The sequence below is a fragment of the Emydura macquarii genome, unplaced genomic scaffold (genome assembly GCF_026122565.2).
Source record: "Emydura macquarii macquarii isolate MOO-44397 ecotype Brisbane River unplaced genomic scaffold, CSIRO-AGI_Emac_v2 contig_3470, whole genome shotgun sequence".
Taxonomy (NCBI): Eukaryota; Metazoa; Chordata; order Testudines; family Chelidae; genus Emydura; species Emydura macquarii.
Genome location: NW_027133607.1, coordinates 2,001,657 through 2,145,835, shown reverse-complemented (window position 1 = coordinate 2,145,835; position 144,179 = coordinate 2,001,657). Strand labels below are relative to the sequence as shown.

Genomic DNA, 144,179 nt, shown 5'->3' with positions numbered 1-144,179 from the left:
AGTGTAAACTCAGGATTCTGTTGATCCAACACTGTATCTTGTGGTACTGTTCCCTTAATAAGAGAAAGCACATCATCCTTAGTAATTTCTTTATTGAATTCTGTGCTAGTGATGGGTAACAGATCCATCAAATTGAGATAGAACACTTCATACAAAATTTCTCTGGGTTGATGGGAGCTTGGGCATAGCAGGTGTGAGTCCCTTTACAGAACTGAATAGCATAGGACTTAACCCTGAAATTAGCAATGGGCATTGTTGCATATGAACAGCAGCTAATAATGTAATTCCATGTTTCGGTCCAAAAATGGAAATTAACAGGAACTGATCCATCAGCATGGTAAAATGTCTACCATACAGATAGGTATGGAACATCCAACTTATGAAGATAATGCTGGGAGCTTCACACTCTATTTGCACATAGTTCTTCTCAGGTATAGTGAGTCTATGTGATGCAAAGGCAATTGGTTTCTCCATGCCATTAGGAAAAACGTGGGAAAGAAATGCATTCATTCCATATGGTGAAGCATCACAAGTAAATCACAATGGTAGTGATGCATCAAAATGCATAAGAATTTTGACTGATGTCAACAGTTTCTTTGCTTCCTTACATGCACAATCACACTCTAGTTCATTTTCCTTTTTTCTTTATTTATAACAGTTCATGTGAAGATGCCAATACTCTCAACAGGTTAGGCAGAAATTTACTGTATTAGTTAATCTGTCCTAAGTGTGAACATAACTGTGACATGTTCTCTGGCAGGACACTTCAGGAACCCCCTTGTCTTTTTATGGTGATTTCCTTAAGTTCTTGACATCAGTTACATGTCCAAGGTATTCAGCTGAAGGTTTTGAATACTCACATTTGTCTTGACATACTCTCAGTCCATACTCTTCCAAATATTGCAACACAGCATCCAAATTTTGAAGATGATCCTCTTGATCCTTTCCTGTAACACATCCTTGGTCACCCAAATAATACTGAACTCCATTCAATCCCTTGAGGATCTCATCGAAGGCTTTCTGAAACAGGACAGGTGCTGAATGTGATACCGAAAAGCAACCTGTTATAAGAAAATAAGCCCTTTTGTATGTTGATTGTGAAGTATTTGCAATATGCCAGATCAATCTCCATTTGTAGGTATGCACTGAGCAAAACCAATTTACAGAAACGCTGTCTATGACTAAGAGTATCAAACAAATCTTCAGTACAGGGTAGTGGATAGTGGTCTGCACATAAAACTGGATTAACTGTCACTTTGAAATCTCCATGAATTTAGACTGAACCATCCTATATGATCACTGATACAATGGGTATTGCTCACTCACAATGGGTATTGTCACTGTGTGAAACTGGCGACAGGAACCAAAGTTCACTAAATGGTCCAAATCAGCTTTCTACTGGAAGCTTCAGCTCATAAGGTGCATCTTTGGGCTTGCAATATTTTGGCTGGCTGTCAGAGGTAACAGTAAGCTCACACAGGGTGCTCATCCATCCAAGTTCTTTTTCAAAAATTTCAGAGTTCAGCACGAGTTCCAGAGGGTTAGCCGTGTTAGTCTGTTTTTAGCAAAACAGCGAGAGTCCTGTGGCACCTTAAAGACTAACAAATTTATTTGGGCATAAGCTTTTGTGGGCAGAAATCCACTTTGTCGGATCAGTATCTAAATTTCAGTATGTCATTAAGATTTTGAGGTGTTGTCATGATCACCATGATCTCAGTACAATTCACCTTGAGATTCTTAAGCTAAGATCTGCCAAACTTTCCTTCAATCACATTCAAGGGTAAAACAACTGATTATCCATCTAGCTGAACTTTCACCTGGAGTATCCTTTTTGGGATCACCTTTTCTCTGGTATAAGTCTTCAAAACCATGGAGGTTTCTTCCAAAGGAGCTTGTGACAATGTCTAGTGATAGATGCAAAAATCAGTGAAATGGCAGCTCCAGTATCAAGCTCCATTCTTGTAGGAATTATTTCAATCAAAGGTGTGACCCAGATGCCATCTTTGACCCCAGCTTCCAATAACATGTGTAATGCTGGATTTTGGTCAGTGTCACTAGAGCTCTTGTATTTTTCCACATTATGAATTCCTACTTTCATCCTTTCTTAGATTCAGTCTTCATATGTGTCATCTTGGATGGATGGTTACTCTGTGTTGCTGGTCATTGAATTGTTCTACAGGTCACAGCGATATGTCCTTCTTTTGCACTTCCTGAAAATAACCTGATGTGCCCAGCAAAGCTTCTCGGCATGTGTAGTTTGTGGCCAGATAGAAACTCCTTACATTCCTGTGGTACTCTGTTTCACTGATCCATGAGATAAACTTCTCAGTTCACACTAAATTCCAGAGAATCCTTCTCTGCATTCTCCAGCGCAATTGCTACTTCAACAGCCTTCTTGAATGTAAGGTCTGATGTAGTCAGTAACTTGGCCCTGGTCTCTGCATAATCCAGACACTAATTGGTCATGCAGGGCATCACTTGTTCAAACTGACAGTGCTCTGACAACTTCCTTAGATCAGCAACAAACTGTTCTACCAACAGTCTGATTCACTGATATCGCTGATGAAACCAATATCATTCTGCTATCATCGATGGGATAGGAGAAAAATGTTCCTGCCATGTTGCAGTATATGTGGCAGTTCTGGGAGCAGTTGGAGACAATAGGTCACGCTGCAGTGCATGTGACTTTGGATCTATCATGTCAGTAAGGTTGAAATTTATCCATCTACAATGGTGCTGCAGGTTACAAATTGCTCAAAACATTCTAGCTACACCACCCTGGATTTGCAGTTGTCATCTAATTCACCAACCCTTGCTCCCCAAATTGCCATTTTCTCTGCTCTCTTGTTGGGCTTCATGCCCTCCTGGCCACCATTTCTGCCAAAAGGAAACTATTTGTTGTTACTGCAGTATCTGCACTCGACCTGCTTCTTCTGGCTGTGTGCCAGCACTGCAGACTGCAGAATTCTTCCTTTGGCTGTACTTGTGCTTCTCTCTGCTGGCCGTAGTCCTTCAATGCAGGCTAAGCTGTTTGCCTGCCTACTTGCATGTGGTCTACCAATACCGCTACCTACTTCCCCCTCACTGCTTTGTTTGCAATAGCTCTGGGCAGCAGTCTATTCCTTTGTCCTGTTTTTTATTGCCAATTCGCCCTCTCTAGCTGTCTGGTTCACGTTGTTCTGGCAGCAAAGAGCAACAGTCTGTCACCTTGTACCTCCAAGTGACATTACCCCCTCTTTTTTATAGTATTATTTGCCTACTTTTTCTTCTTCTTGTTTAGGCAATGGGAGCACTGGACACACATGGGACAGAAATCCTTCATTGCCAAATGTTCAAGATGGACCCAGCAGAGGAGATATAGACACAGAGAAGCTCATTTAAGCACAGCGAGCTGCTGTGGAAACTTTGATTGTTTATACTGCAAAACTGAAATCAACACAAAACTGAGGCTTTTTTACTGGGGAGGGGAAGAGTGCTTAAACATTTAAAGGCTCAGGACATTACAGTGGCCTCGTCTGTGGAACAGTCCACCAGCACAAGTCAGAATGTGTGGTTTTAGAACCTGATTTTAAATCCCAGCTTTTTGCAGAACCCCAGGGGGTCTGTGTAACAGGGGGATACAGATTTAAGCAGCTGAATCTTAGAGTGGCAAAAATAGTCCATTTTGATGAGATGTATGCTTATATTTAAACTTGTATATGAATGTCTATACTACAGTGACTGGCATCCTATAACCCACCGTACTTCATAGGATTGATATGAAACTTTCTTAATTTTTGTGACTCATTTTGAGACCTCAGTTGATAGGCACTATATACTATTGCACAAAGTCCTGGCCTTCATAGCTGAAAAGATTTTTTTTTCAAGCAACAATAAACGAGCTGGTTACCCTAAAGGCACTTGATTACCATGGTGGTATAAATATTGACATAAGTGGATTCAGTAACATTGCCTGAATAATGTATTTGATTTCACAGTATTTTTTCAAACACATTGTTTGACGGTGTCTTTTCTTATCCACTTGACTTATATAGCTAGGTTAAACTGTTCTGTCTTGAATATAATAACCATGGATCATGAAAAAGAAGTTACATTTTCACTAAACCCGGATGGGGGAAAATACTCTACAGAACCATCCAGTGACAGAATGAGGTGTACATTAGAACTGAGCTTCCCTGGTTTCCATGGTAACAATTAAACTTGTTAGGATAACATGAAAATTTTGCCCAAAATTCAAACTGTTTTAGTAGTACATAAATGCTTTTTAGTGAATGTAGCACTGGGTCCAAAGATGGATAGGCCTGACGTTATCTACCCTCAGAACTGATACAACATAGTCAACAGCCATGCAACTTTCCCACAATGTCTTGCAGGAACCACTAGTAGAAGGGAGAGGTAGCTTAGATTCCGTGATGATTCAAATCTTGAGTTCCCAGACATGACAGCCAGCAGGGCTGCCAGTTGTGCCACCAGCTGGTAATGACTTTTAGTGATTCTCAGTGTATGTATTGGCACTCTGGGCCTGCAAAACCGTCACAATAATAATCCCCAAGTGTTCAGAGTTAAAGGTGGATTCTGCGGCTCATCCAAAGTATCAAAACATTTTTGCACAGGAAATCAGACAGCAACCTGTCTATAGACTAACACGGCTACCCCTCTGGAACTTGTAAGAATAGTTTTCCTACGGGACTCTCTCTCTGACCAAAAGCACAGCCTTTGTCTTGTTTCTGCTCTTTGCTAGAACTGGAAGTGAAGAGGCAGCACACACAAAGAAAAACCCATGAAAAAACATTGAAAAATAAAACTGGCCAAATATTTATGTACTTGGAAACTGGTTCTGTGTGGGTTCAGTCTGAGTTTCAGGGCAATGGTTGGTAGGATGATTACTAATCAGAATTATTTATATTACAGTAGCTCCTAGAGGCCCCAACAGACATTGGCGGTCCTATTGTGTCAGGAGCTGTACAAATCCATAGCAGGAGCCAATCCCTTCTTCAAAGATCTCACCATTGAAATAGATAAGACGGACAAAGGACAAGAAAAAGGAAGTATCATCCCCATTTGACACCTCGAGAATGAGACACCAAGAGACTGAATGACTTGCCCAAAATTACAAAGGGAGCATCTGTTAGGGCTCAAATCCCAGTTCAGTGTCTTCACAACAAGCCCATCCTTCTTTTCTGGGTTCCTGGTTTCTCTGAAATGGTTCAGATATGTCTGGAAATAGTCCTTGTGTTGCTAACGATTTTCTCACTGAAGATTGTCAAACGTAAAATAAGCAATGGCATTCAAATGTGCCGCCACCTGAATGTTCCCTTAATGGCTGCAATGTTTTCTTTAGGAATGAAATAGAGAATGGGTCTGTTTTATTTGTTTCTGCTTCTTTTTACAAATGATCATATAGTAAAGGTGAAGGAGACCCTGTTTTCTAACACATCAAAGCATTTGTTTTACTATTTAATTCTTTGGTGCTGTCTCTCTTGAGGCCCCTGCTGCTATTAGCTAATGCAAATTACATCAGGAAATCCAAGGGGCTTAGTAAATTCTGAATATTAATTCAAGATGTTTTTCAAACTGCATAAACAGTATCAGCCCCAAAATCCAAAGCAGATGCAAACAATGTTCAATGAATAGATGTGTTATATTTTTATCTGGATTACATCAATAAAATGCGCTTTTCACCCAACAAGTCACTTTAACTTGTGGTTCTACTTTACCAGCTTGCCATGAATTCAAAGTGGGCAAGAATCATTAAGGAATCTACTCCTGTGCCCAGGGGATCTCCCAAGTCATAATATGGTGTGGGCTCTTCCTTTTGCTCAGTGGCATGCCTTTTCCTGATGCCACGCATGGACACACATTTGAGAGGAAGCTGCTCCTGTTTTTAAAGAAGCAGAGTAGGACTCAGGAACTCTACATTTAATTTCCTGCTTTGCTACAGACTTTTTTCTGTAACCTTGGGCAAATCCCTCAATCCCTCTTTACAGCTGTTCCACACACATAAATATGGAGAGCAATATTTCCTTTTTCTTCTCTAGACAGTAACAGACAGTGCCTGTCCCAAAGAGTTTACAATGTGTATATACAGCATCAAGCACGGTGGCAGCCCAGATCTCATCTTTTGCCTCCAGACACAATGGTAATACAAAGAATGAATAATACTTACAGTGGGAACCATTAGAAAACTTTTACAACTCTGAAATGACTTATCACAGTGTCTCCTATCTTAATGTAATGTGATGTCCTTGGATGGGTCATCAACTATGGAAATTGAACCCTGGATTTCTGGAGCTCAAAGACTAAGCTGGTGTTGCCTGAGCTAAAACACCTAGCTGTGAGGTCACTGCAGACATTTAAGCCACTCTGTCACTAAAAGGGCGTAGAGAGCTATACTGTGGAAGCATGCGTTGTAGTAGGGGATGTTTACACTCAGAGCTCTGCGGGAATCAATATAGACCCCCTCAATCAATCCCAGATGGCCTCTCTGTTTGACACCAGTAATCCACCTCCCTGAAAGAAGTAAGGCTGTGTCAATGGGAGGGCGTCTCCCATCAACGCAGCACCATGAAGACGCCTTGGTACATCAGTGTAAGACCAATGTGATACTTGGAATGTATTTATCAGCCTAGAAAAGACCCATACCACCTTGTGATTCCTCAGGGACACACCTATTGACATCACTAGCAGTTGCCCAATTGCCCTGTATACAGTTATGGATGTTGAAGCCACAGATTGTGCCTTAGAGGGTGAAAAAAGCAGCAGGATGTATTATGACTTTGTATGGTTATGACAGTGGGGAAGGATGTCCTCTTTTTTCCTAGAAGCTATAAGCCTTTGCTTTTGGAGGCTAGATGGCACATGAAGTTTCCATGGGTTACTGGTAGTGAAGGCAGTTTGCTATGGAATTGATCTCTGTATGTCTAAAAATATAGAATCAATCCCAGTATTAGTGGTTATATCTTTTATGAACATGAAATTTGTTTCATGACAGAACAGTATTTTAAAGACAGCAGTTTAATGTTGTTTCTGTCTTGCTGTCAATGGTAACCAGTCAGTCTTTTGTTGTTTGTGGATGCTAAGTAACACATAACATTGCCACCCAGGAATTTAAACTAATCAGCACTCTTGGTTCTCTATTTTACAACTGGCCATAAATAATGTATTTATGGACTATGTGAATAGAAATGTGTCTCTCATTTCTCCTGTTCTGAGAAATAATGAAAGGCAAAAAACAGTGTTCAAACAGTAATCAATTAGTTATGTGATGCAGCTAAAAAAAAAGGGGGGGGCAAATGCCATTCTGAGATGTATTAACAAATGGAATGTCCTATGTGATTACTCTGCTTTATTCAGCACTGCTGAGGCCACCTCTGGAGTATTGTGTCCAGTTTCGGCCACCACACTTTATGAAAGGTGGACAAACTGGAGGGAGTCCAGAGGAGAGCAACAAAAATAAGAGGTTTACAAAACATGACCTGTGAGGTTGAAAGAATTGGGCATGTTTAATCTACAGAAGTGAAGAATGAGAGGAGATCCGATAGCAATCTCCAATTATGTAAAAGGTTGCTATAAAGAGGACAGTGATCAATTGTTCTCCATGTGCACCAAGGGTAGCACATGAAATAATGAGATCAGTTTGCAATATTAGTGAAAAACTTCAAAACAATAAGGATAGTTAAGTTTATCTAGGTAAGTTGTCCTTATCACTGGAGGTTTTTAAGAACAGGTTAGACAAACACTAGGGTCCTTCCTCTGCCTGGTGTGCTGGACTAGATAACCTTGTGAAGTCCCTTCCAGCCCGACATTTCTATGATTCTTAAAATTAAAAAAAGTGGAGTGTCAGAGCAAAAAATTAGTGGAGAAAAAGGTGGTCTTGTGGTTGAGGCTCTGGACTGGTTCATAGATGTGACATACCTTAACTAAATAGCAGGTCCACATTTTTTTCATTTAAACGTAATTTAAACGTAATAATAATTAAACATAAAAAAAAGGATTCTTGTGAAATGAAATCTTTTGTGGAAATTTTATTGTAAATTCATTGTTTTTCAGCAAACTGTTTTCAAAAATTAAAACATTTTACCAAAATTTGAAATATTTTAACCAGAAATCATTTTTGAATATCAAAAAATATTACAGGAAATCAAAGTATTTTTTAAACAAAAAAAAAAACTTTTCAAAAACTGATTTTTAAATTTATTTTCAGTTTTGGGGGGTGGGGTGGGTGGGAAGGAATGAAAAGAAAAGATAAATTTTCCATGAAGAATTTTTTAAAATTATACCAGTTCTATAAGGTCCAGTGGTTAGGGCACTGGCTGAGGTCATGGGAGACCCAGATTCAATTCCCTGTTCCACTATGGACTTCCTGGGTTATGTAAGGCAAGTCATTAGCCTCTCTGTGCCTGAGTTCCCCATCTGGAAAATAGGTATCATAAAGCTTCCCTATCTCTCAGGGGTGTTGTGAAGATAAATACCTGAAAAATTGTGTAGCACTTTGAGCTCTATTGACTAAAACTGCTACATAAAAAATGGGCATTATTGTTGTTAATAAGAGTATTATTAACACAACTGAGAGTTGGTAAATAGATATTAGATATCAGAACTGAGACACGGAGATTAAAAAAACCTCACAAGGTCACCCAGTGAGTCACTAGCTGAGCTGACAGTAGAATGGAAGAGTTCTTGACTTCAAGTCCTGTGCTCTAAACTCTTGACCTCAATCTTTTCTTATAGGCCAGCAATGTTGAACTAAAACCATGAGCCATGATTTTTGAACTTAGGTGCCTAACTTCAGGAATCTACATTGATAGTCTCCTAAATAAACTTGGCCTGATTTTTCAGAGGCACCCACTGCGACAGAGACCTATTGGTAAAGGGTCCCCCCTTCTTTGCAAACAGCTCTCACCTCAGATCTGACAAACTCATTACACCAAACACACGTCTGGCAGGATACTTATCCATAAAGAATAATATGTAAAGTACCTACAGAAAGCTCATAACTTGTTAAGATTCATAATCGTGAGATGTATGTATGGGTAATATTTAAAGAATAATGTATTAATATTGAAATTATGATTAATGGACTTAGAGTAAAAAGTAAAGACTAGTCATCAGGATGTCCCAGTAACGGCCCAGGTGGGCAAAGGGGAGTTGTCACCCCACTCTGTCTGGCTGGTGATGCCATGCAAGGCTCAATTGTTTACCTGTGCGCAATACTGAGACTTTGAATGGAAAACCATCGAAGGCAACAACGAACAATCAAAATCACTTAACTATATAAAAAGAAACTATACAAGACAGGGATTCACCCTATCTATGAATAGAAACAAAAGACATTTTTCAACGTCATAGAGTGAGGGGAAGGACACTCTTGCGCTCACTCACTGAGGAAACCACTTGAAGAGCAGGGGGGAATTCATGAACACTTGGATTTGAAACCAGCCAGTTCTGGGAAAGTCTGAACTTTGTTAGGGGGTTGGGGGGATCTATTTTATTATATAGGAAAGGTAACTATTAAGTGTAGGCCCAGGTTCGTGTTTTATATTTTGTTCTGTGTTGTAACCAATTGTTTCCATCACTTTCTTTTGTTTCTCATTAAGTAATTATCCTTTCTTATATAAACCTACTTTTGTTTTATTGTGAGTGCTCACAAGTGCTGTGTGGTTTACAGGAGCGGGAGTTTAAGGTGAAACTGGTATACGGGGATACACTGCTTCTTTGGTTGGAGAGGATCTGGAAATTCTGTATGTAGCCAGTGTCAGGGCCCGGAAAGATTCTAAGGGACTCGGGGGTTGGTATGCCCCTATTGCTAACCTGCAAGGCAAATTCAGGGCTGGTACTGTCCAGAGGAGAGAACCGGAGTGGTACTATTCATGGAATTTAATAATGAGTTTGCACAATTGTGTCAGACTCTTGCACTAACTAATGTAATACATAATGAAGTGTATCCAGTATCTGTGCTTTAGGAATAGTCTAAAGAAAACTGCTCATTGAGATTTTCTGACTTCCCAATTTTTGCTTGTTTGGAATGTTTTTGAAGATTAAACAAAAGGAATCACTTCTTGTTTTTTTCCCCCATCACTGCAGCTTGAAACATGGCATTTGTGACATCAGGCATCTTTTGTTATTACAAACACGGAAAATAAGATGAGGCTCTCTTTCCCGGCGTAAAGTAAAACATTCTCATTTTAGCCGCCAGGACGACTGTTTGGCATTTTATGCAAACCATACCTAGGGGTCAGGGGTAATAAAATATTCTGTTACCTTTAATGGATTCAAGGGATTATTTTCCATGTGCTGGAATGCTATGTCTGAAAGGCAAGTGAATTTTGAGTGGTTGGCTGGCCCTTCCAAAATGTTCACGGATGAGAACATTTTCCTTTCTGATGATTTTCCACTGTACCATTTTGCTAAGAAGAGATGATGATAGGATAGTTGATACTTAGAATATTGATTCACTGTAGAAATTCCTGCAATCCTTGCAGAGTTTAATGCAAACTGGCTTCAGATGCTGCACATGACTACATTTCTAATAAAATCAATTTTAAATATTTTCCCTCAGCAAGTTTTAATTAGGGAGCAGTGAATTTCTTGGGGTTCGAGGAAGAGAAAACCTCTCAGATTAGGTTCCTAGAGCTAAAGCACCACAAAACTGGGTCACAAGTGCAGGCTATGAGCGGTGCTCTATTTTACCTTGAAAGGATGTTTGGGATGGGGATATGGCAAATGATTTTGTGCTATCTGTGGATTCATTGACTGAATGTCACACACACACACACACACACAATCATGGACTGACTACTGCTGCTGGAGGGAAAGATCTATCTATCTGCTTATATGGCTCCCATATCCAGACACCTCTTAATGGTTAATGGAATTTATCTTCCCAATACGCCTTTGAGTTAGGGAAATTCTGTCCTTGTTTTGCAGAGGGGAAGCTGAGGCAGAGGTAGACTAAACTACTTGTTTAGGAAGCCTGTGGCTGAGCTGTAAACTGAACTTAGTTCTTAATTAGAGCTTGTTAGGAAAATTTAATTTCCCTCGTGCGAAAAAAAAAAATGGATTTGTTTTCACGGAAGGAAAAATTCCATTTTGGGAGAACAGACACTGAATTTTTTGGCTTTGTCCCAGGGCCATCTAACTCCCCGGGTAAATGACTCCTTGGGGGACTAGGAAGCTCTGGAGGCAGCTGCCCAAGAGGGCTGGGAAGCCCAAGTTGGCAAGAAACCCTTGTCAAGTTTTAACAAAACCAACTAGTTCCTACGGAATGTTTTTGTTCAGTCAGAAATCTTTTGATTGGCAATAGTTCTAATCCAGTGCCCTGTCCACTAGACAATCTTTCCTAGCTTGTGCTCTCATATGACTACACCCGTTAACTTGGCCTGTGAGCAAGGGGCAGACCTAATATTTGTTCCATTTTTCAATATACCTTTTTTCTCTCACCCTCTCTACTCCTTTTTCATTTCAAGTCTCTCTAGATTTTCATTCTGCTCCATTTTTAACCTTTTTTCTTGTATTCTCCCCCCCGCCATTTCTTTCTGCTCCTCTTCTTCTAAGTAGAAGGCAAACCAAATAAGACCTGATCTCAGATAAGACTTTCCAACTTACGATGCTTGATGGAGGGGGTTCAAAATGACCCCAAATGGGTTTTCCTACCTCTGGCTTTAGGATGTCCCTGAGATATTGCTTTGGAACAGAATGACACATTAATAAATAGCCAGAGATAGGGCTTTGGAGGACTTCCCACACACCAACTAGATTAACTCAGAGATGATGTGTGAAAATTGACTTGTACCTTCATAGTGTGTGTAAAGTTTAGTGGCCACATCAGAAGAATATATATCAATTGTAAGGGAGACTTTACATTCGTTTTTTCTTGTTTAGCTGTGCATCTGTAATCTAAAACAAAAGTTACTCACAGTGAAACTCCATTGCTGTACTTTGTTTATAGGAAACAATGTTTAGTTGTCTGTTGGTTTCACTTTTATTGACATTCCCCTCTTTTTGAAGCTCTACACAGACATTCAGACTGGTCTGTAACCTTTCTGAGAGTCAAGATTCTTGGGTTCTCTCCCCATGTCTAACAATGAATCATTTTAGGGAAGTCACCTAACTTACCTGTGCTTCAGTCTTTACCTACCTAAGGCCTTTCCATAAAAAAGGCAACATAATATGCACATATTTATTATTGTATTTCTGCTATAATTATCTGGGGTCTATAGTAATTTATGCATTGTCTTTCTAAAATAATCTTAATATGAATTAATTAATAGGCAGCAGGTTTAAAATAAACAAAAGGAAATATTTCTTCACACAATGTACAGTCAACATGTGGAACTCCTTGCTAGAGGATATTGTGAAGGCCAAGATTATAACAGGGTTCAAAAAAGAACTAAATACATTGATAGAGGATAGGTCCATCGATGGCTATTAGCCAGGTGGGCAGCAATTGCTGTTTGCCAGAACCTGCGAATGGGTGACAGGATGGATCATTTGATGATTACCTGTTCTGTTAATTCCCTCTGAAACACCTGGCATTGGCCACTGTCAGAAGAAAGGATTCTGGACCATTGGTCTGACCTACTATGGCTGTTCTTTTGTTCTTCTGTTCTGTTCTTAATCTTATTTTTTCTATAATGCAGTGTGTCTCATGCATCAAAACTGCATCTGTGATCTATACCAGTGGATCATGTCCAGTGCTAATGTTAAGTACTCCCAGCATGTACAGTAATTAACATCCATCCATGTGTGGTGAACAGGGAGACTGATGGTAAAGGTCTTAAACTCAAGTGCACAGGTATTTGGTGTAACTGCTACGAGGACTAAGCTACTAATGGAATTTCTCAATGTTATTGTGCATGAATGTAGTTACATAAAACCCTGTTGGTCATTATAAAATTAGTTGGAAGAGGAACAGAAGAAGCTACATAAGTCTTAATGTTTCTTCACTGGAGGGACTGGATATTACAGGAGAAAATTTATAAGGACAGCAGGTGAAAATATCCATATTACAGAGCCTACACAGTAAAGAAAAACCCGTGGTTGGCCTGTGCCAGCTGATTCGTGCTTGTGGGGTTTGGGCTGCAGGGCTGTTTCTTTGTTGTGTACAAATACCATAACAGTCCAAGCTTCCCATTTGGCCTCCCACCCTGCAGGGTGCTAGGGACTGGGCTCCAACCCAAGCCTGGAGGTCTACACAGCAATGAAACAGCCCCACAGCCCAAGGCCGGCGAGCCCAAGTCGGCTGGGACAGACCAGCCACGGGTGTCTAGTTGCTGTGTAGACATACCCTTACTGACCAAACTGTACCTGTCCAGTGGATAGAGAACTTGAACATCTAGGGTTGCTAGTTCCTTATCTGTCACAAATACTTTAAAAATATATATTAAAAGGAGAACAAGCCACTCTTCATTTTGGCCCATGGTATTAAAACTCTTGGATGAAGACACATTAATCAGATTCTTTATGCTCTGCACTGATGTGAATTTGTTTAGCATTTGCTAAACACTGGTTCAGTAATTCCTAAAGTGCTTGGATCTGACAATGTAAGATGATTGACAGACATTGAAGTGCTCTGTACCTTCCCTTATTGGGGTGGGAGGGAGGGAATGCATTTCTGATGAGAACTGGAAATTAACTAGAAAAAAAATCACAGAGCTACCACTTGATTACCATTGGCTCAAGCAATATTTCTTTTCATAACGTCTGTTTAATCATGTGCTGAGCCTGGAAGACCTATCCTATTAAATAAAAGTGGTATGAGACAGTATGAAAAGTCCATCTCTCCAGCATGAAAATTCAGCTCTGCTCAGAGCTCTGCTGGTGTCTAAGTGAATTTGCACTGACGACGCCAATGGCTTGTCAGATCAGAATTGGTCTTTCATCCCTGTCCCTGTCTTTCTTATCATATCATCTATTTTTCAGGAATTGTAAATGATTATTTCACTTCTGCAGCTGGCACTAAGGCTATTTTTTGCAGGGGAAGAACTTAAAAAAACCCCCACCCCAGATGCATTGTTTTGAGGGCCCAGGTAACACATCATATAACAAACCCAGCTCATTATTATGCATTATCTACTGCTGTTTGCTGCAATGCAATATTTACACGTTGGCATTAAGGCAGGAGACAGTCCTCGTTATGCAGCACAACCACTTCTGATAAATCGACACAATGGTTTTTCAGAAACATGAAGAATTGAAAATGGTTCATCTGGGGATTGAAAGCACTATGAATTCTTTATATCTAACAGTTGGCCTGCACTGACCCAAAGGATATTAGATTTCTTAGGAGCAAACATGCTATGCTGAAATGTACTTAAAAAGCTCTATCTCAGCGGACTGCAGTGGCTGGCCCCCCCATCATCACTGGCCTTTGCCAAACAGAGCTCCATCTCCCTCTGTGCAACCCTTGCTCTCTTGCCGTATGCCTCCTGCTGGTTGCCTTGCCTCTTTCATGCTGGCATTATGTAGACCACATGCAGGGGTTGGGAGGGGTAAGTGAGGGCAATCGTGGACGCTGGAGGAGGTTGCGCCCAAGCCCTGGATTTTATATCCCTGTCGCTAGGATTGTTTTTGCAGTTGGCAGGCCAGAGTGACCTTTGGCTGCCTCTTCTCGTTTCGGTTGGCTCCTTCCTCGTGAGTCCCCGTCAAACCTGCTTCTATTGCAGCCGTACAAAGGGATGCGCAGAGGCTGCTGTGTCGGCCTGCAAAGCAGCTGGCTCTGACCTGACATTAAGAAAAAGAACGTGATACTGAAGAGCTGCCCAGTGGTCCAGCACTCAGCACATCATGCTGCTCTGTCAGCGTTGCAGCTTTGCCCAGGCACTGACCTGTCGGTGCCGGCATGGTCGATCAGCGTTTAACCAAGGTAGAGTAAATCAGACTCCTTTAAATGAGTGCTGCCTCGGAGGCAAAATGTTTGCAAGACTTGTAAGGACCCTATATATAGAGAGAGCAAGAGAGAGAATTTACCTTGTAGGCAGTACAATGCATATGATGATAACGAGAATGCCTGACACTTCTGTAGCATTTCGAAGGCTCCCAAAGCACTTTGCCCATAGGAATTAGTTAAGCCTCACAACACCTTTTTGCATTCGTTAGGTAGCAACGTTACCCCTATTTTGTTTTCTGTTGGGGAATCAGGCCCAGTGGTCCATTGGCTTACCCAAGCTGCTTCTTGAAGCCCTCCAGACTCCCAGTCCTGTGATCTAGCCATTAGATTATGCTCCTTTCCATTCAACTGTGTCTTCCCCCCTTCTCTCTGCCGAGTCCCCAGAGTGAAGCATTGTCTTTCTATCCCTCCTATCCCCAGAGAGCGCCTCCATTTCCTGCGTCTTAAAAAAGCCCCATCGACTGAATAAGCATCCTTGCAGAGGAAAGCTGGGTGGGGTTTTTCCCCCCAGAGTCCATCCAAGCTGCTTCTGACACTGACTAGTGGTGGCTTCTAGAGAACTGTTCCATGCTAGGCATGGTCTCTGGCCAGCACTCTCGCCCTGTCACTGGGACCTAAACTCAGATTCCTTGGGTGACAGCATAATGCAGGGTGCTGCCGTTGCTGGTGTAGAGCCGCCCCTTCTTTTAAAGATAATTAGAAGGATGTGGGGGTTGGTTGAGAGAAGGGAATAGAATTCAAGAGGATGAAAGGCTGTCAGGTAATTGAGACAATCTTTAATTGAACTATGCTTTCACTGACTGCTACACACAAAGAGCTTCACTGCTCCGTTGCTGTGGAAACCTTAACTTTGAGTTTCCTGAAAACCGGAGACTTCAGTGTTTCATTATTGCAGAAAGATTTCTCATAGGTAGCCAGCACAACTGTGGAGTCTGAAGATTTAGGGCCAGTTTGTCCCCTCTGATTTTAGCCACCAGGGCAATTCAAGGAAAGAAATAGCCACTCAAGTGGCCAGAAATTAATCAGAGAGAGTTTAAGTGGCATCCTTCCCCAGCCTACGAAAGCTCCTTCATCTGGATACTGCACGGATGGGACTCTGTAGCCTTTGAAGACCAAAGAGGAAGCAGAGCCAGGTGAGCGTTGCTGTACATGGCATTCTGGAAGGTCTGATGTCCTTGCAAGTGCTCCCAACAAATGCTGGATTTCCCTATGGATCTCAGGACATCTACAGGGTCAGAGGGGCATTGTGGATGGTCAAACCCTACCCATTGGAGTGAATTATGATGATTAGGATTATTGTTTGGCATTCCTGCGGACTATCATAATACAGTCAGGGATAGGGCCTCTGATTACAAATGATGAAGTAGAAACTCCATAGCATCAAGGCAATTGTGCTTTCCTCTTCCCTTTGGCCCTCCAGTGACTTTGAACAGTGGAAAGTAAGGGATGGCCTGTAGTACATTAGAGGAAGTGCATTTTGAAAGAGGAGGTGATCTGCCTTGACTTTGCCCTCTCCTATACAATACCACCATACACATATAACCTCCATCATAATTACAACCTTTATTTTTCCCCCAACTCTTCTGCCTACTCTCTTATCGTCTCTCAACCACAGCTGTTATTTATATTTAACTCTGTTAAATATTTTGGATTAAAGATGCTATATACAAATTAATGGACTTGGGCAGGGCAGAATTTGATCCATGACTCACTGTTCTGGATTCCACCACTGTGCCATCTAGCCTGATGTCCAGGCAGTGGTTTGTACCTCGTGTTTCAGGGGAAGAGGAGAATAACCCATAGAACATTTAGCCATTTGTGTAATGCTGAGCGTGGGAGCTATGAGTAATTTCCTGACCCCCTGGGCAATTAGTTTATGCCCTGAAGTAGGATGTTTGATTACCCTTCTTATAAACTTAGCCTGCAGTGCTAATGACTGTAAAATTATCCAATCTCTTATTAGATCCAGTCACAGAATTTGTCTCAATGATTTCCAGTAGCCGTGAATTATCCTGTTGACCGTTTGTTGCACAAACTCTTTATTCCAAATACACCATCCTTTGATTTCCTGGGTCCATCCTTCCAGCAGGGTTATAAAAGGGACAGATCATTTTTCACAATACCCTTCCTTATTTGAACTCAATCAAGTCCCCCTCAATTTTGTTCCAAGCTAAATATCATTCTTTTAAAAAATATCATGTAAATCTTGTGGACTAATAATACAATACCTGATTTTAAGAGCTGGTTACGAAATGACTTTCCTGTCCCAGTAAAAACTGACAGACTTCAAAAAATTTTCCTGTCCCAAATCAGAATGAAAATCCAATCTGAAAAAATTTCACAAACTGACAATCCAAAACTAAAACCAAAGCAAACCAAACCAAAAAATGGTTCATATCAATCAAAGTGTATCACTTGAATAGATTCAAAATATTTTGCCTTGATTTTGACCATTTAAAAATGTTTGTACTATAATTAGCTTAAATTTCTAAACAAAAAATTCACTGAACTGGAAAACTGGAATTTTTCATTTGGAAAATGTCAAAATGATCATTTCAATCATTTAAAAAAAATTCAAATTTTTTTTCTAAATGAAAAATTTGTCATAACAGACCCTCTCTCTCAAACAGTTTCGGTTTCAACAAATTGGCATTTTCTGCTGTAAAATGCTTACCAAAAAATTCCTAACCAATTCTACTGATCTTGTCTCTCATAAAAATTGTACCTCAAAATGCTCAACATAGTTAAGTAATACAATGGCAGAGTTAAATATATAAAACCTATGTGCAAGCAAAATAAGAGGGCAGAAAAAATATAGTCTAACCTGAGAGTTGAACTAAGATGGGGAGTTTCTGAGGTGGACGTTTTCAGGATGGCTGCTTGTCTGGTCTACAAAAGGATGAAGGAATAAGGACTATCAGTGCAGAGAGAACAGTGCAGAAACAGCCTTGGTCCTTGCATTCCTCACATGGTTTGGTTAAGGCTTTAGATTTCCCGGTGGGTCTCCTCTGGCACCTGCCAGCAGAGCTGGGCTATTCTGAGGGGACAAGAATAAGCACATAGGGCGAGGGCTGTTCCTTACTCATTTTCTGTCAATATTCCTCCTAGAGCTGCTATGCCTCTGGGAGCACCCATCATTGCATGTCTCCATTATTACCCTGTGAGAGAGTGCTGAGAACAGCAGCTGAACGAGCACTCTGGTCACTGTAAGTCCAACTAGTTTCCCTGGAGAAGGGCCAGACTGAGAGAAACTGGGACTAATGATTAGATCAGCCTGACCTGGGGAGAGCCAAAGAGGTAGTGAAAAGGGATGATGCTGGTACGTCACTGCGGATAGAGATGCTGCACGGGAATGCAAAGAGGAGGTGATTGAGATAACCCAATAAACTACCCATTGGTGTTTACAAACCAGAGGGATTAGAGCTGTTTACAGGAAGACAGGAGCAGAGAGCGCTGCCCTGTCACACCCCCAAATGCTCGTAGTGGCTTCACTGGAAGTGGCAATCTTGCCTTAAGCCTCTTAGGCCCTGTCTACACTTACCTGTGAGATTCGGCGGCAGTCGACGGGAGTTATGCAAAGTATGCAAAAAACTTGCGTTAACTCCCGTCGACTGCTGAGGTTCTCTTCTGCGCTCCGTCTGCACTGCGCTGCGCTACTTGTGTAGCTAGTCTTAGTATGTCAATTTCTGGATCGACTGAGTGGGTCTGCACTGACCGCTCAGCTGATCCAGAGAAATCGATCTGACAATGGCGAATTTGCCACCGTCAGTGTAGCCGTAGCCTTAGTTCCCTTGTACTTTTGAGGCTGCTCGTTGTAATCTTCCTATAGGTTTTACTACAGAAAACAAAGCTACATAAAAAATGGCTGGGGATACTCGTTCCTTGGCAGGGTGGACCAGGGGTTAGGGCATGAGTTAGAAGACTTGCGTTCGAGTCCTTGCTCTGTCATAGACTTCCTCTATGGTCTTGGACAAGTCACTTATTCTCTCTGGTTCTCAGTTCCCTATCTGTACAAAGAGGGTTAATAGCACTTCCCTACCTCACAGGGGTGTTGTGGGGATCAATACATTAAATACTGTCAGGGACTCAGCTACTACAGTGGAGGTTACCTAAGACAGATAGATAAAAGGAACAAATCCATACAATTTTGAAGGGTCATGATGATCCAAAAGGGATGAAATGTTCGGCATAGCAGCCCCTGTAATGTCTACTGAGTACTTGGACATAGGTTAGTCAAAAAGAAGGCCCAGCGCTTTGATTAACCAAAACTCAGATCACTCTGAGTCTTCTGAAAGCACTGGGTGTTCTTGGAGGCTGAAGACATGTAGTAGCATAGTTATTCCCATGTTAACGTTACACCAGCCCACTGGCACAGTCACTCGCATGTTGTTAACATGGTACCAATAGTGCCAACCCAGGCATTCAAAAACCATGTGCCAGGCTCCAAAACATCATGAGATTTTTATATTAATATTAATACATGTGGGATGTTTTATGCTGGCCTCCAGGTTGCGCTTAAATCACATTTTCAACCTTTTTGCTGCAATCACTAGGGTTAGAAACTCGCTTTAAAAAAAAGCTGAGATTCTCACATAGGCACTTGACACTGGGAGCTGGGGCTTTAAGAAGAACACTAAATATTGTCAGACTTGCAATAAAAATCACACTGTGGTACCTTTTACAACACAGTGTTCTATTAATTAAGCGAGATAGTCAGTAATTTACAACAAAAGGCTCCTGATTCCTGACTAGGGCCCTTAGATGTACTCAAAAGAAAGAATTACAATACATGTACAATTTTACACTACTTAAATGTATTTTTAGGGTAACCTCTGACATTTCTCATATTATATTATTAAAATATTTCCTTGGGGGGGGAGGGTTGTCTTGACGCCATGCAAAGCACGTTATTATTTTGTAAAAAAATACACGCATTTATGCGTTCTTCCTTTCATTACATAGTTAGACTTCATGCAGTTGAATGGTATTTTATCTGGGAATTAAATTATTTCTGGAAAATCTAAAGGAATCTGGAACTTCCTTAAGTTGCTTGGTGTTTCTTGTTTGCATGTTTCAGAATTTTGACAGTCTCCCTAGTGACGGTTGCTAAGCTAGTCTGCAACATGCTGGTGGGCAATCCCTACAATGCTGCAAGTGCTATGGCATTTTGTGTAGAGAAGCATCTAAAAGAACCATCAGATGGTTCTTTTGGATGGGCCTTGGGTTGTAATTTTCCAGCTATTGTGTCAAATTTCTCATTGGTGTGCAAAGGGGGTGAGGAATGTGCGGGAGGGGAATTGGGGAGCAAAAGGCACTTGGCAGGCAAAATTAGAACTGGCCGAGCAAACTTTGTATGTGGCTTCCCTGTCTATTGTTCCTGATACAGACACAGAATGACTCATTTAGACCATTGATTCACCAGGTCTAACTTCCTGCTTCTGGAAGTGGCCAATAAGGATTGCACAAGGGAAAGGTGAGACTCCCACTTATTGCCCTAGGCAATTGTGCCGTGCTGTCAGTGATTTGAGTGACTGATGGGGAAGGGGAGGGAAGTATCTTCCTGACTCCTTGCAAGCATATGCTTGTGGCCTGAAGCATGTGATCACAATAGCTATATTTAACTTGTAATAAACACACATAACCCTTCTGCCAGGCAGAGACGGCAGCAGCAAAGGAGGGGTTCTATATCTAGGGGTTCCTGTCAATGATACAACACCAAACCGGTAACCTGGAAAATCACACACTATCTCCTGGGCGCCCCCAAAAGGCAATACTTCCCCTCTCGCAGCAGAGTCTGAGTGTAAAAAGTAAACCTTTTAATAAAAGGAAGGAAGTAACACAGCACTGGTTTGGGAAAACAGTGCAAACAGAATTCACGAACACAGTGAGCTGAACCCATCCCACCCCCGAGTAAGTGGGGCTTGTCCTTCGGCTCTCCCTTCTTGCTTTTCCCTGCCCTACTGACTTTCATAGTTGCACTGTCCACCTCTCGGTTGTGGGGCCCCGCCAGTCCTCTCTGCTGGCTCTCGCCACTGGCCAGGTGCAGGCTTGACTGGTCCCCTCTGCTTCACCTGCTGCCTGCAGATATCCGACACTGCAGGATCCCTCCACCCGCAGACCCCCTCTGCTGCTGGCGCCTGCTGCAGGCTCCGACCGCTGCTGGCTCCCACCATTTCCAGGCCTTACCGTATCTCCTCTGCTGGCTCCCGCCACCTCTGGCCCTCACCGACTCCCGCTGCTGGCTTCCATCAGTCTCTCGAGGTTTCCCACTTCCTTTAGTGATTTCAGCTCTTAGTGAGTTTCAGCTGTCAGCTTTCATTCATGGGCAAACCTTCTACTGAGACAGGAACAACGTCCCTGCTTTTGTTAACAAAACAAAAGACTTCAAAAGGAATAATTAATTTGACCTTTTAATAGTGGGAGGAAATCGTCAATCCATATTGAGGAGAGCCCTTTGTCAGGGCTAATGCAGTCTCAGTGACCCCACTTCTCCCAACTTGATTTTACAGTCTCTGGCATCCAAACGCCTCCTTTGCTGAGTTCTGTTCAGATGAGAGTGAATCTTTCATCAAAACAGACTAAGCAGAATTCTGCTGCCATTTGTTTGTACAATAGGGAGACAACATTTCATTACCCCTGCAGTTAACACTCCAGTGATTTGTAACCCAATGCCAGCCAAAACCGACCATTTCCCATCATGCTGCTCAGCACCTAGATGGGCTTACACAGATACAGAGCCCATACAAATAAAGTGCCCCCCCCCCCCCTTTCAGCTGACGGAGCAAAGGGAGGGCCACTCAGACCTTGCTTACACACATATGAGAGGGATATTTATTCTCTCTTCATACAGTTGAATTTTACATGTATGTGCAGGAGGGAAGTTACATTCCTATGGTTTTCTTCTTTTAGACTAAGGTGACCGTGTGTGCCCCCCAAAAGTTCTTATTTTCATGGTGTCTCTGTTGATTTTATGGAAAAAAAAAGTTTCAACCTGGGTTTTGTGAATTCCTGCAGATTGTCCTCCTGGAGGAGTGGTGAGCAGGTGAAAATGGCAGCAGGCTTGCTGAGTGGCTGTCCACCATCTCCCACCAGGCCTGCCACAGGTTACCTTCATTATCAATAAAAGATACCTACATACTCAGATCCATGGGGTAGAATGGACAGGTGTGGAGTAGTTTGGCAGAGAAGGAGGAGAGGAAGAAGTGAGCACCCTACTCCACTATCTCCCTTCAGATGGTAAAACCCTCCAGTCCCATCTTCCTTGATCTCCAACAATACCATTCCCTATAGGCCAGTCCCTGCAACTGGTACTTGATGATTCTCATTTAGCATCCTTCCCCTATATTGTGTATTTGTATTCCCCTATTTTGTGTATCATATTAATATAACAGAGTTACATCAAGACTATGACTGGAACTGGGGCCCCATTGAGCCAAGTACTGTACACATAAATAGTAAGGGACAGTCTCTGCCCCAAAGAGCTTACAATCAAAATAGCCAAAGCAGACAAAAGATGGAAGGGGAAAAGAAGTTGAAATGGGTGGCACATTCCTTAACCAGATATAATTTGCACTATTTGTTCAATTCTAGTTTTCACCCAGGGAAAGAAGACGGGAAACTTGCTTTATTTTCCTCTTAAACATAGAAAATAAAAAGTAGACCACGCCCCACTCTCACCCGCTATGACAGAACCAACTTTTTCTTGTACATGGTCTATCCATATGTCTGGAGGCGGGTGAAAAAACTCATTTAAAGTTTCACTTTTCAAACTGTTTATAAAAATGTTAATTGCTATAGTCCACCTGTTATAAGAACCAGGCTGTTGGTAGTCAGTTCCCTTCCGTGAGTGTCCCTGTTTGATGTTTTAGACTCACCCCTTGATATCTCACACTGATCTGACAGAAGAATACTGTAGTTAGTTGGACTCAGGAGACCAGTTTTAAATTTCCTCCTCAGTACAGACTTCCTTTACCCCAGGTAAAATTTTCAACTGCACCTAAGTGACTTAGGATCCTAATAGTGGGATTTTCAAAAGTGCTTAAGCAATTTATGCACATAACTCCCATTGAAATACATGAGACTTAGGCACCTAACCAACTTAGATGCTTTTGAAAATCCTGCTATAAATCTCACTTTCCAAAGTGACTTGGGAATTTAGGAGCCTATGTGTCATAGACTTGAAATAGCACTTAGGCTGTAAATGCCTAAAGCCCTTTTGAAAATCAGACGTAGGTTCCTAAATCAGTTAGGCATTGCAAGTCTGAGTAGCCTAAACACCTTTAAAAATCTGGGCCTTAGACACTTAGTAACCTAAGTCTCATGTCTATTAAACGTCAGCTCCTAAGCAGTTTAGGTGCCTAAATACAATTGACTTTCAGTGGTATTTAAGCTTCTGAGTGTCTAAGTCAGGAGTGTCAAACATCCGGCCCGTGGGCCAGATACGGCCCAGCAATTTTTTTGTTCCGGCAGATGCTGCAAGATCTCGCAGCATCGCGCGCTGCCGCTGGAGAGTACGACGCCACAAGATGTCGCGCGCTGCCGCCAGAGAGTACAACGCCACAAGATCTCACAATGCCGCACACTGCCACGAGATCTGTGTACTCCGGCGGCAGCACATGGAGCGTTGTGTGCACGAGACACAGTGCTCCAAAAGTGCCTAGCATTTTGATTGATGGCATGTATGGCCCACTTGAAGCACATTTCATTCAAATCTGGCCCACCATAGCAAATGAGTTTGACACCCCTGGTCTAAGTCAATTTTGAAAATAGGATTCAGCCTCCTAAATCAAGTAGGGATTTTTGAAAATTTTACCCTTTTTGTGTCTGTGCCTCAGTCCCGCATCTGTAAAATGGAGATAACAACACTTCCAGAGCTCACAGAGGTATTGTAAAAATAAATACAGATTCTGAGGAGCTCAGATGCTACAGTGGTGGAGGTAATATAAGTGCCTACTTTAGAGATATCAGCAGAAAACATGAGTATAACACTAGGCTTTATAATACTAGGTTCTTTCTTTGATGGATAATTAATAACCACTATCAACAGTGATTCTCCTTTTTCCCCTAAAGGCGCAAATGCCACCTCTTTCAAAACAGAGTCTAAGGTTTACTTTCTTAGTACAGATTAACAATCTTAAAACATTCCAGGGTGATATTTTCTCCTGTACAGAGATGCTTTTTTTCTTCTTCTAGGGTTAAAGAGAAAGATAATGCTGTGTGATTTAGGGTTTCTATAATTAAAGGATTAAAAGCAAACTTTTGTCATTATGAATGAACATAGGAGTGGTTATATCGGATCAATTCAGTAGAGTGTCTAGTCCAGTATCTGGTCCCTGACAGAAAGAGATGCTAAAGGGGAAGGTGCAAGAAATACCATCGTGGCCAATTATGTAATAACCTATCCATGAGAGAGCTTCTTTCTGACCCAATCAGTCAGTGGTTGACTTATATCCTGAAGCATCTTATTTTTTTTAAATGAAAGAGAGGATTTTTATTCTATCTAGTGTAATTATTCTCAATTTCTGAGATTATTTCATATGTGTAACCTGAAAAGAGTAGAGGTAAATATCAGTTGCTATAGTTTTCCATCATGCTGTTAACACCGTGGAAGGTTGTACTCTACGCTTAAAGAACAGCCTGGGTGAAATCAAAGAGGACCGTGCCCCACCTTTAGGGCTGGGCTATATAAAAAAGAAAAGGAAGCTGAGTAGAGAAGAGAGATTCAGAAGCTATGTTGGTGGCTGGGTGCATCAAAATATTGCCCCTGAAAAAATTTTGATTTTCTGACTGTAAATTTAGTTGCACTGAGATAAGGGGCTTATGGATTTCAAGCTGCTCCTTCTGCAGCCTGATACACAAGAGAAAGGGAGAAATCCTGCTGGCCTCCTATAACAATAAAAGAACTAGGAAACTTGCTTGCTGGTGTTGCATTGGATGCCTTTTTTAAAAGGATTTTCTTTATTAGTTTGATTTTGGCCTTCCTGTTCTTGGATCCTGCATGCCCTATTCCTAAATGTTCATACCTAGATTTGATTTTTTTTTTAAATCCTACATCTATTTTTATTTGTTTTGCTGGAAATTTGTTGTTGTTTTTTTTTTTTAATTTATTCAAATTTTACATGTTTTTGTTTTTCAGTGGAAAACAAAACCAATTAAGGAAACAATCAAACTTTTCTGACTTTTGATAGAAGTTGAAAAGCAAAAACGTTTACTGAAAATCACTTTTTATTTAGAAAGAAGGTTTTGGTGAAAAATGTTCAACCAGCTCTGCTCAGACCTTTGGAAAACATTTAACTTCAGATCTGAATTTTTGCCATGGTTTACCGTTGCTCAAAGGTGAATTTTTGTGGGAAAACTTGAGCAAAATGTCTTTCAGACATTTTGATGGGAAGGGGATTAACTTTGCAATCATTTTAAAATGGGAAAATAGGTTTTTAAGAATTTTCAGGGATGGAAGGATAGGCTTCAGGGGATAATTCAATAATGGATTGTTATTTTGGAGGTTACTTGACACCCCAAACTCCTAAGACATCAGTAGTGTGCTTGGTGTATTGTGTATTGAGGCTGATCTACACTAAGAAATTAGATCAACCCAGTTATGTCACTCAAGGGTGTGAAAAATCCACTCCCCTGCATGATGTAGTTAAGATGTCTAAATCCTCATGGAGATAGCACTAGGTTGATAGAAGAATTCTTCGTTGACCAATGACTGTCCTTCAGGGACGTGGACTATCTACACTGATGGGAGAACCCCTCCTGTTGGCATAGGTAGTGTTTGTAGAGAAGTGCTACAGCGGCACAGCATCTGTAGCATTTCAAGTGTAGATAAGCCCTTGGAGGCAAGCACGATAGGTGCTTCGACAGCCGGGCCTTGTAGACGCTAGCCCTGGTGTGTCCCAATAACCACTCAGACACATGGGGAAGGGAAAGACTTTTTACTAGGGCTGACAGGAATGTAGGATGGATCCCTTTATACATACACTTGTTGTGGAACCAACAAGTAAGTGTATATATAAAGATGAATCCCTTTATATAGACACTTGTGTGCATGTGAGTACAGAGCAATAATTAATGATTTTTTTTTAAAAGGCAAGAAAATATCACAAATGTGATTCAGTGAATCTTAGAGGAAACAATGGCTTGCAAGAAACATGATGCTCTTATTGATTTCATCTGATCCATAAAGGAAAAACAAATGGTGACCTTTCCTTCATTTAGCAGCTGGCAATTTTTTGTTGTATACTCAAAGGCTCCGACTTAAAGATACGGTCACACATTAATATCAGTTATGGTTACCTCTTTAGAGCTCTGAAGAGTTCATTTAATTAATGGAAACAAGATCTGAAGACCCCACTTTTATTTGGAAAGTGGTTGATACTTTCAGCATTGTCCTTGGTGCACGACTGAAAGCAAATGATGAACAAACGACTTCAGGCTTGGCTGTTTTTTAAATGGTATCATTAAAAGATGCGGGGATTAAAACTTCCAAGGGTCGCTCCAGCACCAAGCCATTGGGTCTCCTCCCCCTGCCCATAGAGAACAGCACTGGCAGAGGACCTCAGGCTACCACTGCTGCTAACAGGTTTCTCCACACGTTGCCCTGAGGGGAGGGGGTGCTGAGGACTCAGAGCTGGATCTCGGGGCTCTGTGGGAGGAAGAGGGAGGTTGTGGTGGTCTGGGGAACAGCGTTGACACAGCTTGGTGTCTTTCACTGTGCAGGCCCTACCCAGGAACCTGAACTCTGCGGCTGTCTCCTAGTAATGCTAGAGGCAGCATGGGGTGAGTAGGGTGACCAGATAGCAAGTGTGAAAAATCAGGACAGGGGTTGGGGGGATAATAGGCGCCTATATAAGACAAAGCCCCAAATACTGGGACTGTCCCTATAGATCGGGACATATGGTCACCCTAGGGGTGGGGCTAGCTTGGCTCACTCCCAGGCATCTGGCTGGAGCGAAGGGCCCAGCCTGGCCACTGGGGGGCACCAGTGTAGAGTGGGGGGCAAAGGGTCTGTTTAGTTGTAGCCGTCGGTTTATGTGGCGTTCTAACTCAGATGGGTGGGATGTTTGATTTGGCCACAGGTGCAAGCCCATTAACCATCTCAAGAGAGGCCCTCTTCAGTGAGGAAACCTGAGGCAATGGCTGTGACCAAACAGTAAGGAGTTAAGCAAAGTCCCTCAAACTAGTGTAATGATGAAGCCTCTTCCTGCCCCATCATAAGAGTCTTCCGTTCCAGCACAGTCTGCTCTGGAAATGAATGATTGAAGCTGGTAAAGGTGCATGTTTGAAGGCAGAGTCTCTTTCCCAAATTAGCTAGCCCCTCACCATTACCATAAGCCCAGATGAATGAACATATTTTTCTAAACATTCATTCAACCAAATTTTAGAAAAAGGGGCCTTCAGGCCAATTCCTGCGAAGTGCTAAATGGTTGTGTGGTTAAGACACTGGACGGCAGTTCAGGCGATCTGAGCTCTGATTCTGAGCTAGACTTCCTCTGTGAGCTTTTTCTGTAGAATGGAGAGAATATGTCTTGATTCTGCCCTAGCGTTCCTGTGTGACCTCTCTGTACTTCAGTAGAAGGGAGATAATACTTTCTTTCCCCCATACTTTGTCTATCTTCTTGTTTGTACAGCCCCTAGCACTAGGGGGCCTTGATCTTGGTTGGCGGTCTCTAGGCACTATTGTGAGACACATAATTTATGGTGATGAATGATAAGCCACCAGGAGTGGCTTAAATATGAGCACCCTCCCCACCCCATCCTTAATCTCATTAAATGCAAAGCACTAGAAATTTCCTCAGGCAATACAGTAGAACCTCAAAGATACAAACACCAGAGTTACGGACTGACTGGTCAACTGAACACCACGTGAAACCAGAAGTGAGCAATCAGGCAGCACGGGGGGTGGGGGAGGCAGGGGAGAAAGCAAATACTGTACTGTGCCTGTATTGCATCTTAGAGGTAGGCACACCTGGGCTTCCTGTCCCCACCCCCACTTGCCATGTGAGGGGCAGCCCTTACAGGTCGGAGGTGAAGATGCTGAGGTTCTCAGGCACTGCTCTGAGCCCTTACTGCCAGCCCAAGGCAGCCCGTGCAGGCAGAGCAGAAGCAGCTGTGGTTGCTGTTTCAGCCCCCCTCCCAACCCGCCGAGAGGGGGACACTGTTTTCCCCACTCCTCCCTCCCCCGCCAGGAGGGGGACAAGCCTGCAAGCTCATTCCCAGTCTGGGAAAGAAGCTGCCGCAGCCTAAGCTGCTGATGCTGCAAGGAAGCTGCCCTCTCTAGAAGGGGATGGCAGCGGCTGCTGTTGCAGACAGAGCCTGGCCTGGAGTGTGAGGAACCAAAGTCTGAACTTCCCACAGCACTCTGGAGAAGTTTTAAAGGGCCACAGCTTGCACAGTCCCTGTACTGATGTGGCCCATGCTTTACTCACAGCTGTGCTCCTGAGTCCTGCCTCTTGGAGTGCGACGGGCAGGGGAGAGAGGGGCGCTGGCCACTCCCTGCCAGGTGCTGCTTCTGGAACGCAGCAGGCAGGTGCTTAGCGCAGGGTGAGCCCTGGGGAGAGGTGGCCAAGGGCTGGGGCTTTTAGCACCCAGGGTGCAGGGCAGGCCTCCCACCCCAGCAAAGCCCAAAAGCAAGAACCAGGAATAGGGCAGGGAGCTGCTTGCGAACCAGGCAGTGCTGCCAGGCACCACCTTTGCAGAGATCTCTCCCAGCCTCAGCTGGAAAACACGGACTGCAGGGTATAAAAGAGTAAAGGGATAGTATAGTGCTAAGAAATAAATGGAAAGTTTAAAATAAAAGATTTGACAAGACAAGGAAACTGTTTCTGTGCTTCTTTCGTTTACATTAAGATGGTTAAAAGCAGCGTTTTTCTTCTGCATAGTAAAGGTTCAAAGCTGTATTGAGTCAATGTTCAGTTTTAAACTTTTGAAAAAGAACCATAACGTTTTGTTCAGAGTTACAAACATTTCAGAGCTAAGAACAACCTCCATTCCCGAGGAGTTCGCATCTTTGAGATTTTACTGTACTACCATATGGGATATTAAAACAAAGGGGAGGAAGCTTTAGGGACATTTGACCAGTACCTCCCCTCGCTGTTTTAATACATATAGTAAGCCTGATTTTCAAGGAATAAAATGCATGAAAGTCAATCTGGAAAACTAAATAAATCCTACGTAACAGATTATCTGCAATTCAGTTCAGAATAGCTATTCCCAGCATTGCTTTAATATTCACAGCTAGCATGTGCAAATATGACTCCACTTACATAATATCTCCATGTGCTTAAGTCTTAACTGTATGGCATTAGTCTGTGGGCGATGCAACTAGTCTGTGGGGGAGCAACTATTTATGTTAAATACAGAATTTTAAATTTAAAGACTAATACCTAATAGACTTTTAACCAAAATACTCCCAAAGACACACTCGTCACCTCAGCTATTAGCAACTGAAGTTTCAAATGCGTTTTGCTTTATCAAAGGCAAACTTTTGTAATTCTCAGGTTACAAGGGAGATGCAGTGTTTTATGCAGCAGGGAATTAAAACTAAATGGGGACCCAATCCGCTCAAACCAAAGAACGTGTCAAATCCATATCTTTATGACAATCCTGGCTCCCTGACCTGACTGCCTTTCATTCCTCATGACAGAACCTAGCATTCTCTGCTGGGGTCCCCGTCCCCCTTCCTTGCATGGAACCAAACATTGGCCCTGACTCTGCAACACTTATTTATATGATTAAATTAATGTTCATGAGTTGTCCTGTTAAATTTGTGTGTTTACAGTATCAGAACCATAGTGGGCATATAGACATTCTCCCATCCCCGAGCAAAGCTCCGTGCATCTTGCTTTAATCCACCCATGATTGACTATATCTAGTATTTGAATTACAGTGGCGCCTATGGGCCTCAGCTGAAATCAATACCCCTGTAGTAAAGTGGTCATAGTTCTGTGATGCAGTTAACCAAAGCACCAAGTTCCCAGATTGCAATCCTGTGCGTAGACTTGTTTTTGTTGTACTGAGCGGTCCCTTTACAATCCGCTGTGCTAGCGGGATACAAATATAGAGTGATAGGCAGGCCTTGCCTCCAAAAGCTGACAATCTAAACATTCAAGGCAAACAAAGGGTGGCAGGTGAAACATAGGCACAGAGAGGTGAAGATCACACACAAGACCAATGATACAGCTAAGACCAGAATCCAGATCTCAACTCCCCTTCTCATGCCCTATTCACTAAACTGTTTTGCCTCCTGGGTTATGTTCATTTTCATCATACAAAACCAAATTCTCCCCTGGTTTATATACTGTTTAACTGAGCAGAGCAGAATGTGTCCCTAGGTGGTGAAAACAAGCACATTCAATATTGCACCTCCCTGTGGAATGATGAGAGTTTGTCTCCACTGGAGAAACATAAAATCAAAATTGCTAATAGTTGAAGTGACTGGGGATTGTTGTTCAAAAATATTTTGACAGAAGAGGCTATTAGAAATATGCTGAAAATACCTCTTAAATATTAAGAACATTCTGTGTTTATTTTGAACATATCTTCCTCTCACAGAACTAATATAGTAATAGAAAGAGAGGTTTACATTTAACAGAGTACAGGAATGAAAAACCCTACATGGCTGAATTTGGGTCAAAACTTTTGAAATTTTTTTCACTATTAACACTGCATTCTATAGTTTAACACTGAATCCTAGGTCAGCCCTTAACCACAAGGCCATTCTAAGTACTTCAGAGAAAATAACTTCAGTCAATGATTTCAAAAGTGGTTAGTGATTTTGGGTGTCTCTATTTTTGGATGCTCAACTGGAAACACCTTAAATAGGGCCAGGATTATAAAAGGTACTAAGCATCCATCTTCTGAAAACTAGGCCGATGTAGGGTGCCTTCAACCAAGAGAGGCAGGATAGTTTAGTTGCTAAGGTATTAGCCTAGGTCATGGGAGATTCTGGTTCAAGTCCCTCCCTGCCTATGGACTTCCCGTATGACAGAGAGCAAGATGTGCACTTAACCCCTGTATTTCAGATCCCCAGTTGTAAAATGGAGATGATAGCATATCCTACCTCCCAGAGCTATTGTGAAGATAAATACATTAAAAGATGGTGAGGTGCTCAGATGCTATGGTAACAGGGGCTGTATAAATAGCACCCAATATCAGTAGCTGCTTTTGAAAATCTTAGCCCCTGAATTCATTTTTAAGAATTAGTATTTGATGGGAGGTGGAGGGTGTTGTTTTAGAACTCTCCCTTTCTATTAGCAATTTTAAGCAAACATGCAAATTCCATCTAAGGTGCTGACATTTCATTTGACCTTCCATTTTCTATGGACATTGACTAATCCAAAAATCTGAACTGTATCTAGCTGCATTTTGATTAAAATTATTTGTATTCCTGCTAGGACTGTATTATTACCAGCTGAGCCAGCTGTGTGTGACTTGAGCAGATCATCAATAAAGTTGCTTTGAAATAAAGTCCTCCTCATGTGGCAGGCTTCATTTCCACACTTATTCTCCCTCCTCAAATGCTAATAAAGGCCTGATCTTGACAGAGACTGTAGTGGGTCTATAAACCCCATTCAGGACTTAGACAGGAGGGAGGGAAGCTTTTCCTACTGGCAAACAAAGGGATCTGCCACGCCCACATGCAGCTGCAAGAGCTGCCAATCCTGGAGGCAGACATCCACAGCTGCACCTTGTGAAGGAGGCAAAACCCAGTATAAACAAAGAGGCTCCACAAAGGAGAAGAAGGAGGCAGAGAAACTTAAGACTGTAGAGCAGTGACAGCCCTGTGTTAGGCAGCCTCCCTGAAACTTTTGACAAGGCAGCATTGCTCTAACAACCCCAGTAAGGACAACAACAACCCCAGGTGCTGCCCCTGATCAGGGGGTACAGATTGGAACACCTGGGGGAGGCCCAGCAAGAAGCCCCACACAGATGCCATGGGGAACCTCTGACAGATACAGAGCGCCCACTGACTTTAGAGTCGCAGGAACTCAGTACCTTTTAGGATCAAGACCAAAGCGGGAGGATCCCTTTTAGACTCATGATGTACTATTTCTTTTGTTCTAATATAGTCATCCCCCTTGCAAGAAGAGTTTGTATCTTCACATTAACCATGCTCGTAACCTGTCACAGAAGCATGCAGAGTTTACAGGCCTCTGGACACAAAGTTGTCTTTTACTCCTAAACTTCAATTGCAAAGGTAATTGGCTGCTATATATCTGTCTGATGCTTTTTTGGCACTTCCTTCCAGTTTCTCTCAATATGTTTTAGCGTTGGAGCCAATAGCCTAGTCACCATTCATAGGTTATACTTGGCAGGCTTAGGACACAGATGCTGGGCTGTATACTAGAAGGGCTGTGAGAGAATATGTGACAAGCTCGTTGGCTGATTGGCTCAGTCTTTGGATCTTGAGGCAGCTGTGAAATTGCCTTTACATTTGCTCAGGGTTAAACTGCTGAAGTGCTAACTTGATTTTTCTAGATGTCCGGTTTCCTTTGGCTATGCTTATCTAGAAGGAAATATGCACTATATGCATGGACATGTAGTAGCTAATGTTATGTTCATGGCATATAAATAGATAAGAACACAAAGTACTCTTTTTGGAAGGTTGCTGTGTAACAACATTTTACTTCTTCAAATCCAAAACCTTAACACACAAGAACCAAAAACAAAGAAAAGAGCAACTCACCCCCTTGTGCTCTAAACTGGTTCTTTGCAGACTGACTGCTGAAAGACTCAGGTTCCCTATAGAACCCTCTAGCCTGAATGCAGGACCAGGAAACCCCATAGAATTTAAAGTTATAGCCTCCATAGTTTTCAGTACACCACAGCTAACATTCCCTTCCCCGAGAGCTTACAGTCTAAGAAACCAACAAGTAGGCTGAGGTGGAAAGTGGGGGTAACAAAAGTGATAAGATCATCACAATTCTCAGCCAGTCAGGAGCAGTAATCACAACTTGCTGCCTGTCTGTGTAGAGAGTGTGAAGTAGCCCTGATACTCAGAAGAAAAAACAGTCCCAGTCTCTGGGATATCTTCCCCATGATTTCCATAGAGAACTACCCTCCATAAGATCTGTGCTGCTCGATGGTCCCAGGCTACAGCTGTCAGTTATGGGAACAGACAATCTGACCGCACAGTGCAGGTGCCCCTTTAAGTATGACCGTAGGCTTGGGGCATGTACAAGACACAGAATCTCTGCTTCATCTTGACAGAGGGACAACATAAAGCACAGTGGGAGATCCAGAAGGAGGTTCTCTCTGATTGGGTTGTTGTTTATTATAAAGGGAGTGGAGCATTTTTGCTGATGTGGACTTTGAGAGGAAAAGCTAGACTTTTAAGAAAAGTATCTCAAAGCCTAACAAATAAGAATTAATCAAGCCCTATGAAACCCCCAGGAGGTAGGCCAGTGCCACCATCTCATTGTGCAGGTCAGAAAACTGAGGCACAGAGAGATGAAATGACCCACCCAGTATTACACAAGAAATCCGTGGCATAACTCGACCAGAACGCAGGCCTCCTGACTCACGGTTCCGTATCAAAAAGCATAAGCCTGTTCGGCCTTCCTTTAATGGCAGTCTTGCTACTTTGAGTTCTGCCTAATAAGCCTCTATCCTAATAAGCCTCCTAGGGAAACTTGTCTTGTCTTAAGAAATGGCAAATTGAAGATCCATTTTTTAAAAATGCTTTCAGGGACTTGAATCTGCAAGATTTTCCAGAGACCACATTCTAAAAATAACTGATTGTTTGCTGTTCGCTCTGCTGCTGGCAGATCTTGTTGGTGTTTCTAACTCATCTGTGTGGAGAAATCATGGCTTGATTTTACAGAGATGCTAAGCAATTGCAGTTTCCATTGAAGTAAATGGGAATTATGGGTGCTCGGCACTTCTGAATATTAAACTTGTTACCTTGAACTCTATATGAAACTTTTTTTTTTTTAGGTGAGTGCAAGTTGGGTTCACTTTTCTTTTATTTCACATGCTTCTTTGCTTCTTGGTTTCAGCTGGAATCAGAAGATATGTCAAAATATGAAACGCTGTTTCTTGTGGTATTTCTGGAGAACCTAGATGAAGGAATGGAGTTCCAGGATTCTTACAAGAAAGCTTGTTCTCAGGAGACTTCCAGTCTGATAATGTAAGTTCTATATGTTTGATTCCTGTGTGGTTAAAGTGAGCAGCCAAACTTCTGAATGCTTAATGAAATTGGGAGCAAAACAGAAGTTCATTTATCATGAATATGCATACAGAGAAGGCAAATATTTTTTGTGCAATAATTAATGTCCATGTTTTCTGGTTTAATGACCTGCAAATTCTTCTTCAGCGTGTTCAGAACTGAATAAAGATTTGCAATAAAGAGCAGCTCCCAAAGTCTAGATTAAACTAGAACTGTACAGCATGCAAGATCAGAAACTCTTTAATGGAATGGGGTGAATACTAAAAATAAAATTGGTAAAGATTGGTTTGAACAATGATTTTTGGCTCACAAGAATGTTAGTAGAAAGGAAAAAAGGGTTGTAAATATTAATCCAAATATGTACTTAGATAACTATTTGGAACAAAAGTGTGTGTGTGGCCATCTTGAAGGATCTGTTTGGGATTGGAAGGAGAAACAATATTGTCTGACTTAAGCAACCCTTCTTGTAGTAAGATTTCTGAACAGCAATCACTTGAGATGGCAAATATGTCATGACCAATCCATAGGTATATTATATATTTATATTAACCATATTTCAAATAATCTAAGTAATAAAAAATGCACAAAGCCAGATTGTGTCACCCTTACTCAGGTTGAATAATATCTGACAATAGCAGCAATGCTACTGCCATCCATGGGACCTTCATGAAGTAAGACATTACCCAGCATGAGTAAAGATAGCACAATATGCCTCTTTAGCAGTGGGTGATCAGGAAACTAACCACTGGAACAACTTTCTTAGTTATGGGCTTGATGCAGAAATTATTGGGTCTGGTATTTGTTATGTTAATATGTATTATATATCATGGGAAAGAAAGATTTCGTAATCCAAATGTTTTTTGCACTAAAGCTGTTTATTGGGTTGTGACAGGCCATTCAGGTTTAAAAGTAGGTTCTGAGCCCCAAAAAGTCCAGAACTAAAGGGCAGATAATCGTAATGGTTCCTTGTAGCTTTAAAATCTATGAATCTATAATGATCAAAGTGTGTTTGCAGATGATGCTCAAAAAGAAAACAGATTTGATTAACAGAATAAATTGTTAGCGACAAAGAGTTTGCTTGGCTCTTACATTTTAAGGTATATTGTATATATATACCAGCATACAGTTTGTGCAAGAGATATAGAATTCTTAAGTACATGTCTAATTTAAGTGAATTCAGCTGTTTGATCCAAAAAATAAACTATCTAACAATAGGAAAAACTGCAATCTGTTGAGACATATTTGAGTTATTTTGCAGTAATTGGTTTGGCAGCAGGTTCAGTCACAGATTTCTGTTTCACAGATTGTCCCCAAATGAATAAAAGGTTTGCTTTGAAATGTAATTAATATTGTGTTCAGCTGCAAGACTTTCTCAGGTTGTCAAAGGAATTTGGAGGAGGTAGTTACAAAAATGAACAGAATGAAACAGCTATGCTGATATAAGCTGAAGGACAGCACACACAAACCTCAAACTACACTGGAATGAAATAAATACTGACAGTTTTTCAGGTGTTGACCATCAAAATCAGCCATTAACAAATTTGTTGCACAGGATATAGAGCACTTTTATTGGGTGGTAAGGTAATCTATGGTCATTTGTCTGATATGCATTGAGAAGGAAGAGGAGACTAGAACTAGCTAGACGCTCGAAAGGCAAAAGCTAAAGAGCTATGAAGATCTGATAGTCATGTAGAATCCTTTCCATCGTTAAATGTATTAAACGAAATACGTTTGGTTCAATGGGGATGTCTGGTAAGTGTCTGATTGGGTCTATCCTAAAAATACAATGCAAAATGGAAAACAGGTGTGTGTGTTTGTGTGTGCTCACAGTCAAAGGTTTGACTAGATTAGCTCAAACTCTCAGCCTTTATTTTGACAACCATTGGTTTCAATCTCTTTCCATGTACTAAATTCAGGGCAAGATTCTTATTGTGCTCAAGCAAGGGAATAAAATTCCCTATTTCTCCTATTCAGTGTATTCAGACCTTGGGTCTGGGTGTGTAAGACCCTGCTTACTCCTTCCCTGGAGCAGATGTATTGAAAGGGGCGGGGAATGGCCTACTCCCAATTCACTGACCAGAGCAGCAGAGTTAGTGCAGGGAAGAGGGTGGCATTATTTTACCTTTGGTACAGATCAGCAGAAAATGATTCTCCAACTCCCTGAGAGCCTGGAGGAAGTAGGGAAGGAATTGTGCCTTGGGCAGAGTTGGGATGGTCCAGTGGTTGGTGTGCTGGCTTGGGAAATGGGTTCCCTGCTTTTCCACCGACTTCCAGAGGGACCATGAGCAAGTCTCTTAGGGCCAGATCTTTAATGGTACCTATAGATGCAGAGAGCCACCTAGTGTTATTTTCAAAAGCACCTAGCACCAAACTCCCATTGATATCAATAGGAGTTACACAACTTTCCTGCTCAGGAGTTTGTGAATCCCACTAGGTGCCTATTTGCAACGTTAGGTGCCTAAATACCTTTGAAAATCTGGCCCTTCATTTTTTGATACCTCAGTTCCCATCTGTAAATAGGGGATAATACTTTCCTATCTCACAAGGGTGCTGTGAGGAAAGTTTGTGAGGTGCTCAGATACCACTGTAATGGGGCCCATATAAATACCATAGATAGAATGTCTTCTGGGGCTATTCATGGGGTGTTGCTGCTAGCACACCATCCCTTGTTGAGGACTGTGTCTAATATCATGGTGTGCTCATATTTTTATTAGTGATCAAAATAATTGATCGCAGTAGTTGATGATGGAGGAATGATTTAAGGATCAAGAACGCCATATGCAGATTCCTTACTAGCCCATTCTAGCAAGTTTGACTCAACTTCTTATCCTACTGAGCTACTGCAGATAAATTGAATTCCATGAAGTGAGGAAGGGGGTTGTGCATACACAATTTTTCATTTGAAACCTTGAAACCAAAGTCCCATCTGCTCTGCATGGACTGGAGCTGAATGAATAAAGCAAACAAGTATGTAGAGAGAGAAACATCTAGTCGTTTTGACCCTTTGATTCACTTGTTCCAACGTTCACATGTGCTCAACTTTATTCACAAGAATGATTGTGGAAACCATTAGTGTTACAAATACTAGTACAAATAAATATATGAGAGTCTACACATCCTAGGTCCTACAACAACTATTTCAAAATACTCCCCCCCACCCTCCCAATATCCATAGATCATTTGCGGATAAGAAAGGAGGCTCCTTCCATTTATAAAGCTCAGGTCATCCAAATGGGATTTTATTTTATAAATATATTTAACACTATAATGGTGTGCTTTAAAGTTCAACAGAAGCTTGATGTTGTCAGAGGCGACGTGTATTAGCATAGTAATTGGCAGTGAATTTCAAATCTCAGACTTTTTTCTGTTCAAATAATTATCCGTAAATTAGTTCCTTATGTGATTTAACTGTGAGATTTTTGGGGTGTATGTGACTCGTGTGGTAAGAATTAATAAGAACTTGGTACTTGGGCAGCTTGATGTATGAAATGAAGCTGTTTGAGAAGGATACTGTGAGCCTGGAGAGAAGGGGGCAGGGATTGAAGTTGTGGCTTACTGTATATCCTAAATCTGGCTGGAAGATGGGCTTTGAACAAGCTGTTATTTTCCACATGGGAGTAGCACTGCTAGAGTAAAATGCCAGATTTCATCCATCATAATGTCATGGCTCATATTAAAATGTCTTGAGGGACCTGAAGGAGGGATGGGCAAAAAACATCAAATCAATTTTCAGGCAATTGCTACGGTTTTCAAAACCTAAGCTCTATGTGATGGCATTATGGTTGCACAAAGGGAGGTTATAAATAAGGTCCATATATCAAGGGAGGAAATAATTTAGAAAAAGGCAGTTGATTTGACTTTTGCATGAGGCTGAACATATGGTGAGGTACAACCGGGTTATCGTTCTATACATTCTTTACAGAGACAAGCACCAAATCTACACTTCAGAGAAATTAGCTCATCGGAGGAGTTCTAAAACTGACAGCTCTGGAGCAGCGTACCCCTTGTTTATCAAGAAAGAAATGTTAGAGGGTTATTTTACATTTGTTTAAATTAGCATTTAATTATGAGAAATCCAAGTCACACATCATTATAGGACTACTCCTGCAAACATGAGCATTAACCTTTATATGGAGGTGGAATGTTTTACGAGATGCTTTTGAATACAAGGAATAGGAAATTAGCCCCATGATAGAGCCCTCTAATAAGAGCAGGTAGACTTTTAAAGTTTAATATTCTAAATATTACAGCAAGCATAAATAGATTTATCGTCATTTTTTTTCAAGACAATAAGCTTTACTCTCGCACTACAGCACTCATGGGAAAAAGTTTATAGATATCAGCAAGCAGCTAGTTGGCCGAGAGGCAAAGAGAGCCACATGGGCAGACCCTTTTGCAAGATATGGAAAAACCAAGGAATAGAGGAACGTCTGGCTACAGCAGCCATTTGGGGATCTTCTAGTAGGGTCTGGGCAGGTGTGAATGTCTGCCTACAGGGATCTCTTTGTCTGATCACAACCTCAGTTCATTCTTTATCTGGAGAATGAGGTGTTCATGGAGAGGTGAATTATACTATGACCATGGTGTCTCCACTTAGCATAATTAAAACTGCCAACCTTGACACCTTGTTTGTTTGTTTCATTCTCCCCTTCATGTCTCTGAGCCTTTCCTGCTTAGACTTCCAGGGCTGTGGGAGTGTAACCACCAGTCTTGGTATAACAACCCACTACCATCCCTCATTTGAGCTCCTATTAAAAGCAGCTTTGAGATATAATTTAGAACAGATTTCTTCCAGGTAGCCAACAAGGAGTGAGTTAATTTATAGAAATGAGTAAAATGAAAAAGATACAATGAATGGGGTCAGCAAGCTGCGCACACACCGGAACAGAATAATCATGTGACTTTGCCGTGAGTTCTATTCTCCCGCTCCTCATACAACTTCATTGAATGCTGGTAAGAGATTAAAACTTGTCCAATTGGCCACATGGTGCTATAGAACCTGAATTGTGGGTTGGCTTCTAAGTATCATACTGGTGCTCAAGATGTTTAAATCAAGATTAAATTCCCTTTACTTATTGTGCGCTCCCCAAACAGGAGGAGAAAGGAGCCAGAACAACAATAAACAGCCAAGGTGAGTGTGGTAATATCCTTTCTTGGACCAACTTCTGTTGGTGCAACAGACAAGCTTTCAAGCTACAAATAGCTCTTCTTCAGGTCTGGCAAAGGTAACATGTAACAGGATTGTCAGCACTAACAACTAGACTATGCCAAGACTTTACTTGCTAACTAACTCCCTCCCTCCTCATTACCTAATATGGACAATTTCCAGTTACCTTGATAGCGTAATCTACTGCAGCTGGAACTCTCTCAGTTCCCATTTGTTAATGGCTCTCAGGAAAAAGTACCTGCCTCCCAGGGATATGTCTTTGGGTCCAAAGCAGTTCAATGAACCCTCAGGGAAAAGGGGAGAGAAGCAACTGAGCTCAATCTTGACAGTTTCCCAAGGTTATTGACTGTTTTGTCATAAATTATCATCTCCATTGAGCTAGCCTGGATGTAAAAGAAAGTTTCTCTCCAGCTTGCAGAGAGTTTTAATCTCCAACCAGTGGGGCTCCAGAGGATTGTTACTCAACAGTGGTTTGATATCTTGTATAACATGAACAGTTGTACTCAGTCCCAGTGTACAAGTGTCTGTGTAACATTCCTACCCAATTTTCCCAATATAGATCATAATTCACACCAGTTGTCATACTGGGCGGCATTCTCAGCTGTGGACAAGCGTTGAATGTGCATGGAGAGTGAACTCTGTTATAACCACTACAGGTGGGCCAGGCCTGCATCTCTGATGCAATGGATTTGCTTCCTTTGGTTTTATTTTATTTTGCTAACAGGTTGGACTTGTGAAATAGCTTATTCTTTTTTTTTTAGCACTGACGCTTTTTGATCCTATTCATAAAAGATTCCAGGAGTAGGAATTTGTTCTTTTCAGCATGGTCCCTTGGGCACAATAGAGGACAATGTCCTCCCTGATGTTATTGTGCATGCTGTAACCAGTAATTGCTACATTATAATTAAGAATTCAATCATGTAGCAGATACAATTCCATTTGGATGAATGAGCTTTTGAAGTAGAGATTTGATTTTAAGAAAGAAACGTTTCTGGATTTGGACAAGGTCCTCTGGAGCTTTGGTTGAGAGATGAGAGTGCATGCAAAGTACCTGTGTCTGACAACTGAGTCTATTTGTTTTGGAAGTAATGGTGTAAAGGACTTATTTTGTTATGACAGAAGACACTGGTTGTGTTATTGTCTTTTTATAGTAAACTTGGCCTCCCTTGAGTACTCCACTGCATGGTGTATCGAGGATGTATCTCGGTACTGCAGTGTATATCTTTAACAGCAGTGGTAACAATGAGCGGGCAGCTTGCAGGCTAGGGCATTTCGCAGCAAAGTCTGGGAGCAGAGTTGGTGAATTGTGGCAAAAAATAAAGCAAAGGAGGGTGAATTGTGCCTTGCTGCCTCAGGGAGCAGCCTGTTTTCTCTTGCATGTTACTGTTTTGAATTCTCAAAAAAGTAGGGTTACGTTGCAACGTTTCAGCAAGTGTATTTGGGTTTTTTTAAATCTATATCTCTGTTTGTACGCCATGAACCTAACACATTGGCTGACGGTATTTGCCCATTTGCTCCCAAAAAGGAGAAGCCCAAATAACTGAACATACGCAATTTGTGACGAGAAAGTGCAGGCTTCATAATTGGAGCAGGTTCCCTCACCACCATGAGTGTTGCAAAGGAGAGGTCAAATCTGGGTGGACTTCTCAGGACCTGCATGGTCACTCATCTGTCACTTTTTTCTTTCTGACAGTCCCTCTGGAATTAGTAAGCAAATTGCGATCGCCGTAACTCAGAAATGAAACAGGTAAAAGGGAATTCTCTTTTAATGGCACAAAGGATGGTCTGTTTGTTTTCCACTGGAGGCAGCCCTCCTCTGAAGGGCAACTGTGGGCAAGTCACTTCAGTTATCTCAGTGCCTCAGTTTCCTGCTTCTATACAATAGGATGATTATGCTTACCCACCCTGGTAAGCTGTTTGGAGATATCTATAGATGAAAAGCACTCTGCAGGCCAGATCCTCAACCGAGGACCCAGTCATATAAGCTCTAAGTCTTGCTTAGGGCACTTTTACACTACTGCTTAAGTAGATCTATCTTATGTTGCTCAGGGGTGTGAAAAAAAAACCTCCCCAGAAGCGTTGCAAGTTACAGTGACCTAAGTGCTGTCCACACCAGTGCTATGTCGGGAGGAGATGCTCTCCCGCCAACGTAGCTTCCACCTCTCGCGAAAATGGCGTAATTTTGCCAACGGGAGAGCTCTCTTCCATCAGCATAGAGCGTCTTCACCAGATGTGCTACAGCAGCACAGCTGTACCAATGCAGCCACACTGAAGTAGCGCTTCTAGTGTAGACCTGCCCTTACTTTACACTGGCAGAGTAACTCACCCATCTCTATAGCAGGTTAAGTAGAACTTGGTTTCCAGTCAAACCTACTAAAGTGACAGTTCAATTTTGTGAATTGGATTCTACTATCCAAAAGCAAAGCAGCGTGTGTCCCGTTGTAAGAATCTGGCCCAGTTTTCACACAGTCAGCTGTGGCGATGTGCTTATCCTTTGCTGAGGCCTTGATCAAGCACATAGACCCAAGAACAGTCCCATTAACTAGTACGTCCCTCTTCAACTATCAGTACTCACATGCTTAGATTTCAGCATGCACTTAAGTGATTTGCTGGATTCAAGCTTTAAAGTGTTCAGTTGTCCTTCTCATTTGTAAGGCTCAATCTGGAAATGTACTTGATATTTTTCCAAAGGCAAGAAATAATTTCTCACCTTGTTAAGTGCCACTTGGCTGCAGATATTGTAAAAATTGTTACATCTTGTAAAAGTGCCAATTAGAGACAATAATTACTTGACTGGCCTTCTTTACCATTAAAATGCCTAGAACTTTGTCCCTGGCAGCTAGAGATTTTATTTCTATGCTTGTCTAATGTAGGAAGTGCAGTGTTTTATGGATGCACATTTAATAATCAAATAAGGCAGAATAGCGCTATCTTTTAAAACATTTTAAGATACCAGAATACCTGATCTATGTTTTTTTTCTCTTGATTTTAGGAACACATTCCAGTAGTTCAAATGATCATTCTTTTGCATCAGTTACATTGATGATAAAATCTACATTACACTTAAAATAAATTATGTGGAACCGACTTCCGATACTATCCTGTGAAATCAAACTGGGGTTTGCCACCTCAAGCTATATTTAAAAATAAAATTAAACTTGTGTTTTACTAATGAAAAATGTAACTTAGCTGAAGTGTCTGCAATTAAATGGAGTTCAAATCTGAGTGATAGTTTTGTAAAAAAAAATCTGAATATATATATATATATATATATATCAAATACATTTTTTAAATTGTTTTTAAAAAATGCAAAACTAGAAAATGTTCAACAGGCATTTTGACAGTATTCCTGAATTTCAGCTGAGCCCACAAGAGTCTTAAATATCAGAAAGTATTTTTGTGTGAGAATGCTTTTATGTGCTTTTAATAATTCTCTTGTGTAAAATGAAAGTTCTACTTTAACTGCACATTAGGTACTTTTACTGAAAAATGCTTCCAGTCTTATTTTGAAGACAAATTCTACATTTTTATTACTTAACTGGAACAGAATATTTTAGAGGGTTTTTTTTTTTTTCATCACTTCTGACTAAAAAAGTGTATGCATAGGTGGGTGTTGATTAATGGTGCTAAAAACACTTTGTGTAGGATCTTATGCTAATTACCCTTTATACCCTAACCCGTGTCATTTTTAACAATCCAAATTAGCATTTTCTCTTAGGACTAAGGAATGTGAGAATTGTGAAGCTGGTTCAGTAAGCTGAGTTAACAGTGAGAAAATTGAGATGTTCTGTCTTTTCATATTAACATCTGCTGCTTGTATAAAATGTGATATATTCTAAATGATGAAGATATTAGCCTCCTCCTCCCTCCGCCCAGGAAAAAAAAGTGTAATTTGTGACAATTGTTATCACTAGTCCCAGGTAATCATGTCTGGAATAATGGATTTTTGACATGCAAGTCTTGAAAATTGGTTGCATTATTGTTGATGCAAGCAGTTCAGTTTCTTTGTTATTACTGCAGTAGAATAATGGAACAAAATCTTAAAGGCACTGGGTGATAGGGAAAGCATTGCTCATATAAAATCCTGATTACAAATGGTTCAATTGGTTTATTTTATATTCTAACAGGAACATAATACTTTCTGGGTTTGTTAAAATAAAAGCCCAGATTTCTAAAGAGAAGGGGAACTTTTATTATTGTTTTCACTCCTAAAATACTGTGCAGTTTACACGGATTTTGATTTTTAGACTTGTAGTTGATAAATATCAGTAATCAATGGCAGTATGAGAAATCTCTGTTTGAAAATGTAATGATCTCTCTCAAATATGAGACCTGCCCATAGTGGCTCATTATTATAATAATAAATAGTGCCTAAAATATTTCTGCACTCCTAGGGTGACCTCTATGTAAGAAGCAGAATCTTCCTGTCTTCAGCGGAGCCAGAAGTCAAATAACAACATTCTGCAGGCTGTGTTTGTTGTTCCTGAAAGCACAATGTACAAAAGAGGCAGTCAAGGCTTAAACTTTTTAGGTTGTTCCCAGAATTCAGGCACTTCCATCACAAAAACACAGAACAAAACAAAACTGGAAAAGCATTCTGGGTATTTGGATGCAAATGAGAGATGCTTACACCATGCCAGGTTTCTGGTACCATGTTGATTTAGCCTTAATGGGGCCAAACATGTCCATGATTGGCTGAAAAATATGCTCCAGTTTAAAGCACTGTGAGTTCTGGCTATGCAGAATGTGGGAATACTAGAAAGATGCCAGAATCCAGAGCAGTCTTCCAGCTCACAGCTATTTTATAATGATGCCACTGTCTCAGCTCTGGGAACAAACGGAAAGGTTGCAGGGAGCTGCTTTCTTTTCTTCCACTGTTTGGCAAGCAGGAATAGAGAAAGGGCTTTCCCCTTCTTACCTTCCCTCCCTCTTCTGTGCAAACTAGTGAGAAATACAGAAATAATGAGTTTGGCCCATGGTCATCACTTCATTAAAATAAAAAAATCTTCCTGCCAGTCCAAATGTGATCTTTAAAACCTCTTTACTTGTCAGGAAAAAAATATCTTTTGTCCTATTTTTAACCAGAAAAAATTTAAATCACCATCTTTTTAATTTTTTTTCACCCCAGAAAAATTCCTACTTAGAGACACTGTACTGTCCTTCAAAATCACTTCCCAGGAATCCCATTAATAATGAGATTCCAGATGTAAAAGGGGCTTTTATGATTAAATAGCTTACAAATAAATAAGTAAAATGGTGTGGTTACCTTAATTATGCTAGTCAAGGCCATGCTTCTTTACAGTGATCCCTAGCACATAGCAAAGAACTGAATAATGCAACTGGAAAGTTTAACTGAGAGTGTATTGGTGAATTGTGTAAGGATAATGATAAAATGTTATATAGTACAAAACTTCTTGTCCTCCCCAGTTGCTGCTTTGGGCCTGCTTTGAAAATCAGTGCAATTTAAAAGTACACCTAAAATTAGGCACATGCTTAAGTGTCTTGCTAAGTCAGGCCTCTGAAAGTTCATAACCATCCCTTGTAAGGTATAGAATGAACTTTGCTTAGCTTCTAACGGGATTGGGCTCTTTAGTTAACTACAGTAGTAACTGTAACAAAGAGGATTTGAAACAGGGTGGTCTACCCCTCTTTAGAGCCTGGGGCCAGCCCACCCTGTTCGATTATCAGACATAACTGGAAACCAGTCGGGGGGTTCCTATAAAAGGCTGAGAGGTCTCACCTGAAGAGAAGCATTGCAGGAAGCAAGTGAGTTCCCATGGAGGGCCGTGGAGTTGTGGGGGATTGGAAGAGATGCGAGGGGAATGAACTCTGGGTCCCTGCAGCCTGTTTTGGTTAGCTTATCACAGGATTGGGGTCTTTAGTCAACTACAGTAGTAACTGTAACACAAGAGGTTTTGTAATAGGGTGGTTACACATTTTTTAATAGGGACAATAGTCCTTAATGGGCTGAGAAGACAGGCCAGCAGGCCTATGTGTACCCATATTTCTGTCAATGGCAAACTTGTGTTTGAATGCTGAGTCCTTTTGGAAAACCTGATTTTTATTAAACACATTTGATTTATGTTCTACAGTCTTGTGGGCAGGAAAAAAAGGCAAATTAGCTTAGTAATAGATTAACTTTCTACCAGCATCTGTTAGCAGTCTAGCTGTGCTGTTATAAATAACATATCCCTACGTATCACAGTGAAATTTTGGGTTACTTACAGTGAGCTCTGTAAAAGACTCCAGGTCTCATTCTGCAGGGAGGTTCTTCCACTGAAGTTACACAAGGTAGACACATCTCAGATGTACCCACAAAACTTGTACTTTGCTACTCCCAAAATGGCACATGCCACTGAGTTAGACTACTACAGGAAGGATGCACAGGAGGTGGGCTGAATCAACAAAATAATCCAAACTTTAGAAAATATACAAATATTCCTCTCCGATAAAGCAAACAAACCACATCTATATGTCTGAAGCTGACCCTTTGATCTACGCTCTGAGGTGGTGATTATTGTTTTTATTGAATGAATTACAGTAGCACTTTGGAAGCCCCAACTGTCTCTCGTCAGTGTGTGGGGACAGAAGAGGCCAGAAGTGGAGAGAGTGAGGAGACAATGGTACTCCAGCTCTGATCCAGCAAAGCACTTCAACAAATGTGCATGGCTAGTGCCTCTGAAGTCAGTGTGATGAATCATGTGCTTCAGGGCTTTTTTGGATTGGTGCCAGGGAGGCCAGGATTTTGAAGTATCAAGTCCAGAAGAACCATCTTGTCTACATTCATACCCCGTCATGCTATAGTAATTGAGAATGGTTGGGAAGTGCTTTCTCTCAGTCTCTTGAGTTGAGCCTCCTTGAAACTTGTTCTGATTTCTCTTAAACTAGTGTGACACCAGTGTAATTCCACTGACTATGTTGACATTACTCCTGATTTATTGTAATGTAAAGTTGAGGAAAATCAAGCCCAGGGTTTTGCTCCTGGCCTGTATGACTTTAGAGACATTAATTTGTGAAAAGACTGAAGACTGATCATTTAGCTTTAGAGTCAGTATTAACTGTTCAATTAAATTATCAGAACAATTTTTTTTACTACTGTTGTTTTCATAAACAGTAAAAGTGTGAGTGGCATGGGAGAGCAGAGATTCACACAGTGGCATTTGAAAACATTTCATTCTCTTCATTCTCAGGCCTGGTTTTCCCATGGACCAAGTTTCACCTCAGTGGCTGCAGTCTCCTTTTCTCTGACCTCCCTACATTCCGACTGTTCCCAGACCTCTTCAGTCTGTTCATAGCAAACCTGCTGATATCTTTCTCTTCTCCTATTGTTGGGTCACAGCATCTCATGCCTCAAATCCCTTTGCTGGCTTTTCCTTTCTTCTCGCATGGAGTTCATGGTCCCGGTCTTCCTCGTCAAGGAACTGATCCAAAGCCCATTAAAGTTTTGATAGGTGACAAGGGAATGACTGCTCTCAACTATCCAAGAATTGGGGACAAACTATATTTTTATTACCCTGACTTTCCCTCTTTCCCCCAAAAAAACATTTACTTGTCTCCTTCACCTGTTACGTTGTTACTTTTATTTTTACATTGTAAGTAGAACTGGTCAGGAATTCTCAATTTTTTTTTCCATTGGAAAATACTGATTTGTTGAAACCAAACCTTTTCAAAGGAGTGTATCAATTTTGAAGAAACTTTCATCAGGAAACCTTCTCAGGTCCAGTATGGAACTGAATTTCTGGTGGGGTGAGGGAGGACTAGCTATGTAGAATGGCCAATAGCTTTGTGGTGTGGCCCTTATTTTGGCTGTGGGAGATCTAGGTTCGAGACTGTGATCTGTCTCGTTCCCTTAACCACCATGCTATTGGTCATTCTAGTGTGGTCTAGTTGTTCCATTTTATACAAATATTCACTGAGCAGAGAGAAAAAGAAAGACTGACTTTATAGACTGATGGTTAGGGATGTAGGAAACCCTTGTTCAAGTCCCTGTTCTGCCTTATTGAAAGCAGAGACTTGAACCTGGGTCCTAACCACTGCACTGTTGGCCACGTAGCTGTCTCTTCACTCTCATTTTTGTGAAAATTTCAGAAGTGCTAGATTTTTTTTTGTCCCAGTGTGAAATGGGAAAAAATTTAAATCTCTAAAATGTTGCAGGACAGGAAAACCATTTCCCACTCTAATTGTCAGCTCTTTGGGACAGTGACATTCACTTGCTATATATTTGTACAGCACCTAGCACACTGGAGCCTCAACCTGATTGGCCTCTAGAACCATGTTATAAATGTTCAGTAACAACAGTAATAGAAAGGTTTTCATTGATTTCAATAGGCTTAGGATCAGATCTCAAATCTACCCAATTCCACGCCTTTTGTTTCTTTCTCCCTTTCCTCTCTCCCCTTCCCCTACTTTTGTCGTTGTGTTTTTTTCAGGTTGCTCTTAGAAACAACCTCCCAGGTGCCAGCCACCCTCCCAGTCTTTCATCTGTCTCCTGTGAACCAGCTTCTTACCTGCACTGATCTCTGTCTCTACCTTCTTACACCTGAACTGTTGCATTCAACATCTATACGTAGCCATTGGGAGAGCTGGTGAGACAGCGTTGGCTCAGTGCCAGTGATTGGTAGACATCCTGCCAGCTCTGCATCTCATTTACATCAAATAGAAACAACATCATTTGCCAGCCTTCTCTATGCTTAGTCAAAATCAACAGCTAATGCCAAAAACCAGGCAAGACTGAAACAAAGAGGGTGGGGAGGGGGATCACTTCAAAGAATGTTTCCTCTATAACATTCCTCAGGATCCAGAGGATCTGTGCTTGGATCATTACATCAGCACATAGGCTTGGAGTCCTTTAGGTCTCCTCGGTGCTAATGGATGCCCAGTTGCCCCAAAAAACTTATTTGCACTCGTGGCTGGCCAGTGGACAGTGACTATCCTATCAGTCTCAGATCTGGCCACAGGGATTATTATCACTACTCATTATACCTAAAAATGAAGCCAGGTGCTCTGGAAGAAACTTCCAACTGGGGCAAATCACAGCAGCCCACCTGCTTAGCAACACAATTTGTTATGAGCTCTTTGCCCTGGAGTTCCTCTTTCTGTACCACTTCAGCACTGAGTAGAGCCTAGTTCAAGATCTCTATCCTGGTATTCAACACTCACCTTGGCATTGGCCCTAGCTTCCTGAGAGATGGTCTCTCCCTCCATGATTCTGCCCATGATCCCAGTACTTGATGCTGACAGCTACATTTCAGCAGAACAATAGAAGTGACAAGTAAAGATTTGGTAGTGGAAGAAGAAGTCGGTGGTAACCTGGGCAGCAGTGACCATGAGACAGTAGAGTTCAGGATCCTGACAAAAGGAAGAATGGAGAACAGTAGGATATGGACCCTGGACTTCAGAAAAACAGACTTTGACTCCCTCAGGGAGCTGATGGGCAAGATCCCCTGGAGGGCTAATATGAGAGGGAAAGAGTCCAGGAGAGCTGGGTGTCTTTTAAAGAAACCTTATTGAGGGTGAATCCTGATGTGCAGGAAGAATAGCAAATATGGCAGGCAACAAGCTTGACTTAACAAAGAAGTCTTCAGTGAGTATAAAAACAAAAAGGAAGCTTACAAGAAGTGGAAGTTTGGTCAGATGACCAGGAAGGAGTATAAAAATACTGCTCGAGCAGGTTGGAGTGAAATCAGGAAGGCCAAAGCACAATGGGAGGGTAACAAGAAGGGTTTCTACAGGTATGATAGCATCAAGAAGAAGGTCAGAAAAAGTGTGGTCCCCTTACAGAATGGGGGAGGCAACCTACTGACAGATGATGTGGAAAAAGCTGAAGGACTCAATGCATTTTTGCCTCTGTCTTCACAGACAATATCAGCTCCCAGATTACTGCAATGGGCTGCACGGTATGTGGAGGAGGTGAGCAGCCCTCAGTGCTGAAAGAACAGGTTCAGAACTATTTAGAAAGGCTGGACATGCACAAATCCATGGAGCCAGATACAGTGCATCCGAGAGTGATGATGAAGTTGACTGATTTGATTGCAGAGCCATTGGCCATTATCTTTGAAAACTGGTGGCAATTGGGGTTGGTCCCAGATGATTATATAGTGCCCATCTTCAAAAAAGAGAAGAAGGAAGATCCGGGGAACTACAGACCAGTCAGCCTCACTTCAGTCCCTGGAAAAATCCTGGAGCAAGTCCTCAGGAATCCATTTTGAGACACGTAAAAGAGAGGAAGTTGATCAGGAACAGTCAGCATGGATTCACCAAGGGCAAATCATGCCTGACCAACCTGATTGCCTTCTATGATGAGATGACTGGCTCTGTGGATGTGGGGAAAGCGGTGGACATGATATATCTTGACTTTAGCAAAACTTTTTATATGGTCTCCCACAGTATTCTTGCCAGCAAGTTAAAGAAGTATGGGTTGGATGAATGGCCTATAAGGTGGATAGAAAGCTGACTAGATCACTGTGTTCAATGAGTAGTGATCAATGGCTCAATGTCTAGTTGACAGCCGATAACAAGCGGAGTGCCCGGTGGTCGGTCCTGGGGCCAGTTTTGTTCAACGTCTTCATTAATGATCTGGAGGATGGAGTGGATTGCACCCTCAGCAAGTTTGCAGATGACACTAAACTGGGGAGAGTGGTAGATACGTTGGAAGGTAGGGATAGGATACTGAAAGACCTAGACAAATTGGAGGGTTGGGCCAAAAGAAATCTGATGAGGTTCAGCAAGGCCAAGTGCAGAGTCCTGCACTTAGGACAGAAGAATCCCAGGCACTGCTACAGACTGGGGACCAACTGGCTAGGCAGCAGTTCTGCAGAAAATGATCTCGGGATTACAGTGGACAAGAAGCTGGATATGAGTCAACAGTGTGCCCTTATTGCCAAAGCAGACTAATGGCATATTGGGCTGTACTAGTAGGAGCATTGCCAGCAGATTGAAGGAAGTGATTATTCCCCTCTTTTCAGCACTGGTGAGTCCACATTTGGAGTATTGTGTCCAGTTTTGGGCCCCCCACTACAAGAAGGATCTGAACAAATTGGAGAGAGTCCAGAGGATGGCAACAAAAATGATTAGGGTGCTGGAGCACATGACTTATGAGGAGAGGCTGAGGGAACTAATATTGTTTAGTCCGCAGAAGAGAAGAATAGGGGGGGGATTTGATAGCCGTCTTTAACTACCTGAAAGGGGGGAGGATGGAGCTAGGCTGCTATCAGTGGTAGTAGATGACAGAACAAGGAGCAACGGTCTCAAGTTGCAGTGGGGGAGGTCTAGGTTGGATATTAGGAAAAACTTTTTTACTAGGAGGGTGATGAAGCATTGGAAAGGATTACCTAGGCAAGTGGTGGAATCTCCATTCTTACAGGTTTTTAAGATGTGGCTTGACAAAGCCCTGGGATGATTTAGTTGGACTGGATGACCTCCTGAGGTCCCTTCCAACTCTAACCTTCTATGGTTCTGTGAAGTGGTGCAAAAAAATGAACTTTTACAGGAGGTGGACCTAAACTGTAGCTCTTCCTTCTGTAAGAGAGAAGAATCACCCTGGCCCTCACCATGTGCAGAACTAACTGCAAAACCCATTTCTTTGACCTGGCTTTCGTCCACCATCGCTTTACGTCCATTGTAGTTTATGATGCTCTGTGTGGCTAAAGGGATCTGTTCATGTGGGGCCAGTTGTAGGATTCAGGCCTTACTGTAAGCATGATGGAACGGGGACTGTGTGCAGTGTCACGAAAAGGAACATGGTCTAGTAGTGAACTAGGAGTCGGATTGTACCCAGTTTTCCCACCAACCTTCTGTAGGACCTGGACAAGCCACTTCATCTCTCTGTTTTCTCCTTACCCTGATGCACAAGCCCTTTGTCAATACCAATTGTAAACATTTTGGGACAAGGATTGGCTTTTACCATGTGACTGCACAATACCTTGTTTAGGGCCTCTAGGTGCTAGTGCAGCGCAAATAATAATGGTGCCTTTCTAGTCTGTGCTGCAGGGCATCTAGCAAGCTGTTGAGCACTGAAAAAGAATGCTTAAATACAGTGGGAAGTATCAATATTTATATTAAAGACAAGACTGCAAATGCATCCTGGAAAAGAACTCTGTATAGGAAAAAAATACATAATAAAGGAGGAATTTCACATGGCGTCTGTTTTGTTTAGACCATGAGCTACTTGATCAAATAACAGACACTGAAACACAGCTTGTTAAAAGCTTCAAAATGCTGAAGAAATCTTCCTCCCTCCACCCCTGGAGCCAACAAGAAGTCATTCTTTAGCACTTGCTACCAGTGTGTGAAACGTTGGTTAAATATAAGATTTTCTTTTTTCTCAAGCTGCTTTGACGACACACATTGTCTTCAAACATTCTTCGGTTTGTATAGCGTCCTTGCATTTTTCTGAAAAATCTGTAGTTACTCAGAATAGAAACTCACAATGCTTCTGTAGCCAGTGTAGTGTGCTGAAAATGTTGCACAGAATATTGGTGTGCATTTGAGAAAATGATAGAAGTTAAGGTTGTAATACTGAGGGGGGAAAACATACAATTGTGCAATTCTACTGATTCAGAAATGCTCTCGTGGGTCTGCAGGTTAAGCTTGGTGATGGGAAATGAATGTGTTTACATATCTTACCCTCTTTGAAGCCAAATGCTTACCACTGCTTTTAGCACTTCATTGTGAAGCGAGAGCAGGGCTTATGTGGTCACTGAAAGCAAGAAAGCATATCAGTGCTTTTTGTAGCATAATATCCCTGAGTTTCCAGGATAGTGCTGCAGCAGGAAAATAGCACATCAAATAAACAGCTTTTGTGAGAAAGCTGAAGCGTGGAACATGGAGACAAAGGGAATGATCCTGCAAATGCTTATGCACTTAACTAGCCTCAGTGCTTTCACAGGGTTACTAAAGGTTCAGATCCCGCAAAGCCCGTAAGGATGTTCTTAACTTTAAGCGTGCGAGTAGTCCCACTGATGTCAGTGAGACTACTTAGATGTTTAAAATTACACACGTGTTGGTATCCTGCTGGATTGGGGCCTGCTTACGGAATTGGGTACCTAAGGAGAGGGAAACAAGCAAACAAATGTAGGCTCTTGAAGGGAGACATAACCTTGAATAATTGGGCTTAGCCCAGGTGAAGTTACACTGCAGCAAGAGCTTTGTGTTGTGTTGTGTTGTAGTTGTGTTGTAATTTCAAATCAGACTTATGTTGTACCACTGCGGTTGTTTGCCAGTGCAGCACGCCTACACGAGAGGTTTGAACCAGTGTCACTAACACTAATGCAAAAACCACCTGGAGTATAGACAAGGCCTGAGTAGCACCTTATTCCATGTGCAGCCTCATTGACGTCAACGTTAACATGAATAAGAGCATTAGAACTGTCTGTGAATTAATTTGCTCGGGCCATGCTGTGCCCTGTCTTGTGTTCACTTTCTGCTAACCTTTCAGCTGGGGAGGTTTAGTGGCAGAAATGTCTGTGCAAAGCCACTTCCAAAGCTACGTCTGTGTTGTTCACACTCCCCAAGCTGGAAAGGTCTAAGCATAGGGGGCTGGTGAAAATATTCCATGTGGGGGCTGAGGAGAGCCCATTTTCTGGGTGTTCTGCTGTGTCTGTGTGTTGTGTATGTGTATGTGTTGCTGTCACTATCCCGGCCCGGTGTGCAGGGGAAATTATGTAGTGGGGAGTGGTGGCTGGTAAATAAGCCCACCTTGCACTTGAGATGCATCCTGGCCTGGGCCCTTTGATGCTGAGCAGCTCCTGTGGACCATCACCTGCACCGGGAGGAAGGCTCCGCTCTCTGTGAGGCTGGCTGTCTATCGGGATTGGGGGGAGCAACCAGGTTCCCAGCTCTGTGGGGGAAAGGCTGTCTAGGTGTGTGGGGTGGGCAGGTCTCCACCTCCATTAGCATGCAGGAGGAGCCAGCTCTCCAGTGTGTGTAGGGGGGTGATCACGGTTGGTGTCCCTATCCCAGCCCTTTGTGGGATGGGGAGCTGTAGAATGAGCCCGCCCTGCATTCGCCCATCATCAGCTCACCCAGCTCCCCGCTCCAGCCCATTGACTCTTGCTAATCGCAGATTCAGAGGAGCCTGCCATAGGGTCATGTGCCATATTTTTTATTGCAGAAGGAGGAGAATGCTTCTAGGGGAGTGGCTGTTCTAGATTTGATTTGACAAATATAGAGGAACTGATTGAGAATTTGAAAGCGGAAGGCAGCTTGGGTGACAGTGATCATGAAATGGTGGAGTTTATGATTCTAAAGAATGGTAGGAGGGAAACCAGCATAATAAAGATAATGGATTTCAAGAAGGCAGACTTTAGCAAATTCAGGGAGTTGGTAGGTAAGATCCCATGGGAAGCAAGTCTAAGGGAAAAAACAGTTCAAGAGAGTTGGCAGTTTTTCAGAGACATTATTGAGGGCACAAGAGCAAATTATCCTACTGCGTAGGAAAGATAGGAAGGATGGCAAGAGACCACTCTGGCTTAATCAGGAGATCTTCAGTGATCTGAAACTCAAAAAACAGTCCCACAAAAAGTGGAAACAAGGTCAAATTACAAAGGATGGATATAAACAAATAACACAAGTATGTAGGGACAAAATTAGAAAGGCCAAGGCACAAAACACATTTAAACTAGCTAGAGACATAAAGGGTAACAAGAGAACATTCTACAAATACATAGCAAGCAAGAGAAAACCAAGGATAGGCCCATTATTCAACGAGAGGGGAAAAATAATAACAAAAAATGTGGAAATGGCAGAAGTGCTAAATAACTTTTTTTTTCCAGTTTCCCTGAAAAGTTTAGTAGCGATTGGACGTCTAACATAGTGAATGCCAGTGAAAATGAGGTAGAATCAGAGGCTAAAATAGAGAAAGAACAAGTTAAAAATTACTTAGGCAAGTTAGATGTCTTCAAGTCACCAGGGCCTGATGAAATGCATCTTAGAATACACAAGGAACTAACTGAGGAGATATCTGAGCCATTAGCGATTATCTTCAAAAAATTGTGGAAAACAGAAAAGATTCCAGAGGACTGAAAAATGGCAAATATAGTGCCAATCTATAAAAAGGGGGATAAATATAACCTGGGGAATTACAGACCAACTTAACTTCAGTTCCTGGAAAGATAATGGAGCAAATAATATAAGCAATCAATTTGCATTCACTTAGAAGATAATAAGATGACAAGTAACAGTTAGCATGGATTTGTCAAGAACAAATCATGTAAAACCAACCTGATAGCTGCCTTTGACAGGGTAACAAGCCTTGTAGATGAGGGGAAGAGGTAGAAGTAGTATATCTTGACTTTAGTAAGGCTTTTGATACTGTTTCACATGACCGCATAAACAAACTAAGGAAATACAACCTACGTGGAGCTTCTATAAAGTGGATAAATAACTGGTTCAAAAAGAGTTGTTATCAGTGTTCACAATCAAGCTGGAAGGGCATATTGAGTGGGGTCCCCGAGGGATCAGTTCTGGGTCTGGTTGTTTTCAATATCTTTATCAATGATGTAGATAATGGCATAGAGAGAACACATAAAGTTTGCAGACGATACCAAGATGGGAGAGGTTGCAAGTGCTTTAAAATAGGATTAAAATTCAAAATATCTGGAAAAATTAGAGAAATGGTCTGATGTAAACAGGTTTAAATTCAGTAAGGGTAGATGCAAAGTACTCCACTTAGGAAGAAACAATCAGCTGAATGCATACAAAACGGGAAATGACTGACTAGGAAGGAGTACTACGGAAAGGGATCTGGGGGCCATAGTAGATCACAACTAAATCTGAGTCAAAAGTGTAACACTATTTGCAAAGGAAAAAAAGCAAACATCATTCTGGGATGTTTCTGGGATGATTCTATGAGCAGGAGTGTTGTAAGCAAGATACGAGAAGTAATTCTTCCGCTCTACTCTGTGCTGATTAGGCCTCAGCTGGAGTATTGTGTCCAGTTCTGAGCGCCACATTTCAGGAAACATGTGGACAAATAGGGAACACTTCAGAGTAGAGCAACAAAAATGATTAAAGAAAACTTCCTAGAAAATATGACCTATGAGGGAAGACTGAAATGATTGGGTTTGTTTTGTCTGAAGAAAAAAAGACTGAGGGGGGCCATGATAACAGCTTTCAAGTACATAAAAGGATGTTACAAGAAGGAGGGAGAAAATTGTTTTCCTTAACCTCTAAGGATAGGACAAGAAGCAATAGGTTTAAATTGCAGCAAGGGTGGTTTAGGTTGGACATTAGGAAATATTTCCTAACTGTCAGGGTAGTTAAGCACTAGAATAAATTGCCGAGGTAGGTTGTGGAATCTGCATGATTGGAGATTTTTAAGAGCAGGTTAGATAAACATCTGTCAGGGATGGTCTAAATAATATGTGGTCCTGCAGTAAGTGACTTCTTGAGGTTCCTTCCAGTCCTACAATTCTATGTTACGAGTACATCTGTGCATGATGCCCTACCCTGGCACTACCAGATGTGCTCAGCTGTTCTGTGTATGTGGGCAGCCAAATAGATAGATTTGTCGGGGAGAGGGAATCTGAGTCCCTTCTCACCTTAGCCACCTGCTGCCTACGTGCATATGCATAACTGACTGTGCTGGAAATGCCTGTGAAGTCATCCAGTTAGGGAAATGAATACCATGTGGTTTGTCTGACCCATCACAACTAAGCAACAAAGCTCCTGTTTTGAGTATCAACTGTTGAATTTTCTTAGCAAACTGTTTGTCATCAGTTCAAAGACAGAAACAATTTTTATTAATGGAGTAATTTCAAGGAAATTGCCGTCTACTCAATGCTGTTCTGCAGTCTAGAGGACAAAAAGACTGTTAGTCAGATAAACTACTAATTGCAAATGATTTGCTCAGCTGCACTTGGGATATATACAGAAGTGCTGGCCAGCTGGAGAAGAAACTCGGCAGTAGGGAAATATCGATAGGCTAGAAAAAAATACTGGGCCAAAGTCAACCTAGGTGTAACCAGGTATAACTCCCATTGATTCTGTAGACATTTGTCTCTGACAAGAAGCGCCACTTTGGAGAAAATATGGTGGGGAGAAAATGAAACATTTCTTTGGCAGGATTTTTAAAGAAGATATTTGGTATTTGAAAGTGATAAGGTTTTGAGGACTAGAGGTAGTCATGCCTGTAGACAGACGAGTTGGCAGAGTGCCGGTGAGGCAAACAAACGTGGATGGTAAGTGCAATTTATCACTTACGCAGTGGTGATGTCCAGGTGACATGTATAGTGTTTTTAATATCTATCTATGATATCTGTAGACATTTATGTATCTATTTAGATTTTTGCACCATGCACTCGCCAGGTGCTGGAATGTCAGTTGGAAAATTAGCAGTGAAGAGGAAAAGGAAATATTTCCTTTACTATGCCAATTTATTTAAATTCACAATAGCCCTGTAATGTACATATGCATTTATTTCTATTTCACAGACAAGGAAACTGAGGCATGGGTCACACAGAAAGTCTGTTCAGAATTTGGCAGAGAGCTGTATCTTATCCACAAAACCATCCTTTCACCATGGCCCCTCTTCTTGTTCACATTCTGCTATAGTCATAGATGTATAAAATACTAGCGAGGTCCAGATCTATGCAGTTTTCAAGGTTTTGGCTATTACATCTGCCCTCATATACGCTAAGAGTGTTCTATCAACCAATCTTCTGATAAAGATAGGGGTGTGGTTTCATCCTCTACATCTTGATGGTGGCTTTTCCACTTTTAAGACTGCTTACTGTACAATAATGCCTTAAAGATTGCAGTGGCCTCTTTTATTTCATCCTCTCCGGCTGGTCCAACTTTCTGTGTGGGTCAGGTAAAATGAGATCTATTGGGAGAACTCCACAGGTTATCAACAGAATGCAGACCAGTGCACACTGGGTACTACCTGAGGAATGTAATTGATCTGCACCAGGCACTGTGGTGGCAAGTAAAGTAGAGCTCTCTCTAAACCCTCTCTTGGTGAAAAGGGCTGCCCCTGAGTTTCATTTGCATAGGCTACCTACCTACAGTTCCACTAATGACACATGGGAGGTCACCATAACTATACCTGAACTTAAATTTTGGCAGGTAATGGACTCCCACAGAAGGTCAGGAGGGGGAAAGAAGCTTTCCCTTTTAGGAAAGGGGTTGTTTTCTTAGGCTTCTGCCTAAGGGTTTTAAGTACTTCTGGCTTTTTTTCTATAAGGATTTCATAGGGAGAAACTAGTGAACTTAGTAAGGCTGTGCTCTGCTCTGCTTCTTAATACAGATGAATCAATAGCTGGGTTATGTGGTGGACCAGGCAATAGGATAGGACCAGGCAAGCAGCTCCCTTGGGACTGCAGACAGACCAGCAAAAAGACATCTGGACTATTGCTATTTGCGGATCCAAATTGTGGGTGGCACTTGGAGGGTGGGTGAGGTTGGATAGCCAAGGGCCTGTCACTTGGGGGACATTCTTTCTGGGGGGAAGGAAGGGAGTTAGAGTGACTACAGCCAAAGTTAGTGGAATAGTAGAAGGGTGTGTGATATTTTACTCATTATTTGCACGTATATTCTGTTGCTGTGTTTTCCCATGTGTATGTTTGTGCTCCCTTCCCCTAATAATGATTCCTTTGTTTGTACAGCCTTGGCGTGATTATGAGTGGGGAAATTCTGCCTTTTACGGGCAGCCAGGGAGGATGCATTTTTAGTTTTCCCAGGTTTCTGGGTGTGGGCACAAAACAATTAATTATTTGTTAAGAGGACTCTAGATATATTGAACCCATCCCTTTTTGCTGCCTTTAACCACTTGGCAGAAGGCTTACATTGCAAATGTGTAAAACAGAGTTGGGTTTCAGGATTCTCAGTGCATTAGCTGTATCTGAACAATTTCATTGACCATGTATAGTGTTTGTAGTACAATTATATCGTGCTATCAGTAGGTACAATATATTGCTTGTCTTCACTAGGATTCCTGCACCTGGGTCTACCACTGATTCTCCATAGTATCTTGGGCAGCCATCAAAACCCTCCATGGGTTTGATCCTTTGCACTGGCTGAGCTACGCTCAGTGCAGGACTGGGGTTGGCGGTAAAGATAGCTTTACAGCATCTGCGATGGGGTCTGCTGGAAGACCTGATGTCCTACTGCACCTTGCCCCAGGAAGGAGCAGCAAAGCAGCCTAGAATGGCTGCTTCCGTGCAGCCAATCAGAGCCCAGAAGGCTCAGAGAAAAGGATCTGTAGAGGTTCACCAGGTCACTTCCTGGCTGGAGCCAGAGGGGCAAGGTTAAAGGAGCTGGATGAGCTGCATTTGCTAAACCTCGGAGCGTGAGGACCTGAGAGCTTTAGCTCAATGGATGGAGATAAAAAAGATGAGATGGGATGAGGCCCAGGGAATGTAGCAGCACCCAATTCAAGGAAGCAGTGCATGGCTACTGTTTGTAGGGTCCCTGGGTTGGAATCCAGAGCAGTGGGCCGGTCTGGATCTCCCCACTGGGTCTTAGTCCCACAAAGTAGGCTAAGCTCTGAGAAGGGGACAAGATTCCTTCAGAAACCTGAGTAAAGGGTGGGATTTAGAGAGCCCAGAGATGGGGCTGAAGATCCTGGTGAGGGGCCAACAGTTTGTTGAATTCTTTGCTTCCCTGGAAGGGATTAATTCATTTTGACTGACTTGGCTGGAGGGCTGAGCCATTGAAGGCCTGCCTAGCGAGGATGGCAACCTATGGGGGCTGCCAGGAGCAGGAAAAGTCCTGCAGTGCCAGACACAGCTGCAGGAGGCGCTCAGAAGGTGTGTCCCCTGTCACACCACACCGACCCTGGGAGGGGCACACTCCCTCCTGCAGTACTTTGGGAGCGTGCACAGTGGAGCGCCCTCCAAAATAGTTCTGTGCGTGCACGTCCAGCCAACTCTGCTGTGTGGAGAACGGTGAGGGGGAGGCAGAGAAATGGGGGCATTAACAGGGACTGTGAAGGGACCAACAGGACTGCAGTTGTGTGTGGCCCCTCCTCAAGGGACAGACAGAAAGGGGGAAGTTATTTGCACCCAACGCATTCATGCAAAGGAAGGAGGGCACAACTTGGCAGGCAAGACTTACAGATTCAATGAAACATTTTAGTGGCCTCTTCTGAAAAACAGCATGCCTAGCTTTAAATGCCAGTCCTCCATAACAGCATGCATAGCTTTAAATGTCAATCCTGCATGACACATCTGCAGACCCCCTCTCAGTGCTTCTTGCTACCGCCAGCAGAAAGCAATGTGATATATCCTCAGTACTGTGATCTTAGCCTCTCACAAACAGCAGATCACATCTCACAAACAGCAGATCATGTCTGAACGTGTGAGCTTTTTGAAAGGACAGTTATTACTAATTATCGGTGGGTCTCGGCATACATCACATTTTGCAAATGCAGTTTGCTTTGTATAACTCAGAGTGATCTCTGCAAAACATCAGGACACAGAAGTGCTAAGAAAATGCACAAAATCTATTGGCTTTCCTGAGTAGCAGCTGGCTGAACTGGCAGACAGATTGGAGGTTTCTCTTTGGAAGTGGACAGGTCTTTGAAGTCAGTGAAATAACCTTCCTAGTCTAGATTCAATTCCTAGTCAATCCCCGGTCAGATTAGCTGTAAAACTGCTAGTGTTTTACTGGTGATGAGCTAATGCAATTAGATGCCTGAAGCTTGTCATCTCCTTGTTAACTGACTTCTGTGTGTGCTGGTAGCCCCCTCTTATTTGAAGAAGACTGTAATTCAAATGACATCTGAGAGTTATTTATAGGAAACTAGCTTCTAAGCTGTAGCCTATATAAAATCAGCCACTGTTTTAGTTTGAGTGTTCAGATGTAGTCCTCAGCACAGAAATCCTGAAGGATTCTTACGTTTTTGAAAGGAAAGGTCAGGGCTGACCTCTGCAGTTTGATTTGCCATTTTGTTCAGATGTGCTCATGAGTCTGGATAATTCTCTGCACTTTTCCATGCGAAAGGCTCGGTCCTGGTGGTGCTGGACATAAATTGAGATGTTCAAAACCTCCAGGAGTCATTCAGCACCTTGGCAGGATTGCACTATAATGCAGTGTATAATGTGCAGGCGGATTGAGGGAGTATTCCTTGGAGCGCACACGCGTGCAGACAAAGGGCGTGACACCTTCTATAAGGAAAAGCATCCATGTGTGGGAAAGTAATTCTAGGAGGAAGCGCAGGAGTATGTCTGCACAGTCTGCGTCTGATGGTACGTCTACATGGCAATTGAAGTTGTGGTTGTGAGTTGTGTAGGCATATCCATGCTAGGATTAATCTTCTAGCATGGTTACAAAAAGCAATGAAGGTTCATTGGCTTCATCATGGGCTGTACAAGCCTGCCTGGAACCGTGGCTATGTATTCACATTGCTGGGTTATTGGTGCTGCATCTTCATTGCTATTTTTAGCCAAGGATATGCCTACCCAAACTGCAATCACATCTCAGATTACAGTGTAGACATACCCTGAGGAAACATTAGGTAAAAGGAACACCGATTGTAGGAAGGGAACAATCCCGTATGCGCTACCACCAATTAACAGACGTGGTTCCTTTGCTTACAGAGTTCATGCCTCAGCATCATTGCACTGGGGATCAAGCCTGCTTTTTCTAGCCTGTGAAATACAGGGCCCTAAAACCAAGCCTTGCTTGTCTTACTCAATATAAGGAATCTAGATTTAAACCTACCATACTGGCTCAGACCAGTGGACCATTTAGTCTAGAAAGTCTCCTGTTGACTTCAGTGCTTGTTGGATGGAGCCCTATGAAAGGATACTGTAAAATTCATTTCATCTAGTAAAACTTGAAACCAGATTTCTTTTCTCCCCCCCAAACAGAAAAGAATTAGTCTGTTAACTACAGATTAAATATTCAATGCAAGTGTAATTGGCCATGAACAGGTTTAAATGGAGTGTAGAAGTAAAAGTTAAAATAGTGCCGGTGCCTCTTCTTCATTTTTAAAAATTTTTTTAAATATTATTTAAAGATAAGTGCAATTTACTTCAAAGCAGAAAATGAAGTAATTATATTCAGATCCACATATAGTAAAGTGATATATAGAAAAGAAGATTATGGTAATTACTAATCACCAAAAAGTATGTTGAAAGAAGAGTTATGGCTCTGTCTTAAACTGCGAAGAGGCAGGAAGTTCAAAATTAATAATAATTTCGTTTTTAGCATTTAGTTTAGTACCATTTAACTACTCGTCTAATAGCATTTTACAAACTAATGAATCAATGTGTGTTTCTACTTGAAGAGTGATTCTGTAACAATTAGCTCTGAGCAGCAAACGGTTTCCCATTCTGCGAGAACTTTCGAGATTTCAAAAAAGTTCCCTTCCAGAACCGGGACAAAAAGTCCAAATCATGAAAATGAACCAAAAATCCAAAAACGTTTTCAGATTGGGTCAATCGAAATCTTTGGACAATTTTTTTAATGTTTTGCTTTCATTTTTGATTCTACATTACTTTACAATGAATTAAATCTTAAATTAAGCCTTTTCATATTGAATATATCCAAAGAGGACATTTTGACAATTTGGAAACACTTTTCATTTTTTTTCAATGGGAAACTTGTCAAAAACCTACCCTTTCCAGCTGACAGGTTCAGTTTGGATGAATCAACATTTTCTGGTGAAAACACATGTAGATGAAAAATTCCCAGTCAGTTCCAGAACCAATGGTAGGCTGGGCTCCATTTTATTGCTACTCAACAATTATCAGATTAAATTTGCTTGTGTTATGAGTATAAAGATGCCAGACCTACAAACTAATTCATGAACTGAAAGTCAAGTTGCATTCTTTCATTATTATTATTTGTTTATTATGATAGTGCACAAGGACAAACCAAGAATAGGTGCCCAATTGTGCTAAGCACTAGAGAAACATATATTCTCTGTCCTGAAAAGTTTACCATTTAAGTAAACAAGAGAGTCACAGGATGAGGAAAGGGACATAACAGAAGCATTGTGAACAATGTGACAGGAGCAAACATCACATTAGGTCCACATTTTATTTTATTTGTGGGAGGGCTTAGTTAGGAGGCGAATCAGCTAACTGGAAAGAAATATGAAAGCAGAGATGTCATTAAAGGCAAGAATTGTGAGGGGGATCAGATAAGACAGGCAGATGTAGAATGAAGCCGAGGTGAAGAGACTGTGAGGAAGGAGGAGGGAGATGGTTGGAACAAACAGCCAGTCAGTACAGTCTAAGGAAAGTCCTGCCAACACTGTAGAAAGTTCTGTATGTCAGAAGGTTCCTACTTTGGCTTTTTCTGCACCTACTCCTACCGGCTGGCATCTCTGGCTCTCTACAGTTTTTCCCTAAGGCCAATGAAAGGTTTTGCAACTGGATCTTAATTAAGCTTGCTGTTGATGATGCCCATGCCAGACTAGATCCAGATCACTTTCCCACAGCCGTGTTGGTTCTTCAGTGACATCAGGAGCAAGTAGCAGTAAAAGAAATTATTTGGGTCTCTATCTTGCAGAGTTCTGAGGGCCGTATGGATACTGAGCATTTCCACTTTTTTATTAAAGACATACACAAGAGTCAGTAAAGTAAGCTGAGGGGGCTTGGAATATACTTAGCCAATCTCTTGGTGACTTTCAGTTTTATCAAAAAATTTGGAATATTTGGTATCTTTCTTGAAGCCTCAGCTCCTGGAGTCATGGTAAACTCTCAGAATAAACTTTCTGGGTTTTTTAAAGTAAGTTGCTGGGCAGAGAATAGCTTGAAAAGATGCTCAAAATGCAAATAAAGGAATCCCAAAGTTCTATCATTTTCTAAATCTTGTTAATTTTTTTTAAGCCTATCTGTTTCTGAAGGTTGAACTCATGATTCTTGAATGATCACATCCAGCAGTGCTGGATTTTTCAGTAAGAAGGTGCCATTTTTCATAGCTGCTTTTCTTGAAAATAACTTTTTTTTAAATCCTCACAAAATCCCAGTCAATCTGTAGCTAACACCATTTTACAGAAAATTGAGACCAAAAGAGGTCAAGTAACATGGGGTTTGGAGATAGCACCCTGGTTCTCTTCTGCCCGTCCACCCGCCACCCAAAAAAAACAAAACACCAGTGGAGTAGGCCAGCACATTAGAAGGAGCCAGTACAGGCTACACACCTTCTCTCAACAGTGGTGAGCTCATCATGGGTGTAGTTGCACATGAAACTATCCCCTCTCCCCAAATACTGGGCTGCGCCAGACAATGGCAAAATTTAACCCTGTCCACATTTAATGCCTTCTTAAAGACCCACTTCAGTGAATTGCTGTTCCCGTCCCCCTAAACTTTGTCTGGCCTGAGTTTGTGGTCACTGATTTAAGAAAAATGACCCCAAATGAATTTAAACTCCTTTAGCCCTTTCACACAATAGAGCTGTTGGTCTAATAAGCTTTGTCAGTATGTGCAGCAGCTTTCAAAACGTTTTCTTGTAGCCCCTTGCCTGAGGCATGGCTCAAGCCTTCTTACTGAGGATTGCTACTTGGAGTGGCTTCTCCCGCTCCTCATGAGTCCTCCATTCCTTTTTGTGATGCCTGGTTCCTCCGCCCAAGATGACTGCTCATTTGTGCCTGAAACACAAGAGATGTTGTCCTCTGGGCAAATTAATAACGCTATCACTGCAGGCAAGTACATCAACACAAACCCCTGCAAAGAAATGACACACCCACAATAACAATATAACAAAGAGGGATTTTACTGGGAGCAAGAACATAGGATCTGTGGAAGGAAAGACTTAGGGTCAGCTGAGAAGCACTAACCTATCAACAAATTTTCCACCTCCTAATACTTGCAACTCTTCCCAATCTCCAGCTGTCTTCCTGGTATCTTCCTACACAGATGATACACTGAGGATGAGTGCAGAGAGGAGTGATACAGCCCTGTGAACACTAGCCAGATTAATCAATAACAACAACAACAAGTCTCCTGACAGTGTCCCCACCCCTGGGTGGGGCAGGGTCCTCTCTTGGGTCTGGAGTCCTGTGTAGGTCCCAGCTCTCAATAGCCAGCACCAGGCTGGATCTCTGCCACACTGGATGCTGGTCTCTGCAGGGCTGCCTGATCCCTGTACAGCGGTTCAGATTCCCTTTGTAGGGAAGGGGGGTTAATCAGAGACTCGCTGAGGCTGTTCTGCTTCTCTCTCATCTTTTTGAAAGCTCATAACGGAAACTTAAACTAGTATTTATCTCGGAGTCAGACAGTCTCCTCCCACTGGGGGGGCTGAGCAGCTCTGTTTCATCATTTTCCCAGTAAACTGCTCGTCCATATCACACCATGCAGAAGCCACCCTTTTGCCCTCAACAGGAGTTTCTAATACGTTCTGTCCCCACTCCCGGCTGCAAGCGTGCTGGGGAATGTTGTCAGTGGGCTCTGGTCCCTATTATTGTTGTAGTCCATAGGGTAGGACCTCTAGAAACTCAGCCTGGCACTCCAGGAGCTGACAAACTCCAAATGGGTTACCTCAGTATCCCCAATCGGCTGTACCAGCTCCTTAGATGGAACCACTACAGCCTGCTGTGTATCTCCACAGTCAGATGCTCTGTGAGCAGTTTAGTGTTCTATCTAACCATAATGGCTCTTTCATAGTCACTTTGGTCCATTGAATAAAACAATCGTTCAGGCTGTGTAGCGTGACAGCAACGGGCCATAATAGCTCCTTTTAAAACCATGTTTATCTATCTTCTCAACTAAACTGCTGATCATGTATCCTAACCCCTCACACCAACAATCTCCACACGTTAAAGGGCTGAATTAAGGCATCATAAGATCTGGGCAAGGTACTGATTTACCAACAGTTATTTCCTATATCTTTGCAGCTCACCCTTCCAGCACTATCTGCTGATTTTTCTACTCGAATGAGAAGTTTCTGTGCAGGAGTCAGGATCCTGGGGGAAGGCAGGCAGGACTAGTGGCAGGAGCTTGGGATCCAGGAACTAAAGCCAGGGGTCAGAGACAGTATCAGGATCAAGAATCAAGCTAAGCATCAAGTGAGTCAGGAGTTAAGCTACGGATCAGAGCCAGACCAAGGAATCAAACTGAGGTTCAGTAGCAGGTATCAGGGTTGGTGTTGGGTTTCCAGGGGTTAGAAGCCACGTCAGAGCTGAGATCAGCACCAGAAGTTCAGAAACAGAGAAGCAGGGCGGTAATGGCAGGCAGCTAGCTAGGAATCCTCATTATTGTCTCAACACTTCCTGGGATGCCCAGTGGGTTTATATAGGATCAAGGAGCCAATCAGGGAACTGCCCAGTCAGATCACTCAAGATGGAACTTCCACAGACTGTGTCCCCTAGGGAGCAGACAGCCTACGATAACTCTGGGTGGCAGGATTGACCTTAGATTGTTAGTAGCCCTGCAGGACTGGATTCAAGTCTCCCTCCCCTCCTTACAGAAGCAGACAAAGGAAAAAGCAGCATTTAAAACCAAAGTGGCAATATTGACTGACAAGCTGAAGCAACCTAGGGGAAGTCACTGTTGAAACTGTAAAATTATACAATAAAGAGCGTCCCAATTTGGGCCTCATTATTATTATTATAATGTATTACTTCATAAAACTACAGGAGTAATTTATTCATTGCCCTTTTCTGCTATCTTTAATTAGGTATTTTCAGCTAGTCCCTTCTTCAGCATCAAAGCTGTTATGAAGCAGGGGCAAGATGGACTTTTCCCTCTTGATCTGTATCAGATGAGAGTGGCAGGAGGCTGAAAACGTTTCCTCTACCACTGTACCGTCCCTCCCCCCATACATAGTGAGTCAGTAAGGTAACACTCAAGTTAAACCAAACTAAAACAACTCTGGGTTTTACTATATGTAAAAACATAATAATAATAACATGGTACAACAGGCATTTATATGACCCTCAGCACTATTATAGCTAAGTGCCTCGCAAACATTAATGATTTTTTTCTTACAATACCCCTGTGAAGGAAGGAAGGAAGTATACAGGGTAGGAGCACAGGAGAGGGCATACAGGAGCATGGCTCCCCCCCCACAAAATCTCTGTGTGTCCCTGCAGCCCGGGCATGGAGGAAGCAGCAGGGCAGCAGGCTGAGTTCCTCCTCCCTCCACCCCTACAACTGCAGCCTGCTGCTGGAGTCCCATGTTGCCTGTGCCTCCACCCCCTGACTCACCTCAGTGGGCGGTCTGCAAAGCAGGAAGCAGCATTGGGACTTCAACAACAGGGAAAGAGAAGCAGCGGGAGGAGGAGGAGGAGCTCAGCCGGCAGCCAGCCACCCTGCTGCTTCCTCCCTCCCTGGGATGCAGGGACACGGAGAGTGCCACTGCCAGCAGGAGCCGCTGCCTCCTTGATGCTGGGCACTCACTCTTACAGGCATGGGCAGATCCATGACCTGGACTTATCTCTAAGCGGGGTGAGTTCACAATTGTTAAGGTACAAACACAACATAACCCCAGCTACTCTTCATTTTATGACTCACCTGCTTCAGATATTGTTGATAGGTAAGGCTGTGATTAAGGTGACTCCTGGGTAGCAGGGGGTTAGGATTGTGGGCCATTGGCTTGCTGCAGAAGTTTACATTCAGCATTCTTTTAGCTTCAGAATTGCTGAGATGGAAAGCTGATGCCATCGTTTTTGATGGGTTGGGTTTGAGCCACCAGTACTGAATAATGTTATCCGTCCTCTTCAGATCAGTGTAAATGGTGTCTTCTGCTTCTTTGAATGTTGCGGACTGTGTCATGTCGTCAGCATAAATACACTTGCGGCATGTCGTTTCGGGCACGTCATTTATATATAAGTTTTAAAAGGGATGGGGCTAGTCCTGACCATTGCGGGAGGCCATTGTTGAAACTCCACATTTTTGCTAACCTGACTTCCAAGATGGATATAGTCCTGGTCTACACCTACCTGGCGATTCAGCGGCAGTTGACGGGAGTTGTGCAAGCTACGCAGAGTAGCTTGCGTAACTCCCATTGACTGCTGTGCTTCCCTTCTGCACGGCATCTTCACTGCACTGCACCGACGGGAACTGTTCCCATTGATGCAGCGCTACGCCACTTGAGGGGGTGGTTTACCAGTGTCAACTTCTGGATCGACTGAGTGGGTCTTCACTGACCACTCAATCGATCCAGATAGGTCAATCTGATGGCGCCGACTTTGCTGCTGTCAGTGTAGACATACTCATAGAATGTGCTGTCTGAAAACACTGACCTAACGAGTCAAAATGTCTGATCTCATTAAAGCAGGCCTTGTTCCAGATGGTGACATAGAGCCTGGTGCCAGACTTGTGCTGATGACAAGCTGATAAAAGCTATGGCTGTTTTAAGCTTCTGCTGGAAGCCAGCCTCAATATGTGTAGGCAGTTGGTCACAGCAGCTTCTCCCTGCCCTGAAACCTGCCTGTTCCCAGGGGGATTGCGGTCAGGCCATCACTTAGTGTTCTTTGAAAATCCCACCCTTTCGCATAAACCTCTGCATCAGAATCATCTTATTAATTTATTTTGAGGTGATATACTGTATAATAAGATCTCTACATCACCCTATATTAAGTGTTTTATTGTTGCAATAAACAAAAAACTTAACCTGCTTATCTATAAAAGCCCAAATAATCTAGGCTTGATTCTTCACGTCTCAGTAGAGTCAAACCAGCGTGAAACTGGTGTGAGATGAGAATCTGAAACTTCTGTATCTACTACTGCATTCCACCTTTCTATTGGGCTATTCCCACACTCTTCACTACCACATAAAAACTCTAGGCCATGCTGTCCCCTGCCGTGGTTATTTCTATGTAGAATATTGGAAATTCAGCATATGCATGCCACTGGCCTGATCCTCCATTGATTTTCACTTTGGGCAGATGTTTACGCTTGTGCAATCTGGATGCAAAATGCTGCTGAATCAGAAGGGAAGCATTTTACACCCACGCTGTGGAGACTATGGAAACAGAGAAGCAGGCCCAAAGAACTTCCGTGCCATTCTTCTGTTGGGAATGAGCAGTAGAATTGGGCCTTAAAGCCCATGGGTCCTTGAAGGCCAGGTCCATCTGCATGCAGGCTCTATGCCTCTGAGCTGCCTCATGTGTTTTCCAGTTACCATAGCATAATAGGTCTATCTGTCTAAATACTAATATGGTGCCCATTTATCCTAGTGCATGCGCACCTTACAAAAATGAATGAATTTAACCTTACAACACACCTTAAAATAGGAAAGTATTATTCCCATTTTACAGATGGGGTAGCTGAGGCACACAGAGATTGAGGCAGAGATTTCTAAACCGGGCTAATGGAGATAGGCACTTATATCCTATAGAAACTCAGCTAGAGTTAGGCACCTAACTCCTTTGGGACTTTTGAAAGTCCCAGATTTAGCAATATGCCCAAGGTCACACAGACAGAGCCAGGAATTAACTCAGATATCCTGAGTCCCCATCCACAGCTTTATCCATAAAAACATGTTGTTCCCTAGAATCCATACTCCCAAGGGAGGGATCTATACTGAGGTGGTAACCGTGCAAGTTATTACTGATGCAATAACTTGCTCTAGACTATCCTGCAAAACATAAGGGGTGACCAAGCAAGTGAGAGTGGCTGCCCCTCAAGCCTCACCCTCTCAAAGAAGATTCCTGCAGAGGACATACAAGACAGGCTTTGTTGGGGCAAAGGAACGACAGAGCCATAACATCAACATGCCCCTATACTCTTCTCTTCACCGCTTCCCATTTGCTAGTGCTGCATTCCCCGCTATACTAGCAGAGAGGAGCATTTGTGCCTATATACATCAGAGATGCTTTTAGCTCCTGTTGAGCTGTTAATCATGCTACTTTCCAAAATATTCAGCTGATTCTCTTCCAGTTCATTTCCCAAAACTGCCTTCACATAACACCTGAGTAATAAAAATTGGCAGAAATGACTAGATGGAATTTCATCCTTTTGCATTATCATTGAAGAAGACATTACTATTCCCTTATCAAAAATATCCATCAATCTAATTACACCTCTTTTCCTCCCAAAGCTCTAAAATAGGTTACCTTAGCATGCTCGGTGATCTAGAGTTATTATTTAATGACCATAAGGGAGATACATTTTGATTCATTTTCTTACATGTTAAAAATTTATGACAAACATAAAAATTTGTTATAGTGATTGGATCATTCAAGATGGCTTTAATTTCATTTAAATTATACATAGATAAAACATTATGTACATTTTAAGGAGCAATGCTATCCTAAGCCACTTAGAGAGACCGTGTGGTCTAGTGAATAGGAACTAGGATTTAGGAGAAGAGTGAGCTGAAAAAAAAAATCAAATTCTGCAATTTGTTAACTAAAACAAGTGACATCTTTTTCACAAAACAACGAGGAAAAATCATCCCATTTGTTGACTAGCTATCAAGAAATACTTACCCCTTCTCTAACTGGATTCTATCCTGGCTCTGCCACTGCCATGCTCTGTGATCTTGGTCAAGGCACTTCATCTTTCTGTGCCTCTGTTTCCCCACCCATGTTTTGTCTGTCTTGTCTGTTTAGATTGTAAGCTCTTCACAGGAGGACCTGCTTCTTGCTATGCATTTGTGGAATGCCTAGCCCAATAGGGACCAGCCTAGGTTCAAGCCTCTAGGCTCTACAAATTAATACAAATTAATAGCACCCAGTATGTATATCAAGTTCCCTATACTGAATGAACACACACACACACACACACACACACACAAATTGAAATTGGGCCAGACACTCCACTAGTGTAAACCTGCATAGCTCCAATGATATCAATGGAGCTCCGCCACTATACACAGCTGAGGATTTTGTCAGAGAAGTATATCTGTAATATCTTAAAGCTGGAGTTGCAATACCCTTTATATCTAAAGGGAGTATTAACAAATTCAAAGTAAATCTAGATGGTTTATTTTTTCATTAAAAATGACATGAAAAACCTATCCATCACTGTGAGACTTGCTCTAGGATAATAAGAGGCAGAGACTGAATAATGTATAAAAACGTAGTGAGTATATTTATGTTTATACTAACGTTTTCCTATAAATGGGTGTGTGGTAGATTTGCTTACCTTTCTGTATTCCATCTGAACAGCTCAGAGATATGTAACATTGTTGCTAATGCCTGTTTATTTGCTAGAGAGCTGTGGTGTACTTGTATGCGTACTGAGTTCACTGTAAAGAGAGGGCTGACATCAATCTGAAAGTGGTTTATTCCTTTTCTTTTCAAATTCATTGGGGATTTCTTTTCTTTTTTTTCTTTCTTTTTTTTTTTTTTTTTTTTTTTTAAGTACCAGCTGCTAATGGACATTTAATAGAGTGAAAATTAGCCCTTTAAGGATTCTGGGCCAGATCCTCAGCTGGTTTCAATTGATGTAGCTCTGTTTGCAGCTGAGGTTCTGGCCCAATACATTTGGGTGTTAGTAAAGAACTGGATATAAAGCTCCATGAAAGCTTATATTCCATATTAGTCATCTCCAATTTGAATTAATTTTCAAAAGTAACAGCCTACAAATACTTAAAGTGTATGAACCTTAAAGTGGGGAGAAGTTTTTTAGTGCTTTGTGAAGGGGCTGGACTGGGAGTAATGGGATTGTATTTAAAAGGGAAAATTTAAACTGAATATCCTGTCTATTAGACTGTGGAATAGTTTCCTAATAAAGTGGATGTGTGGGTGAATCCCTGGCATTTGAGGCTGGACAAAATACCCACTGTAGGGGACAGTTCTGCACTGCCAGGAAGATTGGCTAGTGACTGACTGGAGTAGTGCTTTTCCATCACTATATTCTAGGATTATGTGAGACTCTCTCCTTATTTTAAATCATATGACTGCAAATTTATTTCAAATTTCTAAAGAAAAGAATAACCTATACAATGTGTCCTGAAAATCTCTCTGTCTTCTGTGAGAGACAAGTGAAGTAAGATCTGGATGATCTATGATGTATGTGGTAGAAGTAAATTATCACAGCTTAAGTTTTCTGCCAACTTTCTTATTTTCAGAGTGAAAAAAGCATAGCCTATCATTTGACCCACTCTGCTGCTAGATAATGTTTTGCAGATGAAGGAAATCTTTCTGTGGGGATTATACTCAAAATAAGGTTTTGGATTTTTTGTTCTTGATGTTGCTATCATTATATCATGAGCTTTCTTAGGGAATGCTGTATCTTTGCTAGATGTTTTACTGAAGATAGATGTGAAGGATACCTGCGTGTGACTTATGAGAGACTTTCTAAGCATATTATGGCTGATATTTATTTTGAGGAGGGAGGATTTTTGTTTTGTTTTTATGCTGGAGCATTAATTACCTGAAATAACCTGACAACAATGAACTTGCATAACTTACTATACAAAAAGATTGAGACGGTACTTAGTTTTTCTCATGCAATATAGATGACACAAATACATTTTTAATTGCAATATTAATTATGGTAACACAAATATGACTCAGTTGTTGCTGTTCTGAAGAGACACTAATGATATGGTCTCTTCACTGTAATGGTTGTTGACTATTTGAGCTTGTAATGATTCTCCTCTCACTTACACCTGTTTAAATTGGAAGTGACTCCAGCTGAGTCAGCTGAGCTACCCTATAAATGAGGTAAGAATCAGGTCTTTTGTGTTTACTTTGTCTGTGGAGTCTTTGGGGTAACTGCTAAGTAAATTTTACTTAACTACTCTGTAGCTTCCATACTATATTGCCTGGCACTTAGATTCCAGAGCACTTTTAATTTTCAAGATACAGTATTAATATTCTAGATATCCAGATATTCCCCAGCACTGTAGTACTGCAGCATCTCTATCATATCTGACCCATAAATGTATTCATTTTCTATTAGCTCCTGTGATGCAGTTAGCATTATTATTCTAATTTCACAGAGGAAGAAACTGAAGTACTGAGAAGTTATATGAGTTGCCTAAAGTCACCGCACAAGTCAGTAGCATGAACTCCTGAGTTGTAAATCTGCCTCTATATCCCAATCTATACTAAACCATGTAGAGTGGTGGGGGGGAAGGGGGAGGAGGAGCATGATTCACAAATCAAAACCTATGGAGTGAAGCTTCACACTGTTTTGTGCAACTCATACATACAATTGTAACAATAAATCCCAGCTCTTTGTATCAATAGATCCTAAAGTTTTTTAAAGAAGTCAGCATCATTAGCCACAAAATACAGAAGGAGAAATTGAGGCACAAAGTGGTAAAGAGTTGTCCATAATTACCCAGCAGGCCAGTGGCAAAGGTGGGAAGCCTGGTTTCCTATGTTCCAGCCTTAATCCATGGGCTACCCTGCATTCCATCTAGATGTATGCACTTGTATCACCATATAAAGTACTATGTAAAAGCAGAAGGAAAACCGATGTATAATCCTGTCCACAAACACAATTAGAATTCAGGAATTTTTTAAAATTGTAATTTCTTCCCTCAAAACCATTTTTTTAATCAGTTCTACTTATTTAAGTGATTGGTGCCTAGGAAAGAGAGAGATTTAATCAAAACTGTTTCTTTTCTCTTTAATGTATATGGGAGAGATGTATAATGTGCTGCCATGGGGGAAAAAAAGGTGATCCAACTATAAGGAGGTTCAGATCCTCTCTCTTTCTCTCATTATATTATATGAGAGAGAGAGAGAAGATTGTATATAATCTCTCTCTATTTGTGTAAGAGAGAAGGGATCTGAACAACCTTATATATATAGATACACATGCACATGTGCGTGTGTGTATATTTATTATATATAGGGGTGTGTATGTATATAAAATGTGTGTGCATGTATATATATATACACAGACAGAGAGAGTACATATATCAATATGTAAGAGAGAAAGAGAAAGATGCAGATCATGCAGATCCTTTTAACTTCACGGAGCTTTCTATTGGAAGTGCCCAGAAGGTATCATTATATAAAAATATATACAAAATAAAATACATTAAAATAATGTTAGGGTTGTAAAGTCAAGTACTCAAAAGCTAGGAAATGTCGGAATCAGTTGCACAACTTTAATTTGCCCTGCTTGTGCGTGTGCATTATGATTGGAGCTCGGTGAAAATTTTCAGCCAAATACTTTTTTGCCCAGGGATGCAGATTAGGGCTGATTAAAACATTTGTGAATTGTTGTACATTTTGGCCAATTGTTTCATTCAAAATGGAAAGAGAATTCTTTTTTAAACATCAAAACTATTTTTTAGCTGAATTCAAAAGGCAGCTAGGTGCTATCTGGATAACCATGACAGTGGTGCTGGTGGTCCCCTTGATTGCAACAGTAAAAGGGTAAGGGCATCCAACTGGAGACAGAGAGAGAAATCCACTTAAACCTATGACTCCTGTATCCTTGTTGAGTACCCTAACCATCAATTTGTAGAGTGTCCTGGATTAGACACTGTTAATCTCTCCTGTTGAAGCTGTTCCATTTTGCATAAATAATTAGTTTTTGGTGCAGGGACTGGAACCCAGTTATCCCCACACTCAGGTGAGCGTGCTAAATGAGTGTGCTGACCTCCACCACCACCATCTCCTCATGGGCTTTTGTGAATCTAGCCTTCATTTCTTCTGCTTTTGTTAAAATGCTCAAAATGAAACATTTCATTTCAGCACGAACTAAATGTGTTGTTTGCCCAGAAACTAAATTTTTCTGACTTCTTGGATTTTTTGAAAATTAAAAAAAAAAAAATCACTTAAAGTTCAGTCCAAACCATTTTTCCCCCCAGAACTGCTGGCAAACTGAAAAATCAGTTATTTGTTCAGTTCTAATTGTGATAGTCTTTTATTACAGGTCACATACTTTTTTTTCACAGGACCCCAGCTTTGTTCAGGATGGGCTGTGATCAATTAATGAGCAGTTATTCAATATTTTATCCTTATCATTCAATATGTGGCCTCATGATTAATTTATTGCACCCTATTCAAACCCTGCTCCGAATACAGATCTCTTAATTTTCTCCTGGGCATTTTTGTTTTGCTCATCACGGTAGCATCTGAGCGCTTCACCCCTGTTAAATGAAAGGATTGTATTATTTCCATTTTACAGATGGGAAACAGAGGCACAAAGATTAAATTCAAGCGTATACTGCTGATGGTTGCCCAATCTGAGATGCCCATGACCTGATTTTTCAAAGATAATTTTTATTTTCATTTTATAAACTTTTATCTGTTCAGAGCACACTTCTCACTGATTTCAGCTGTAGCTGTACCAGTTCTGCAAATCAGAACCCTCGCTGTTTCAAGTTAGGCATCCAGAAAATGAGGAAGGCGGTTTGTGGCCACCTGTGAAAAGTTGGGTTTAAATGACTTGCCTAGCATCACACGGGAGATCTAGGGCAGAGACAGGGAAAGAATGCAGTTCTCCAGCATGGAATTCAACTGCCTGAACAAGGAGACCCTCCTCTGTCTTCCAGTAATCTCCTCCATCATTTGCTACACACCTTCCAACTTCTGCAACAAACGTGGCAGGGGTCCTATAGACAACAGCCTCATTAACTCCATCCCCACATTCATCCCCAGAACACCATCCATTTTTGGATTTTTACTGTTGAGGAATTAAAATGGAAAATGTAGACTCTACCACGCAAGGCGTGTTCATGAGTTCTCCATCACATTCATACGTTGGTGCTTTGCAATTCTTCACCACTTGATGCCCCTTGTCAAAACATTATGGGGATGTACAGCAGCAGCATGTCATTATGTAACATTTTTACACATCATATTTTTAGAGTCAAACACATTTTATTCTTGGTCTAGAACTCTGCTAATTAGATGCCGTTGACAGTTTGACTACAGACTTGGAATCTGAATCCTGTCATGTTGTTTATGGTTGGCATTTATAGCTGGCTATGCCAGGGAAGCATGATTTAACCATTCTGCTCAGGCTTTCCAGGCAAGACAAAAGTAGAAATGTCCACCCCTTGTTCGTCATTCCCAGCCGGTTAGTAAATGGCTGCATGGTGCTTTGAACATGTGTTGAAATGCTCATTCTTATTCAGGGGGTGAAAAGCCTAGAAAACACTGGGATGGCCACACTCGTGGGACATGTGCATGCTGCACACTGCTGGGTGCGGTGTGTAGGGTACTTGTAACTACACATAGCAGTGAAAAGCAGGCTGCATCCATGCTGTGCTACACACATCAGCGAAAGGCTTTGGCAGGAGGAAAGGCTACAACGGTGGGGAGCTGCCGGAGCCTTTCCCTGAAATGGGCAAAGACTCTGGCAGTGGGGAAGCAGTGAGACACTACACCGCTAAAACTAAGCAATATAGATGAGGGAGGCACTGCTTGGGGTGTGTAGGGAACATGCCCTAAGGATTCAGGTATGTCTGTACTCTATTTGCCTAAGCAATACCTCACCCGCTACACAACTATTTATACCCCATGCTGGGGTTGGGGCATGCAGTGTATGTACTCTATACACTGCCATAAGGAGGGTGCAGTGTAGACATAGTTCTAGATTCATAGATTATAAACCAGAAGGGACCCCCGTGGTCATGTAGTCTGACCTCTTGCATAACACACGCACTGGGACTTCCCTGCATTAATTCCTGTTTCTAAGACACACAGACTTTTTCTTCACTTGCACTCCTCAGTCACTTGGGCTTCTTTGCAAATCCTACCTCTAGGCTTGTGTCAGAGCACTTTGGAACAGACATGACTTTTGGTGCATGTAGAATTGCAGACTTGCTCTGTATCCCTGCCCCATTTCTTCAGCTGAGGACCATCAAGGGAAATTTCTGTTTCTTCCTTTGGAATCTGCCTGAATAAAAATGAAGTAAGGAGCACCTTTGGCCCAGTGTTATTAATGCACATGTTTCTAAAACAACAAATAATAAGCCATGACTCTTTGTCTCAGTCAGTGGGTACTTAGTGCTTATGTGGGTGCTAAAATATGTATTTATATGCTTAATTTTATTCACCTGTTTTGGAAACCTTAATCTTGATCACCAGATTTTAAGAGATGTGTGAAGAAAAATCATGAAAACCTTCAGACAATTGCCGAGGAAACTGCCATTCATTTAGCTGCATTATCTTTGCTCTTTGGAAACAAAACTCACATTACCACAGGCACAGCAAAGCAAGGTCTGTTTCAATTGTGAAGTTGTCCCTATAGAACTCATACGTAGCAGTTGTAAATAATGCAGCACAAGATAATGACAGTGACACATTAGAACTTCTTTTGAATGCATGCTCTCTTGTACGCATGATGAAGAATTCAATGGACAGTGATATGAAGGGGCAAAAAAGATTTGTTTGTATTCAGATTACATAATCCACTCTTTTTTTGTTGTCAGTCTTTTAGGCATTTTGTCCCAAGATGTTCCACTTCTCATAAAATTCATTCAGCCTTATCCAGAGTTCAGAAGCCCAAGGCTTTGTTACAATTGTTATAAATAACTTAAATGTAAGGGGGGAAAAAGAGAGAGTTCATCCAGGAAAACACTGTCTCAGTCATAAATAAATAGCTCGTTTGTTGCTAGCAAGGGGAAGAATAGCTTAACTTCCACTTCAGTTGTAGCCTCAACATTTTTGGTTGTAAGAGGTCTTTTTCCAACAACTTTGGGATATTTCATTGATTTACAGTTTTGGCCAAGATTTTCAAAAGCGACTAGGGATTTGGGATGCAGTCATAGTCACTGCAAAAATCTTGGCCTCTTCTTGGGAAGGTGAAGGAGCAGCACAGGGGGAGAAGCAGCACTATCCCATGGGAATAATTTAGAGTGAGGAGATAAACTGGAGCCAAAGAAAATTTACAGTGACTATCTGGAAAAGCTTCCTAACAGTGAACTAAATAATGTTTTAGGGCCTGGTCTGTATACAGATTTCGTACCAATATAACTATTTCAGTAATAAATCACACCCCCGCCAACCTGAAATAGAGATACCAGAACGAGCCCTAGTGTGGATGCAGTTATAAGCAATTTTATATCACTATATTGACATAGCTTATTTCCCTTCCCATACAGGAATGAGCCATATTGGTGTAAACATTTTTATATTTGTATAACTGCATCCACACTACTGGCAGGGCAGGATTAATGCATGGGCATGTGTCTAGAGCCCACATTTGTGTTTGTGTTGGGAGCAGAGGGTTAAATCATTCGCCAGTATGTTTCTCCTCTGCCTCTGCTTCTTCCTCATCCTGCTGAGAGGGCACAGATTCCCTGCAGCAGGATTGCAATTCTAATTTCAGACCAGTATGGAGGGGAGGGCTTGGAGAGTGAGCTGCCCTGCACTTGTCCTCAGCAGCATTTCCTGTCCCATGGGACCGGGCCCAGCTTCCCCCTGCTGGTGTTGAGACCTAGTGCATGGGGTCACAGTTGACCTGGCTTCCTCCCCCACCCAGTCCCCTGGAGGAGCAGCTGGGCCAAACCTGAGTGAATGGTGCTGTGACCTGCTGCATGAGGTTGCAGTGCCACTCAGGTTTGGCTCAGCTACCCCACTGTCATGAAGGAGGCAAATGATGGAAGGGCAGCTGTGCTGAGTGGTGCACGCCAGGTCTCAATGCCCATAGCATAGAGTTAAGTCCAGCCCCACCAGACAGGAATGGCTTCTGTGGAATGAGTGCAGAGTGGGCTTACTCTCCTACTCCCTGTCCTGGGACTCCCCTCTGCACTGGGAGAGAGAAATGAGGGGTTAATCCAGCCCTCACTACAGGTATTGTACCGCTTAACTATAGCAGTATAAATAAAGTGGTACAACCTGTGTGTGTTGACAGGGCCTTAGACGTTAGCCCTGGCACAAAACTAGCATAACTCCATTGAAGTAGTTCAGATTTTGACTTTTTTTGAAAAACGGGAACAAAAATGCCTCACATTCCTCCAAAATTTTTCCACAAGCTCTACCTTTTATTTTCAGTGGACTCCCTGAAGTTTTACAAGTAAGCTAGAGGAGAATGTGGTTCATATAGCGCCTTGCAATCTGAACTGATTTGAACTCCAAGCAAACAAGGTTTGTTCTTGAATTTGACCTGGATCTTGGTTTATTTCTATCTCTAGTATTATCTACTTTAAATTTAAATGTCTCCAAACCTCTAAAATAAACAACATTTTTGCTTGGTTTTATTTATGTATTTTTTCCATGATTATGCCAGTAAGAGTACATTACCAGTGTCCTTAGCACACAGAGTTTCTCAACAGCAGAGGAAAACCTCTTGAAGTTTCTGAAGTATATGCTGAAATGCACCCTTTGTCTGCTCTTGGATTCCTTTTTCTAGGTGTTGAAACCTTTTATAGTAAATTGCATTTTACATATAATAAACTTCAAAAGAAGGTGTTAATATAATTGAGACATGATAAGTTTGACAGTGTTATGTGTTATGTGAATTCTTCTTTGCAGCTTTCTGAAGTAAAAATTAAGAAAAGGTCTTTCTTCCTCGCAGAAGGCAGCGCATGCCTATACTAATGAAACTACTTTAATATTTTCCTTTACTACCTAAATCCCTCTGCTTCGCTCCCCAATATTCAACATTATTGAAGTAGTTAACAGGCATGTGTTCTGAGTTTTCCCCTCTGATTTCATTTAAAAACTGGGTTTTTGTGACAATGTTGTTGCTTTCTGTGGTGACACTAATATAGATATTAATGTATTTAGTGAGGGGAAAATACCTTGGGGTTGGTACTTGAACTTGATCTAAAACCCACTGTCTTTCAACTGAGTTACCACTGCTCTTATGATACAGAGAGCTTCACTATCATGAGCTACACGTCTATGTTTGCAGAAGAATAAGCCAAAGGTGACAAGGAGGCCCTGGGGACAGCCATGAAAGAGGTTGGCCAAAGACATTATTTTAGTGCTTGTGGAGTTGGTTACGGAGTTCCTAGTTCTCCACAGTTACCAGAGAGGATGAGGATGTGTTGCAGAAGGCAGCTTTATAAAGAGAGAAACTTCCTGGTTAGGGAGTTCTCTAGTTACTGCATTAAGTATGATTCTTTCCGTTTATGATGTCATGCTACATGGTGTCAGAGGCGAATGAATCCCTCTCTCTAAAGGAGTTGTCAGGAGCCATGGATCTCAAATCCCAGTCCACAGACCTAGCATGTTTCAACCTGCTGCCCAGTGATCTGTTAACAGTCACCAGAACTTGAAGCTCCAACTGTGAGACAGGACTCCGGTCCTGGGATCTGATTGGTGGTGGAACTCCATGCGTCCAGATTGGTTCTCTGCTTCTATTTAAACCAAGAAGAGGAACAGAATGTCTGTGCAACTGGGTTTCTCCGACTTAGGATTGTTTCCCTTGTGCTACCTGCTCCTACTACCTGACTGATCTCCTGGTGACCTGGCCTGACTCCTGTGTTTTGACTCCTATTCTGACCACTAGGCCTGACTGCCCACATCCTGGTTGTGACAGGAGTAAAGGAAAGAAAAGAGACTCCCAGAGTGGTGTGTGGGAAAAGTGGAAAATCCAGGAGGAGAGCTGTGAAAGCTGCATCAGAAAGGAGGCAGAGCCTTGTCTCAATCTAGCAGTTGAGTCCACAGTGCCAGTGGCTCTGCTGGAGAAAGTAGCTGAGGCAGCTGGCCTTGCTGGAGCTGGAAATCTGAGTAATTTCAGATAGCTTCTTGTTGAACTGAGAAAGCACAAGAATAGCAAGTAAATGTCCTGATAATTTCCAGTGGCTGGTGCTGATGATGATATTCTATGTGCCCGATCACTTACTGACCAGGAAAAGGAAAAATACACCAAAATGAAAGAAGCTTTTGATACCCATTTCACAGGCAGACTGAATATTATGTATGAAAGGGGCAAATATAATAGAAGGTGCCAAGAACCATGGGAAGCAGCTGAGACTTTTATTACTGCAGGTCGTAGTCTTGCTGATCATTGCAAATATGAAACATGAAAAGAAGAACTAATAAGAAGCAGGATTGTTGTTGGCATACACGACACCAATTTATCAGCCACCTTCAGTTAGACCCAGATCTCTTGCTACAAGAGCTCTAGCAAAAATGAGAGTGCATAGGGAAACAGCAATGTAACGGACATGCTAGTTGCATAGGAAAGAGTGCATCAGACAGTATTGAAAGAATGAAGAAAAAAGACACCAATGTAAAAGTCAGCTGTCAGACCAAATTTACAACGTAAGAACAGTACACAACTAGAGAGTGGGAGACCAAAGAACCTTAACACGAGGGAAGCTTGGAGAAGCCATGGTAGATGTGGCAAAACACCAAACCACAGCTAGCCATAATGTCCAGCAAAAGAGGCAGAATGTAAGTGATGCCATAAAATGGGAGATTTTACAGTAGCATGGAAGTCACCAACAGTAGTGGAAACCACCTTAGAGGAAATCCTATCACGAGATAGCACAAGATGATAATGAGTCTAAACTTCTAGGGATTCTATTCTTAATTGGGCAGACAGCACTTTGATACACAAGCATGAATCTAAACAGTCAGAATCTTAAATTTAAAATTAATAATCAGGTGGCTGTTGCTCTAATTTTATATACCATAATTTTATAATTTTATATACCATACTATATATATACCAAGGCAAGTAGCACTACATTGGATAGCTGTGGTCAGTTCCTTGAGAAATTGGAAGAAAGACAGAAAGTTCTTCAACTAATAATATATATAACACTAGGCTTGACTACTCCCCTAGGGTTCCCAGCAATACAAGGATTGCACCTAGTACAGAAACTAGAATTCATGAATGGCAAAAAGCAAACTATCCAGAAGATTTATCCACACATCTTCTCAGGGCTAGGAAAGCTGTCAGGGGAGTACAAAACAGGTGCTATCAGCAACTCCCTTTGCTCTCACAGCACCATGCTGTATCCTGATATGCTTCCTAGGGAAAGCCAAAGAAGAATGAAAGAGAATGGAAGATGTGGGGGTTATTTTCTAGGCAGAAGAACCCACTGCCTGGTGGGTGGGAATGGTTGTAGTACCAAACCCCTATGGCAAAATTCGCTTTAGTAGGGATCTTACAAAACTTAATAAAAGTGTGTGCAGAGAACACCACGTGATTTCTGCAGATGGCCAGACGTTATCTCAGTTATCAGAAGTCAAAACCTTCATTAGAGTTAGATGCTACTGCAGGCTACTGGCAGATCCCCCTTGCTAATGAATCTATACCATTAACTACATTCATCACCCCATTTGGAAGGTTCTGTTTCAATCATATTCCATTTGGCATATTTTCAGCACCAGAACATTTCTGAAACAATCTCTCTGATCATGTCAGTTTTGCCTGGTGTCCTTTGCCATGCAGATGATGTGCTGTTTTATGGCAGAGATTAAAATTAACATGATGAGCAACTACATGCAGTCTTGAGATGCTTCCAACAAGCCAGTCTCACTCTGAATGTGGGCAATGTGAATTTGAAAAGAATCAGATAACATTTGTAGGATGTAAACAGGGAATCCAGCTGTATTCAGGCAACCTGAAGGCACTGCTTGCCTCACTCAAACCTCAAAATGTTTCTGCTGTAAGAAGATTCCTGGATATGTGTGATCCTTTATGCTCACTAGCAAAGGGCTCTCCCACTGCTGTCAGAATATGAGGCCAAACAGTGTCTTGTAAGGTGTCATTTAAAAACTGGTGACACTCTGGTCACTAATATTTTTATGTGATGTATGTACGGTTAGTGTGTAAAGAACTGGGTATGTGTGCTGGAAATATGTTCCTAAAATATGTTCAGACCAAGCAATCAAAGTAGAGTGGATAAACAAGTTTCGTCATAGACAAAGGAATGTTGTTTTGCCTGTTTGCCTATGTCTCCAATGGAAATTGAAGGTGAGGCCAGAGACAATAGAAGTACATTTACATGTAAGGTAAACAACGTGATTTAAACCAACCGAAAAAGCAATTAACCAGAGGATGAGGAAGACAGCAGGGCATCTACAGCATAGCTATAGCATAGCAGGGGAGAGGAACTTTGTCTTGGGTTGCTTTTCAAAGAATACATTTCAAAGGTTTACTGGTTTAAACTAACACTTTAGTTATCCATCATTTAGGGAATAAAAGGGACAGCACCCTATAATTCTGTGAACATTGAATCCTCTAGTTTGGAAGGCTACAGCGGCTGGTAATATTATGTAGGTGAGAAAACTGCTTAGACAACGACTGTAACGGACTAAAATTAAGTTTAGTCATTAGAAAGCACGTTTTGTTTCGTTTATAACCAAAGCTGTGTGGGTTTCTCTTGTTTAATATACCTTACATCTCTGTTCTTTGTTAATACATTTTTCCTTAGTTTACTATAAGCCATCTCAGTGCTGTTCTACTGAAGCATATAGTGAGTCCTCCGCTAACCTAGCAGGCTGCTGTGTGTACGCTCTCTTTTTGGAGGCAGCAAATTTAGTAATTTTTATGAGTGTCCAGTAGGAGGGATTGGATTTTGCAGAGAGAAGTCTCTGGAGATTTGGGGTGCGCTAATTTTTATCTGCAAGGCAAGGCTAGGACTGGCAGAGTCTCGAAGGAATTTGTTGGTGAGGCAGAGGAATAACACAGGGTAGGTCTACGCAGCAACTAGACACCCGCTCTTGGTCCATGCTAGCCGACCCAGGCTTGCAGGGCTGGGGCTGTTTTATTGATGTGTAGACTTCTGACCCAGTTGAGTGGGAGGGTTCCAGAGCTCAGGTTCAAGCCTGAGCCTGGATGTCTACACTGCAATGAAACATCCCCCCAGCCCAAGCCATCTAACATGGGCCAGCCATGGGTTTTACTTTGCTGTTTAGACTTACCCTCCATGACTTACAGGGAGTGTCCCCAGGAGAGCATCACAGAGTGACAAATCATTTTGGGAAATTCTTATCAAATATAGCTTATCTAACAAAACCCTTAAGCGTGCTCCTTAATTGTCACAATATATGGATCTGGGGTAGCATGCAACAAAACATATTTAATAAAATAGAAGGACTACTGACATCTCCACCTGTTTTGGCACAATACTCGATAAACTACCCAACAACAGTATCAACTGAATGCATCTTCATGTAGTTTAGGAGCAGTGGTCATACAAAGCAGCCAGAAGGAGACCAGAGGTCTGTTGCACTCAAATCAAGAAGCCTTACAGAAGCCAAGCAGCAGTATGCTCAAATGGTGGTGGGGGGAAAGAAGTTCCATTGGTCACATGGGTATTTGAATGGCTCAGTCCATATCTGTTCAACGTGGATTTTAACACAGAAGCAGACCACAAGTCCTTAGTGGTATTCCACAGTTTAACTGGATGACCTTCCATCTAGGGTTTAAAGATTTTGACCATTCCTGATGAGATTTTCTTTCTACATTGAACACGTCAGGGAAAGTCTTGATAGAGTGTCTGTTGATATCTAGAGTCCCAACTAATCAGCCACCAGGGGAAGAAGAAAAGGCTTCAGAGAAAGTTGACAAAGTCTGTATTGAGTTTGTTCTGGTAGCAATTCCAGCATCTGCCAGCTGACTTCATCAAAACAGAGATGAACAACTAACTATTGATAGTTGCCAGAAACGTACTCAACATTGCCAAAGAGGATGCGGTTGAAGGAATCAACTTCCAACAAACCTACTACCACGTTGGTAGGTCTGAAAAGATCTTCACATGATTGATTGTCTGCTTCTGAAAGGACAGTGCCTTCTTAGAGTCATAGAATCGTAGGACTGGAAGGGTCCTCGAGAGCTCTTCTAATCCAGTCCCCTGCACCCAAAGCAGGATCAAGCATTAGCTAGATGATCCCTGACAGTTTTTCCTAATATCCAACCCTAAACCTCGCTTGCTGCAATTTAAGTCCATTGCTTTTTATCCTCAGAGTTAAGGAGAACAGTTTTTCTCTCTCCTTCTTGAAACCACCTTTTATGTACTTGAGAACATTTATCATACCCTCCCTCAGTCTTCTCTTCAGACTAAACAAACCCAGTTTTTTCAATCTTCCCTCACAGCTCATGTTTTTTAGAACTTTAATCATTTTTGTTGCTCTTCCCTGGACTTTCTCCAATTTGTCCACATCTTTCCTGAAGTGTGGTACCCAGAACTGCACACACTACTACAGCTGAGGCCTAATCAGCCCAGATTAGAGCAGAAGAATTACTTCTTCTGTCTTGCTTACAACACTCCTGCCAATAGGTCCCAGAATGATGTTTGCTTTTTTTTTGTTTTGTTTTGCAACAGTGTTACATGTTAACTCATATTTAGCTTGTGATCCACTAGGACCCCCAGATTCCTTTCCGCAGTACTCCTTCCTGGGAAGTTATTTCCCATTTTGTGTGTGTGCAGCTAACTGTTCCTTCCTAAGTGGAGTACTTTGCATTGTCCTAATTGAATTTCATCCTATTTACTTTAGACCATTTCTCACGTTTGTCCAAATCATTTTGAATTTGAATCCTATCCTCTGAAGCACTTGCAACACCTTTCAGTTTAGTATCATCCGCAAACTAACAGAGAAGAGAAGACTGAGAACGGACATGATAACAGTTTTCAAGTAGATAAAATGTTGTTATAAGAAGGAGAGAGAAAAATTGTTCCCCTTAATCTCTGAGGATAGGACAAAAAGCAATGGGCTTAAATTGCAGCAAGGGCGATTTAGGTTGGATATTAAATTGTCTGCCCTACCAGCAAACTCTTCAGGACCCTGCCAGTCCAAACCTTGCCTTACGTTCCATAAATTTTATTTTATTTTTCACATAAACTGTGGTATGAGCCCAAGACCTTCAGCTTTACAGGCATGAGCCTCTACATATTTTAGCTAAAGGAGTAACTGCGTTAGGTGGCAGTTGTAGCAGACTCATATCCTCTTATACAGATCAGACGCTGAGGGGGACAAAGACCTTCACTTTCCTAGATTGGGCTGCATGTAGAAAGGTATATATGTCATTACCTTTAGTGTTTGAACCCACTGATATAAATGGTGATAGGATCAGGGCCCCTAATCTTTGAGAGGAAACAGATACCTGCAAATTTTGCATGCACATGGAGTGCTTCTAAAAACATGAACCCTAATATTCTCAAGGGCTTAGGGTAGCTGTTTAAAAACTCATTGAGCATCCACATTTAGAGTTGCTCCTGTTCATTGAACTGTTTGAAACTAAAATTGAGTTAGCGTGATAGCGGTGGAGATGTAACATTCTTCTATAGGTTTGAAATTGTAGAGATAATTGTTTTATTAAAATATTTGCTCTTTTGCTCCCTACAAGGATTCTGACAGCCTGGAAGTCATTCTATAGCACCATGCCAGCCATTAGTGCTTTGATTTCCACAATGCCTTTCTTTATTTAATAGGCCTGAAATATTGATTAACATTTACAGATTCAATTCCAAGCACTTGCCAGAGGTTAGAGAGAGCCAAAGAGAGCTGATTGTGCCAGTCAAATTCTAAGGTGTAATGAAATCCCCTACTGTGCCTGTCAACTTATCCAGTGTACAGGTCATTTCCCACAAGGTCTGTGGTGTTGAAAGAAGCAGTTTTCACTTCACACATTTCATAGGCGACAGGAAAATATGTCGCTAGTATTGTATTCTCTAGCCCTTTGTATAAAATTGAATAGACTCATTTCTTCATACATTTTTCCCCCTCAAAGCATTCTATATCAATATAAGAAAAATATTTTAAGCAGACGCAGGTTGAGACTCTCAATGGAATTGTTTTGTTACTATTGTCAAGGAATCTCACGGTAACTAGGGCTAGAGCTGGACAATCCGCAAAAGGCTCAGAGGTCAACTCAGTTTGATTAAGTATCCAAAGGTTCATATATTTATTCAAACATTTTAAGGCTCCTTTACTTCTTTCATTTTTCTCCCAGTAACATCCTTTTTTTTCAATTCATTCTGGTTCCACTACTGTCCAGAAGGCTTTGGTTCTCTCTCTTCCTCATTCTAATGCATGACTCAATAAACTCCCACCCCTTTTGTCCATTCTCCCACCTTTAAAAGGAGGCGCCTACATCAATGGAAACTTTTCTGGTCCCTAGCTACTGCTGAATTCAAATGTTGTATGCCCCGGGGTTCATTGTGCAACACACAACCTATGAGATTTGAAATCAGTACAGAATGACTAGATATCCCTGTGTATCAGGGAAAGTCTTCTTTGATTGGGTGGGGATTAGCTCTTCTCATCTGAGTACATAAATTGGCCAGCTGACTGACTTCCTGGCCCTTCCCACCTGGTTGTCCTCACTTCATTTTGTATGTTACGCCAAGCATGCAGAAGTGCTCCAGGACCATAAACTCACGGCTCAGCAGTCTTTGTGCTGAGTCCCGGTAATGGCCTGTCCCTCTCATTTACTGTTTTAGTATCTGGGTTGCCCAAAATCCCAATTGCATAACCCAATAAAAAGGAATTATCTGAGGGTATGATTTTTCAAAGGAACTTAAGGGAGTTAGATGCCCAAATGCCACTGAAATTTAATGAGATTTGGGTACCTAACCCCTTTCAGCTACTTTGAAAAATCCCAGTTGTAATTATCACCTTCTGTGTGTTAGGTTCCCAGCATACACAACAGCTGTTAGATTAAAAACATAACGTATTCTCTCTGGCAGGTTACAACACAACACTAATTCAGAACATTAACACACAGGAACCCCAAACAGAGAGAGGGAGAGAGAAAGCAGGCTGTTCCCTAAAACAGAGGCTTAACTCACACCGCCTTACTCACAACTGGCTTTCTACAGAATGACGACTGAAAACCCAGATGGCACATTTCCCTACAGAGCCCCCGACCCTGCAAGCAGGATCAGGAAACTCCTGAAAACTTAAAGTAATAGCTTGTGATTTTAATGGTTTTCAAAACCCCACGCTGTGGTTATAAATTTTGTGGATGGACCACCTCTGTATCCTTCCCAGGTGACTTCAATACCTCTCCCTCACAATAATCTTCATCCTTTACCCATTCCTTTCCTGAAAGCAGGGAGTAATACAATCATGTCTCTCTGGCTCCAACTAGAGAGCTTTTTTTAAACTGATGTAATTTCTTGCTGCCCTACATTTTTTCCCCCTTGCTTTAAAGTTTTTTCCATTTACTTTAATTATGTTTGGCTAGGCGCCATAGCTTGGAAAAATTAAATTGTTGAGCTTTTTTTAAAGAAATGCCATGCTTGCTCATTCAGCTGCATTCCCAGGTTCTTACTAATCTTATCACTCCACCACAACAGGAATAAAACTCCCTCTAGTTAAATCCCCTGCTTTTCAGAGTAACTAAGTAGTATTTTGAGCTACATTATAGGCAAATCTGTAACATTTTCGGCATGCTGACATAAGAGCAACCGGAGCTACCCCTGACAGCTGCAATGCTCTGCGCATGTATTCTGACATTTTGCTGTGGGCTAAACTATGAAATAGGCTTTAGATGAGCTGATTGACCATATCTTCTGTAAATCAACTGTGATATATATTTAAACTAGTGGCTTTCAAATAGATTTATGCAGGGATTGGGACAAAACTGATAGGAATGTAAAAAGTTCTAAGCTGCCATCTGGAAATGGAATAGCCATTAGCATTTGTTCCTCTCTAGTGCTCTCTGCTTTTGTTGATATTTTGCAAGTATTCTGTTTTGTTTGTTTCTTTGCTTGTTTTTCTTCTAGAGGGAGCGTTCTTATAGCGTACTTACAGCGCCAGATCCTTTCATCCATATGGAGGACAGATTTTTCAAACCGGGGGCGGGGGCAGGATTTTTAGTGTGATGTATTGAAAACTGTGTTTAAAATTTTAAATTCTCAGAGATGTCTTGCAAGCAGGACCAAGACAAGGGGCTCTGGGAGAAGCATGTGATTGGTATGTCAGTGTGCAAAAAGCAAGGTAGGTTGAGTTGTGCATCTCTGCCTTAGGGAGCGACCTGCTTTGTCTCTCTCTGTTTTTGGGTTCTCATGTGGTTTTGGGTCCTGGATTCTAAGAAAAAAAGTAGTGCTACCTTGCAAACTTCCAGAAAGATAAAAAATGAAAATACTCTAACTTCTTTGTTTATAGGCTGTGAACATAACATTCAGAGCCTCCTAAGAGATGTAGGGGCATGCATCCCTATGAAAATCAAGGCACTTCTATTCCTAAATCCCATCAGGCACCTAGATCCATCAATAAATGAATGAATGGATTTTTCAGAGATGTTGAGCCACTACAGCTTCCTTTGAGTTCAGCAGGGTCTGATGGATATGGATTTAGGTGCCTCCTCGTTTTAGGCAACCAAGTTTATAAAAATTAAGCCTGGGTGCCTCTGCACCTACTGGACTGGAGAACAAGACACTGGGCATCCTATCTCAAGAGCTAGTTATCTTCAATTCTCAGTTAAAGGGAACCACCGAGTTCCTTTTCCACTGAATCGTGCCCAAAAGGAACATTCTGTCTTAGATTTTCAGATCCCACCTGCGGGATTTAGTGACCCAGAACCCATTAACATTAATAGGAATTGGGTGTTGAAGTCTCCCAGGTGGCTTTGAAAATCTCAGCCTATGTTTATGGATTTACATTATTAGTTTACAGAGCTCTTCCTCCCTCCTTTTGGTTTAAATGGACAATGCTTGCTTTGAAGGTTAGTGCCTCGCACAGTGTGTGAATTTAATACACGTAATGACTGCAAAGAAGACTGAGACTAGTTTGCAGGGATGTGGGGGAAGGGAGAGTTGTTAGGATAAATCCTAAAAAGCTTGCTTCCGAAATGATAATTCTGAGCCCATTCTTCAGTAGAAAGGAAGAAGCTGTTCCCATTAAAAGATACACTTTGCATTTGAGTTCCTGATGTATGTTCCCTAAAGCTAATAGAGTAGATGCTGCAGGCTGTCTATCCATGTCTCCTCTTCTGTTAATACAGACTTTATGGTCCCTTTCCACTACCAAAGCAATGTAAAGGGACCTTTGTTTAAATGACAATCTGTCTTATGGATACCTGTGTGAATAACTGTTTCCCATTGTGAATAAGGGGATTCATAAACTATTTCCAACCTCAAGACAGGTCAAGACAATCATGAGACAGGCTTAAAACATAAGGTTTAACGAAATAATACATTTTGGGTCTTTTTATTTGTCTTCTGTTTTTTTTGAGCCTGAGGGGTTCACATTTTTTCAACTTTTCTCTATATCCCTGGCAAGTTACAATTTTACTTTTTCTTTTATTTGAATGTGGAGAGTCTCACAACTCCGGGAGCTGGGACTTTAAGAAAAACACTAACTAGTGGGAGAATTGTGATAAAATCATGAGGATTTGCAGCACCGTGACCTAAACGGTTGTGACTAGAGTGGTGGTTGAAGAATATCCACAGGGCCCCATTTTACCTCAGAGGGCCCTGAACGTCCAAGTGAAAACAATTGCATGAAATAACAAAAAAGTCAATGAAAGATGCCATTCCTCACCTCAGCAGATATTTCATGCTTCCACAACCTTGAGAAAGAGCTCAGGGTTCTTTATGCCACTCTTCTTTGCAATATTCTTTTATTAAAAATCATCATGAAAGTCTGTCTAATAACAACTTACCTAAATGTCACTCTAACTGTGACAAAATCAATAATTGCTACCACAGATGAATGGAGAAAGGGAGAAAATATGAGGTGATATTCAAAGCCAAATTTTGATTTGATCATATTTACAATACTTTCATATTTGTGTTCCTCAGACATTCCATTATTTGACATTCACAAGCACTAAAGATGGTCGACATTTTTTAACAAAGTGGATGTGGGGTTTTCTTTTTTTTTGTTTAATTAATTGCCCTTTAAAAAAAAAAAAAAAAAAAGGTTATTTGAAGAAATTCCAGCATGAAAAGTTTTTGGTTTTAAAATTTCCTTTCCTCTGACAAAATAGAAAAAGAGGTGTCGGGGTGGGGGAAAGTGGGGAAGGAAGTTGAAAAGGAAAAAAAAGGAATAAAAATTATGTGGAAAATGTTCAGGTTTCTGGTTTTGGTTTGATGTTACTTTTTCGTTCTTTTCTCATCTTTCCCCCCTCTTTTTCTTCTAGTTGCAGTTTCTACTACAGCACAAATTGCAGATTGTATATTCCGTTATAATATTCACGATTCTGAATTCAAACAATATTCAGATCAAGAACTGAAGAAATACATGAATATTTTTGAATAATGAATGCATTTAAGAATTTCATTATCTGCTCATGGTCGATTTGCAAACACAAAGAAATTTGCAATATGTCAAAAATGTATTTGTTGCTAATTATTTCCTCAGCTCTAATGGATTAGTCCATTACTAGATCAGCATCATTCTTGCTGGAGATCAGCCCAGAGCAGAGCCCCTGCAGTCCTGAACTTTATAGTGGAGTTGAAATCCAGACCCAAACCTATAATTCTGCGTTTTGGTCCTATCTCTACTTTTTATCATGCCATAACTCTTTCTATATACATTTTGTTGCAAGAGCACATGGGAGTCTCTGTGTTTGTTGCAAAAGGCTGACCATACCAACTCCAGAAAGGGAAAACATTGCCATATACTGTAAACAAAAAGCAGCTGGACGGTGCTGATGAGCTCCAGTGAGAACACAGTTTTGCACTGTTTGATGTAGCTAGGCATTTGTGTATTGTCTGATTCTTAGGCAGCATTTTGTTTTAGTTTGGCATGGGTATTCTTTGCACCAAGATTTATGCAAATAAACTTCCCAGGAGCTCTTGCAACAAGTTATTTGTGGCACAAACTAAACAGTTATAAACTAGTGTGATGCCCCTAAACCGGCCTGAGAATTATCTGAGGAACAGAGAACAGCTGGACTGTGCAAATGATATCCACTGAGAGCTGAGCTCGCCACCATATGGTAGCTGCCCTGTGCTTCAAGCGGACACTTGTGAATAAAGTTCATTGATCAGAAAACATTCCGTGTTGTCCAGGCTGTGGTCACCATTTGGAAAAGACGAAGTCCATGAAAATGGGATTGCAGCAACATTTTGGTGGCAAAAAGCTTGTCACGTAGTAGTTTGCAATGTTGTAGCCAGGTTGGTCCCAGGATATGATAAAGACAAGGTGGATGAGGTAATATCTGTTATTGGACCACCTTCTGTTGGTGAAAAGAAACATGCTTTTGAGCTTTGTCTAGCTTGAAAGCTTATCTCTTTCACCCACTAAAGTTGGTCCAATAAAAGATATTACCTCATCCTCCTTATGTCTTTCATATAATAGTTACAATGCACTGGCTAGAATAAAAATGACAAGGACAATCAATCCTGCAGCTTCAGGGCATAAGCATATTATCAGGTAGGGTCAGGAAGATCTTTTTCTTCCTCATATTAACCAGGTCTATTAGATTCTCTTTTCTCTGAAGTATCCAATTATTGGCCACTGTTGGAGACAAGATGCCAGAGTAACTTGTCTGCCTGATTTGTTCTGACATGTATCTTGATATTCCTATCTTTAAATTCATTTAGGAACTAGACCGGTCCAAATGGCTGAAAGATGCTATATTATGACTACTTTAAATGTGATGAATAAATTGACTTTGGTATATTGCTGTTTTTTATTGAGACACATCCATTTATTAAACTGGATTTTGAGAAAGCAGTCTGGATCTGGTCAGCCTTTGTAAAAAGTGTCTAAAATCCCCACGATACCTTGGGGCAAAGCATCTTATGCAAGGGTCAAAATAATAAATAATCTATTCAAGATCCACCCATTTTATTTAACAAATTTGCATTTAAATTGTCATCAATTTAAATATAGTCCTGATGAATCTGCTATAAGGTAGATGCACAACTGGTTGGAAAACTGTATTCAGAGGGTTGTTACTAATGGTTTACAATTGAGAGGTAAATATTTTACCCCTCAGAGGCACATACCCATGGTCTCTTGAGACTGAAGGATGCCTACTACTACTACAATTGAACTGGAAGGGCATATCCAGTGAGATCCTCCAGGGATCTGTCCTGGTCCAGTTCTATTCTGTTCAGTATCTTCATAAATGATTTGGATATAGCATAGGGAGTATACTTATAAAGTTTGCAGACAATACCAAGCTGGGAGGGGCTGCAAGTGCCTTAGAGGACAGGATTAAAATTCAAAATGATCTTGACAAACTGGAGAAACAGTGTGAAATAAATGGGATGATGTTAAATAAGGACAAATGCAAAATATTACACTTAGGATGGAATAATCAATTGCACAAATACAAAATGGAAAATGACTGCCTAGGAAGGAGTACTGCAGGAAAGGATCTAGGGATTATAGTGGATCACAAAATAAAATATGAGTTAACAATGTTGCAAAAAAAAAGTAAATATCGTTCTGGGATGTTATTAGCAGGAGTGGTGTAAGCAAGACACGAGAAGTAGTTCTTCCACTCTACTCAGTACTGATAAAGCCTTACCTGGAGTAATGTGTCCAGGTCTGGGCACCACAATTTGAGAAAGATGTGGCCAAATAGGAGAAAGTGCAGAGGAGAGCAACAAAAATGAGTAAGGGTTTAGAAAACATGACCTATGAGGAAAGATTGAAAAAGTGGGTTTGTTTAGTTTGGAGAAGAAAAGGGGGAGGGGGTATGATATCTGTCTTCAAGTACAGGTTTTTGTGGAGGGGAAAGTGATAAATTGTTCTCCTTAACCACTGAGGCCAGATGTGATGGAGTGGGAATTTTCTGTAAATATTTTGTATGACTACTGTTTCTGCGTTAGTTTCCCCTGCATGCTGCATTATTAACTAGGTGGTGGGAAAGGGCTGTTTATTCTCCACAGAAGCCCAGAGATGGGGATGTGACTGACGCCCAGCTGTCTCGGGTTTGGGGCCCAAGTCAATGGAGTGTCTGTGAAGACAACGGCAAATCCAATCACTGGAAAATTCGCTACCTAGCAACTAATGCCCATAGATGCCCACCCCCTGTGCAGGAAGCCAGCCATGGTTTGACCAGCTGGAGAATGAAGAAATGAGGAGGGGCCAGGTGCAACTGGCCTAGGAACTTGAATAAAGAAGACATGGAGTGACTAAGTGGGAGCCAAGGGGGACACACTGTTTGGCTGGGGCTCTGAACTAACCACAATGGACTATTTTTGGTACCCATCATGAGACACCTTAAAAGAGACCTGATTTTAAGAAATAATGAGCACCTGCCCTCTGATAATCAGACCCCAGTTAGGTGCCTTAAGTTGAATAACTAAAGAATCAAATATCCAAAATCCCAAGTCACCTCTGAAGCTCTTGGCCAAAATATTGTCTACCAAGAAGGAGCCAATGGTTGTTCTTTCAACATGTCACACAAGTATCTAAGTCAGCACTGAAGTGATCGTGCCTATCATTACATACTTCCCATTTGAAAAGAATCAACACCTTCATAATAAAAAGGTTATAGTAGCATTTAAAATAGACTTTTGAGGGGACTCCTTTATGTATTATTATTTTGTGATTGATTGGGATGTTGGCAGCCATGATATTTATAGCTTGGCGGCATTGGAGGTGTTGATTGGTAGATGCCAGCATTTTCTAGACAGAGAAAGGATGTTCCAGTGGGAAGGGGGCTATATTGTGATTTGGGAGACCTAGGTTTAACTTTCTATTCCATCACAGTCTTCCTGTGAGACCTTGGGCAAGTCACATAGGACCAGCTCCTCAAAGGTATATAGGGGTCTAACTCCCATTGAAATGTAAAATGAGGAAAATAGCATTTCTGTACTTCACAAGAATGTTGCAAGTATAAATCCATTAAGGATTATAAGGGATTCAGATACAATGGAAATGGGGGCCATATGAGGCTAGCTAGATTGTCTAGTATTTTGGCTGCTGATACAGTAAGGACAAGTGTATGTTAAAATACTGAGAAATTTCAGTGAGACTGTAAGGCAATTAAGATGTTTTGTCTTGGCTATTATTTGCGGTGAATAAAGTTCTGTAACCCATTTTGTGGTCTTGCAGGAAATATTGAAAGATCTCAATACTCTCCACTCCAGCATCTTTCATCAGTCTAGGAGCAAAATAACAAAGCTCCATAAATTGTAAAATTCAAGACTAGACTGGAGAAAACACTAGAAAATGCAGAGAATAATCTTTCTTTGGCAGGAAGATAGAGTGGATGATACAACAGAATCTCAGAATCTTGAGTTGGGGAAAGACCCATGAGCACATTAACCGCTGAAACAAGCTAACAAAGTAAGTGGTGGATTTTCCATCTCTTGACTCTGTCCAGACTGGATGCCTTTCTAGAAATATGCTTTACTGAAATACAAGGTATTGAGCTTAATATATGAGTACCTGGATAAACTTCTATGGACTGTGTTATATGGGATGTGAGATTAGATAATCTACTGATCCCTTCTAGCTTTACAATCTGGGATAAACTTCTACATTCAAGACCCACTAACCATTAATGGGCTACTGCTGGCTGAAAAGCCAGATCAAAACTTTCAGGAAAAATTTCCCAGAAGTTTCATCCTGTTTTTATTCTCATTGAAATTTGAAATTATGAGAAAAAAGTGTCATTGAAATTTTGACCAGCTCTATAAGGAGCTATCATTATGTTTCCTATATCTGATTACGTTAGGTGAAATTCTGCACACACAGTGCCCTGACCACTGACTGGGGGAGTTAGGTGATACACAGGACAAATAACAATGAAATCCTCACTGCCCTAGAAGGCTTGGATAAAGCTTATGTGTCATTTTAATTTACCTAGTGTAGTTGTAGACAGATTTTCCCAATGTGTCCCTTCACTCTCTCTGTCATCTACATTAACTCAGAGTGAAACACATTAATGTTTAGTTGTCCAGGGCTTAGGAAAATAAGACATAATATGATAATCTGTTCGGTACAGCAACCAAAATTGTGGTATTTTTTTTAACTCTTTTGAGCATTAGCTAAGGTGAGGGTTTTTCAAGATGAAGGCCTTTATTTTGAGGTACAAAACGAAGAGACACTGCAACAGTATATGTGAGCTACATTTACCCTGAGGCATTGATCATGAGGTACAGTTTAGTTTTGATTACATAATTTTGACAGCTGTGAATAGGAAAAATGAATGTACTGGGTTTGTTGTCAGGAAATGCCATTTGTTTATTTTAATCTGCAGAACAAGTGGTGGCTTTTGCTTTGTTTTTGTCTTTTTTGTTTATATTGACCAGGAAGTTCATCTTGTTCAATTTCATGTGAATGTCAAGAACAACCAAAAAGAAAAAAAAAAGAAAAAAAGGTAAACCCAAGTCTGTATTCACAGCCTAAAATTTTCAGATTAAAAAGCACATTTTTATATATACTTGCCTGAAGAGATACACACAGGTATGTTTGATGTGGAAATACAATTTAAAATGACCTACAAAGCTCGGCTGTTCAGAACAAGAAAAATCCATCATCTTAAATGTCTGAAAAAGTTCATTATCCTTTCTCTAGTCTTTGTAGAACATTCTTAAATTAAGACATGGTAAATAATGTATTGAGTTTGTATTACCATCTATGAGTGAAAATATGGAACTGCAAATTGCAAAACTGCTGCTTTTCATCATAAGGGAAACAATTGCTACAGAATTACTTTTTTTTTGTTAATAAATTACTATTTCCAGTTTAGATGCCTATATTTGACATTTTGGGATAGATATTCAGCTAGTTCAATTGGCATAGCTCTACTAACCACAGTGAAGTTACACCAATTTACAGCAGCTGAAGATCTGGCCTTTTACTTCATATTTTTACCATAATTACTATATATTTTATATTATTGGAGCATCCAAAGGCCTCAGTCCTGACTAAAGCCCCATTGTTCTGGGTATTCTATAAACACAATCAGAATCTCAGCCCTGGAGAATTTACAAACTGTGCTTTGGGTGAAAATGTTAATACTAACCTCTTTATTCATCAATTGTATTTTCATAAGAAGGAATCTCCTCTGAAGATGGAAACTTATGGCTGATTGGAGTGGGGTGGTACTAACTGGGAGTTGGAAGCAGCCAGGAGTGGATAGGTTGGGTGAGATGACTGGCAACTGTAAATGAGGGGGAGGTTGAATGGTGTTGCTGAGAGAGAAATGGAGGCTGGAGTGGCAGGGAAGATTGGGTAGAGCAGGAAATGTATGAGGGGACCAGCGAGGTGCAGTTTAAAGGATGATGGGGAGGTTGAGTGGAGCAGGATTTGTGTGCAAACACTATGGAGACTCGAGGATGGTTGCAGTGCAGCACAGTTGGAAGAAGGACGATCCAGGGGTGAGGCATTAACCTGGCACTGAATTTAATTTCATGCTTCACCACAGACTTCCTGTGTGACCTTGGGCAAATGTCTCTGTGCCCCAGTTGCCCATATCTGTGATATGGGAATAGCAGTACTGCCCACCTCATAGGTGTGTTGTAAGGAGAAACACATTAAAAATGGTGAAGTGCTCTGATAATTTGTTAGCCTGGTGTGGAGAACAGGAAATTAGAAGGTGGTGTAAAGATAGGCAGGTATCAATAACTATTATAGGAGTGACTATGTTAATGTCTGCATTAAGCACAGTGTGAATTCTAATTTCAAGAATGCTGAGCAGACTCACCCTCAACACATAAAATTCAAGCAATAGCTTTTTTACTTGTGTCAGGTACAGCAGTACGGCAAATGTCTGTTGCCTTTACATCGGTCCACCTGATTTAAATAAAGCCATAAAACATGAACATTGTCTGATGCAAGATGTTCAGGAAATGACAGTTAAGTTCTCTGGAGCAAAAATGTTCTGTTAGAGCTGGTTGGAAATTTTGGAATAAAATGTTGTTTTTCATAGAAAGATGGCCTTTTACTAAAAATGAAAATTTCCATAAAAATAATAACTCTTCTGAAACATTTGTTTTTCATGGAGCATATCATAGAATCATACAAGCATAGAAGATTAGGATTGGAAGGGAACTCAGGAGGTCATCTAGTCAACCTCAACTAAATCATCCCAGCCAGGGCTTTGTCAAGCCGTACCATAAAAACCTCTAAGGATGGAGATTCCACCACCTCCCTAGGTAACCCATTCCAGTGCTTCACCCCACTCCTAGTGAAAAAGTTTTTCCTAATATTCAACCTAGATCTTCACTACCAAAACTTGAGACCATTGCTCCTAGTTCTGTCATCTACTATGACAGACTTTTTTCAAGACTTTTCATCAAAAACATCGTTGATACAGTTATGAAAACTGTTATAAAAATGTTTGATTTCAGAAAACCTCAGGTTTGGTATAAGAATAATATAATTATTTGATGGTTTTGATTAAAAGAAAATTTGGAGGAAATAAACAATCTTTTTAATTTAAACTCTGTAAAATGGAAACAACATTGATATCTTTTCCATTTTTTGACCAGCTTTGATTCTTCATATCAGAGGCAAAACGCACATTTTGACATGCAAAATTGGAGGAGTCAAGCTTTGCTTATATTTCTTGAAGTAGAAATGGTACACCTGTGTGTCTAGAATGCCACTTGCACATTTTGAATTCTATTGTCTTATATAAATTGTGACTCTGAATAAATCATTTGGAAATTATGGCCTAAATTTTCATTGGTGGCTATTAGCTCTGGGTGCCTCAATACTTGAGTGTCTAATTTGAAAACCAGGCCCCTTTTAGGTCTCAGATTGGGCACCCAAATATTGAGTTATCTAAAGTCATTTGTCATTTTTGAGAATGTAGGCCTATAAATTCAAACAAATATCTTTTGCCATTCGTTGTGTTCCTAAGGTAGTTCATAGACGAAATGCTCACACCTTATAGGGATTATAAAATACTGAGGTTACAATTAATATTTTAATCTGAACAAGGGGACATTAAGCATAATGAAAGATTTTGCCAAGTTTTCTAGAGAGCAAGGGAAAATAATTTATAAAAGATCTTGAGAAGCAAAAATCAACCAGATAAACAAACAAACAAAAGGGGTCTCACTGAATTTCTCTTTAATGGATTTCAGTTGAGCAAATATGTCTTAAGAGCAATATTTTAAACGATCACGCCACAATTTAAACTAGATATATAGTGATTTATTAGGAGGAAAAACTATCTGGCAAAATTCATTCCACACATATCTGAAGTCAATAAGCCTTTAAGGGAATTACTAGAAATTGATATTGCCTGCCACAGAGAGGACAAACTATTCACAGACAACTGTGTAGTTAAAATTACTGATCGCCAGTCCACTGGTTGTGATTTAATCATGTTACTTCTATTGTTAGTAGATATATCTTGCCAAAGTTGAGGTGCATGCCTTATGCAGTATGAGCAGCCAGTTGTATTTGCATCTAGATCCCTAAACAACAAACAACAACAAAAAAACTCATTCTCAGATTGAAAAGCAGATGCTGGTAATTGTGTTGGCTTATTTTACCTACAAGATGTGTATAATTTGCTTATCTTAAATACCTACAAGATGTGTAGAAACTGCATTTAGAATCTGAGCACAAATCACTTGAAAATTTGTTTTAACAGTCTTTAGGACAGGTTCTCAGTCGCTGTAAATCTGAGAACTACACTGATACCAGCTAGCCCTCAAATCAGATAAGCTGCAAAGATGTGAGATTAGAGTACAGTTTTCAAAAGCACCTCAGTCCCATTTTCAAAAGGGACTTAGAAGATTGTCTCATTGCAAATTAATGAGAATTACACTCTGAATTTAGTCATTTTGGTGCTTTTGGAAATTTTACTCCAGAGCCTCAGCTGGCTTAAATTGGTGTAGGTCCACTGATTTCAATGGAACTATTGCTGAAGTTGAGTCTCACTATACCAGCTGTTTTTCTGAAAGCCCCAGCACCTGGAGTCATGTGATGATTATGTAAGAATCTCACATTTCATTTGACAAAAAGCAAGCTTCCAGCCCTCATGGTTGAAGAGAAAAGCTTGAAAATGTGAACTATAAAGGTTCAAAACCCAGAAAGCAAATAAATAGAACGCCACATTTATTATTTTTTTTTAAATCTCATGAGTTTTAAGCCAGTTTCATGATTTTTTAATACTTCAGGTGTGCAACCCAGAACTCTGCCAGTTTATGTCAGTAGAGGATCCATGTGGAATATAATTTAAGCAAGAATCTCCATACAGACTACCCTTTCCAGAGCAACAAATAGCTTAGCACCAGATGAGAGTGCTAGTAATAAATGTTAAATTAATATAGGTGGGCACTCTGTATGCCTATCACTATTTTAAAATCATTAGACTTTCAAACTGAAATAGACAGACCCAGTTTAAAACTATTTAGAATGTGCAAGGGATGCTGACTAGATACATTCAGCAGGCGACTGACCATTCTAAATATAGCCTGTGTGCCTATTGTGGTGTCTGGAAAGAGACAGGCCTAGACCTGCCCAAAACTAAAGGGCCACCTCTCAACCAAGGGGGAGAAACTACTGAGCCCAGGCCACAAATGATTGCATGGAGTAACAACTGAAAAACCAGGAATGGGAGTGAAGGTCAAAGATTAAAAACCAGGGAACCAGAAGAGGACAACACTCAGAGAACGCCAGACAGTGCCCACCACTCCTCAAAGACATCTAAGGAGTCAGGGGACACTGCCCAGAGGAACTCTGCCTGGAGACATGATTTGACAAGGGATGGGCCATAGGCCCCACAGTCACAGAGTACCCCGCCCCCCCCATAGCATCCTCCGGCTGGTGTGATGCATTGTCATCTTGGCCAGCACGAGGAGTAGGTTGATAAGGAGGCTTCACAACTTTGTAGGGCCATAGATAGGATGTGCTGGGATAAACAAGTGAGGAGAAAAGTGCAGCCAGAATCTCAGTAAGAGGCTCTGGAGAAGCCAAAAGAGGGCTGCAGCCTGATGCACTCTACATAGACATGTGCCAGGCTCGCCCTCTCACCACAGAATAGCTTGAGTAGCAATCTTGTACTGCCAGAAGGGTTCCCTCTGGTAAACATACAAAATAGAGAAAGCTCCTGGTGACCAGTGATAGGACCAGGGGGCTTTTAAAAATGGACCTTCTGGTCTAAAATCAGATAGATGATGAGCACAATGTTATTAATTATTCTGATTACTATCATTATGTTGTAGCAGCTTCAAAATCAAAGACCCATGGTGTGAGTTGCTGTACTAATATATAGACGACTCAGTCCCTGTTCCAAAGAGGTACAATTTAATATAACTATATTGATAGTGCAAAAATGCAATTGGAAAATACATTTCATTTGTACAGTACATCAATTTAAGAAGTGACAGGTTGCTTGCCCTCCTTTTTAGGTCAAAAATGTGGTGGTGGGTTTTTTCTTCACATTTCTGCCCTCTGGTGATATTTGGTTTGCTTTCTGCAGTAGCAGGGGATGTGCTTGTTGTCCCAAAGATAAAGGCTGCTGCTTCTTGTTTTATCCACCATTCGACTTAATGATCCTTTTTGATAAATACCTTCAAAGCATTCGCTTTTTGCACAAGATGAGAGAAAAAATGCAGAGCCTGGTGAACTCCCAAGTGAAGGGGCTATGAAGTGAGGCTGTAGCAACATCAGGATTGTGATTTCCTCTTGAACTCAGATAAAACTTCCTGAGGTCTGGAAGGGCTACACTGGCTTAGCACCATCCCTAGCCTTCCTCATCATGCCTAGATGCAGAATTCTACTGTCTCGGCCACCCAGAGTTAATACCTGCTTTTTGTTCAAGGTCAGCAAAGCACTTTCGAAATAGAGCGTTTCAAAACATGCCTGAAGCATCACTTTAGAAACAGGGAGTCTCTCACTGTCCCTGTGAGGCAGATAAATACTATTATACTAATTTCACAGATGGGTACATTTGAGCACAGAGAGGTGAGGGGCTAGATCCTGCTTGCTGCTGTGCTCTACTGGGTTAGGAGATTAAGCAGGTGCAGAGAGCCTTTTTCATCTAGCATGAGAGCAGCAAAGCAGGATCTCTTCAAGAGAGCACGAAAGTAGGACTATAAGTAAACGCACCCATATAGCGTGTCCACAAAGCAGGGTGGTTTGCTAGCTGGAGAGCATGTCCACTTTGTCCAGCCCCCCAGCTGACCATCTATACACTGAAGTCACCACTACACAGGACCAAGAGGTGCATATAGGGTCTCCTTAAAGCAGCAGTAAAATGTGCTCCATCATCATCATGTTTCTCCAGCTTTCCATAGCTCACCCTCCCCAGGTTGGCAGGTTTGTAATAGCAAAAGTTACTTCAGCGCTATCCCTTTTCCCCCCCTCAACTAAGGCAGAATTTGTCCACCATTGTCTTGTCAAAGGCCACACAGTGTATCAATGGAAAAGGACCCAGGAGTCCTGACACCCAGGACTCCAATCACTAGCTAGACTCTCTCCCAAATAATAAGATGGAAAAGGCTTTGCTTACTGTTTTGAACACTAGCTGGAGGAGACAGTGCAGTGCTGAGGGGATGCCTTGAGCTTTAGAAGTAAAAGTTGGTCCAGTCTATAATTCTTCCAAGCAGAGGACTGCGGGGTTGGACCTCACTTTTTCACTTCACACAATGTGATTTTTTTAATTGCCTCGTTAAGAGAAAGTGGCAGCTGACAATTGTTTTGTGCAGAATCACAGAGCTGATAATGCTCTGTCCCTGAAACTGAGGATGTTAATGATTCGTGAGCTGATGTTTCCTCACACTCAATTGTGCACAGTATACTTCATAATTTGAGCTTGTCATTTTTATTCTGTGGGAAAAAAATACTTTTCTTTTCATGGTAGACTTCTCTATAAGTGTGTAATTATATCTTGATGTTCCCTGCGATTTGTGCCTTGTTCAGCTGATTAAAAATCCCTTTTTAATACATTTACATTATATATTTCCTTTCTTTATTCCCCCCCCCCCCCCATATGGTATGTGTATTTTATATAAGCTGCTTCAAAATGTTACTACGGTTTAGGGCAACTTGGCCATTCCCATCCTCAGAAGTGCTACAAGGTAACTGGACTGATTGAACTTAAAATGAACACTTGAACTTAGAGTGCACGCTGTTGTCTGTCTATTAAGGTCATCATCCTGAAATCTGATCCACTCAGGCAGACTCTTAAGTTCACATGGGACCTACAGAAGACAATGGTGCCCCGCATGGGCAAAAGGTCCATCTGTATGTGTCCAATTGCAGAATCAAAGATATATATTTATTACTTGTTTTGCAGTAGTGTATATAAGCCCCAGTCATGGGCCAGGACTTCTTTGTGCGAGGCACTGTACAAACATAACAAAAACACAGTCCCTTCTCCCAAGGGCCTGCAATCTAAGTGTAACTAAATATATTACAACAGATGGATACAGACAAACTAAGGGAGTAAAAGGAAGCAATGAGGCAATATTGGTCAACACAAGAGGCAGTGATCTCAGCAGAAAACAAAACTCTGTCACAAATGTATTACAAATATCAGAGTCAATGTACCGTATAGGCTAGGTCTTTTTTTTTTTATTGCAATGGATGCAGTTTTGTGCCTCTAAATTGCAGGCTCATATTCTAACAGGTAAAGATCTAAATATTTGTCTGTCTAAGCACATCAGGTACTCCCTGCCCAAATGCTAGGATTTCTGCCTGAAGGAAGCTGCAGGTGCAAGCATATGGGGACAACATTTCACATGCAAGAAAAGCTAGATTGAGATTCTTTAACGAACAAGAGCAAACAGAAGCTGCAAACGGGGGAGTTTTGGGAGGGAGTTCTGCAGTGAGGGAGTAGCTGACTATGTGATCCTTGGGGTGAGTTTGTCTGTTAGTTTGTTGCAGAGACAGGGCTAGGCATGAGCAGATGAAGCAATGGCTTAGGACCCTGAGCAGCTGAAGGGGGCCTCACTGTTCACTTTTTTATCATGTGTTGTGTGGGGAAAGGGGAAAAATATTGCTTCTTAGGGTCCCCAATATGCTAGCACCACTTCTGGCTTGCTGTGTTCTTGCTTGCCACGTGCTTGCTTGATTGAAGATTATAGTGTGGTCTGTTTTGGGGGCTGTGTGCTGAGCCAAGAGGCCAGCAAGACTAGGCTGAGAGCTTACTAACGAGGATCTAACCTTCCATACTTTGATCCCTAGTCCCTTTAGGATCACTTGACAAAGGGGTGGGGCTAACTCAGGGAGAGCAAAGTTTAAAATGCCAGCTCCTAGGCATATGTGGACACTGCAATTAAAAGCTGTGGCCTGCCCGTGCCAGCTGACTTGAGCTCACGGGGCTCAGGCTGCGGGGTTCATTCATTACTGTGTAGACGTTCGGGCTCGGGCAGCAGCCCGAGCTCTAGGACCCTCCCACCTGAGAGGGTCCTAGAACCTGGGCTCCTGCCTAAACTCGAACATCTGCATTGCTATTAAACAGCCCCTGAGCCCTGTGAGCCTGAGTCAGTTGGCATGGGCCAGCCGCGGGTTCCTAAACTGCGGTGTAGACATATCCTAAGAGACCAGAGGAGCTAGCGAACAGAGGCGTTTTGCAAAGGGGTGGAGAGGGAGTGTAAGAAAGAGGCCTCTAACAAGCATAGTTCTAAACTTAGGTCAATAACCACCCATTCCCCATCGCCCAAAAGAAGACGACTTTCTGGATAAATGCACCATGAAACCAGTGATACATCTGAAATACATCGAGGATATTTTCATCCTCCGGACAGATGACAATCTACCTCATAGACTTCCACCACAACTTCGACAACCACCACCCAACCATTAAACTCTCTCTTAAACACCCCCACACCAGCATCAAATTCCTTCAGGAAATTCATCCAGGATTTTTATACCACCAACGGCTTCAATAATGGAACCCTCTGAGGGATGGTGATATAAAATTTAGTTTTGTATAAGTATTTTGGCCCATGTATTTTCCTGAGATAGACTTGTGGGCCTGCTTGCCCACTTGAAAGCTGAGGGGGTTCTGGGGTGCATATGTGAACGAAGAAGAGATAAGGAATGTAGTTAAAGTGTTGCAAAGTGTAGTGGGGGTTTGATATATGAATGTACAACTGAAGGATAGCTCTGACTCCTCTTCAAGACAGACGCCAGAGCAAGGTCAAGCAACCAGGTGGGAGGAGCAAGGGGGTTAATGGGAGGTGTAAGAAAGAAACACTAAAAAGCCATAAAAAGTGACCATGTCCAAAATATAACCTCACTCCTTATCCCTCCTATTGGGTACACAAAAGGAGATACCAAAGCCCCTGACCCATGACCCTCCAAAATGGAACATGACCATAAAATGTGAGGGGTGGTACCGGGGTAGGCACTATAGGTATAATTAAGCCTACCTAGGAGCTAGGAGTAGGGAAGCTTATACTCATATGAGAAGTTGTGGCTTATGCTTGCTTGTTTAGCCCCAATAAACTCATCACATTGCCTGCAGTTTGGACTCTGGCCTACTGCTTTCTGTCTGCGAATGTGCCTGGGAACTGAGAGAGACAGGACAAGGAAGCCCTAACAAACCCTACAGACAGCTATCTAGAGGAAACCCACAGATCACCACACCTACCTTCACAGACCACTAACCACCCCAAACACACCAAGAAATCTGTTATCATAGCTAGGCACTCAAATACGACAGAATATGCTCTAAGGAGAAAGTATGGAATATACATCTTAACACACACAAAACTGCCTTCAACGAACAAAGACACTCCACCAGAGAAGTAGATCGCATCATGAAATAGGCTATCCCAAATACCCCACGAGAACATCCTTCAATACAGGAATAAACCCTCCTCTGACCACACACCCAAAGTTATCACCTGGCACCCCACACTGAAACCCATACAGGGTATCATCAAACAACTACAACCCTTACTCGATGGGGATCCTATCCTAAAATAAATCTTTCCTGAGCCCCCTCTTCTGGCCTTCAAACACCCCCAACCTCATCATCAGAAGCAAACTCCCTACAGACCAGGACACACCAACTCAAAGCAGCACCAGGCCCTGCCAGAACAACAGATGCAAAGCCTGCAGAAATATCTCCACTTCTACAATGATAAACACTGCCCACAGCAAACCTTTCAAAATCCAGGGGTCCTACACATGCCTATCACAACATGTGGTGTACCTCATCCAGGGCACTAAATGCCCCAATAACAACTATGTGGGTGAAACCAGACAATCACTATGATCTCACATGAACTCACACAAGAAAATAATAAAAGACGAAAACACCACATCACCTGTGGATGAACACTTTTCACAAAGTGATGACACTATATCTGATCTATCAGTCCTCATCCTCAAAGGAAACCTACAACAGTTTCAAAAGATGAACCTGGGAGCTTAAATTCATAACTAGACACTAGAAATCATGGACTGAATAAATACATTGAATTTATGTCTTATTACAATAATCTATAACCCACTAACAACCCTGCCCAGCTGTTTCCCCTCCCCTTGCTTCCTCCCTATGACTGGAGGGAGGTTAACGAGCCACTTCACCTTGAATGGTCTCTTGAAATATGTGTTAACTACTTATGCTAATCAATCTGTTCGACCTTGTATTTAGCTGTGACACTCTGAGTTAGTTTCCAATAAAGATATTTTAGAATTGGAAAAGGTTCAGAGAAGAGCCACAAAAATTATTAGGTGTATGGAACAGCTTCCATACTAAAGAGAGATTTAAAAGCCTGGGCTTATTCATCTTGGAAAAGAGACAATTAAGAGGGGATATGATAGAGGTCTATAAAATCATGAATGGTGTGGAGAAAGAGAAGAGGGAAATGTTATTTACCCCTTCATATAACACAAGAACTAGATGGCCACATGATGAAATGAATAGGCAGCAGGTTTAAAACAAACAAAAGGAAGCACTTCTTCACACAACACGCAATGAACCTGTGGAACTTGTAACCATGGGATGTTGTTAATGCTAAAAATATAATGGGGTTCAAAAAGGAAGTAGGTAAGTTCATGGAGTTACTACTAGCAAAGATGGCCAGGGACCCAACCCAATGCTCCAGGTGCCCCTAAACCTCCAACTGCCAGAAACTAGGAATGGACGATAGGGGATGGATGACTTGAAATTGCCCTTTTCTGTTCATTCGTGCTGAAGTACCTGGCATGGTCCATTATCAGAGACAGGATGCTGGGCTAGATAAATCATTGATCTGACCCAGTACGGCCATTTTTATGTTCTGAGCAGACCCTATTTATAAATTCTGAGGTTTGGCAGCAAATTAATCGAGTAATAAACCACCACTAGGTATGTATTAGCAGATTATTGGTGCATGGTCTGGGTGAAGTATGAGGTTGAAGAAGGTGGGCCCAGATCTTCAGAGGCATTTAAGCTTAACTGCCATTGAAATCAGTGGGCATGATTCATACCTTGGTATTGATATAAAATACCCTTGAGTCTCTGGGTCGTGATGCCTTCAGATCCCCAGTAGTCTGTTAAGTCTCACCCTGGAGTATTTTATTGCTGTTAGGGAGTGGGTCATTCTTAATATTATTGGCCTAAATGGTCAAAAAGTGCCTCAATTTTAGATGAAACTTTTGAAACCCCATGAGCGAGCCTGGTTTTTAGAAGTGCTGAGCACCTGTCCTCTGAAAACCAGGTTCCGTTACAGAGTGTCAAGTTAGGCACCCAAAACTACTAGTCACTTGTGAACACTTAGGCCTTTATTTATATTACAGACCTTGGGGCTCCATTGGGCTAGGGACTATACAAAAAATTAAGCAGATACAATCCCTGCCCAAAGAGTTTACAACCTGCATAGGCAAGGCAGACAAATGAAGCATTACCAACCCTAATGTAGAGATGAGTAATTGAGGCACAGAGGGTGGGATCCGGAAGTACCTAAATCCCATTTCAGGCGCGATTGTGATCCACAAACCTCCTGCTTAGCCTAACCCTGTAGGCAGCTCGACTCACTCAGCATCAAAGTTTCTGCAGTAAATGTTTTCTAGGTGCCTGTATTCCCGCCTCTGGGCATGCATAATATTGCCTCATTCTAAGCACCCGAGCATCTAGCTCCTGCCTCAGCCTCAGAGTGAACCACAAACCGGAGCAAAGATGGGGGTTTGGCCACATAACTTGCCTATGGGACCCAATCCGGTAGATGTGCTCAGAGGCGGCCTAACTCCACAAAATGGTGGGAAGGGGATAGGGGGACCTCCCTGATAATCTTTAGCCCAGTGGCTAGAGTACTCATGGGGGATGTGGGAGACCCCTCTTCCAGGCCCCACTCTGCCTGATGAAGAGAAAGGATTTGAATAGGGAGTTGCCACCTTTCAACTGAGCACCCTAAATGCTGGTCTATAGAGTCATTCTCACCCTTTCTCTGGCCCAATTAATATTGAATTGGTCAGTTCAAATGGAACAACTTCAAAAGGTGAGGCTGCGTGAGTCTCACATCAGAATATCCCAGAGTCCGGTGGCTAGGGCACTCACCTGCAAGACAGCAGATCCCTGTTCAAATCCATCCTCTTCAGCAGGTGGAGGGAGACTTGAACTGATGTCTCCCATATCCTAAAATTTAGATACTCCTCGTTTTCTCCCTCCTTCCCCAATAGCTTTGTGAAGTTAGGCAGGCTCTGAGCACACCTGTTGGATTGGGCCCCACACAAGACCTAGGTGGTCGAATGCCAATCTTCCCCTCATTCATGGATCACTACCAGAGGTAGATGTCAAATTGAAAGCACCCACCCCTCTTGCCATCATTTTTCATTGGCTAGTGTACGCAGGGAGCAGCCTAGTCTGTTGGCTTTTGTGGATCGCATTCTAAGGTGCTTGTCTCTCCCCATTTATATATGGCTCTTAGGTGTCAAACAGGCTTTGTGGGTCTAAACTCAGATCCTCAAATATATTTGGGCTCCTAACTTGCTTCCGTTGATTTCAGTGGGAGTTAGGAGCCTAAATACCCATGAGAATCTGGGCCTAGTAACTCTGCGACAGAGCCAGGAACTGAAGTCAGCTCCCCTTAGTCCCACTTCTGAGTCTTGACCCCAAGAGCATCCTTCCTCATCTGCAGCATGCATGTTAACTCAGTCTACCTCTGTGACATTGCTCTGCCTGCCTGCTCTTTGAACAGTGTAGTGAGAGAGAATTCAGTATGACAAAATGCTTGTATTAGCCACCCCAAAACTTTCAGTGATATGTATTTTGAAAGTGCTGTGACCATCTTTATCAGCAGCAAAATCAGCACTGAATGCATAACTGATGCTCCTTTGTCTGTTAGTTTTATGTTTTTTAGAAATCAGTCATGCAAATACCCTTCAGTACTTCTGATTGGATTTAGTAGACCTGACCTGATCCCTTTTACACGTGAGCTGCAAAGTTAAAAAAAAAAAAAAAAAAAAAAAACATTGCAAGATGAGATCCCAAATCTTTAGTAGAATAGAGGTATAGGCTTATTAAACAGATGCATTTTAAATTTTTATTACCTCCATTATTAAAATGTTTTACTGAAATGGTCTAAAGTAAAGGCCCAAAATACTACATCTTTAAATAGTGCTAATGCAGTGATTAGTGTGATTGCTGTATTTTTGTATCTTTTGTAAAAATTGCCAGTACCTGACTTTGGTCCAGATCCTCAGAGGTCTTTAGGTTCCTAACTTTCATTGATTTCAGTTGATCCATTGATCTGGGCCTTCATGTCAACAAAATTCTGTTTCTCTTACTATAGCCGAGGACATTACTAACTCCTAAGTTCATAAATGTTAAGACCCACAGGGACCATTATAATCATCTAGTCTGACTTCCTGCATAGCGCAGGCCAAGGGACCTCATCCAACAATTTCTGCATCAAGCCCTTAATTTCTGTTTGAACTAGAGCATATCTCTGAAAAAGAATCCAGTCTTTGCTTAAAGACCACAGGGGATGGCGAATCCATCACATCTCTAGGTAAGTTGTTCTAATGGTTAATTGCTCTCACTGTCAAAAATTTGCCCTTATTTCTAGTTCAAATTGGTCTTGCTTCAGCTTCCAACTGTTGGCTTTTGTTATACCTTTTTCTGCTAAATTAAAGATATGGCTGCTGTTAAAAAATCTCTTCCCTGTGTACATGAAGACCATGATTAAGTCATCTAACATTCTCTTTGATAAACTAAATAGATTGAACTTCTTTAGTCTCATCATAAGGCATGCTGTTGTCCAAACCTAGAATAATACTTGAAGCATGCTTCTGGACCCTTGCAATTCATTCAACTCCTAAAGCAGCAGAAGGAATGAGGTTCCCACGCTTAACTTAGATTTCTATATTTTGAGGGTGCTTTTAGTTTAACTTTTTTGTGAAAATTGGAGGAGAGGGTTAAGCTTTGACACCCAAGGTATGATGACGGCCCAGCACAGTGCCCAGGAACAATATACTTTCAATCAATTAGAATGAGAGAAGATAATATGTTACCATTGCAGTCCACAAAGGGCACTATTTGAGCAGCTAGTGGGGAAGCTTCCCTTGAACCTAATTAAAAATGCAGTTGGTACATACGGGAAAGTAATTTTCAAAGTCACCAGTGGGGCAGCTTGTGGGAGAGGCAGGCACCAGCTACTTCAAGGGCATGGAAACAAACCAAAACGTTTTAAACAGGGAAAAGTACATACTTGATTGCTCCTTCTCTCATAACTTGCAGGTGCCAAGTCTGTCTGAGTTTCGAAGATCAGATCGAAGAGAGAATGGGCTGTAAGTTTTAGTGAACGTGTGTAGCTAAGCTTTTGTTTACATTGCTGAGACTTTTTAACTAGTTTTCAGTAATGTCTTATATATCATCTGTTTTGTTTTGTATGTTTCTTCTGTCTTTTGCATGGTTTGTACATAAAGTAAATTAATCCTCTTGGCCATATTTTGCCCTTAGTTAGCACCCGTGTAACCTCAGCTAAAACCAGACTTGCAGACTCAGTGGGCTAAAATAATCACTAGTGTGATTTATGAAATTATACCAGGGATTAGTTTGGTTCATTGACCCCCAAAATTTGTTTTGTGCACCATCAATCAAATGTTGTCTACCCATTAAAAGGGTGTGAGGGTTGCTTAGATTAACCATAAAGCAGGAGGGAATGTAATTACTCTACTGATTTTTGTAGTGCCCATGAAACTGTGGTGTCTAGGCCTTTTGATCACTGTGATTAAAATGCAAACCAAGAACAAAATAAAAAACAGTTACTCAAATGAGAAGTGAAAAAAGGAAGCTTTTTCCATTGAGAAACTTTGAATCAGCTTTAAATGTGCTCATAATGGTCAAATTTTGTGCTCAGAAATGTATTAGAGACTTCTGAATTTGATCTAAGTGAAATTAGTTGAAAAGTTTTTATTGAGACTTCAAATTTTTGAAAAATGTCAACCACTCTATAAACTGGTTGAAAAACAGCAAAAATGCTTTGCTAATATTTTTTAAAAAAATATTTTCACAAAAAAAAAAAAGTGTAGAAATTTGAGTTTTAGCTAGCTCTAGTGGTAATTTAAGCATTTGTGAGTGAAGCAGCCCCCCTTGCACTTAACTTACAACCTGAGGTCTTAATCCTGCAAAAAGTTTCGCACCTGCTTAACTTTCTGCCAAATGCAGTGGTGACCCCTGGTGTCTTCCTTGCTCATGAGTCTGCTTCCTCATGTGCACATAGTTAACACACGTTTGCAAGAGCAGGGACTAAGGGCCTGATCCTGAAGCCCACTGGAGTCAGTGGGAGCCTTTCCATTAACTTCAGTGGGCTTTGGATCAGGCTCTAATGTCATTCTTAAAACATACATTCAATTCTTCAGATGCACACTAACATAGCACTGTTCTGGTCTCCTTGGGTGTGGATTGGAAGGAGTGATTATGTGAGCGAAGTTCATCTAAATGGCTACAGACAGCTCTTAGTTATTTGCATTATCTTTTCAAACTCAAAATGGAATCTACAAACCCATGACCCTGTTATAAAAGGTTAGCAATAGATAATGAGGTCCTAAATAAGGCTCTGATTAAATAAAAGCTTTCTCTCAGTTACAAATGCATACAATGCCCTCATGTCATTTTGGTGGGAATGTCTTTTGTGACTGAAAGGACCTTCATGCTTTCCAGTGAGGATCAAGGGGATATTTTTATTTTCACACTCATCAGATCATTATGAAGACGTTTCTACAAAAAATAAATTCCATTAATAAGCAAAGAAATTGTAGTTAAAGGTGACCAATTTAGAGCATTTGATGTTTTTGACCTTTTTGAAAATAGTCACCATAATAAGACTCATCCTTCATTTCTTACTCAATAACCTCAGGACTTCCATGAGTAGATCTATAGAGATAACATGACTGGGCACCAAAGAACTTTAGGCCCAGAGCCTCAAAGGTATTTAGGCCCAATTCCCATTGAAATCAAATAAAGCTGGGTGCCCAAATACCTTCTAAGGATCTGGGCCTTAGTGTCAAAGGTTTGTGAAATAGACACTGAAACTACTAAAAAATGACTATTTTTGTCATGGGTAGGAAACGGCTTTTTTTTCCTGAAAAAATCATGACTTGCTTTTTCCATGGGTCGTGCTCTGTTTTCACCTACTGCCATTCTTGCCTCTTATTTCAGTGCAAAAACATCCATTTAGTAAAAATGCACAGAAAAATAAAATTTAACAGGCATAAAACTGCATGACCTGAAATGGAGGAAATTGATACCCCAAAATTTGGGAAATAAAGGTAAAGTAAATCAATGTCTCAGTGCAGTGATGAATCCTCTAGAGCCAAACTTCTTATAGGAGATTGTCCTGAAAGGCATATAAGTAGGAATCCAGGATCAATGCCGTACTGGATCAAACCTTAGTCCACCATTCTGGTATCCTGTCTCTGACAGTAATCAGTATCCAGTGCTTCAGAAGATGGCAACTGCCATCCTAATAGTGCAGCCAGCCAAACATATGTCTCTCTACATTGACAGATAACGAAATAGGGATACCTTCCAGATGCTGTAGTGACCAGCTTGCATCCCTGAAGCAAGAGACCTGATTCATTTTATCATGGTCCAAATAACATTATGAGTCATATTTTATCAAGATTGTTTCATTATTATTTTTATCTGCCTAAAAACTATAGTATAGCAGTTAAGCTCTGCTGAAGATACTTTCATTCTTAAGGCCTCCTTTGGCCTACACTACAATCTCTTTGTGCTTTGGCAGGGAGGAGATTATTAAAGAGGCAACACAATTTTCAGGCATGTTTTTTGTAAGGATTTTATCAGCAGCAAGAGGAAACCAGCTTTCAGCTCAGCGAGAACGTTTAGGCATTCTCTCCCTTCTCCATGAGCTAATACAAGCATGAGAATTCTTTCTGGTTCTGCTGATGAACTGACATATGCACATTCCCTTACTGATGGGTTTACTTTAGAGATGGGTCGGGACAAAAATTCTAGGTCCAAAGAGTTCCCCACATCTTGGATAAATTCAGATCACAGCCCGAACACTTTGTTATTGACGTGTCTCTAATTTATTTGAGAGATTATGATGGAATTCTTTTTACTTTGAAAATAGTTTCAATTGGAAATCAGCTGTATGATTGTTCCAGTTCTTAGGCTTCTAGTGTCCTTCCTATAAATACAGCCTATGTTGAAATTCAGCTATTCATAACATATTGGTATTTCCACATGAGTACTTTCCTCTTTTTTGATATATAACACAAACAAGAAAGCTCTTCTAAGTCTAGAAACCAGGCAAACCTCTTCAAATCTGCCAATTTGAAGAGAGAAAGAGTGAGTCACTCATTTTCTATCTAGTTTTATTTAAAAATGTAGCAAAGAAATATGCAGTTTGTTTCACTGGCAGTTATAAAGCCCTTTTGTGCTGTTATCTTCTCCCTTATATTTGTCTTTCCATCTTTTTTAAAAGATAACAAATGACAGATTTTAACTTAACTTCAAATCTTTCTTTCAAACTTCTACTCTTTCAAGAACTTCAATCAATTTGAAAGCTGTAAAAATTGAGAACTTTGATTTATTTTTAAGTGTACTTTCTCCAGAATCCAATTTCTGGCTTTAAATAAAATCACATTTCAGTATCATAATTGGTTGGCTTAATATGTTCAGTTATAGTTACAGATATCTTTACTTTTTATTTCAGTAGTTTGCTCTAGTTTTAATATGGCTGGATTTTCATAAATTAAAAAAAAAACAGAACACAAACTTGAATTCTTAAATTTAATTCTTGGAATTAAAACCAGGATTTCTAAACACTTCTATTTCTGTATTGCTGTTTTATATTAAAAAATGATTTAGAGTGACTACCAACTATCTTTTAAGTTTCAGTAAGAAACATGATTTGATATAGCTGCCAAAAGCTGAGAAAAGGAACATTCCAACCTAAAAGCTGCCAGACGTGTGTAATGTCCAGTCTGGGGCTGATTTCTACAAGATGCTGATTCCCAGATCCTCAGAGTATTTAGGCACTTAACTTCTGTTAAAATCACCAGCACCTCCTGGGATCAGTGAGTCAGTAAAATCCAGTGAGTGGCTCAGACGTGTGCTTCTTGTACACTCTCTGAGTAGCTCAAAGGAGGCAGAAAATGTGCCCCAAAATATTTGGTTGGATTATCTGCAACTCTGCAGTCCATGAGGATGGAGGGAAAAAGGTAGAGCAATTCAAGAAAAAGTAACGATTAGAAGATGGAAACTGACAGTATTTGCTGTGTGGATATTCTAATCTGATAGGAGGATGAGTTAGCCCTATACAATGGTTCCCAATTTGCTGCATAATCTCTCTTAATCAATGAAATAGTACCAACAGCCTCATCATAAAACAAAGACAAAGCACTTATTGTTAAAGGGCATTTAAGCAAAATCTCTTAATTCTCCAGCATGGTGATGGCAGAATGCTGTGAAATTTTAATTTCTGACAAAAATATTTTTTGTAATTATTCTGTAAAGACACAGCTACATACAGGAAGAGCTTTTAACATTTGTCTGACGTGTATTAATCACCTATCATGAAACATTTTCTTATTTTGAAATGCACCCTCTTTAAATATGTAGAAAAATATCTATAAACAGCATGCAGTTTTAATTACAATTTATAGGCTTGCATTTTAATTTCATTTTAAACTGATTTAGTTTGTTCTTAAAGTTAATTAAACTCATTGGGGGAAAATGTTCCTAATTCAATTGTGAGACTAGAACAGATGTGGGCATGTATTTGTGTCTGTCTGTATCACCTGACCTTACACAAATCCTTTTTGTCTTATGAACTCTACCAGATCTTTTAAAACAATGTGTTTTCCATATGATTAAGATGCCCTGAACATTTCTTCTGTACTATCAGCATTCTAATTATATGTAAATTCTGCATGCCATTTTACTGAGTTTGCCCCTCTGCAATAATACTAAAATTGGGTTACGGTGTATTATGAAGGCACCACTGTTCATGCAACTAGAGCTTCCTTTATTGGTGTAAATTTTTGGAGATTTAGAACTCTGGGAAAATCAGGCTATACAATACAGTGATTCACATAGGAGACTGAGAGTTGTCTCCTGTTGTGATAATTGAGTTGTAGGGGACAATTTTTTGGAAGTGCTGTCTAATTTGAGATGCCTCAGTTCTCAGTTTCAGGTTAACTGCATCTGTACCCCCCATTTCCTCCCCCTGGTTCACTCTAGAAGTTCTCAGTCAGGTCTCAGGTCTCCAGCTATCACTTGTCTCTGAGCAGGGAACCTTGTCCCACTCCTTTCTGACTGGGGTGGTTTAAGGCAGCTAGGCCCGCTGCCTTACATTGTTTTATCTCCAGAAAGCCATTGTGCCTAAAGGCTAGTACGTGGGCTTTGCTTTCTCTCTCTGAGGACTATGAACAGTGTATTGCCACCTGCTACAAGTTACCACACAGCTGTTTCTAAGCAAGCACTTTTATTCTTAAGGTAAAAGCACTACAGAGAAAACATAATAAAAACAATAAATAGATTTAAAGACACACTAAGCACACCAACAGTCACCCATCTGTCTTATAGGCCCCTAGTAAGCCAAAGTCTTTCCAACTCTTCTGAAAGATGATGGGCCTCCTTGGAAAGAAGTTCCTGTCCAGTTGCCGAGTCTGAAAGAAGGTCCTAAGTCTGCTTAAACCCAACCTTTTTATATTAAAAGCCCTTTCTTTATCTGTTGGTCTCTGGAAAACCAAGTCTGACCCAGTATAAGCAAGCCTCCCATGGGGTGGTATCTCTCTGGAAGTGTTTACAACCTAAGTGATTCATCTTAATCACCGCACTGTTTTTGGTTCCTGGAGGAATTCCTTCTGTAGTAGAAAGTGAGAGCCTGAGACATGAGGCCTAGTATAACAGGCCAGGTATGAGGCCTGAGCTAAAGTAATAGTCAAACCCTGCTGTTATAAAGCAAAGTTAGCAGACGTCATGCTGTGAATATTGGTAGACTCACAGTAACTCACAAGAACAGAGCTGATACACACATTCAGAAAGCATTAGGTGCAAAACACTCACACAAGCACATTCCAGAAAGGTACCAGAACATCCCAATGCCCCAAAGATAATGAGGGCTTACTTACCCCTCAGAATGACAATATGATGGATAGAGATGTTTTGGCCAAACCATCCAGTACAAAGTAAAAGGTGGTATCTTGCCACGTCGGAGGGTGGTATCTTACCACGTCAGAGGATGGCAACTACATATGTCAAAGGGGCAATATGCAACTTGTTTGTATCAGTGCATAAAAATGGGTCTCAAAGGGAGTGTCTTTGGATGAGTGAGGAACGGAAAGTCCCACCATTTACTGAGCTGGTCCATTGTCACAAGCATACATATATTAAGTATACTTGTAGCATGTATACAGCGCTTTTTATTGTGCTCGATTGGCAATAATCCTGGTTTGGTGCCTTTGTGACTGAAATGGATCTCTGGTTTTATTGGATAATCCAATTGTGGTTTGGTGTCTCAGTTATCTGCACAGAGCTGGGACAGCATACACACTGGAGAACACACACGCAGCCAACAACTGACAACACCTGCCTGGAGTTTCATACAGTCCCCGGCCCAGAGGGTTACATAAACTTAATACAACAGGGTCACCAAAGATGTCACATGGGATTGCAATATCTGTCACACTGAGATACACAGTTTAAGATACCTTAAGGTGTCTTAGGCCACCAAAAGCAGTCACTGGTTTAAGAAAGTTTGGCGTTTATTATGAAGATATATTTCCTTGGAAGGAGTGTGGGCACTATTTAAGTGGGTAAAGATAAAGGATATGTCCTGAGAGGAAAAAAAACAATGTGCAGTTGAATTAGGTGTTGCTGTACTACCTGAAATTCTAAGGTGCCTCATGCACAGACACACCCACTTTAGGTACAATTTTGCAACCCATGAACACAGCGGGTTAAACTAAGCAAGTAGTCCCCTTGACCTCAGTGTCACTGCTTGAATAAGTACTATTCAATATAAGTAAAGGTTGCAGAACTGCACCCTGAATTTGACATTGTCTGATGTAATGCTTTAGGGCTCCATCGTATTAGGCAGTGTAGAAACAAATATCACAAAGACGGTTCCTGCCCAAGAGATTTCATCAGAGTGATAAATTCCAGGGAGGAAGAGGAATTATTTAAGTTCAGCACCAAAATGGACACAAGAACAAAAGGATATAAACTGACCATCAGGAAGTTTAGACTTGAAATTAGATGAAGGTTTCTAACCGTCAGAGGAGTGAAGTTCTGGAACAGCTCTCCAAAGGGAGCAATGGAGGCAAAAAAACCTAGCTGGCTTCAAGACGGAGCTTGATAAGTTTATGGAGGGGATGGTATGATGGGACAGCCTAATTTGACAGTTAACTGATCTTTGACTACTAGCGGTAAATATGCCCAATGTCCTGTGATGGGATGTTAGATGGGGTGGGTTCTGGGTTACTACAGAGAATTCTTTCTGGGTGTCTGGCTGGTGAGTCTTGCCCACATGCTCAGGGTTTAGCTGATCGCTATATTTGAGGTTGGGAAGGCATTTTCCCCCAGAGCAGATTGGCAGAGGCCCTGAGGGTTTTTCAACTTCCTCTGCAACATGTGGCACAGGTCACTTGCTGGTGTATTCTTTGGTGGATTCTCTATACCTTGAAGTCTTTAAACCATTATTTGAGGACTTAAGTAACTCAGTCTTAGGTTAGGGGGTCTATTACAGGAGTGGGTGGTTGAGGTTCTGTGGCCGGCATTGTGCAGGAGGTCAGACTAGTTGATCGTAATGGTCGCTTCTGACCTTAAAGTCTATGAGTTCAAAAATAGAGTTATGTGGAGGAAGACATTTCCAGATCACAAAGGATTTTGACATTTCAAAACTTGTCCTCATTTCCAAATTAGAGCAAACCCTAAAAATGTTGAAATTCTCAACAAAGGAAAATACCAAAAAATTTCATTTGGGGACATTCCTAACATTTTGTTTTGACAAAATTGTTCTAATGTAGTGTTTCAGTTTCAACTTTTTAGAATGTTACACTGTATTATAATATATAATATCATACAAAACTAAAACATAATGAAAAGTTGTTTCAAAATGCAAAAGGGATAACAGCGTGGCACTTTGGGAGGCGAAGGGTTACTTTTATAAAATATTGCAACAAATCCATGGTTAACTTGTCACTGTTGTCACTGTGTTTCATATCATGGTCGCTCATAAGTTCCTGCCAGCAGCAGCAAGAATGAAAGTCTCCTTTAGGTGTTAGCATGATAAAGCCAACATCTCACGTTTGAGCAGTTCCAATCCCACCCTGTAGAAGTTGTCAACAGACACACACAGTGGCCAGTCCAGTCCATTACAGCATTGTAATAATTAGCATATTATAGACCAACAGCCTACAGTATAAACAAGTATCTGACTCCCCTCCCTCCCCTGTGCCTGATCCATAGGTTATATGAGTCTGCTGCAGCTCTCATAACGGGGATTTAGTTATTTAGCTCAAACTGGCTTCCATATGCAGTTTGCTCTGTAGGTCCTGGGTTCAGTCCCTTGTGACAAGCTAGACAAGGGTCCTTACATTTAGCACAATGCAACTTGGTTCCCACTGGGGCGTCTGATTGTTTCTGTAATACAAATAAATAAGGAACGTTCATCAGCTAAACCAATCCTGAGTCACTTTGCTGTAACTGCAAAAATTCTACTCATGGTGGGCAAATTGTTGGCAGAGTATTTTTGGTTTGGATGAAATGAAAAATATGTACCTGACAGAGGCACTATCAAATTGCCACTATATATGGCATTAACTCTTGCCTTTCCTTTCCCAACAACAACTGTGAAAAAGGGAAAGGATAACGGAATTATTATCTTCTGTCTCAGATTGCATGGAGAACGTTCTCCAGGGTTGGGCCTGGTAGAATGTGCAACATTCCTAAACCCTGTGGCAAAGCTGTGAAAAACTTCCATGGCCCCTCGCTGTGCTTGGAAATCCCCCTTGGAATCTGTGCTGTCGGGACAAAGAAGATTCCAGAACTAGTGCTTATGTGCTGGTGTGTTTTTATCGTATCTATGGAAAGACTGTCTGTAAGCAGAATATCATTGTGAAGAAATCACCAAAGAATCGTATCAATAAACACAGGAATTGCTATACTGGATCAAAGCAGTGCTTCCCAAATGCCTTACTATCTAGGCAGTTTGGGTCAAAACTGTTTCTTGTTCTATGGGAAGTCCAGAGTCCTCTCCTACAAATAGTCCTACATGGGGTGGTCGGGGGATCTTGGTGTGGAACAAGTTAACTGCCAAAATACTCCATGCTCCATATAAAAATCCTAAACCTGGAGGCAGGTTTCAAACTTTTTTGTAGTGAGTCAGACTTCTCTGGTACAGATTTATCTTATGTCTGAGCTGTCTCTCTGCAATTGATTGACGATTCAGAAAATTTAAACAATAAAAAAAGGAGGAGAGAAAAAATCTTAAACTGGGCGGGGGGAGGGATGACATCTACAGTTGTTAAAATTCTCTTTGATTTTCTTCGAAGGGGAAATTCTCACTAACTTTGAGCCTGGGTCTTTACTTCTTATACCAGCCTTTCATGGTGTAACTGAAAGGAGAATTTAGCCCCTAGGCTTACACATCTTTTTTTTCTGGTAAGAAGCTTGTTAAGATTGTTTTGTCTTAAGGCAGAAGGGACATGAGCTTCAGAAAAGATCCATTTTGCTATCGATCACAAAATTTTAAATCATTTTTTAAAAGAATTCATAAAAAGGTTACAACTTTTTTTTCTTGACCCTGTTTAAATAGCCTGCAGAAAAGCACAAACTATTTCCTATCTGGGACCTTCAGAAACAGGGTAAAATTCCTTTAATTAAGATGGGGAGAGGAGAGGCAGAAGTGAATTTCCCAGATTGTCCCTTTCATAAACACTAGTTTATTAAATTTTTTGGGCTATCCACTTAGTTATAAATACCATTAAAGTTCTATCCAGAACAAAAACAAGTGCCTATCCAAATGACAGTAAATCACTGGGGTGTCATTGGGCCAGAGCCTTAGAATAGCCCCACTAGAATTCACACTAGCTGAAAATCTGGTCGATTTTTTTTTTTTTCATTTCTAGGCAAAAAAAGAACATCTGCCAAAAATATAAATCCACACAGTAAGAGAGTAGGGACCAAGAGCCTAATTCTACCACCCTGAGTAATCCTTGCTCATGCATATAGTCCCACCGAAGTCAATAGGGTTACTTGCGTAAGTGCTGGCTCCAGTGAGGGGGTCTGAATGTTTGGGTCACAAGATTTTCAAAAATGGAATTAGAGTATTTTCATAAAATTACAGGTTTTTTAAAGAGTCTTGCAATGTGGCTCTGAGATGAAAATTTGTTCCCTACTTACCAGCCTTTTGCTCGCAGAACACTACTTTGTATTCAACATGAAGGGTCCAAGTTCTGCAGCCTTACATATCATAATGATTATTTGTATTTCGAGAACACTCAGGAGCCCCAGTCATGGACCGGGACCCCATTAGGAGAGGTGCTGTACAAACACAGAACAAAAGGATGACCCCCCACTCAATAGCATCTGGATTGGGGGGGGGGTCTCATCAACAAGTTCAAGGTCTAACTGATCACTATACTTGGGGTCAAGAAGGAATTTTCCTCTGGGTTAGATTGGCAGAGATCCTGGAGGATTTTCACCTTCTTTTGCAGCATGGGGCCGGGTCACTTGCTGGTCTGAACTAGAGTGGATTCTCATCTAACCATGAAGGCTTTAAATCATGATTTAAGGACTTCAGTAACTCAGCTAAAGGTTATGGGTCTATTAGGGTAGTGGGAAAGGGAGGTTCCATGGCCTGTGATGTGCAGGTCAGACTAGATGATCACAGTGGTCCCTTCTGGGCTTAAAGTCCATGTGTCTATGAGAGAATAGTTCTATGGGGTCCAATGGTATGTCCTTGTGTGAGAAACAACTGCTCATACGAGAGAGCCTGGCAAGACTGGGATTTAAATTCTTATACAATATGAAAGAACCATAGGAAATGCCATACTGGATCAGAACTTTGCTCCATCTAGTCCAGTGACCACCTACAATGGCATCCACAGATGCTTCAGAGGAAAGTGCTAGAAGTACAGAAGTTATTCATATAAGTTTTATGGTCCTGATTCACCAAGAACCCATATCCAGGAAATCACTTAAGCGTATTATTAAAATTAATCACGTGTTTAAGTGCCTTTAAAGTAAATGGAATTCAATTTGTGCTTAACCTTGAGCACATGCTTATGTGCTTTCCTGAATAGGGATGAAATTAAGCATGTGCTTAAATGCTTTCCTGAATTGTGGTCTCGGGGCCTGATCCAAAGCCCACCAAAGTCAATTGAAAGATTTCCATTGGCTTCTCTAGGATTTTAGATCAGGCTTTATGTGCTTAAAACAATTCTGCAAATATACTTTTAAGCATGTACAAAGAAAGACTTCCGTAGGTAAACATCAATGCACAGCCTGCCGTAAAAAAAATGTCATGAGCTTAAATACTGAGATTGCTGGGCTTCCGAATATCATCACACCATCGTGCAGTTTCAAAGCACCACATGGGCTAGACCTCCAGAGAGGGAATGTTAACAAGACATCCTTCTCATGTAATATTGTCTAGGGAGAGGAATGAGACCCTGGAGCCAAAGGAGAACTGGACCCTTCCACATAACCTTTTATGTCCAACATTCACAGGGCTCGATGTAATCCTTGTAAATCCTCAATGAGATTATTTTACGTCCTTAATGCAGGATGCTTTAAAAAAAAAACCTTGACAAAAACTCTTAATCAGAGCTTAATTTAAAACCTTACATGTTAATAATAGCTGGTGCTCGCATGGGGTTTTTCATCGGTAGATATCACAGTGCTTTACTGAGGAGGTCAGTATTGTTCTCTCAGTTGTTCAGATGGAGAAACTACAAGGTGAAGTGACTCACCTGAGGTCACTCAGCAGGCTGGTAGCAAAGTTGGGAATGGAACCTGGGTCTCTCAATCCAGTGCTCCAGACAGTAGACCACTTGACTTGCCATTACAATAAACAGACTGAAGTGTTTGGAATAGACATTTATATGACAAGAACAGCTAGAAATATAACAAATTCTAACCTTTCACCCAAAAGAAACCCCTAGAGCTCTGGAAAGGATATAAACCCTCATGCATCAGGACATAAGCCAACCTCTAATTAATAGGGGGCTAGGAAGAAACATTCCCAGGGGGACTTTATTCCATTACTACCTGCTTCAGGGTTTCTTAAATCATCCTCTGAAGCAGCTTTCCTTACTGGTCACTGTTGGACACAATCTTGGACTAGACGCCGCTGGTCTGATCTGGAATTGCAGTTCCTATGTAAAGGAACATCAATTTTATTCCTAACTATTCATATTGTTCATTTTCTAACCAAAATCTAGACATATAGGGAATTAATATTAGCTATTCTACTAGCAATATTAACTCTGACCTCTTGTTTGTTTTTGTTTTGTTTTGTGCGGTTGCTTAGTAATTTTTCTAATAACTACGATAAAGTGTAGTTGTGGAAGGATGATTTGTGTTACAAAGATAGTGTTTTAGTTTAGGTATAATAGAAACTATAATGAAAGAAGATATGTCTTGATTATATATAAATACTAGATACAGAGCAGCATTCTTTGAGTAATGCCTACATAATCTGATAATTAAAATGTATTAGACGTGCATTTGCAATAGACTTTGAAGGGTATCATTTACATAGCATTCTTTAAGGCAATTTTAGTTATGCTTACTGTAGATATAGTTAAAGGAAATCAGGTAAGACTTTTAAGTGTCTTTTATAGCTAAAAAAAAAATAGAATAATTCTTGGAGTCAGAGTTAGTGTTATTATAAGAATATCTAATGTTAATTTTCATAAATTCCAAACTGTTAGAGAATGCATGAGCTGTATTAATATCCCAATCTGTATAGCTACTATCTTATCATTTCTAAATTATCTTATCAGTTTAAATTTTAACAGTCCCTAATTTTTTGTTACTTTCTGTAGCAATCTTCAGTTTAAGTTAAACAAAGTAGTTTTCGTCTGTGAATAAACACACGTACATTGAATAACTGTTTTCTCTTTAAAAGACAGGGAAAGTTTTTTTTAATGCACTATAATATAAAATGCTGGTTTGAACTATAGTTTATAAAAACGCTGAGGAACGTAACAATCTTGAACTCCCCTCAGCAGTTTCCAATATCCACATCAATCCTGTATCATAAAAAATATGACTGAATCAATATTGTGATGATAAGCTGTAAGAAATTGTTTTTGGCTGGATTCAGCAGAAATCACAAGTGGTCTGATACAGCCTGAGAACATTGGAACCAGCTTCTGAAGCCAGGCAGGCTTTTCAAAAAGAAACATAAAAACATCCCTTTGAGTCTCTTGCCATTAGCAGAATGGGTCTTCCTCTGCTTAATTAAGTCAATCCTACACACTGTGTATTTCATTTTTGTAATCTGAGATACCACAGTTATCATCTATACCTACAATAGGAAATAACGGTGGCTAATGTAAACAGTAACTGTTTGCAAATAGTGACTTTTTAGTGGCAATAAGTACCTGTACATGACAGGGAGAAAGCCAGTTTCTTGTGGCCATGTTAAGGAAACATTTGTTATGCTTGAATGTGGATTAAGCAATGATACTCGTATATATTTTTGAGCATCATCCAGGAAAACATAACACCAGCTTTAGTTATTAATTTATGACTCCCACAAGTTTGCCAGGTGTAACAGATAAAACACATGGAAAAGAAGTTAATACTCTGAGAAGTTTGCAGTCTTGGGACACACTCCAGTGAAGACCTACACACATGCTTACTTTATGTGCTAGGAGTTATTGCACTGAAGTTGTGTGCGTGTGACATCAATGGCACTGAATGAAGTTAAGCTCCTGCATAAATCTTCACTGGACGGGAGCTAAAATCCCAAATATGTAAACATTCTTGTGGGTAACTTTAATTATGTGACCAGTTCCATGGAGTTAAATGAGACTACTCATGTCAGTAAAATTATGCATGTGCATAAGCATTCGCAGGATTGGGGCTTAAAGGATATATTTGGCAGACTGGTTAGTGAGTGTATAACTTGCTGCACAGGAATAAAAATTTGGCTGCTTTTGGAGGGGCACTTTCTGTGCCTCCCTTGACCGGTGGAGCTGGCTCTCCCCCAGTGGCCAGAGCAGCTGGCTCTCTCACCGTGGCTCCGGTTCCAGAGGAGCCGTGATCTCCTATCCCGACTCGGGTCTGGAGGAGCTTGCTCTCCTCACCCCGCCCCACCCCAGATTTCTGTGCCCCTGCCGATTCTGTGCTCCTGCTTACCCCCCCTTGCGCATGCTTCTGTTGCAGCAGGAAGAGACAGTGGTGAAGGAGGGCACGGGTTAGGGAAAAACAATAACATAGTCACTAATGGTCTTATGTACATCTAGGTGGTTCAAAAACATAATTAAATTAACGTGCAAACACTCTTCCTTGAAGACACTACAGAAGTGATTTCAGTTGACTTCTGCCTAGGAAGGAGTGGCTGCATGCCATGTGGCTTAGCCTCCCCTCCCCTCCAATGGTTAATGAAATATTTCTTGCAAATAGATGGTCAGTGCAGTAAGAGCATATGGAAAATTGTTTCAAATACAAAGAGCATTTGAAATAGGGTCCTGATGAAGGGAGAATAAAAGTCTATTTTAAAATGAAATATATGCAGATGATTCTGCAAGGGAATTTAAATGTGTATATAACGTATAACTACACACACACACAAAAAGTAGTCGTCATACACTATATGGTGTGCATAAAAGTCCCAACAAGTAGTGCAGTATGCGGAATAGCTGCTTCTGGATCAGTGCACAGTCATTTAGTGGGCCTATCAAGCTGACAGTGAGCATACCAGGCCTGATACACATGACTGCCCAAGAAGAGTGTCTCTGGATATCAGCCTTGTGTACGTCAATGAAACAAGAGTATAGCAGAATCAGAACAAGTTAACAAACCAGCAGTGAGCTTGTTTCTGCTGCAATAACAGAACCATAGGCTAAAGGAAGCTTTCTTTTTGAAACTTGTAAGGCTATGTCGATGACCTCAGAACCAGCGACCCATGACTACTGTATATAGTGAGCATAAAGGCTTCTTTGAATGTCTAGGTATCTTGCATTCCATTTGAGAGAGAGAGAGACACTGGTTATTGTTCTCACGCGGAAAGCCATGATAAGTCCTTCTTTGTTCGCCTGTTTTGGTTAAACTGCACTCAAACTCTGTCTAATGAGCATCATGTGATAGCCATTTTGATCATTTTAATGGTGTGGCTGAAATTTTGGAAGGCAGAGGTTTTTTTTTAAATCTTCTAGGGCCAATTGCCAGTGATACCCTAATGGTTTAATACATGTGAAATACCAGAAATACCAGGAATCTTCAGTCCTGTTGTGAAGATGATTTACTAAAGTCCAACATTCTGTTTACAAATCTTAAAGAACAAATCCTTTAATAAAATACACTTAAGTACTTCAAGTTACACAGCTGTTTGGAAGCGTGGAAGTCCTTTTGAGAAACTGATACTCCTAAAATTAACTCTTCCCATAAAATTTTTAAGAAGTTATATGCTTGTGTTGTGAAGAAAATATCTCGATCCTAAAAAATACTGTCTGTCCAACTACTAGATTTTGAACAGAGCTAGTCAGAGAGCCTTTGATGACACCATATTCCATTGGAATATGTGGTTTTGTCAAAAAAATTGAAACTCTTTATCAAATTGGATCAATTTACCGAGAATTTCACTGGAAAAAGTTCCAAATGTTGAAACACCCCATTTTGATATTTTATGACTGAAAAGTTTTGGTTTTGACCGCTGAAGAGAGATGGTTCCAGCCTCTTAAACTCAAAATGCACCCAAAGCACACAGGCATCCCATACAGCCACACTCCTAGCTAGGTATTTGTAAGCACTTACCATTCTAGACTGTTTCTGTAAGTGTCAGCACATTTAGCACTAGATAGCCTGAAGAAAGATAATTAGATGGCCCTGATACTGGACTGCCCCTCAAAAGATCTGGGTTCAATTCCTGGTTCAGCAAGAGACTTTCAGGATGATCTGAGGCCTATCTATTAATTTTTCTGTGCCTCCTTTCCCCATCTATAAAAGAAGGATTGTACTACCACTTTCCTCCTACATTTCATCTAACTGGGTGTCCTACTACTGATTTCAATGGGAGAAGAATCATGCTAAAGCTGAGCACTTTTGAAAATCCATGCTTAGATTGCCAGCTCTTTAGAAAAGAGGCCGATTATTATTATATGTATGTTCTAACACAGTGATGCCCTGGTGTTGGGTTGAATCCTCTAAAGATGGTTGTAATACAGATTGGATGGGATTCTCTAGTGCATTCAATGTTGGTCTAATTCTGCTCCTACTGCAGTCTATGGGAAAAACTAGACTTAGGATAACACTGAGCACTTTTGAAAATCCCACTCATAATAAAATAAGCAGCTATGAGACATACACAGAAAAAAAAAATCTTATTTGCTTCCTTGTAACTGGGTCCAAAGTCCCTTGTAAATGGCCCAGTTCTGCTCCAATGACTCCTGTCCCTTTCAGTAACCCAGACTAAGTTCTGAGTTTATAATGGCATTTGAAACCAGGTGAGTTTCTCATAGTCCCAGGCTTCCAATTTTCACACTGCTCTAATAATTGGTCACAGCTGTATTCTTCTGTTAGAATTTATATCGGTTTTGAAAAGACAATTTCTTTGAACTTGATTTTTTTAAAAAACAAACAAACCTTCATTGTTCAGAAATTACTGATTACAGGTGCAGGAACAATAGATGACAGCAAACAGACACAAATTCACTCTTAATAGGCTGCAAGGATAAAGAATGTCAGGCACAAATGCAAAAGACAGCTGACATTAGCACAATAGACAAGGTGGTTATGTACCAAACTGCTGTTTGTTATTGCTCTTGCTGGGTTACTTAAGTGGGTACCTGAAGGTTAAATAAGAATTGTTGTTGGAAGAAAAGAGAGAGTGGGGGGAAAGAAAGAAAGTGGATGAATAGACAAACAAAGGTGAAATAACTAGGCATTGATAGGTAACACCTATGGTCTAATAGACCCTCATACATTAGGGCATAAATCGGACTCAGATTAATGGAGGTTAGGAAGAAGCTTTCCCTGTAGACAAGTAATTCCATAAGTGCAGTTTCTTGCACTTTTCTCTAAAGCAGCTGATACTGTCCACTGTCGGAGTTGGGATACTAGATTACATAGCCAGTGTGCACTGCTCCGATCTCTGACCAGCGATATGATACCTTGGTGACTTTCACTTCTCCGCCATGATATCCTGCTTACAGAGCGTCTTTCCATTGATTCCATAGTAAAACAAAAATCATTTAATTTTTGCTTGCAATACACTCATTCCTTATTTCAATATTATTAGCACAAAACTGGCCTAATTTTTGGACGTGATTTCAGCTTGGTACCTCTGAATAACAGGCTAAGACTTCTTATCAAAACAGCAACTTAAATAAAGGGAGTGTGATAAGAAAAGAGGAGGTTGAATGAAAAGTCATAGTAAACTAATAGAGGAGACAGAAAAAAAATGGTTCATTCAATTGGCTATTCCACAAGAATTATTTTGTACCCTGAAAATGTTCATTGAGATTTGAGCTGGCCAAAATTTCCCAAATTTTAAGTGTTTGACACAAGTCTTCATTAAAAACTTGATATTCAGTTGGGGGAAAATAAGGTAATTTTTTTCAATAAATTTCCGACTTTTCAGCCAGATATAAACCTGGTTGGACCTGGTTATTATCTTTTACCCCATTAATAATTAGCTTCATTGGTGCTGCACAGCTAAGCCTGTGGAACAGAATTATTTTCAAAGTAGGAGGGTGTTTTACTTATTTCTTTTGCTTGACTAGGCAATAATCTTATGATCAATCCTTTTTCTTTCTTTCTTTTTGGCACTGGGCTGTGCTGGTAGCTCTATGTTATCGAGTACCGTATTTCCAAAAAATGTCTTTTTTTCTTTAAGGGTAAGCAAATCCTCCTCTTTTTTTTTTTCTCAATCTTTTTCCTTCTGTTTTCCGTTGTGAGTTAGGTCAGATAAGTACTGCAGTTAGTATAACCTGGGTCTACATTTTGGCTTGAACTCACATCATACCCATCGGTGGTGTATAGGTGGAGTGGGATACAGTGGGAGACCCCAAGCGGACCCATTCCTGATTGAACCAGAACTCCTCCTGTTCCTGGGAACTCATGCTGCAGGGGGAGCTCTCTAGTCTTGGGTAAGGATCATATCTACATGGCTTATGTCTATGCAGCACACCAAGCTTGGGCTCAGACTCGGGTTTGGGCCCAAGCCCCTCACCCCCACTTCTATCCACACAGAAATTAATCTGACTTGGGCCAATAACCCCTCTTGACTCAGGCCCACAGACCCTGCTGGGGGGTAGGTCAGAGCCTGAGTCCTGCAGTGATGTGGGTCAGAGCCCAGGCGTTCTGCAGTGTGGATGCAACTCAAGACCAGGTCACTAGACTCAGGTTGGAGTATCCACCAACGCTATCCCACAATCCCCTTGGACCCCACCCCTTCAATTCCAAAACTTGCGACTTAAAACAACTTCCTGATTTAAAAACAGCTGCTCAGCATTTAACCCTTCATTTCCACGTGGACTGCTCAACTGGAAACAACAAACATAGTCAACGCTAATGTTCTTTAGTTATGGCTAGCCGTAAGATGAAGACCTGTATCAAGTGTGTTGCCAGTTGTCCAGAAGAATACAGAGGAATTCTGGTTAATCTCTGGTGCCAGAAGAACAAGACATTCACTTCAGCAAAAGCATGAGAAAATTATCATGTGTATAAAATGATATCTGAGCATCTGGCAGCATTGGGGATTGAGCAGACACGAGACTAATGCAGACAGTGGACAAAGCAACTGAAGACAGACAACTGGAAAGTCAAGGGTGCTAATGGCGTCTCTGGTAACTTTTTTCTTCCTTCCTTTTTTACAAGAAATTCAACTGGGTAATGGAAACTGCGCCGATCACTGCGCCCCCCCCACAGTGATGACACTCTACTGAGCAACCTTGGTGACCTTATTAACTGACTCCCCACCAACACAGGCACCACTGGAGGAGAGTCGCCACCAGATGAAGGGCAAGAAGTGAGCCTGGAGCTGAGGCCGGTAACCAAAGAGACTATGTTGCTGGAGCAGCTACAGCACATCCTGGGTCTGTATTCAGAGGACCTTTTCAGGAACATCTCTGGGGAGCAGACCACTGCAGAACTGACATCAGAACCAACCCCAGAAATGGACCCTGGTAAGTTTCTGCCACCATGTTTGTTTTTATTAATACATGTGTGGGAGGGATTTCCAGCTTATGGTCCTATTAAGTTATTAATATTAATATCCTGATGTGGGGGAAGCCATAGATAAATTATGCATTTGCCTCTAAGCCCAACCAGTTCTGATCACCTTTCTCTGCACTTTTGAGGTGGGTAGTGCCATTGGTGGCACCAGCTATGTAATTATAAACGGCCCATGGCCAAGGGTTCAAGTAGTGGCAGGCAGAATCTGTTTGTTCCCTCTGGCCTACTCCCTTTTTGTCAGGAAAGCGAACACTCATCCACCATGGATGCTATACTTGTGTAGATTTTGCTTCTCTGGAAGTTTCCCACACCCCACAGATGCCTGGGATATTGAGAAGCCTTGCCCTGACAGTGCTAAAAATGAACATGTTGGGGAATGAATTATAACACAGAGTGATTTAAGAAAGCCATGTATTGATCTTTCTATTTGTGCAAGTGGATTTCAGGGTACAAAATACTAACTCAACGAAATCAATATTCCCTTTCACTACTGAGTTTGTCTTTAACATTATGCAGCTGTTCGAAAGATTGGAGATCTGTTTCCAGACATGTCCCTTGTAGATGTTGCCTTAGTGAAGGATGCAAATATAGGAAGGGGATTCCAACTAACTCTGATGTGTGACTCTTCCACAACCAATTTATTAAGATCAGGCATAGCTGGATGCATTACCAAAAGCTGAAATTGCTTCTAACTACAAAGCCATTTTAAAGACCTTTACTGAAGAGTCTAGTTACAAATGTTCCCTTGTTACATTTCGACAATCTACGTCCTCAGCTGGTGTAAATCAACATAGCTCCCCTAAAGTCAATAGAGCTTTGCTAATTTACACCCATTTAGGTTCTGGCCCATGATGATTTTATTTACAGCAACAAAACACCCATAAAACATGTGTACATAAAAGTTCTGTTGGCTACATGTGAATTGATACTAGGCTGGCATTATTAAAGGTAATATTTCTGAGACATGTAAACAAATACTGAACTTTTTGAAAATTATAATCTCACCGAAAAAAAGTTATTTTAAATGTTTTCCAGGATTTCTTGAAGTAAGCTGTGACTTTCATACTGCAGTGATGGGCATTGAATTTAGACAGATATATAGTAGATAGCTTAAAAATATAGTCTAATTGAAGGAAAGGAAAGGAAAGGAAAGGAAAGGAAAAGATAAGATTTATTTTCAGTAAACTACCTTACTTTACCTAGAAGAATTAACAAGAGCAATCTAATCACCCTTTCTATTTTATTCTTTCCTACTCTACAATTTAAAAATTCTCTGGATTTTTTTTTCTTCCCCACAAGAAAAGTTTAATGAGGCATATTTGCTTGTTTCCATGGTATTTCAAAGGATTACTAGCTGAAGGCAAGGAAATATATAAAATAAAAAAGGAACAAATGTCTTTTCTTTAATAACAGATATAAACCTTAGTTTCCAAATTAATTGTCTAGAAGTATGATCACTTGTAATAAGTGAAACCGTGTCAATCACTTTGATTTTGATTTAAGAACTGATGCTTCACAGAAAAAAAAATGTTATACATTGATTGTCTCATTTGTCTGGTGAGAATGAAATCCTGTATGTCACTCAAGGTCCACAAAAATCCTTTTGGATCAGAAATATTTCTGCATTCAGAGTTTAGTGGCAAACAGAGCCCAGTTTGCAATACCTTTGTAGCACTCTGTTATAGTAACTACTGTCATTATAATTCGTATTTGTGTCTATATGTAATACCAGATTTGCAAAAGAACTCATATTCCTTTGTACACGCCTGGTGAGGCACATGCCCAAGCCCTAATCTGAATGCACATAAATCAAATATGTACAAAAATACACACGGGGTGAAATCCGGGCCCCTTTAAAGTCAATGGCAAAACTCCCATTGATTTCAATGGGAACAAGATTCCACCTGTGTAGTTCTTGAAATATCTCCCATGATATATAAGGTTCATTATGGGAAAATTATTGCCCTATATTATTACTATTAATTACTTTACTTAAATTGATCGTCAGCAAAAGTGTAGTAGGAACTGTAAGAATTCACTAAAACATCAGTTTCAGTGTCCAGGATCAGACACTTCCAGAACAATTCAGTAGGATATAGTCACATCCAGGAGTGCTTAGGATCTAGTTTTATAATGTAATAAGTAAAGGGGAGGGAAGGGAAGAATAGAAAAGGCTTGGGATCAACATGAAGATTACAGGGCTACTTTGAACAGGTCTGTTTCCAGTGGATTCCCCTCAAGGATCAGTTCTGGCCCTATGCTGTTTAACCCCTTTATCAATGACCTGGAAGAAAACATAAAATCATCCCTGATCAAGTTTGCAGATGATACAAAAATTGGGGAAGTGATAAATAATGAAGAGGACAGGTCACTGCTACGGCGTAATCTGGATCACCTGGTAAACTGGGCACAAGCAAATGATATGTGTTTTAATACAGCTAAATTGAAATGTATACATCTAGGAACAAAGAATGTAGGCCCTTTTTACAGGATGGAGGACTCTATCCTGGGAAGCAGTGACTCCGAAAAAAGATTTGGGGGTTGTGGTGCATAATCAATTGCATATGAGCTCCCAGTGTGATGCTGTGGCCGAAAGAGCTAATGTGATCCTGGGATGCATAAAGAGGGGACTCTCGAGTCAAAGTAGAGAGGTTATTTTATTTCTGTACTTGACCCTGGTGTGACCACTGCTGGAATTCCATGTCCAGTTCTGGTGTTCACAGTTCAAGAAGGATGTTGATAAATTGGAGAGCATTCAGAAAAGAGCCATGAGAATTATTAAAGGATTAGAAAATATGCCTTATAGAGATAGACTGAGCTCATTAAGTCTATTTAGCTTAACAAAGAGAAGGTTAAGGGGTGATTTCATTACAGTCTGTAAGTATCAACATGGAGAACAAATATTTAATAATGGGCTCTTCAGTCTTGCAGGGAAAGGTATAACATGCTCCAGTGCTGGAAGTTGAAGCTAGACAAATTAGACTGAAAAGAAGTTGTATTTTTTTACTGTGATAGTAATTAAACACTGGTTAAAATTAAAAAAAAACCCAAAAAACAATTTAACAAGAGTCACAGTGGATTCTCCATCTTTGAAATCAAGACAACTTTGAAATCAAGATTGGGTGTTCTGTTAAAAGACCTGCTCCAGGAATTATTTTGAAGAAGTTCTATGGCCTGTGCTATACAGGCGGTCAAACTAGATAATCAGAATGTTCCCTTCTGGCCCTAGAATCTATGAATGTATAGACATGTGTTCATCTTGATTCAATACAAAGTGCTTTTAAAAAGAATAGCTATAGACTCTGTTCTTGTGAACATCATGGAAGCAGTGTATGTAAAAGAGGCTTGGGAAAAGAATGCCTATGGATACAATCTTTGTTGCTCGGAGGCAGTCACTTTTAAAGTAGGCATGACATTTCAGTAAATACAAAAGCACGTAACATACAAAGGATCTATAGCAGTTAGAATGAAATATTAGTGACACTCTATTGCACTGTGAATGTGAAGGAAAAAGAAGACATGGTTAGCATGCTGACTGGGACACGGGAGACCCAAGTTCATTTCCTTGCTCTGCCACAGGTTTCCTGTGAAGCCTTAGGCAAGTTACTCAATCTCTCTGTTTCTCTGCCCGAGGGGATGAATAGCATTATCCTACCTCTTGGGCTGTTGTGAGGATAGGTACGCTAAAGACTGGCAGGTGCTCAGATACTTTGGTGATGAGGATTATATAAGTACTGACAGATTCAAAGAGAGAGGGAAGAGCACAAAGGAGAGATGAAGAAAGGAAGCAATAGGAACACAAAGTAAATAGTAGCAGAATTTGGGGGAGATCCTGAAAGACTCAGGGCAGCTACAACTTCCATTGAAGTCAAGAATGCCTGATCCTCGTCTATAGAATTCTGGTCCATGTACTTTAATATAAAACAAGAAAAACTCCCTATGCAATCAAATTTGTCTTCATTACAACCCAAGGGACAATATTTCCTTCAAGTTTAAAGCACCAGTCATCTGTATACAAGTATTATTAAACCCTTTAGGTTGTCTCTTTGCACTGCTTCACAGATGCTTTCTCCTGTGTTTTCTTTATTTTAGGTGATACAGTCACATGGCCACTCTTCAGCCAATGTGTATCCAACAACAGGTTTTTTTTTTACTCTGTACTGACCAACTAGGTCAAGCGCCAAACTATTTTAGGTCATATTGTTGACAGGCTGAGGCAATCTCCCTGTTCTAGTTAGGAAAAAGAGTGTTTTTAAGACAGGACCCTTCCCTCCCACAGATCCTTTGCACCCCCCCGTTCCATATCTATCACCGGCTAGAGTCAGAATAACAAATGTGAAGGGTGAGAACAATCAACATTTATTATAATCATGTAATTAATAAAACATTGAATAGGTAAAGATACCCCTATACATAAGTAGCTCAGGAGCTGATTTTAAGAGGAGGCCTGAAGCCAGGACCCATTACTGCTATAAACATAAAACAGTGGGTATAAAGACAAGAGAGTCAACTCATCACCACTGCCTCTTCTCCCTCTCAGACAGGACCAGTGGACAAATCAATCTGGGACAAAGTGGAATGGGAGGTTCAGGAACACACCAGCTGAAACCAGGAACTTGGGAATCAGGAACAAGGTAAGTCTCTAATCAATCTTTGGGCTTCTATTCTTGGCCAGGCAAGCTTCGTGCATTTACTGCTCGGCTGCTGTCACTAGGATGAACAGTGTCCACAGAATGTCACTCACAAGGTTAAGTATAACATGTCTCCTACAATGGGAAGCCTCCAAACTTCCAGCTCCAAGCTTTGCACACCACCTTCTAGTTCTTTGCACCTATCACTCTATCTTAGGTGGACATGATCCTTCAATGTTTTGAACACAGCACTGGTATTTTTTTTGCACCCGACCCTTGCGGTTGCACACAACACTGCATTCTCAGACTAAACAAAATGGTGGAATGTTTGGCTCAAACCATGTTTCGCCTTACAATATGGTCCTGAACCAGATGAAAGGATTTGGTGGCAGAAGGCTTTGCTGGCAACAGAAGGATTAGATCCTGTTTGTGCCGTGAAAAAACGAGAGGAAATTAAAAGTTTCAGTAGAGAGCATTTCATTTTACGAAGTACTGTTATTTTTAGGATTAGGAATGGAACATAGAGATTGGTTACATTGAGATGAAGATTAACAGAAAGTATATGCATTCACATTAAGGAAACTCCTAAAGGCCCCAACTGAGACTTGGGCCCCATTGTGCTAGTAAGAGACGGTCCCTGCCCTGAAAGTAACAAGCAGACAAGACAGAAAATTATCCCCATTTTACAGTTGGGGGACTCAGGCCCAGAAATATTAAGTGACTTGCCCGAGGTATAGAGAAAGTGGCAAAGCCAAGAATAAACCCAAGTCTCCCAAATTCCTGTCCAATGCCTTTAGCACTAGACTATATTTCCTCTCTATTACATTTTGCAACTATTTGTATCTTGCAAATTTTAATTTGTGTGCATGTATGTGTATGTGTGTGTATGCGCATATACTTTATAAAACACCTTTTATTCTCTCTACGTTATACATTCAAGAATCTAGTTTAAAATTCCCATAGCATAATTGTGGTTCTTCATTCTTCAATATGAACATTTAAAATAATCCTCAATTAGACCAGAAATCAGCTATTTGTGCATAAACTAACATTAATCTAAATCATTTATTGCACACAGTTCATGATCTGGTACAGATTTTCTAAATAATATTTCCTTATGTGCGCATTGCAATAAAAAAGAAAAGGTTTGTTCAACTAAAGCGTTAAAATATTATCCTATACTTCCAGCATGCAACTTCTCGGCATGGGTTGAGCTGTACTTCGAAAACTATTGTCATCCAGGAGACAACCTGTAGTTTTAAATGACTAGGCTGTCAGTTCTTTAGCTCTCTGCATTTGCTTTTTCTGCTTTACTGAATAGTAACAATTACACAGCAAACAGCATGTTATTTCCAACTGTGTTTTTTTGACAGAAATCTTTGTTACAAATATTGCAAACTTCCATTAGTTTGCATGATTAATTTTATGCAGATTTTAAAGAGTTACGAGAGCTTTCTCGAAAGCCCTATAGTATGCTTGGACTTTCGAATAGGACTGAGCTATCTTTTATAAAAGGCTTTTTAATTTAAAAAAGACAAATGGTGGTTTTCCATGTTATACATTTGGGAATTCTTTTACAAAAGCTGCTAGATTCCTGTTGAGATTTGCCTGCCAAGAACAGTTTATTTTATATTCAGAAGGGGGTGGGGATTAACATTAGGAGTGAAGTGCAAAGTAATTTTATCTGAAGACGTTTATGAATTGCAATTCACTTGTTTTCTTGTTTTTGTCCCTGACACTAGTGTGTAAACATGGGATTAATGAAATTATCTGAAAATGAAATGAAAAATTTTTGTGTAATTCATCCATGAGCATGAGGCCTAAACATCATTTTAGAGCCTCAATGTAGGTGTGAATGGCCCTCTGCATAAAGGTGAATTCTGCCCTCATGGAAAATGTGCCCACCTACATCACTGATGTCCCATTATTCTTCAGGTCTCTTTGTTCATTTCAGAGGGTGGTTCATGCATTTTAAGGGATTGTTGTGGCCATCTATTCTCAAATCCTGTGTAGCACAGGTGGTAGAATTTCACCCAGTTATTCCTGCACCAAACACAATGCTCTCAATTTAAAAACTCCAAGTGATGGAGAAACCACCACCTCTCATTGTAATCTGTTCCAATGATTAGTTACCTTCCCTACTAATGAAAATGTGCATCTTATTTACAGTTGGAAATTGTCTGATTTCATCTTCCAAACATTGGATCTTGTTAGGTCTTCGGCTTCTACCTTAAAGAGCCCTCTACCCTTCTTTGCCTTGCATTTTGTATGTGAACTTTATTTATTAACATCGATACCTTGAATTTGACCTAGAAACCTTTTGGTAGCTAATGCAAATCTTGACGTATTTGCATAGCATAACACAGCTGCACTCAGTGCTAGTTTGTTTCCAGATGATCTTGGCATTTTGATCTATGTACCACATAATAGAAAAGGTAACAAAAGCATGGATATTAGTGACAAGCTGCACAAATCTTCTAGCCATGTGGAGAGAAAGACACATGTTTGGCTATGTGATAGGGTGACCACCCCACACAGGTCTGAAAGGGATTAAGGTGGCCAGGCAGGCCAATTAAATCCATGGGCTGCATCTGGAGGAGGACCCAGGATACAGGGAACTAATTGGAAGTAGGTTCAGCTGTGCAGGAACAGGTGGGGCCTGTAAAAAGCCAGGTAGCTGGCAGCAGATAGGGGATGCTGGGAAAGGCTGCAGGAAGACAGCCAGCCAGCCAGCCAGCCAGCCAGCCAGCAGTCATTCCCTGGGAAAAGGGAGAAGGGTTTTGGAGCTGGTGCACCCAGACAAAGAATGGGAATCAGATGTGGTAGGAAGCATTCCAGGGAATGATCAGTGAGGGCTAAGAGAGGAAAGCCCAGAACTACAGAGCTGAGGGTCCCCTGAATTGTTACCCGGAGTACAGGGTGGGCCCAGGTTCCCCTACCAGCCACTGAGGGAGTGGCACTAGGGCCTAGGACTGCTAGAGAGAAGGGACTTTGCCATCTTGAAAGAGGGAAACATTGAGTGACCTGGTCAGAGGGCTGAGTCATGAGGAGAACGCTGAAGTTCCTGGGACAACAGAGGAGCTGCAGACCTGTGAGAGTCAGAGCGACAGCATGTAAACGACGGACAGGGGTGTCGCTCTCAAGAGCTAATCCCCAGAGTGATCAGGAGGAGGTGCCAGACTAGTGGTGAGAGTTGAGCCCTGTCACAAGCTATTTCTGTCATCTCTGCCTACAGAAGTGACTTGCTATCTGATGAGGCCCCTGTGATCTGGACTTGCAAAAAGCAGGCACACTCATTCAGTTATGGGTGCTTTTCTTCCAGCCTTTGGCTCTTTCATCTGTAAGTTTTGAGGGCTTCTAGGTAATGCTGCAGCACAAATAATAAACAATCAATCGAGTGTTCCAATGGAGAGTCCCTGGGGAGCTGAGGGTGGGGAAAGTACCAGAAAGAGACAGCATCTGACCACACTGGATTGATAGCAGCATTTAACTACCTGAAAGGGGGTTCCAGGGAGGATGGAGCTAGGCTGTTCTCAATGGTAGTAGATGACAGAACTAGGAGCAATGGTCTCAAGCTGCAGTGGGGGAGGTCTAGGTTGGGTATTAGGAAAAACTTTTTCACTAGGAGGGTGGTGAAGCACTGGAATGGGTTACCGAGGGAGGTGGTGGAATCCTCCGCCCTCCCTTCATCTATCATTGTGAGACCATAAACAGATAAGGTATTTTTTTAAAAAAGTAATTTTAATCAATTACCCATACCAAGTTTTTTGTGAATTCTTGGTTGTCCAGCTACCAGTACTGAGTTGAGAATTCTTCCACCTCATAAGTTTTATGTTTAAATATTTTCATTAATGATTTAATACTATATAAGGAATTACTGTACAGGTAAAATCAGGGGAATACGTCTATTTGTTACTAACTGGAGGGATCCATTGTGTCTCACCAATTGACACAACTCCCCTCCCTCATCCTGTCTGGGTGTTTTGGTTGGTTATGAAAGCATTGTTGAAGGCTTGACATTTATTCTATTCAATGTGGACTATTTGCATTACAATCCATGTTTCTTATCAAGAGAAAATCAATTACAACACAAGGGGTGCTTCGTGTGTCACCTTCTCATCGTGCAATGGCAAAGCAATGTGAACCTTGTGGTTTCACATTTGTTACTGAACACTATTGTTTGTGAGTTTTGTTCCCTGAAGCACAGTTTCTTCAATTTTCATGCCTTGGGACAGCCCCAGAGCACTTCTAAAACTTCAGTGGTATAAGCAACTGATGAGTGCCTACTCCCAATTTTTTTGTGTGGTTGCCCATTTTAACTTCCGTAGCTCGGTGACCTTTGTAAAGATTCTGTCACACCCTTCTGAACTGTTGTGTAAACCCCAACTTTACTAAGTTTGCATTTTCTGGGCTTGATTTTTATTTACACTGAGGTCCCATATGCCTGTCTGGCAGTGTATAGGACCCTTAGTGTACATAAAAATCAAGCCTTCTATGTTTTTCCTGATAATGAAGTGTTTTCCTTAATTTCATAGTCTATTTTGAAGTTTTCTATTCTTTATAAAGTGCCTGATCCTCAGCTGGTGTGTCTACATAGCTAGGGTATGTCTACACTGCATAGTAAACCTGGCTTCGGGCTCAGGTTTAAGCCTAAATCCCTCTACCGTCCTCAGATCAAATCTTCTGACTCCCATCAGAAGGTTTTCAGGACTTGGGTTTGCGGAGTCACCCAGGGATATGGGTCCAAGCCAACTTGTTTTGTCTACCGGCCTTTTCTCTGAGGAATTGGATCAGATGCTGGGAATGCCAGTTACTGAGTCCATAATGCTGCCTGACAGTCTGCTGTGAAGGGTTGGCATGCTTATAGCCCCATATTCAGAAGCAGGGGTGTGCACAAGAGAGGGCAAGCAGGGGCACCCTCCCAATCTCCATGTTTCCCTGCAGCTCATGGAGGGAGAAAGCAGCAGGGTGGCTGATTGCCTGATGAGTTCCTCCACCATCCTCCCCTTCCTACAGCTCCAGCCTGCTGCTGGAGTCCCACAGGTTGCCTCTGCCTCCACCCCCTGACTCATCTCAGCGTGTAAAGCAGGAATCAGCGCTCTAAGAGTGGAGGGAGGAAGAGCTCGGTTGGCAGCCAGCTGCCCTGCTGCTTCCTCCTTCCGCAAGCTGCATGGACACAGAAAGTGCCAATACCAATGGGAGCCACTCCCTGCTCTCTGCTGGGCGTCACCATTAGAGGTGTCCCAAGAAATATGGAGGGGGGGGTGATGTGAACCTTTCTTTTATCTGTGTTTTAAAGTGCCCCTCCAAAAACGTTCAATTATAAATTCCTGCACACGTCCCTAATCAGAAGCACTGCTGGAGGAGAGCCTGTACCTGCTGGATCAAATACTGGCAGTAATGTTGATGTTGGTCCTGGATCAGGTCATGCTGCTGGAGCAGCTATAACAAATCCTGGGTCCATATTTGGAGGACCTGTTTGGAGTCAGCACCAGCACTGGAGCCTGGTATGTTTCGTATGTATTATTTTTGATTATCAATAGTAAGATTGGGAGGGATTTCTGGGTTATACCCAATTAAATGTTTTACAAGCAGTGGATTGTGGTGTGCTTCTGATGCGGGCAGAACCATGCCATTTCCTTAGCCCTGCCTCCCCAACCCCCAACACTATGTGGGATTCAGAATGGATACCAGGAAATGGGGCGGGGGAGAAGAAACAGTTAAGCAGTTAGCATGAATTTTTTACTATATACATGCTTATTGTTAGAAAAATGAGTTGGGGTCTTAGGTTTATGAACCTTACATTTCCTTTCCTGCAAGTACAGCACAGTTTATCAATCAGACAGGTTGGTTCAACCTCCTGGCATAGCTGAAATCTCCGAGGTGGCCTGTATCATCAGCCCAAATCATAACAGAGGATGTATTTTGTCCATTGCTTCCTGTATTATGATTCCAAATAGTAGCAGAGGCTGTACCTATTCTTGGGCTGCCAGTTGCATCTATGCAGGATGCCTGTAAAAAACCTGTAACTAGTCTCTCTCCTAAATTATTATCTTACTGATTTTTGCCACAATTTTTCACCCATTTCACTAGGTGGTGATGCATGCTAACTTCTCACAGAGTAGGAACTCCAGACAGTCATTCAAATTCTGGGACAGGGTCACCTCTGTAGATCACGAACCCACTCCATTTTCAGATGCTGCTCAGTAACCAGATGCTGAAAAATCTTCTTAGCATTGATGGATGGCTCTCCCCTTCTGGCCTGGAATCAAAGTTCACTCTTCTTCTCAGACACCTCCAGAACAATGTCATCCAGAGATTGCCCTGCCTGGAAAGATTATAAAACCATAGCTAGTAACAGGGTCCTTCATAGGACCTCCCCCGCAGGAAAAAATTGTGGGGATATATTAATTATTCTAATTGATTTTGGTATGTGCATCTTAACTTGATGTGTGTTGGCTTGAAATGTAGCTTGCAGGAGCTTCTGAATAGGGCAGTGATCTTTGTGTGAATAAAATAAAACCATATGATAAAGAGTATCATCCTTTGACCCTGAAGTGATGCAGCCCCTGAAAAATGATAGACATTTCTTTTTTTCCCCCCTCTTGGTCAGAGTAATGTATTATTTCATTTTTCCATGGTAAGCCTTTCCACCTCAGCTGGGTGCAGACAAGGAATCAGGAGCCTGGGATCCTGGGCTTTCAACCAAAATACAAGAAGGAAGAGAGTGAGGCATGAAATCATGCTGGACAAATTGCCCAAAGCTGATGAGTAGCTTGGTTATCAGATATAGAAAGAAGCTAGGAGGCTAGAAAAAGAGAGAGAGGCTGCCTCATGCAAGAAAAGATTGGCAGTGCAGTCCCTGGAACCTGACCAGAGGTTGATGGAAGAAGACATAGTGCAGCAGGAGCTTTTCAAGAGGATGTTCCCTCTGATGGACACCAGGCTGCAGCTTCCACATCTACAGCCCCAGCTCCACATGCACACCTAGACCCAGCTCCAGTTCTATGCACTGACCCCTCCATACTGCCACGGCCTGTAGCCTATGCAATCTTTGGACAGTTTTGGGGTTGTCTTGTCCATGTCTCAAGCAATGAACACTACATAGAATCATAAAAGATGAGGGTTGGAAGGAACCTCAGGAGGTCATTTACTCCAACCCCCTGCTCAAAGCAGAATCAACCCCAACTAAATCAGCCAAGCCAGGGCTTTGGCAAGCTGCACCTTAAAACCTTTAAGGTTGGAGATTCCACCACCTCCCTAGGTAACCCATTCCAGTGCTTCACCACCCTCCTAGAGAAAACATTTTTCCCAATATCCCACCTAGACCTCCCTCACTGCAACTTGAGTCCATTGCTCCTTGTTCTGTCATCTGCCTCCACATGGAACAATCAAATATACCCTGTTCATTCCTCCAAGTCTGTTTAAATCTGTTCAGCCATGGTCGTTGCATACTAGACCAAGGAGGATCGGGGAGAAAGAGTTCCAGAAACAATGAAATAACTATGGTAGCAATGTATATAGTTTGACTGTTTTTGCTGGTTTGATTTCTGAATAGACACAGATTTGGTTTACTGTTTTTTATGTCTTGATGACAGCTGGTTTACCAATCAGATTTTTACAATGTTTACATGCATGCTTAAAATAAAGTGTTCAATTTGCAAACAGGGTTACATAAGTGGGTTTTATTATATTTATTACATTTATAAAATGGAATTTCATTACAGTAATCCATAGACTGTGAGTTGAGGTACCTGAGCAGTTTTTTATAAAATACGTAACAACATTTCTTTTAAAATAATCTTTCTGGGGTACTCTGGCCCCAGAAACCGTGGGATAAATATGGCACAATTTAAGCGTAGGATAATTATACCATGTTATTCCCACTCATTCATGTCACCATGCAGACACATTACATGGCTGTACAAAGTATCCCTGATTTTTGTTTAAAATGAAAGCTGAATTTAATACAACATATATTAAGGCCTAAACTTATTATAATCTCTTTTAAAATTTAAATACAAAATAAATATGCTGAATCCATGACTGAGCCTCCAGCAAAACTTGGGGTTATAAAATGCTCTTCTATATAAAGAAAGGATCAGGGGAAAACTTTTGAGGTCAAGCTTTGTAAACATGGCACAAAAGGTCATGTACTGTATAAAAGGCTTACTCCTTAATTAAAGGGGCTGTTGTACTGGGTGCAAGAGACTGGCAAAGTCATCATAGGTCTTGGGACCCAGCCTCTGATTCCAGAAGACACCAAAAAAGGAACTCATGAGAATCATCCATTGACCCCACCTGGGTGGCCTCAGAACCTCTAGTATAGCTTCTCCATACCTGAGCTCTGATTGGCTCACGTCTCAAATTATGAATATTTATGACTCCACCCACCATTGAAACTTATTCTCCAGTTCATGGAAAAACACTGATCTGCCCGATAACTACCAGCCCTTGCTTCTAGATGATTCTGGATACTTCATGTAAATAGCCTGGCTCTGTCTCCTTGCATATGTACACAGACAGAAATGCAAACAAACAGAAATCCATTAATTTATAAACTGCTTCCTTCTCTGTATCTAAACAAATAAAATACTGCGGTGCAAAAGGCATGTGGGTTACATGAGCAGAAGTCTTGGTGTTTTGTTTTTCTGGGGACAGAGGGAGGGTAGGATGGAATGGGGGAGTTATGAAACAAGGGAGAAGGAGCAGAGTCTGAAACCAGAAAGGAACTATGCTGGGATCAAAGTAGGACACTATGGGAAGAAGGGACAACATCCTTCAGATTGATTTCAACACCTGGGAATTGGACTAAAAATAATTCCATGGCTGCAGGTTGTAAAAAAGACCCTATCTGGGAAATCCTGTTCCTCCGGGTAAAAAAGGAACATGCACCAAACATAAACTATGTAACAAAAAGATGTAAGGCCGGTTTGTCAGAATGAAACAACATTATGAGAGATGCTTCTCAGAGAGCAATGGCTTTGAAGATGATGATATGGACATATCTGAACACTCTGGATCAATTGGTTAGTAAAAATCCATTCTTATGGGCACCCCACCATATTTTACTATGCTAGTAAATGATAACTTAGAATATTGTCATAAATTTTTGTTTGGGTTGGATTATTTATGAATTTCAAAATGTTTGTGTTTAAATCACTTACATTTTTACTGTCACCGCTGAACTTCTGAAATGTTTTTTTTAATTGCTCAGTATAATCAAGCAGCCTCAGTGACGACTTTCTGTTAAAAAGTAAAGTTATTAATTTTAACTGGGTTTTTCCCAAGCTGTTTGGTATGTTGTTAAAGATAAGGGTTTCAATAGATTTAGATAATCCTTATAATTTATCAATGATTTTACCTCAAAAACTGGGTTTAGAATAAATTACAACATTTAAATGGTGGTACACACCGCTGCAGTGGGAGTAATCTTTCATTTACAATATCATTTTTTTTAAAAGCAATGCACTGAGTAGTACTCAGTGAGTGCCTTTTTTTTTACAATTTTGTTTCAGTGTCAGTTTAGGCATGAGGGGTTATGAACGGCCATAATCTGCAGTGTCCTCAACTTCAGAGTTGTCTGCTGGTACCACCAGCTGTGCTGCACCAAACATACATCAGACAGCAAATCACCTATATTAATAAAAACAATTTCTTCATCATTCAGTAAAACCATGGATGAGTTTGTAATCAGGACAAGCAAATTCCAGTAAGATGCCATAGATGACAAGATGGCTCAGTTCATTTGTGCAACACATTCTCCCTTTCATCTTGTTAAGAACAAACATTTCATTGACATGGTTCAAGCATTGTAACTAGTCTATGCTGCACCCAGCAGAGCAGACATTGCTGAAAAGTTGCTGGATACAGTGTATGAGAAGGAAATTGAATGGTGTGAAGAAAACATTGACAGGAAATTCATTAATCTGAGTCTTGATGGGTGGAGCAGTGTACACAATGATCCAGTAATATCTGCTTGTGAGACGACAGAAGATGGGGTAGTGTATCATACAGAAAACAACTGATGATTGGAAAATGCTCATACAGCCAAATACTACTACTACTTCTTTCGTATGGCTCATGTAGAGCAACTTCAGTTTTATCTGAAGATGATTGAGCCAGATGGTTACATCAGGAATGGCAGAATGTATTGCATGCCTCCTTTATATTTATAAATTGGGTAGTAGTGGTGATACGTTTGGTCTGTCGTGAGCAGCCACACACAAATGCCAGGGAGTCCTTGGTTTTCCATTTGTGTATTAAATATCTGCAGAATACTTAAAAGAGGTATCAGCAAAAGCTATCACAAACTGAACAAAAATTCAAGTGTCAACTGCATAGCTTTGTCACAGACAATGTTGTAAATGTAGCAAAGATGAGAAGACATATAGAAGAAGAAAATGAAGAGAACCTGAAACTTGTGGCATACATGTGCAGTGCTCATTTGATTCATCTTTTAACCAAAGACTTAACTACAGTATGAATGCATTGGCACAGACATGAGACTCACATAGCAAAGCAGTGTGGACGCTCAAGCACATGCTTGGAAAGAATTGGTTGGCAGGCACACGTTCCCACAGACGCAGGTTTGTGTAGACCTATCTCTAGTGCCAGAGCTATGCCAAGTTCCAGCACCTGAGGATCTGGGCTGAAGGCTTTATGCTCTTTGGTGATATTATGGTGAGAGCACACTATATAAACCTGTACTGAAAAGAATCTTCCCCAGCCCATTATACAACAATATAACTCTTTTCTCCAACAGTCTCAGCATAATTCTCCAAGTAGGATTTAGAGTCTGTATCTAGATCTGTTACTTATTCATATTTGACTTACGTGCTGGAATCCCAAAAGTACATTTTCATCAAATGTCAGTACACTCTGTGCCCATCCATTTCTCGGGACACACTTGTGTGGACTTCACCTTAAAGACTCTAACTTCATATTGGCTTTTCAACATATATATTAAGTTTGATATAAACTCAGATGCCTGTGTTCTTTATCTGTTAAATAAGTTCTCTAA

General features: G+C 41.1%; 1 long non-coding RNA gene across 1 annotated transcript; it reads left to right on the top strand.

Annotated features, from left to right (window-relative positions):
- Positions 1-33,943: 33,943 nt before the first annotated feature.
- LOC137144583 (uncharacterized) lies at positions 33,944-118,237 on the top strand. Its single transcript, XR_010917431.1, has 3 exons — positions 33,944-34,016; positions 109,380-109,429; positions 118,012-118,237. It is a non-coding gene; the product is annotated as an uncharacterized lncRNA (long non-coding RNA).
- The last annotated feature ends 25,942 nt before the right edge of the window (positions 118,238-144,179 follow it).